General features: G+C 41.1%; 9 protein-coding genes, 1 long non-coding RNA gene and 1 other non-coding gene across 16 annotated transcripts; 4 read left to right on the top strand and 7 right to left on the bottom strand.

Moving 5' to 3' along the window:
• Positions 1-3,913: 3,913 nt before the first annotated feature.
• LOC130191978 (rab5 GDP/GTP exchange factor-like) lies at positions 3,914-15,658 on the top strand. 2 transcript variants are annotated; one of them, XM_056411778.1, is made up of 8 exons: positions 3,914-4,108; positions 4,258-4,463; positions 4,761-4,927; positions 5,012-5,093; positions 5,173-5,305; positions 6,166-6,257; positions 7,250-7,506; positions 12,551-15,658. In XM_056411778.1, the coding sequence occupies exons 1-8, from the start codon at positions 3,927-3,929 to the stop codon at positions 12,950-12,952; spliced, it is 1,521 nt and encodes a 506-aa protein (XP_056267753.1). In that variant the 5' UTR covers positions 3,914-3,926; the 3' UTR covers positions 12,953-15,658. The 2 variants fall into 2 exon arrangements, with proteins under 2 accessions (XP_056267753.1, XP_056267754.1); XM_056411779.1 differs by lacking the exon at positions 12,551-15,658 and adding an exon at positions 9,475-9,785.
• A 3,478-nt stretch (positions 15,659-19,136) lies between these two features.
• LOC130191980 (G protein-activated inward rectifier potassium channel 2-like) lies at positions 19,137-28,303 on the bottom strand. The gene is made up of 3 exons (XM_056411781.1): positions 28,216-28,303; positions 22,618-23,538; positions 19,137-20,353 (listed from the first exon to the last, which is right to left on the bottom strand). The coding sequence occupies exons 2-3, from the start codon at positions 23,513-23,515 to the stop codon at positions 19,998-20,000; spliced, it is 1,254 nt and encodes a 417-aa protein (XP_056267756.1). The 5' UTR covers positions 23,516-23,538; positions 28,216-28,303; the 3' UTR covers positions 19,137-19,997.
• si:dkey-183i3.6 (LAT2 domain-containing protein) lies at positions 20,090-54,475 on the top strand. 2 transcript variants are annotated; one of them, XM_056411785.1, is made up of 13 exons: positions 20,090-20,154; positions 48,398-48,510; positions 50,624-50,728; positions 51,781-51,823; positions 52,167-52,210; positions 52,400-52,433; positions 52,792-52,826; positions 52,907-52,954; positions 53,037-53,067; positions 53,205-53,257; positions 53,375-53,431; positions 53,534-53,593; positions 54,295-54,475. In XM_056411785.1, exons 3-13 carry the CDS (start codon positions 50,626-50,628, stop codon positions 54,324-54,326), a joined length of 540 nt encoding a protein of 179 aa, XP_056267760.1. In that variant the 5' UTR covers positions 20,090-20,154; positions 48,398-48,510; positions 50,624-50,625; the 3' UTR covers positions 54,327-54,475. The 2 variants fall into 2 exon arrangements, with proteins under 2 accessions (XP_056267760.1, XP_056267761.1); XM_056411786.1 differs by lacking the exons at positions 20,090-20,154; positions 48,398-48,510; positions 52,167-52,210; positions 52,400-52,433 and having other exon boundaries at positions 48,733-50,728.
• On the bottom strand, positions 28,994-41,178 carry kctd7 (potassium channel tetramerization domain containing 7). Of its 2 annotated transcripts, XM_056411783.1 has the most exons (5): positions 40,738-41,178; positions 38,835-39,004; positions 34,829-35,007; positions 32,691-33,063; positions 28,994-29,263 (listed from the first exon to the last, which is right to left on the bottom strand). In XM_056411783.1, the coding sequence occupies exons 1-5, from the start codon at positions 41,050-41,052 to the stop codon at positions 29,260-29,262; spliced, it is 1,041 nt and encodes a 346-aa protein (XP_056267758.1). In that variant the 5' UTR covers positions 41,053-41,178; the 3' UTR covers positions 28,994-29,259. The 2 variants fall into 2 exon arrangements, with proteins under 2 accessions (XP_056267758.1, XP_056267759.1); XM_056411784.1 differs by lacking the exon at positions 28,994-29,263 and having other exon boundaries at positions 32,687-33,063.
• On the bottom strand, positions 29,424-32,684 carry LOC130191983 (uncharacterized). Its single transcript, XR_008831309.1, has 2 exons — positions 32,121-32,684; positions 29,424-31,012 (listed from the first exon to the last, which is right to left on the bottom strand). It is a non-coding gene; the product is annotated as an uncharacterized LOC130191983 (long non-coding RNA).
• Positions 54,476-54,920: 445 nt separating the features above from the next.
• Positions 54,921-64,943, bottom strand: pgk1 (phosphoglycerate kinase 1). The gene is made up of 11 exons (XM_056411780.1): positions 64,794-64,943; positions 63,139-63,189; positions 62,801-62,956; positions 62,319-62,463; positions 60,341-60,444; positions 60,137-60,256; positions 56,489-56,603; positions 56,195-56,374; positions 55,936-56,113; positions 55,371-55,469; positions 54,921-55,251 (listed from the first exon to the last, which is right to left on the bottom strand). Exons 1-11 carry the CDS (start codon positions 64,856-64,858, stop codon positions 55,211-55,213), a joined length of 1,254 nt encoding a protein of 417 aa, XP_056267755.1. The 5' UTR covers positions 64,859-64,943; the 3' UTR covers positions 54,921-55,210.
• A 1,095-nt stretch (positions 64,944-66,038) lies between these two features.
• Positions 66,039-67,841, bottom strand: LOC130189715 (cytochrome c oxidase subunit 7B, mitochondrial). The gene is made up of 3 exons (XM_056408648.1): positions 67,734-67,841; positions 66,730-66,848; positions 66,039-66,245 (listed from the first exon to the last, which is right to left on the bottom strand). Exons 1-3 carry the CDS (start codon positions 67,768-67,770, stop codon positions 66,162-66,164), a joined length of 240 nt encoding a protein of 79 aa, XP_056264623.1. The 5' UTR covers positions 67,771-67,841; the 3' UTR covers positions 66,039-66,161.
• A 233-nt stretch (positions 67,842-68,074) lies between these two features.
• Positions 68,075-68,186, top strand: trnal-caa (transfer RNA leucine (anticodon CAA)). Its single transcript has 2 exons — positions 68,075-68,112; positions 68,141-68,186. It is a non-coding gene; the product is annotated as a tRNA-Leu (tRNA).
• A 1,336-nt stretch (positions 68,187-69,522) lies between these two features.
• On the bottom strand, positions 69,523-75,870 carry pgrmc1 (progesterone receptor membrane component 1). Its single transcript, XM_056411642.1, has 3 exons — positions 75,555-75,870; positions 73,674-73,829; positions 69,523-72,979 (listed from the first exon to the last, which is right to left on the bottom strand). Exons 1-3 carry the CDS (start codon positions 75,847-75,849, stop codon positions 72,876-72,878), a joined length of 555 nt encoding a protein of 184 aa, XP_056267617.1. The 5' UTR covers positions 75,850-75,870; the 3' UTR covers positions 69,523-72,875.
• A 2,462-nt stretch (positions 75,871-78,332) lies between these two features.
• rab24 (RAB24, member RAS oncogene family) lies at positions 78,333-87,087 on the top strand. 3 transcript variants are annotated; one of them, XM_056443029.1, is made up of 9 exons: positions 78,333-78,627; positions 79,820-79,941; positions 80,190-80,258; positions 80,990-81,068; positions 82,010-82,077; positions 82,203-82,311; positions 83,428-83,478; positions 85,078-85,137; positions 85,566-87,087. In XM_056443029.1, exons 2-9 carry the CDS (start codon positions 79,825-79,827, stop codon positions 85,634-85,636), a joined length of 624 nt encoding a protein of 207 aa, XP_056299004.1. In that variant the 5' UTR covers positions 78,333-78,627; positions 79,820-79,824; the 3' UTR covers positions 85,637-87,087. The 3 variants fall into 3 exon arrangements, with proteins under 3 accessions (XP_056299004.1, XP_056299021.1, XP_056299012.1); XM_056443046.1 differs by having other exon boundaries at positions 82,212-82,311; XM_056443037.1 differs by lacking the exon at positions 78,333-78,627 and adding an exon at positions 78,647-78,764.
• A 1,146-nt stretch (positions 87,088-88,233) lies between these two features.
• Positions 88,234-107,098, bottom strand: nsd1b (nuclear receptor binding SET domain protein 1b). Its single transcript, XM_056443014.1, has 22 exons — positions 106,672-107,098; positions 105,802-105,974; positions 102,545-105,587; positions 101,938-102,050; positions 101,523-101,778; positions 101,191-101,291; positions 100,339-100,381; positions 99,855-100,084; positions 99,425-99,562; positions 98,127-98,250; positions 97,355-97,555; positions 97,087-97,266; positions 96,022-96,178; positions 95,449-95,654; positions 95,262-95,374; positions 94,454-94,600; positions 93,443-93,565; positions 93,232-93,348; positions 92,453-92,594; positions 92,236-92,342; positions 91,245-91,446; positions 88,234-90,404 (listed from the first exon to the last, which is right to left on the bottom strand). Exons 1-22 carry the CDS (start codon positions 106,778-106,780, stop codon positions 89,611-89,613), a joined length of 6,819 nt encoding a protein of 2,272 aa, XP_056298989.1. The 5' UTR covers positions 106,781-107,098; the 3' UTR covers positions 88,234-89,610.
• Between the last annotated feature and the right edge of the window lie 35,250 nt (positions 107,099-142,348).

The raw sequence follows: 142,348 nt of genomic DNA on the forward strand, positions 1-142,348 counted from the left end.
CCCTTTTTTAAAAAACCCGGGGGTTTGGGGGGGAAAAATTTTTTTTTTTTTGGTTTTTTAAATTTTTTTTTTCCCCCCCTTTTTTAAAAAAAAAAAAAGGGGGGTTTTTTTTTTTTAAAAATTTTTTTTTAAAAAAAAAAAATTTTTTTTTTTTATTTTTTTAATTTAAACCTTGGGGGTTTTTTTTTTAAAAAAAAAAGGGGGGGGGGGAAAAATTTTTAAAAAAAAAATTTTTTTGGGGGGGGGGGAAAAAAAAATTTGGGTTTTTTTTTTTGGGGCCCCCCCCCCCAGGTTTTCCCCCCTTTTAAAAAAAAAAAAAAATTTTAAAAAAATTTTTTTTAAATTTTTTTTTTTTTAAAAAAAAAAAAAAAAACAATTTTAAAAAAAAAAGGGGGTTTTTTCCCAAATTTTTCCCCCCCCCCTTTTTTTGGTTTGGGCCAAACCCCAAAAAAAAAACCCCCCAAAACCCCCCCCCAAAAAAAACCCCCCCCGGGGAAAAAACCCAAAAAAACCCCAAAAAAAACCTGGGCCAAAAAATTTTTCCTTTTTTTTTTTTTTTAAAAAGGGGGGTTTTTTTCCCCCAAAAAAATTTTTCCTTTTAAAAAAAAAAGGGGGTTTTTTGGAAAAAAAAAAAGGGGGGGGCCCCCAAAAAACCCCTTTTTTTTTTCCCCCCTTTTTTCCCCCCCCGGGGCCCCCCCCCTTTTTTTTTTTTAAAAAAATGAAAATTTAAAAAAAAATTCCCCCCCCCAAAAAAAATTTTTTTTTTTTTGGGGGGGCCCCCTTTTCCCCTTTGGGGGTTTTTTAAAACCCAAAACCCCTTTTTTTTTTAAAAAAAAATTTTCCCCAAAAGTTTTTTTTTAAAAAATTTTTTTGTCCCCCCCCCCTCTTTTTTTTTAAAAAAAAATTTTTTTAAAAATTTTTTTTTTTTAAAAAATTTCCCCGGGGTTTTTTTAAAAAAAAAAAATTTTTTTTTTTAAAAAAAAACAAGGGAAAAAAAAAATAAAATTTTAAAAAAACCGGGGAAAAATTTAAAAAAAAGGGGGGGCTTTAAAAAAAAAAAAAAGGTTTTTTTAAAAGGGTTTTTTTTTTTAAAAATTTTTTTTTTTTAAAAGGGAAAAAAAAACCCGGGGAAAAAAAAAAAACCGGGGAAAAAAAACCCCCCAAAAAAAGGGGGGGGGGTTTTTTTCCCCCCAAAAAAAAAATTTTTTGGGGGGGGTTTTTTGGGCCTTTAAAAAAAAAAATTTTTTTTAAAAAAAAGTCCCCCAAAAAAAATTTTTGGGGAAAATTGGGGGGGAAAAAAAAACCCTTTTTTTTTAAAAAAAAATTTTTTTTAAAAAAGGCCCAAAAAAATTTTTCCCCCCAAAAAAAAAAATTTTTAAAAATTTTTTAAACCCCAAAAAAAAAAAATTTTTAATTTTTTGGGAAAAAATTTTTTTTTAAAAAAGGGGTTTTTAAAAAAAAAAAGTTTAAAATTTTAAAAAAAACCTTTTTTTTTTTTTTTTTTAAAAAAAAAGGTTTTTTTAATTTAAAATTTTTTAAAAAAAAAAATTTTTTTTTTTGGGTTTTTTTTTTAAAAATTTTTTCCCCCAATTTTTTTTTCCCCTTTTTTTTTTTTTTCCCAAAAAAAAATTTTTTTAAAAAATTTTTAAAAAAATTTTTTTTTTTTTATTTTTTTTTTTAAAAAATTTTTGGGGGGAAAAAAAAAAAAAAATTTTTTAAAAAAAAAAAAATTTTTTTTAAAATGTTCCAAAAAAACCCAAATTTTTTCCTTGGGGGCCCTCCCCCTTTTTTTTTTTTAAATTTTTTTTTTGGGGGGGGAAAAAAAAAAATTTTTTTTAAAAAAAAGGGGGGGAAAAAAAAACATTTTTTTTTTCCCCCCCAAAAAAAAAATTTTTTTTTGGGGAAAAAAGGGGGAAACCCAAAATTTAAAAAAAAAAAAATTGGGGGTTTTTTTTTAAAAGAAAACCCTTTTTAAAAAAAAACCCCCCAAACCCGGGGAAAAAAAAACCCCCTCCTTTTTTAAAAAAATTTTTTAAAAATTTTGAAAGGGGGGAAAAAAGGGGGGGTTTTAAAATTTCCGGGGGTTTTTTTTTAAAAAGGTTTTTTAAAAAAAAAAAAATTTTTAAAAAAAACCCCCGGGGGGGTTTTTTTGGTTTTTCCCCAAAATTTTCCCCCGGGGGCCCCCCCCCCCTGGGTGGGGGCCCTTCCTTTCCCCCCCAAAAAAAACCCCTTTTTTTAAAAAAATTTTACCCCCCTTTTCCGGGGGTTTTCCCCCGGGGGGCCCCCCGGGGTTTTTAAAAAGGGTTTTTTTTTTGGTTTTGGGAAAAAAATTGGGGGGGGGGGGGTTTTTTTTTTTAAAAAAAAAAATAAAAAAATTTTTTTGTTTTTTTTTTTTTTTTTGGGGGAAAAAAAAAAAAAAAAAAAAAAAAAGTTTTTTTAAAATTTTTTAAATTTTTAAAAAAAATTTTTTCCTTTTTTTTTTGGGGTTTTAAAAAAAAACCCCAAAAAATTTAAAATTAAAATTTTTTTTTTAAACCAAAAAAAAAAAAAAATTTTTTAAAAAAAAAAAAAAAAATTTTTTTATAAAAAGGGGAAAAAAAAAAAATTTTTTTTTTTTCCCCCCTTTTTTTTTTTTTTTTGGGGCCCAAAAAAAAATTTTTTAAAAAAAGGTTTTTTTAAAAAAAGGTTTCCCCGGGAAAAAAAAAAAATTTTTAAAAATTTGTTTAAGGGGAAAAAATTTTTTTAAAAACCCCCCCCAAAAAAAAAAAACCCCAAAAAAAAGGGGTTTTTCCCCCCCAAAAAAAAAGGGGTTTAAAAAAAAAAAAAAGGGGGGTTTTTTTTAAAAGGGGAAAAAAAAAAAAAAATTTAAATTTTTTTAAAAATTTGGGGGAAAAAAAAAAAAAATTAAAAAAAAAACCCAAAAATTTTTTCAAGGGGGGAACCTTTTTCCCCCGGTTTGGGGCCCCCCCTTTTTTTTTTTTTTCCCCCTTTTTGGGTTTTTTTTGGGGGTTTTTTTTTTCAAAAAAACCTTTTTTTTTTTTTTTAAAAAAAAAAAAAAAAATTTTTGGGGCAAAAATTTTTTTTTTTTAAAAAAAAACCCCCCGGGGAAAAAAAGGGGGGGGGTTTTTTAAAATTTTTTTTTGGGCCCCCGGGGGGGGGAAGGGGAAAAAAAAAGGGGGGGGGGGGAAAAAGGGAAAAAAAAACCCCCCCCTTTTTTTTTTTTTTTTTTTTTGGGTTATTCATGTTGTTATTACAAGACAGTGGTGAAAGAAGAAACGTTACCCAGGTGCTTTTCTTGAGTAAAAGTAGAACTACCATGGTTTAAAAAGTAAAAGTACTCACTTTGCCGTATATGTGCTTTAACGGTGTTATTATTAGTATACAATATGTTACTCTGTTTTCATCACTAACAGAAACATCTAAGAGTATTTTAATGTCGTAGTTCATCAATCTGGAGCCACCTTAGTTACTTGTGTTCTACTGGGTAGATTAGTGAGTAGTATAGTACTGCATCATGTGTTTATTTACGTTAAAAAAAGTAACTATACGTGGGAAATAATGTATTTTAGGAAATTAGTCAAATATCTGAATACCCCTCAAAAATGTAACCTCCCTTAACGTTCAACATTAACACGTGGTTACATTTAGTTTAAATGTTTAAATATTAATTTAAATGTTCTTCATCCAGCTGTTACAAAGCAAGACGGTCCCTCATTTTGCAGCAAATGATGCAGCTTTAAACTGTTTACAATATAATGTCTAAACTTGTGTTTATAGTTCCTTGTGATCAGAAGTATGAGATGTGTGCATATAAAGTGTAATACTGTAATCTTAAATACACTCTGTAGAGATGGGTACAGCGACGCATACAAACACTGATGAACCGGATGGTGATTGTTTTTCCCATTTCCAGGTTGTCCAGCGTCATGAGTCAGCGAACTGAACGGCGGGGGGGGATACACGTGGACCAATCGGACCTGCTGTGCAAAAAGGGATGCGGTTACTATGGCAACGCGGCGTGGCAGGGCCTGTGCTCCAAGTGCTGGAGGGAGGAGTACCAGCGGGTACGGCATCAACAGATCCAGGACGACTGGGCCTTGGCGGCAAAGTAAGGCCTTCTGCTGCATCGTAAACAACAACAATTACTTCCCTTCCTGGGTTGAAACATTTCCATTTGACCTTGCAGTGCATGGCGGGACAGTTTTCCTCTGCTGGTGTTTGCTCTTATTTTTTTTTTTTAAATGCCCTTGGCTCCAGGTTGCAGCGGGAGGAGGAGGCAGCGTATGCCAGTAGTCATGGAGCGCAGACACAGCCCCAGTCCACAGCGCCACAACCACACCCGGGCCACGCCTCCCTGGGACCCTTCTCCAAGTTTGAGGAGAAGAAGACCAACGAGAAGACACGAAAAGTGACCACCGTTAAGAAGTTCTTTAGTCCCTCGTCGCGGACTGCTCCAAAAAAAGGTACGTTTACATTGAGAGCAACTCGGCACACCGGCCATTTTGTCGTCTCACTCACAGCTTCGTGGTTTGTTCGCTGAGGCTAGCCTGAAATATTCTAAGGCGTCTGGGTCAACACAGGGGGAAATAGCTTGAGCCTTGGCTGTCTCCAAATGGAAGAATACACCAACTGCACCAGCACCTCTGAAGCATTTTCACATTTGATATTGTTTGTTTAATTTGTGGTTTTGCTGGTGTTTCTCGTTGAAACTATATCCTGCAAAAACATGACTCTTTTGAACTGCCGTTCTCCCTCGTCAGATACCCCAGAGGGCAAGACGCCCAGTCCGTCAATCAGCCGCCGGGCCAGCTTCGATACAGACCAGGTGACCAAGGACTTTGCGGACTTCCTGAAAAGCCTCCAGAAGCCCGGCCGGGAGATCCAAAAGCAGTGCCGGGCCTTCATCGTGAACATGTCGGGCAAGAAGGTATACTTTGACATCTAGTGGCATAATAACAGCCTTTATACCACCGATTTTTCCGGATGAGCTATTAACATCCTGCTTCGTCAGGACTTGGGTGCTGACGAGCTGTCGGAGTGCGTTCAAGATTTCTACCAGAACTTGGCCGACCGTCTGATGGGTCACTTTAAAGGTGGGTTCAGGGATCTCCGTAACATAGCAGCCACTAGATGGCAGCACCAGCGGGATCTGATTACTCTTTGTTCATCCAGGCTCCTCAGAGTCTGTGGAGCAGGTGATGGACCAAGTGGAAAAGTACATCATGACTCGTCTGTACAAGAGCGTGTTCTGTCCAGAGACCACGGATGATGAGAAAAAGGACTTGGCCACACAGAACAGGATAAGGTGGGAAGTGATGTCTTCATCATCATAATAATAATAATAATAATAATAATAATAATAATAATAATAGTAATAATAATAATAATAATAGTAATAATAATAATAATAGTAATAATAATGTACATAAGCGTTAGAAAGTTTAGAATCTCCGGCCACAGAAGATTGATTGGGTCCAGTCAGATGTCTGAGAAAACTACTCATTATTTTTAAATGCTCTTTTTAAGTTGTAGAAAAGTCCTCTTCACCAGTCGACGCTGTTTTGTATGACGGGTTTGTTTTGCACATTGAGAAGTCGAACAAAGGCTCAACCAGACAAATGAAGAGGGCGGAAAAGACAAAGATCCCTCTGAGCAACAGTGGAGTAGGAATAGAAAAAAATCACCAGTCGTCGGTAAAATAAACTGGAAAATGAACATTAAAATGCCTGCCGATTAAAATAGGAAAATGGTGTTTGATTCAGTGTCAACTGCACAATGATGCAGCCATGGTGGAATTAATAGGCAACGTGTTGCTTTCGCAAAGACGTGCCAAAGAAAACAGATTGAATATTTAGAGCTCAAGGACATCATTCGTTCAACAATGATCGAGGGTCACGTCGGGTTTTGTGGACTGAAAAAATAATTCCGTTTGAGTCATTTATTATTATTTTTTGTAAATAAAACATTTAGTGTCTGAGTTCCACTGTTTTTTGTGTCTCTGTTTAAAGAGTTATTGAAGAAACAGCTAATCGCTAACTTTTTGTATGACTATAAGTGGAACAATACACACACACATTCAGATGAAGTTTGTTTCTGAGGAACCGTTGCTGGTTCCAGTGTTACATTCAGTGGGAGTCTGGGTCTCTGAGTATCGCTGTTTTGCAGGGCGCTCCACTGGGTGACCATCGAGATGCTCTGTGTTTCCATGGACGAAGAAATTCCTGAAGTCTCCGAGAATGTGGTCAAAGCGATAACAGGTCAGTCAGTGTGTGAGTCAACCGCCAGCGTGGCCGCAGTGCGGGTCTCTCCGTCTCCACAGAGAACAGGCGATTAATCTTCATTACAACCCACATTTGCGGTAACGTCCAATCATCGACAGAGCCGACAGCTACACAATGCCAGAGCCGCAGACTCTGAACAACAACAACAACAACAACCCTGTTGGCCTTCCTGCTAAAGTCTCCTTCTTATCTCACTGAAAAACACGAACACACATCTCGCCTGCACCGTCACTTGCTCAATAGCTAATGAACTCCCCATTGGCTGCATGTTTGTTTACTTCGTCTCCATAATAAGGTGTGCCAGCTGCTGTCAATGCGCCAGGTCGTTTGAATAGTTTCTAAATAGGCGTCACTTAAATGTTTAACTTCACAGCATAACCACACACACACATTTCAGCATTGTGGTGGAGGCAGAAATCTCAGACAGATTTCGCAACAACAAGATAAAAACAAAGAAAAACTATCTGACATCATGACTGTCTGCCACAAATAATGTATCGTTTTAAACTTAATATGTCTCAGGATTTTTTGACACATAGACTAGCTTTTTAAAAGCAGGCAATCTTTAAAATCTACATTTCAGTAAATATTTTTGGCAGGATAATGAAATAGTTGTTATATTTTACCTTTATTTCATTACATTACATTTAATGTTCCACAAAAGTGACTCCTTACTTTACAGGGTTTGTATGAAAGGTGATAAAGTACGTCACTTTTCTGACAGAGCCGAAGTTCATTTCCTGTTTTGTCCTTCACAACAATACTAACATACAAAAGTATACACTTAATATACACCAGTTAATGTCCAGAGCAGCTGGAACCAGTGAAATATTTGCCAGTTTGCTTGAAAATGACAAAAACAATGAATCAACTATCTAAATAATTTTCTCTCAATTAACTAAATAGAGGTTTTTTATTTCGTACGCGTGTCTGTCCATCCCCCGACCTTTTCCTCTTGTCTTTTCCAGACGTCATTGAGATGGACTCCAAGAGGGTTCCCCGGGACAAACTCACCTGCATCACGCATTGCAGCAAACAGATCTTCAGCGCCATCAGGACCACGAAGAACGAGCCGGCTTCAGCGGACGACTTTCTGCCCGCGCTCATCTACATCGTGCTCAAAGCCAACCCTCCGCGCCTCCAGTCCAACATCCAGTACATCACCCGCTTCTGTAACCCCAGCAGGCTGATGACCGGAGAGGATGGATACTACTTCACCAACCTGGTCAGTTCTCTTTCTTCTTATGTCTTCTACTTTCTTCTCAGTTGGAGCTGTGGGCCTCATCTGTTCGGCGTCGATCAAATCTGACACACACACACACACACACAGTCCTAATGAAACAAGAGTGTTTGAAATGTTAGCGTTCTAATCCAGAACTGTTTCAAAATGTAAATACTTTACTGGGCTAGCTACATCAATCTGGGGTTTATTGTCACAGGGCCAAAGGAACAGCAATGGCTGTATTAAGGCTATGGGGCTCTTTTAATTATACCGTGTATACTTTGGCAAATTGGTTTCTAGGGGTAAATATTCAGAAAGGTTTGGGAATCTCTAATCCAGGGGTCTCAAACTCAATTTGGCTTGTGGCCATCGCTGGTATTGGGATCTTATAGGGCCACAGAGAAAGCGCAATATTTTTTTAAAGTTTACTTTTGAACTTTTACATTAATAACATATTTTCCTCAACCGGCAGTTTCTACAGTTAGTTTTTGACAGTGCATATATATATACACTACCGTTCAAAAGTTTGGGGTCATCCAGACAATTTCGTGTCTTCCATGAAAACTCACTTTTATTTATCAAATGAATTAAAAATTGAATGGAAAATATAGTCAAGACATTGACAAGGTTAGAAATAATGATGAATATTTGAAGTATTAATTTTGTTCTTCAAACTTCAAGCTCAAAGGAAGGCCAGTTGTATAGCTTATATCACCAGCATAACTGTTTTCAGCTGTGCTAACATAATTGCACAAGGGTTTTCTAATCATCCATTAGTCTTCTAAGGCGATTAGCAAACACAATGTACCATTAGAACACTGGAGTGATAGTTGATGGAAATGGGCCTCTATACACCTATGGAGATATTTCATTAGAAACCAGACGTCTCCACCTTGAATAGTCATTTACCACATTAACAATGTATAGAGTGTATTTTTGATTAATGTTATCTTTATTGAAAAAACAGTGCTTTTCTTTGAAAAATAAAGACATTTCTAAGTGACCCCAAACTTTTGAACGGTAGTGTATATTTTAATAACTTATTGAAAAGTTGCTCCGAACCAACAAAAGCTTCTGCCCACACGGCTGAGCCACATTGGCCCTGATAGAGGTCACAGTTGAACCCCAGAGTTCAGCTTCCAGACGGGCATCACTAAGCCTGGGCCTGTGCCTGCTCTCTGAATTTAGTTTTTAGATCAGTCAATAAGTTCCATTTGCAACATAACTGAGGGAAACTCTCCACATCTGCTGAGAAGGGGTCTACAAACAGCTGGAAAGTGTCATGGCGCATGCCTTGAAGTCAGCAAGACGCTGATGAAACTCCTGCAGTGGGTTTTCAATAGCAGAGGCATATTCATCACCGCTGAACGATAACCACGAGAGGTATGCGTGTTGGGAAATGTTTGCACAATTTCTGTTTCTGTAGAGAAGGCTATCACATTTTCATCAGCTGACCAGGAGCTTCAGGTTAAGGATGTCCAGCTCCTGTGTCATGTCCGCTAGGAATGCAAGGTCCATAACCCATCTTGGATCGTCAAGTTCAGAAACATCCATTCTGCCATCTTCCATGACTTTCTTCACTTTTTCTGTGAACTCAAAACATCTCTTCAGGACATTTCCCACCTCAGTAAAATAAAGTACACCGTATGTGGACTTAAATTCTTCTAAAAAAGGCCCTGAGGTGCCGTAGACTCCCGGACCTGATGTCATTGAGACATTTGAGGAAAACAGACATGACATGTTGACATATTAAGCATTTACTGCACAGTGCCTGTTGCAGAGATTGCTTCAATTGTTCGATCTCTGACAGATTTTCGACAATGTCGTCAGGACTTTCTCCTTTTCTTCAACTTCCGTTGTAATGCCTTCCCGTCTCAATCGCTCCGGCTGTGAATTGGACACAAACTTCTAAATTCTCGTAACTGATCGTCGCTCGATATTAATGAACACGCTCTTATTTTCTGTCCACAGACTATCAGCAACACGCAATCCTTCAGGAACTGCCCTTCGGCGAACGGCTTTCCCGCTTCGCCGATTAACTCACTCGACACTCGAGTCGCCTCGGCTGCGGCGTCGCCTTCTCGGCCTCGTGGAAAATACTTAGCCGAGACGTGAATCCTTTCTGAAGCCGCGTGGCTCGTTTATTCTTCTCATCCGCCAGTTACTTCTCACACTGTGTTTAGTCGAGTGATGACGCTTGAGATTATATTCCTTTTCGAACGGATACTCTGTCTTTGCATATGAGGCAAGTGGCATTTGCATTAAACTCCACACAAAACTACTGCCAATGTCTATCCTGAAACTGTGTTCATCATCCACTCTGTTTTTGCTTTGGAAAGAGACATTTTTGTTGTTTGCAGCAAACAACCAACAAAGGCTGCTCGCTTCTCATCCAAAACTGCCCGGTCATGTGCGGTCGACCTTTTCCATCATTTTGAGCCAAACAAACACTTCTTTTTTTTTATAGAATTAATTTTATTTCCGATTGTATATGAAGGGTTAGTCTGAATTTATACGAAACGACTACAATAAAAATTAAAAACAAAAATGTCTTTGTGGATAATATGACGACTGTAACAGGTCTCGTAACTTTCCCCGGGTTTTCCACCCCCCAGCACCACGGATTGAAGACACGTAGTGTGCCGTTTGGCAAGATACTTTATTTGTAGCTCTGCTCTGCCGGCCTCGTCCCTCCATCTCCCCTCCAGCTTGTATAGCCAGGGCTCCAGACTAACTTTTTTTACTAGGAGCACAGTGGCCCCTAACTTACAATTTTAGGGGCGCAAGCAGAAAATTTAGGGGCGCACACTATAAATCGACTTGCAAAGTTTTCCCATCATTTTTACTGTATTACTGATAAATAATTTGACAATATACAATCTTATGCCTGTTTGCCTTCATGAACTGCAAAACATTCACAACAGAGAACTCTTCAGAAGTTACTGTATTGAGTTTAAACATATTTTAAGAGAAAACATACCTTGAGCATGTGCATGTTGCACTTCGATGTGGCCAATCAAAACATTTATTGGTTTCTAGAGATGCACCGATCAGGTTTTTGGTGCCGATCACGATCACTGAAATCAGTATCTGCCGATCACCGATAATACCGATCACCGATCACCGAAATCAGTATCTTCCGATCCGATAATACCGATCACGGTGTTGATTGAAGCATTCTATTTATTGTGTAGCATTATTGCCTAGGACTATGAGGAAATACATATATAAAGCAACTCAAACATTAAATAAATTACCGATTTCTTTAAACATTTAGGACTTTTACTTTGAAAAATGTCCTAATTGATACATTAAAATTGTTTGATTGCTATTGTAGGGGATTTCAGATATGTATGGAACACATCTGCATTCTTCATTTCCTGGAACTCTTGGGGAAATCTATATACAGGACTTTTCTTAACATACAATAGACTGACTAATTTTTATAAACTCTTCCTTGGTCCAGTAAAAATGTTTTAATGTTAGCATAATTTAAGCTAAATCTCAGAAACGATCTATAAAGATACAAAATCAGTTCACTGTTTACTTTTATATGTTCGTGTATGATTTGTCGACATCTTATTTTGAAAAACGGATGTTGTTTCACGTGGTTCTTTCCGCTAACTTTGCCAAACCGGATGTTGTCACTTAAATCCTTCCGCTAACTTTATCAAAACCCTCGCGCGCTCCTGATCGAATGCGTTTACCGTGAACATCAGTCTATCGGGGCTCAGACATGTGAGAGTCGGCTGAGTTGACCCAGTGATTCAACTCGGGGGACGGGGACGCCGCTCGGTGGTGAGGATCCCCTCTGACCTCTCACTCTGCGGCCCTCGCCGGGCGCATCGTCTCCGCTGCGGTGCGCCTCTTTTCACACATTAGCCCCCCCCCCCCCCCTCCTCCTCTCACACACAGGCCAGCCTTCTCAAGATTCAAGATGTTTTATTTGTCACATACACACACAGGGTGTGCAGTGAAATGAAAGTGGCAATGCTCAGCAGGAATGTGCAAGGGCAACAAGTACACACTATTTACAAATAAAAAACAACACAATATTTACAGTAAGTGTGTGTGTGTGTGTGTGTGTGTGTGTGTGCCTAAGAGGGGCAGTTGTGTGGGTCTATGTGGGGGTCCTGGTGAGGTCGGAGTTCACAATCCTGATGGCCTGAGGAAAGAAACTCCGTCTCAGTCTCTCTGTTCTTGCAGCGTGACTACGGAGGCGCCTGCCTGACCGCAGCAGCTGAAACAGTCTTCGGTTTTCGTCTCCTTTCTTCTTCTGGAGTTAATGTCGGTTAGCAAACCAGTCATTCAGGCATTACCGCTAACTATAGTGGGCTGAAGTGTAGAACAAGTTTGTCAGCAACAAAAATATTTAATAACAAAACAAAAAAAATCTGCTAATTTACTGGTCGCGCATGCGCGAGTTGATGAAAAATTTACTCGCACTGTGTCTAATTTTAGGCGCAAAATGCGACCATTTGGTCGCAGTCTGGAGCCCTGATAGCAGAGAGACAACTAACCAGATTCCCAACATCTGAGGCCAATTAGGCCTCTTCCCAGCACCTGTTCCCTGAGCCGATCCTAACTCCACCCAGCCACTACAATGATTTTGTCAGTTTGAGACCCCTGCTCTAATCTAATCTCATGTTGTTGCTTATTTATTTAGTCATTCATATCAAATGTCATACTTCAGGACACAAAACTAAGTTTTCAGGGACTTTAAAATGAGAAAAGGTGTCTCCCAGAGAGAGAAATAAGTGAAAATAGTCTAGCACATAATCTTTGTCGTTGTTTTACCTTTTCATACCAGACAAGACGTGTTAATTTATGATCTTTAGTGGTTGGCATCATGTGTTACTCTTGGATAGAGCCAGACTAGTGGTTTCCTCCTAAATCCCAGTCTGATGCTAACCTAAGCTAATTGCCACTGGGTATATGTTATAAGATTTCTTCATTAACTCTAAATATTGAGTTAAATGACTGATGTGGAGAAGAGTCTCAGCGATGGTATTCAGCCGCCGTGCCTCCTGTCTTTTCTGTCTCTCAGTGCTGTGCAGCGTTCGCCGAAGTTGGGCAGTCTACGCTCAGTCTCAACTCTTCCCGGAGTTTCGCGGAGTTGGCGCTACGGGCCAAGCCGCCGCGATGCAGCGCCTCGAGGCGACGAGCCGCCGCCGCCGCGCCCCGCGCCCGCCCCCGCCTGGCTCAGCTGAATCACAACCTGGAGCTGCTGTCGGGCCTCGGCAGCCGGCAGCAGGCGCTGATGGAGGCCGCTCAGAGCCTGCAGGCCGACCTCCTCTCCTGGCCCGCGGGCGTGCAGCGGGAGGTGGACGACGTCCTGGAGAGGTACCCTCTGGAGGTCCCGCCTCGCGCCGCGTCGGCCGGCGACGACGACGACGCGGACGGCGACGACCCGCCGCCGCCGCTCACGCCCCAGGTGTTCGCCGGGTAGCGGCGTCTTGAGAACTTTCCACGCACAGCGATGGTGCTCCTGCTTTCACGAAAAGTCGAGCTCATCGCCTGCGCTTTGAGTTTCGTGGGAACGCCCCACACAGACTAATATAGATCACGATGAGCTTCGTGTGCAGCTTAAACGCCTCGTGTCTCCGGAATGTATTGTTTATGAACAGCAGCGAGACGCAAATTAGCACCTTCGGCCGACAGCGCGTATCGAGGCGGTGCCGAGCTTCAGTGCGGAGGTACCTTTAAGGAACGTTTTCTTTTATTGCTACTTGATACTTTTACTCCACTACATTTTAAAAAGAAGTACCAGAGAGCACAGTACCAATATGTATTTGATATGTTTCGTTGCCTTGCGGATTGAGATTAATAATGCAGAATGTAACCAGTTCATACATTATAATGTACCAGTGTTGGTTAAGATACCCAGCAGTATAGAAAGTACCTGACGTTCGTTCCACGGCTGCTTCATGAAAGCGACGAACGCCTCAATGCATCACAAACTAGAAGCCAGCGACTGAAATGTCTCTTGAACTTCCTGTCGGTTCGTAAACGTGAGAGCAAAGAGAGAATAGATGAGAATATGTTTCAGTAACTCTTTATTAAAAAGGAACAAAATCAAAGGGAGTAAACAATACTCAACCCTCCTGTTACCTTCAAATGTACTAACATCTTTTACCATTGGGGCCAATTTGACCCCAGCAATTAAAACCTCCAGAAAATGATTAGAATTAATATTGTTTCCCAAGTTTAAGTGTCAATAGCCCTTTAAATAAATAAAAAAGTTGATATTTCTGATATGTTTTACACAGTGAAAAACAGCCTGGGGTCAAATTGAACCCAAAGAACTCCGATGGGTACAAGTTGTGTTCAGGACAGTGAAAATATATCATCATGTACATTTTATGTTTTCCCAGTTGTCCCCAATAAATTAGGAAAAGTCATGAAATATGAAGCAAAAAAAATGATGTCAATCATTTATTTAGAGACGTTAAACATTGAATGGGGTCACAACAGGAGGGTTAAGGAAGCTCTGAGTGTTCGGAGGCTCGCGAGCTCGTTGTGGCCTTTATGGTTATTCTGCTCAACTGTCACGTTTTTTTAGAAACCACAGAATCTGTTTCGTCTGGAAAAGCAAGTAGAAACTTCGGTTTATTGCCGATGCGTTGGCGTTTCGGTTTGCCTCGTTATTTCTGTTTTTAGTGGTTGGTTTTCTTTTTTCTTTCCCTCCAATAGAGCGGTGGGGTGCCACCACGTATCCTGGACCACAAAGGAAAATATATACAGCAGTCAGTTTGAATTGTGCCATGAATTACACGTATATGTGTTAATTTAAAAGACAGTTTTGCTCATCGGGAAAGTCACATTTTGATGGAAAACAGTGAAAAGATGTCACGTTTCATACCAGAATGTGACGTTGGCTGCAAAGACAACGGGTCTTGCTCGGTCTTTTATCTTACCCGATGATTTTTAAGAAAAGAGTCGCCGGTTAAACATCGGGTAAGATAACGTTATATTTGTGCGTTACCTGACTATCAAGCTACGGTGACGTGTTGCTGACGTACATTGTGCGAGACGAGAGAGGTAACGTCGGCTCACTGAGGGGTTTCACTCAAATCTAAATGCTACAACAAACTGAAACTTTCTTGACTTTCTAAATTGATCAAAATTATATTTGACTAACGTACAACTCTTTTTCCAAAACCAGAAGGGGAGGGACTAAATATACTGTTTTGTTGAACTTTTTTTTCATACGTTTAATATTTTGAACTGAAATGTAACACATTTAGTCAAGTAGCAAATGAACTTTAACGAGGCTTTTGAATTGTATATATTTTGTCAACACTATAACGTTTAAACTATGTTTTTAGAGTCAGCTTAATGCATTTCATGATGAATCTGTGTTTGAATGCAAAAAGCACGTTTTATGAAAGAAAACTATGTAAAATGTGTTTAAAATATTGATTATGTTATTTTCCTGTGACGTACTGTATAATAACGGACTGGTGTCCGATTGTCAGCTGCACAACTACTGGTTTTGTTTTTATGTCGTTTGCTTTAGAGTCTTTGTAGTGTTTTTTTGTTCAGTGGCTAGTGTTGAATTAAAAGCCTGTAAAATGATAACTAAGCTACTCATCAAGGCCCTGTTTAGCATCTGTGGTTCAACTAATCCAGATTTACGGTGATTATTATTTTGAGCTTAAATTATCCTGTTAATTCAAAGAGCTAACTTGGTTCTTTGATGTCAGTTGTTTAATTGATTTTATTTAAAATGAAGCTTAAGTTATTTGAAAAAAAACAGTGTTCTCCTATTATGAAATAAAAAACACCATGAATAGAAGTCAAACTGTTTATATTAATGTAATTATACAATAATATTTGGGTTTAGTGACACAGGCAGTGCAGAAGACAGGAAGTATCCATACAATTTGTTGACAGATATTGTGAAATGTGAAATAAATTGAGAACAAAATCTTCATCTCCGATAAAAGCAGATATCATATGAATGAATCTGAAAGTGGAATAACAGGAAGTAATTGTTTATCCACATCAGTTTCTGGGTTCTCCATCGCGTTTGAGCAAGATGACGTAGAAACATCCTCTTGACATATTACTGAAATTGACCATTTATTCCAAATGTACTGGGTTTGCAACCCTGTTGAGCTTTCTGGCATAATAATTAAAGTTATGGTGCGTTCTTTGAGGCTGGTTTTTAATACATACAACAACCCTGTACATCTGAAACTGCATGGACTGGCTTTAGATGTCTGATAAGTGTCCTTACTAGATTTTTTTTTTTTTGTCACTTACATTTTTTTATTCGTTTAGTAATATAAACATAAAACAAGTACAAAAATGTCAGACATAAACATATATATACACACATATACATACAGCCATACACACACATACATATACACATACAAACATGCATATACACACGCATATATACACCCCCCCCCCAAAAAAAACAACAACAAGACAACAACAACAACAAAAAGCAACCCCGGCACCCCCTTAATTATCTTTTACTTGTAAGTGTGTATACACCACCCTGCATCTATATTTTCATTTCCCTCAAAACCCAAATCTGACCCCTGAGTATTTGACCCCTCCTCTAATTTCCGTACTTATATTGAAATGAATGTATTGCACTTGGGACCAGTGCTCCTGAACGCATCATCTCACTCTTCCGGTAAGCTCTGGTTGCCAGCTCAACAGCGAGCATGACTTCTTCTTCTCTCCCTCCCTCCTCCCTCCTCTCACTCGCTTGTATTATGTATAGTTATCCCCCGCTCCTTAATATGAAAATAATAACAAACAAGTTGTCAGTTTATTGGCAGGTTGGGGGGCTGAGGCAGGTTTAGCTGCGGCTCCGCGCTCGATGCTATCTCAGCCGTCATGTTGCGCCCGCCGCTCGTGGTCGGTCCCGGAGCTACAGTCAGCTGCTGGTGCGCTGTTCGGTGCTGATCCATGGCGGGATCGTGGGTAACTGGTTCAGTAATCAGTTCGGCCTGCTAAGCAGAACACAAATCCCTCGAACGCGCCACCACCAGTTTTTGCTCACCCAGTTTCACCCGCTGCTGACTAACACACGGGAGCTCTAGAGTCAGGAAGCAGTGAAAAGCGGGAAGCCGGAGACTAGACTAGTGTGACTAGAATCACCGGAGCGGGCGCGACGGAGTCTTGCTTCTGGGCTGGCTAAGGATAAGTAAGGAGATACAGTCAGGATTGTTGTACCGCCGGGTGGTAATGACGACACCGCGGTCCGCCGCTCGAACAATTTAAGTTATGAAAGTGTGTGCGTTAATCACCCGCCGTGTCGGTTTATTGTAATTCTCTGTCTTCTTACAAATTTGCAGATGACAGAATAAATCTGAGAGCCCGCCGTCGTTTTTTCGCTGTCTGTGGTCTGGTAGTGGGCCCCCATATACAACCGGCTACGAGAGGGGCAAAGACTTCGGAAAACCTGATTGATTGAGAGAGAAGACGCATCCCACGACACGAACCGGAGCGCTGCTGTTTTTCTGACCTTGATGCTTGATCACGGGGACTTGACCTGATGAGGGTTCAGATTCAGATCAGGAAACATGGAGTTAGAGTTAAATGAACACCTTGTACACGGTGGTACAACCTACATCACCGCCTGCAGCTTTGCCATAAGATCCATAACTTTGGATCTCTTCCCACCTGAGATGTCATAAACTGGGGATGCTTGTTCCAGACTGGGAAAGCACAAGTATAACATATCACATAATGGTTTTTTATCATATCATACAATTCGTGATTTAAAGCGAAATATATAATTTAGTCATGGTTCACAATGATAACATTGTCACACTGTCGCATACATCACCTTACTGTGAAGGCATGATGATTCATGTGAGAACAATTCTCCTCAACACCAAGTGAAGAATCAATAATCGGCTCATCAGCTGGGGGGGGGGGGGGGTGATTCATTTGATCAACGCAGTAAAGTTGTTTGCATGTTTTTGAACTTTTCTGGAGCACAAAAAAATGTTCAACTGCTGCCACGACTTGGTTATAATTAGATCGGTAAATAACAATAATTAAACATGTCTTCCCTTTAGGAAAACAGCACCCCCTTCACCGCGTGGGAGAAGATGGATTAAGTGGATTAAAAACAAAGATCTCTAAATGACACATTTTCTGCATCTTTTACTCTCCTGATATACTGTATATATATATATATATATATATACAGTATATCAGGAGAGTAAAATATATGTATATATATATATATATATATATATGAATATAATAAAAGTATAGTCAGTGATTCACAGCTGACTTTATTCAAACAAAATTAAGTAAAATGTAATTCATAAGTAAATTACATTTCTTGAATTCAGCTCATTGTAATTCAAAAGAATCTTTTTTTTAATGTAAAGGTTAATATTATATATTCAGTAGATATTATGTAACATAAATCATATTCAATGTTATTCTTATTTCTTTGTGGTTATTTATTATAATTTTTTTTAAACTACTATTAACAATTATAACTTTTTTCTTTGTTTTCTTATAGTTCAACATTTTATTTATTGATTTTGACCTATTACAGGAAGTACGGATAGAACACACAAAACCAAGAACAAAAATAAAACGCTATTAAAGTCGAAATTATGGGGGCATTGTTTGCCTCTCCCAGTGATCGGGGCGCAAAATTATATTTCTAGAGGCAGTTTTGCCCTTTGCCCTTGTGTATTTCCGACACTGGTATGTGTGTGTGTGTGTGTGTGTGTGTGTGTGCTGCTCCTCTTTTAGCGGGCCCTTTGTTTCCTCTTAATTCCCCCCTCTCCTCCTGGTCCTCCGCGTCGTTGATTGTCTTTGACACATCATGATGGGCAGGTTCAAACACATCCTCTCCTCTTCATCGTGTGATTATCAACTAAATATAAATATGTCGTATATAAACACTGAGGGTGTTTTCCCACAAACAAAAAGCGTTAGAGGTCGAATGTAACGAGTATATTTACTGAAGTACTGTATTTAAATACAGTTTTATAGTACTTTATATTTTTTTACTCCAATACATTAGTTATTTTTCAGATAAGGTGTTTTCCATTTGAAAATGTATGATATCTTAACAAATGTACAACACTGCGTTAAAGATTAAACCAGCAGCTCCAAGACTTTTTAAATGTATAATCTCTAACAAAAACATTGTGTAGTTTGGGCTCCTTGTAATATTTCAGACGTCGACATAAAGTCAAATTTCTCTCGAACATTTTTGATTACTGTTTGAGAAACAATGAATTAAAATAATCCATTATTTCACATTAAAATTGTTTTTGAAAATGGAAGATTAGAGAAATGTCCGGACATTTATCATTTTAATACCCCTAATAGTGTTTTCTGGGGCCCCTTAAGAAGGGGCTCAACCCCCAGAATGTGAACCACTGAATAAGCTAAATATAGTTATTACTTCCTCCATCTCGAGTATCTTCAGTAAAATTGATGCTTCAGTATTAATAATCTGTCAGATATTTTCAGTACACATTTGTACTGCAGAATGAGAACTTTAGGTACATTGAGCTGAAAATACAAATGTTATGTAAGCAGGATTTTGAAGTATGACGTTTATAAATGATCTCAGTACTTCCTTCCACTGCTGAAAACACTTTTAAGAGGCAATAATCACATAAAACATGTCTCATTAAGTGCATAATATGCAATTTATTTATTATTTGTTACTGTAGGTGACACGTGAGAGATTTCTAGAAACTGAAACAGCGACTACATTTCTCCATCGGAGGCCTCTAATGTGCAAAAGTGACGAGATTCAGTTTTTAAAGGGCCATTGTGTGAAGTCACCCAGCTGCAAACAGTAAGTGATGGCTTATAAAGAAAACATAATAATAGTAACAACCTTAAACAAACATTTATCATGTGGAGAAGTATTTTTCATTGGTTTAAACTAGTGTTTGCATCCATTGAGACTTAAGTGTTCCTTGTAATAGTACAGTATATACACAACACAAGATAAATTAACTGCAGATCATGTTTATACATGCTGATATAGTTCTGAGAAACCAAATAATGAAAGCTTTATACGTACAGTAAGGCAGAGAATATACAGAACTAACCTATAAGAATTAGTATCAAACATTTATCAAATATGCACACTGCAACAAAACAAAGAATTCAAAACATTTTATAGTATATACAAAAATACTTATGCAAATGCCCCATGGAATATCTTAACAGAAAGAATAATAGGAATCTCCTCAGGAGGACATCACGTTATATTTGAAACATGCACTTCCCGCGGAGGGTTTTCAGTTCAGCGGTGGACCACGTGTCTACATGTGTTGTCGGGGGATTTTTGGGGGGATTACTCTGAGATCACTGAGAGAAAGCGGTTCTCGGTGCAGGAATACTTGGTCCACTGTGCTCATCGGTCATCGAACTCTCGCCTGTGCTCTGTAAGCTTGTGCGGTCATCCCAAAATGGGAGACGAGCACACAATAATCTCATATGGACCTCAAAACCTTCTGTCTTTCTAGAAGCCGTCACACTTTGGACTCGCTCTCTCCGTTGGCAACGGCCCCGTTCTTCTCCGCCTGCCGGCTCTTCCCCTGGTTGACCGGGCCGGTCTTGGTCTTCTCCGGGCCCTCGCGCTCGGACTCGGGCAGCCCCTGCTGGCTCAGCCTGCTGGCCAGCGACCAGGTGAGGGGCAGGCGGGTGCGGTTGATCATATCGGCGAGGTCTTTGGCGCTGCAGGCGGGCGTGTTGGTTTCGTATATGTCGTGGAAGCTTTTGTAGTCCACCTCGTAGAAGCCGTCCTCGAGCGTCAGGACCGGCGTGAAGCGGTAGCCCCACTTGATCTCCCTGCTGACGTATGAGCTCCTCGCCTGGCACGTCATGCCTGGAGACATCAAGCAAGTTGTGGCATGAAGATAAACAGATCGAGCCCCACGGTTCATTCACATTACCCTCTACCTCTCTTAATCGACTCAAATACAACAGTTTGAAACGGGAATATAAGTGTAATGTCGCCTATTACGAATTATTCATACACTCTGTCATATTCATTGAATGTGTTTATGTAGCTCTGTGATGATTGCGATCCTCCTCTGTTGCTCTCCTGAAGGTTTCTTCCCTTTTTTTTACCCTGTGAAAGGGTTTTTTCTATTTCTTGGGAGTTTTTCCTGATCCGATGTGAGGTCAAAGGTCAGGGAGGTCGTATATGTACAGATTGTAAAGCCCTCCGAGGCAAATTCGTAATTTGTGACACTCAATTAAATTAAATTCAGTTTATTTTGCATAGCCCATTATCACAAATTGCAAATAAACTACGCTTGTCGCATGTATCCTGATCATTAAAGGAGGCAGAGGAATAAGGATACATGTGACACACTGAGCAAGAGGGGACGGGAGAGGAAGATGAGGCAGCCATCGCTCGCTGCTAAGCTGGCAACCGGAAGTGATGCAATACGCTCACCAGGAAAGAGAGATGATGCGTTTCATATGGGCTATATAAAATAAACTGAATTGGATTGAATGGATTCAGTGAGCTTAGGCCCTGTTTCTTTAGCCTGTGTTAATTACATTTTGGCAAATGTCAACAGAATGTCACAAAGTCTGCCGAGTTATGAGCAGTTCCTGTTTGCAGTGTTGGATCACTAGATTACTGACGATTTCTGTGTGGATTTATGAACATTTCTATGCAAGGGTCAGAAAGAAAAAATCCACCTAGCCCAACCAGCAGTCTATATTGTTATAAACCAAACGCCTGGTAATAGCAGGGGATGGTACCTATCGGCATGAACAGGCTTTCAGGATCTTAAGCATCTTTCTGAGAGGATGACCACACATTCAATTACATTTATTTTGTTGGATCAGGACAAGGAGATAATATTGCTCGGAAGATTTTGAGCCAAATCATTGAAACTATATCATAGAAGGATTGATTATAGCGAGCAAACCTGTTTCAAGGAGGATATGGGCACTGAACGACCATTTTAAGATAAACTTTTAAAATGGTGAACCTATAATGTTCAGTTACATAACAGCTGCTGCTGGAAGTCTGAATCTCTGGCCACACTTTAGGAATGATGGAATGAACTGTTATTGTGCTGGACTTCAAACACATGTATCATGGGAAGGGAATGATTTAAAACATTTAGCTGATGATGGCGACCCGAGAGGAAAGAAAGTCAGAACCACCAGAGTTTTTAATATTCATCCTGAAGGAGAAATTCAAAATTGTGTTTAAGTTTGTGCCAATACATCCAAATTGTCACGATCCGGAGTTTCTGTGTCTCGTTTCCTGTCTTATTTTGAAGTCCCTGTCTCTCGTGTCCTCTGTTTCCTGCACTTCCTGTCCCTGTGATCACCTGCCCTGTCCCTGATTGTTTCCACCTGTGTGATTGCTAGCCCCGCCCTCATTGTGTCCACCTGTGTCTCGTTCCCCGGTGTCCAATCACCTGCACCTTCCCTGTGTATTTAAACCCTGTTCGTCTCATTCCCGGTGTTGGTTTGTACAGTTTAGTATGTGTGGGTGTTACTGTTAGTTCATGTCTGACCTGTGACATCTTACTCAAAACCACACAATGTAAACATCGTGGTTGGCGCTATATGAAAAATAAGTATGTTTCAGTCTGGAGGTATATGTCTGTCTTAAAGGAAGAGTTTGGGTCTTTTGAAATTGGGTTGCATGAGGTTTACTATAACTATATTTAGAATATTTTTCCCGGTTTACTTTGCCACGAGACGGCCCTCGCCAATGGGGAACTGGCGTTGTATCCATCGATGCTCTCGCCAAAGCCCTGAGACTCCATAATAAAAAATTTAACGACCTCACAGAATTTTTTATATTTCGGTCAGGACCAAAGTGGTGGATTAACTCACTTGAGTTACCATTCCTCGAACCATAAAGCTGATATTGCTAAAAAAATATATATATATATTTAAATAATGATACGGGTTCATACTGTGCAACACCGTTAAATGTTTCTTTTATTCTTATAAATATTATTTTATTTATTATTCATCAGTCGTTGGATCGAGCGTGTGAGCGTGGCCCAACGGCGAGCTCGAGGCCGCCGCTCCGCACTGCGCCCAGATGGCGGTGACATCACATTCATAATAACATCACCAATACAACACCTGAAACAAGTGAGGACTCACCGGTGGCCTCGACCATCCCCTCCAGAATCACAACGACCTCCAGCTCGTCCCTGGTCAGGTGGGCTTTGGAGACCTCCCAGAAGGGGCTGCTCTGGTTTATCTCGTGGCAGATGATGAGCGGCGACACCAGGAAGAGCCTGTCGTCTCCCGTGTTGTAACCCACGTTTATGTCCGTCTGGTTCAAAGGGATGAACTCCCCTTCCTTGGTCTGCTTGGACTTGATGAGCTTGGCCCTGATCGAAGCCTCCACGATGTGCGAGTTGCGGAGGTCTCCGACTCTGAACATCATGCACAGCCGGCCGTCTCTCATCGAGATGACGGCGTTGGTGGAAAACACGAGCGTCTCGGCCCGCTTCTTGGGCTGGGAGATCTTAACAAACATGCAACCCACCATGAAGGCGTTGACGATGGATCCCAGCACCGACTGAATCAGAAGCAGGAGGATCCCCTCGGGGCATTGGTCCGTGATGACTCTGTAGCCGTAGCCGATGGTGGTCTCCGTCTCGATGGAGAACAGGAAAGCTGCCACGAACCCGTTGAGGTTGTTGACGCACGGGGTCCACTCTTTCTCTGTCAAGTGCTCCAGATCGCCCCGAAGGTACGCGATGAGCCACCACATGAAGCCGAAGAACAGCCACGTCACGGTGTACACCAGCACGAAGATGAACAGGTTGAGGCCCCATTGGAGGTCGACCAGCGTGGTGAAGAGGTCCGTCAGGTAGCGGTACATCTCTTGGACGTTACCGTGACGGACGTTGCACTTCCCATTTTTCTGGACGTACCGCTGGAACCTATCGGCCCGCTCCTTTTCCGACAGCGGTTTTGGCAAGTCGTCAAAGTCCTGCTGTGGCAACTTGGGCTTCTTGATGATGGCCGGGCTCTCCACATCCTGCTCCATGTGCTTTCTCGGTGGAGTCAAGCCTTCAAGAGAAGAAAGAAACGGTGGTGATTCATAGTGATGGTTGTGAAAAGTGAAAGAGAGAGAGAGCATAGGTGTACACTACATCTGTACTTCTGAATAATTCTGAGTATTTCCATTTTGTGCTACTTTAAACTTTTATTTCACTAAAATGTGACATTTATTTGGCATATTTTACTTTGCAGATTCAGATTATTACTAAAAGAATTGGTTTAAAATAATATATATATATATATATCCACAAATATAATATGATGCAATAATATGGATAAAGATACCCAGAATTTATATATATATATATATATATATATCCACAAATATAATATGATAAAGATACCTAGAGTTTATATATATATAGATATATATATATATCTATATATATATCCACAAATATAATATGATGCAATAATATGGATAAAGATACCCAGAATGTATATATATATATATATATATATATATATACACAAATATAATATGATGCAATAATATAGATAAAGATACCCAGTGGTACAAAAAAATGTATATTAGCTCTACACTTGCCAGCTGCTAAATTAAATTAATATATTTTCCATTATGAGCACTTTGCACTTTAAGTATGTTTTTGATGCTCGTACTTTTACATTGTGGTATTGGTAGTTTTATTTAAGTAAAAGTTATTAGTACTTCATCCACCACTGATGTCGAACCCCACCAGTGGAAAAATAAACGATAGAAGAATTAAATAAATACAATGTCTATTAAAAGCAGTATAATAGTTCTGTGAAACGTCTGATGTGGCCTCAGCCACCATCAGTGTTTTTTGTTGTTGTTGCTGTTGTTGTTTTTTTCACCACTGGAACAAATGGCTATGTTGAAGCCGTTCTACTCTCCTTTCATGGGAGAATATTATGAGCCAGAGCAGGGGTGGTTTCCATGGAAACGCACAGCACCGTCTACCCAAGTCCTCACAATATAGCAGGAATGTACTGGATGAGGCTGCTGAGCACACTGTTGGATAACATTTGTCTGTTTCATGTTGTTTTAGAGGGCCCGAGGAGGAATAATGTGCTCGTACGCCTGCTTACATAATGCGGTTAGTTTTTGTTATATATTTCTAGCTCTAATAGATGAATAGAGCATGTTTATTATGATGGCACTGGCAGTAAAGAAACTATACAAGCCAATATAATCAAAAGCAGTAGCAATGTGGTAACCCTCACAATGAAGAACAAAATTAAAGCGATATCTCATATCTTTATATTAAAGTTACAACAAAGAGTTTTTATTTGATTGTAAAAACTGTTTACATTGAACACTGGTGCCTTCATATGAGCAAACAACACCATCAGCGAGACGATTGGCTATTTATTTACAGTAATCACAAAGTAGTCTTTGTTTTCTTGGATGGAGGCATCACCCGCTCAACGCTACCTGGCTAGCACTGGTTGCCTTCGCTGGTTGTTCAGTGTGAGACGTGTGGAGTGAGATTGGTCCATGTGAGCAGAAGAATATCATGGAAAGACGATATGCCTTCGATAAAACTCAGGAAAAACAGATTCAGAAGGAACGACGTACGACCAGGAGAGCAGACGTACACTTTTAAAAAGGCAAAGTTTGACACTGAGAAGTATGTCAGCCAGTTGGATTTTCCTCTTTGACCCCATGTTGTTGTTATGGCTGATATTGTGGCGGAAAAGAACAAAAGAAATGCTCTTTTCTTACGAGGTGCCGTCGCTTTTGTCCACAGCGGCCGCCAAAACAACACAAAGGGAAAGTTCCTGGTTGCTTCAGTGGATTAAAGGACAATGTGCACGTCAACAGCGTAATCGTCATGTGACTCGGCCTTTCCCCCGATGAATGCACGATGCATTTTTAGCTTGTTTCATTTTATGTGGCCCACGACTTAACTCTTTTGATTCACTCACAATTCCCGTAGCGCCTTTTTTTGACCGCAGCACAATCTTTCCAGCAGAAAAAAAAAACCTTTGGCAGACTGGATATGAGATTAGCTGGTGAAAACAATAGAGCGTGAACTAAAGATACACATATTTCCCAGAGGAAACGGTGGAGACCATAAAAGAGCTACAAGAGGACGTTAATTTGACGGGTTGTAAGAAACACGTCGTCGTTTTTCTTTATCCGGATCCTTCTTTTTTGACCATAAGTAAATACAAAGGGGCCCATTTTGAATGTTCATGTTGTACAATTTGAAAAAATCGGTTTCAACCAATGAATGCTAAAGAAAATGACTTGGCCTGCAGCAAGATGTGCAGCACAAAGGCATCGTGTTGGATGAACTCTAAGGCAGGTCTGTCGATCGGGAGACTCTCGTTCTAATATTGATTCAGATGCATCGCTGCTGTGTGTAGGAGGCTGTTAACTAGATATTTATATCCGGGCGGGGATCCAAAATCGAACGTAGGCCGCATGGGGACACGTGCTATTTTTAGATGTCTCAAAGATGTTGTGTTTCATAACATCTTACTGGACTTCTTTTAGCGGCTGGTCATCAGATGGATCCAAACCAACCACGTTTAACAACCGATTATGAGAAAAATACGGCACAATTAGCGATTGTATTTGATAATAAACATTGTATTGCTGTTCTTCATTATGGTGCATTGAGCCCAGTTATCCAAAAATCATGCAAGCTTGAAGGATCAGTTCACCCACTTTACATGTGCACTGAAACTACAAGGGAAACTGAAACAGACTTGGGGTAAGTCAAAACATATTTTTTGGGTGTCCCTTTAACAGGAAAAGTGTGGATTTGTTTCACATTAAAATTCTATCAGGCTTTTAATGTGAAACATCTGAAGTGAAAATTACAAGAGCAGATCAGAAAAAAGGTAAGAATATTATTAAAACATGATTACACACACACACACACACATATATTTATTTATTTGGCATTTTACATCCCAGGGTTACACATTGAAATATAAATTGTAGCTCCTTCATGCTCCACAAACATCGACCATATTTGCAAAGTATTGTATCAGAATAGAACAGAGTGACATCAGATGAAACCATATATACAATTATCTATATATATATATATATGATTATCTATATATATATATCTATATCTATTGATATAGATATACGATTATCTATATATCTATACATATATATATATATATATACAAGTATCTATATATATTGTATGTATATCTTTAGATCTATATATATAGATCTATAGATATACGATTATCTATATACCTATATCTATATCTATATATCTATATATATATCTATATATATATAGAGAGAGAGAGAGAGAGAAAAAATGTTATTTATGGTTTCATTTGATGTCACTTTATTCTATTCTGATACAATTATTTGCATAAATGGTCGATGTTTGTGGAGCATGAAGGAGCTACAACTTACATTTCAATGTGTAACCCTGGGATGTAAAATGCCAAATAAATAAACCTAGTAGAAAATCTAGATTACAATACGTAGAATACTACAATGATACTTCTATGGCTGTCCAGGACTACTGCTTTGTGCTCACAGACTTGAAACTACTCCACTGCAAGTAAGCAACCTGACAAGTAGAAGTACGTATGTGTTATGTCATGTAAGTATCAGCAAGTAGACAGCAGAAATATTGGATTATGTACTGTCGCAACATTTCATGTAACTTTTACTTTACTTGAGCACTTTCTACTTCAACTCCACTCCTCTCAGAGGGAAATGTTGCACTTTTTACTGCGATTATCTGACAGTTATAGCTACTTTAAAGAATGCAATGTTTGCATGAAAAAAATGTAGAGTTGAACAAATATTATGAGTTGTTACTACGACTACAGTTTATAAACGTACAGCCAACAGTCGATTAATCAATTAGTCGATTGACGGAAAATTAATTGGGAAATAATTAGGTAACCACGTAAGTATTTATTTTTTGCACAAATTTGAAATACTTCAGATATTCAGCTTCTGAAAATGTGACGATTTGCTGCTTTTATTCTTAATAATTTTAATATATTTGTAATCGTAAAAAAGAAAAATCCTGCATCGAGCCGTATTACTTGTATTTCTTTGAGTATATATTCCTGACTATACCTCACCTGCTCATAATGAGCTTAACACTGTGGGTTTATAGACCAGGGCTACAAGCTGAACCATGGAGGAAGGGGGCGGGGGGAGAGAGGTGTGGGGGGGGGAAGAGAGGTGGGGGGGGGGGGGGGAGATGCCGCGATCAGGTGCGAGCGAGGAAGCGAGAGTGCAAACTAACAGGTTGGAGATCACCCGTTGTCATGGAGACGGGTGTGATGCAGACAATCCATTTTTTTATTAACGTTTTTCCTACTTTAAATTCACCAGTATGGCTCGTTTCTGGTGCTGTGAGGGCCGGCGGGGCCTGCGGGCTCTGACAGCCCGGAACATTCCCCCCCCCCCCAACACCTTCTTCCAGTCTTCAATCTATAACCACCTGCTTATTTTACCTCCATCACATCGACAGGAAGAAGAATTTGGAAAACAAAAACAAACAGACTGCTTATAGCCTACAATTAATATTTCATGCGTAATAATCAATCTTAATTAATCTCTGATTCGGCTCGCGCTATTATGTAACCCCCCCCGCGCCCCTCCCCCCGCCCCCCACCACCATGTAACCGATAACAGATGATTACATTACAAGCCATCACCAGTATCGCGACCAGGAATAGGAAGGAAAGGTGCGTTGATACCTGGCGCAGCAGATTCAATCCCCGAGACATGTGTGAAGTCGGTTTGATCCCATGAAGAAAATGTCCCAGCTCCGGTTTACAGGACGAGATTATCAAGTCGTTCTCTCTCTCTCTCTCTCTCTCTCTCTCTCTCTCTCTCTCTCTCCGAAATCCGACTGGAGAAGAGCCACTAATTCCCTCTTTCCTCCATCCTCCACACAGAAAAAGGCATCGAGCGGTCAGCCTCCACCCCTCAAATGGGAGAGAGACTTAGGAGAACACTGAGAGAGAGAGAAAGGGAGAGAGGGAGGGAGAGCGAGGGGCGGAGACGTGTGTGGTGGGAAGAGCGAATGCAGTAACTAAGTAGTTTTACTCGGTTGCAATTGTGCAGTATTTCTACTTTAAGTCAAAGGCAGGGTGGGTAATGCTCACCAAAAGGAAATTATATATAAATATATATATTTTAAATCTCAAATGATTATGATAACAATCAAAGGATCAGATGATCAACCAAATAAAAGAAGAAGAAATAAATCTGGTAGTCGGTCCAATCATTTAATTCACTATCTGCCTGTGTGCATCCTATGCAAAGACAGAATATGACTTAACTGTAAATTAATGAATGCATTAATAAATGCAACAATAGATTAATAATTAATAATAAAACATGTATAATGAATAATAAGTGTAGGTGAACAAAAATGGAGAAATAAATGTTTGATTATCAACTTGTATTTATTTATCTATCCATGTATTTATTTATTTCAGCATTTAATTATTCTGCATTCAAACATTTATAGAGTAAATTATTTATTCCTGTATTCATTCATTAAATTATGTATACATGTATTCATTGTATGTACATGATTTGTCACCCATTGCTTAACAGCTGTGAGTATTTATTTGCTTTGTTATATTTGTAATGATCATTTAGTGGGCGTGGCTGTGGAGGGCTGTCGTTAGATGACCCACCGGGCCTTGAAGGGCTCAGACTGGGTTGGAGCTCTCCGTGGTGCTGGCTTCCAGTTCACGTCAGTGGGGACTTAACACATCTCACCTTTAACTTCACCTGTTGGTTAGCACATTTTATTAAGTTGTGTTAATTGGGTCTCTCTGAGGCTGCACTTCACAATAAATAATAACAATGATGTGTTAACATGGTCACAGTGACAATACAGTAACGCGTCAAACTGAAGAACTCATGTTGATGATAGAGAAAAAGTCAGAGGATCAATTAAGTGATTATGATTTATTGTGTGGAAACCACCGATATATGTTGCAAAATATATCAATAAGCAGAACCAGCATGTTCTGGTAAATAACAACTAACTTTCTAGATACAGTGATGACCTCTGACTCTGGATGTAACTCTTGGAATGTAATTTTTTTCATTTCCCCACTGTGAGACGAATAAAGGAATAAATCATATCATATCATATACTTATATATATATATACTTATATATATATATAATATAGTAGACACTCTGTTCTCATACAATAATCCAATTTTAAATATTTAGTTCTGAGCGAAAGGTTCAATGTTTAGAACAATCGGCGTTCTAATCAAATGTGAATATTTACAATAATGGGAGCTGTAAACTTTTGTTTTCTATCTCGTCTTCTATCAAAATTGCTTTTTTGATCTGGGATCAGAGTTGTTCTACACTGTGGTGTTACTGGTTCTACTTCTTCCACCACAGCTTCCTGCTGACACCTTCCAGCTGTTGCTCTTCAGTGACATTTTGAGGCAATTTAATAGATTACCTTTCACTTCCCCTGCTTATGTCACGGTACAAATCTGTGAAAAGAGTTCCAGATGCTTATATAAAATAAAAGGGGCACACTGTAAAAGCATTTAACAGTTTTTTTGTTTTTTTTACTTTGACCATAAATAATAAAAAATAACATTTGTCTGTTTCACAGCAATCAAACTGAACCCAAATAATACGATAGAACTGTAGCTTCCTAGAAGCGAACAGGAACAGATGAATAACAATATAAAAAGAGCGCAAACATAACAGTGTACACAAAGATTAGCAGCGTTGCATCTCTCCCGCAATAAAATAAGCGTGTTATAGATGTACTGCGCTGTCGCTTTCTATCGTTGTTTATCAAATATTTTCCCTTGAGGTAAAACAAAATCATATTTACTGGTTACAATCACAAAGTGCTTCGACTTCATTATCAAGTACAGTAGGAAAAAAACATTTAACTGAAAGGTGGAATGAAGTGTGACAGTAAAGAATAATTATTGATTCTCGGTGACAGTGACAATAATAGATATTAGACTTTTTTTTTTGTATTTCATCTGCAAATTTTATATTACTGTGCAAAAACTTCAGCGACCTTCAATCAGCTTTGAGTAAAATGTGAAGACCGACCAAATGGATACCACCCGAACACTTCTCACATCTTTAAAAACAAGCTCCTCAGGAGGTTGCATAATTAAAATAGACTCTGTTAATCCAAAAAGGAACAGGTTAAACAGTTGATCTGCATCCTGAAATACAACTTATTCCTAAAATATACAGATTTGTATTCAGACTCTACTTACTTACAATATTCAATATTTACTGTAATGTCATTTCTTTGCTCTGGAAATGTGGTGAGACGGTTCTGAACCCAATCACATACACATCCAGGTCAGGGCAAAACAAGGAACTTAAGGTAATAAATAAAACGTTATAATAATATTTATAATAATATAGTGAGGACGATGGGTGGGATTTACTTAACGCTCATGTGTCCCACTTCTCAGGCTGGAGATCTTTTGCACAATCCTTCGTCAATGTGTCTTCAACTCCAAGAAACAGTCACTGTAGTTTTGACAAGTTGGAAGGAGAAAAAAAAGAAGGTTTGATGTCTAAAAAGACACATTTTGGGACAAAGTTAAAGGACGACGAGATGTTTGAAAGAGGAAATATCTTTTCTCTTCCAAAGTAAAAGTTCTGTGATTCAGCTAAATGTGTATGGCCAACAATACTTGAGTCTATGAAGTAGACAAACAACTACTTTTAAGCACTATTACAAATGTTTGGCTGTTTATGACCGCCGTGGCTTCTGTTTGCTGAAGGTACTGAATACAAATTACAGCAAATTTGTTTCCGTCCGACGCTCGCCGTGTCGTCCAAGCTTCAGTTGTCCGAAGCACAGCTGTGTAAAGAAGCTGCATAATGGCCGGCCTTTCACACGGAGCTGCGGCTTTAAGCAGATTTCATTTTTACTTTGTTTTTCCTTCAACTTGCATGTAACTACAGCGACTGTGCTGGACTCAAAACCCGTCTGAAATGTACCCTAAATATCATGATTTAGACCTTTTGAATAGTTGACCCAAAAGCAGCCGGATTGTATATAGCGCTCATTCCATTTGGCTCTTTATGGTCCAGGAAAAGAGTTTTCCTATTGAATGATATCGAGAGCCCAAAAAAGTTAAAGCACATCAGCGCAAACAGCCGTTTGACAGAAGCTGCCCAAAAGACGGCAAAAACATCTGAAAATGTTTCTGAAAAATTCCCATGCAGCATTATCAGAAGCATTTCGGAGGAGGATAATCCACCCCAAAAATGCATTGGTGAACAAATATCATAGCAAAAATATTTTTGTTTGGATTTCCAAGACTTGGAGATTCGTGAAAGTAATCTCTTTTTCTGCCGTCGTTTGAAAAAGTGGTTTCGCACCGATGTGCTCTCGTTGTTCAGGTACGCCGCTCTCCTGGTCCAGCTCAAGAGTAAATGTGTTTCTGGTGCCACAGGAAGGGGATGAGGGCGATAAATTATGTTTGTTTTGGTTGAACAATTCCTGTCTCTGAACTTTACGGCAGTCCAAACCTGTGTTTTCTTTCCTCTCTTGTTTTTAAGTGTTTCCGCCTGTTCCACCTCTTCCTCATAACTGTCGGGTGTGGTCAGAAGTGTGTGTTTGACGCACCTGTAACAACACCCAACAGTGATGCCACGAGGTCCCGGAGAACACCTGTAAGTCACTGCATCAAGGTGAGACGTTAAATCACTGGAGGGCAACACATGGGCATTTAAGTGTTGCTATGCTTCTCTTTAAAGGAGAAGTGTTGCTTTGGTATTTACGCTGAGTTACCAGTTTATTAGACGTAAATCAAACTAATGCAGTCCAATACAACGGTCCTGCAGTAAAGCCCCCCTTCACGAGGTTTTGTTCCTGCTGTTTTCCATTTATGATTATTAGCAGGTCTGCTGTATGGGACGGCATTATGGGTGTTCTTAATAAACTGGCGACTCAGTTTTGTGTTATTCATTTTGAAAACAAAATAAAAAAATATTGCGGGGGGAACAGAATCCCTATATGTTGAAGCATGATTATTTTTAAAGGGTCACATTTAAGACACTAGCACAAAATATTGGCAACTTCAATACAAAAACCAATATAGGTTGAGTTGTCGTAAAAAGGGGAACGTCCGTCCTCTTGCTTTTAGGTCCCATTGCCCCCCCCCCACCACACACACACACACACACACAGCTTCACCACCACGTGATCTTGAACTCGTAGATGGGCCTCTTGCAGTAGTAATGGTTGATGAGGTGCTTGTCACAGACGCCGATGCACTGCTGCTCGGCGGTGATGCCGCGCTCCGCCAGGTCGCCGACGATGCAGTGCAGCAGGTCGTAGACGTCCGCCACCGCCTCCCAGGGGCCGAAGGAGACGTCCACCTCGCAGTGGTGCTCGAAGAGCTTGGCCTCGCTGTCCGAGCGCTCGAAGCGCAGAGAGTTAAAAAGTGGCTGCTCGTACGGCGTGATGGGCATCTCCTCCTTGTAGACGCAGATCTTCAACTTGGCAAAGCGCGCCTTCTTCTGCATCGCCCTCAGCTTGGCGATCTCCACGATATGCTCCAGATTGTCTGAAACGGAAATGACATATTATGTATCGGCTGTTTGTTTGTTTTTAATGCCGCAAAGAACGGGTTTCGTTTGAACAAAAAGGTGAATTTAGTTGTTTTTTTCCCCGACTTAAATAGAATTGTACCAATTATGTTAAACATCTGTGAACAGAGCAACGTCTGTGTGTGTTGTGTCCTGTCGCTGTGAAGCACCCGGGTCTGGGTTTGCATATACAGTCTGGAGCGTTCTCTTGTGTTGGATTCTGAATGAATTAATGAATTTACATCACTTATTGATATCGTTCCCCTTCCACGAGGACTCTCTTCAGGCCAATCAGGTGCTGCTGACAAAATTAACATTAGTTGTCATGGCATTTTTGCATTTCTGTTCCCTCTCCACTGTCGTCTCTGAACTCAATTGAATTGAGTCACAGCTCTTTTGTCCATTGTTCAATTACCACGAGGAATTCTGAATGACTGATAAATTAGTCTGCATTGGCTCATGAGACTGCAATTATTTCAGAGAACCAAAATCCTGGGCCGAATATTTTCATTAAAAAATCGCACTTCTTCTCAAATCGGAAAAACCCAAACACGAACAACCTTATTCTCAGGCTCAGCGTGACTTGCGTCTTACGAGGATATCGTTATTATCGACATCGTTTCAAAAGACGCTCCTCGTAACGACAGAAGCAGCTCGAGAATCGTCGTGTTTTTAAAGTTGTAATAAGTATCAAAGTAGTCAGAGCCGCAACGATCGGTTATCAGCTGATTGGCCGCGAACACACACACACACACACACACACACACGGAAGTTATTCAGCGTAACACAGAGCTTGCAATTTGTAACAACTGCCGGTTTTAAAATAAGTCGTGGTCGTGTGAGACGGTCCTGAAACTTAGTGCAGCTCTGGAGAAGTAAGTTAAGTAATGAATGTTTTGTGATGAACATATACGTGTCTTCAGTTCTTCATGTTGTTCCGTGTTCCAACATGTTTGTGTGCCAGACTTAAAACAAATATACACTACCGTTCAAAAGTTTGGGGTCATCCAGACAATTTCGTGTCTTCCATGAAAACTCACTTTTATTTATCAAATGAATTGAAAATTGAATAGAAAATATAGTCAAGACATTGACAAGGTTAGAAATAATGATTAATATTTGAAGTATTAATTTTGTTCTTCAAACTTCAAGCTCAAAGGAAGGCCAGTTGTATAGCTTATATCACCAGCATAACTGTTTTCAGCTGTGCTAACATAATTGCACAAGGGTTTTCTAATCAGATATTAGTCTTCTAAGGCGATTAGCAAACACAATGTACCATTAGAACACTGGAGTGATCGTTGATGGAAATGGGCCTCTATACACCTCTGGAGATATTTCATTAGAAACCAGACGTTTCCACCTAGAATAGTCATTTACCACATTAACAATGTATAGTGTGTATTTTTGATTAATGTTATCTTTATTGAAAAAACAGTGCTTTTCTTTGAAAAATAAAGACATTTCTAAGTGACCCCAAACTTTTGAACGGTAGTGTATATATATAAGAATTGTTCAAGAAAAATGCAATCGATGAATCTTAAAAAGTAGTCCCGTTAGATAGTCAAATACAAATGGCAAATAGCTAATTCTGCATTTTGAACGGTGCCAAATTTGCCAAATTGTAAACCAATCCAGGCAAATGGGAACGGGGCTCCAGCGGATGCCGTGGAACCGTCGTTCTCCGCCTCTTTAACATTCACGCGCGTGCTCTTTCTCTCCAGCACGTGGGCCTCCAGCTACCTCTGTAGTGGGGCATCAGGTCCAGGAACGCCTGCCGAACCTTCTCCCCGGTGAGCGGCTGAGTGTCCTCCAGGCGGTCCAGCAGCGGGCCCATGGCGTAGAACTGGGCCTCTCTGTGCACCGCTCGCACCCGGTCCCTGTGAGGAAGCTCCCCTTCTCGCAAGAAGTTCAGGATGTCCCTTAAAAATGGAAACAGGAACAGATCCGGTTCAAACTTTGAACCTGATGAATCCCACTTTTAGGAACTCTGCTCTGACGTCAGAGGGCTGTTTGTACACTAAGGCTGAAAGGTTTGTCGTATCGCGCCACAAAAGCTTGCTTGCCGATGTCTTCAGAGGACGACTTCATATTTCAGAGTACACTTTTATGCTTTTAGGTTGTAGAAAGTTCTTTGTACAACAATAGTTCAACCCGACTGACAACTGGAATTAACGGACGAAGAACAGACTAACTCAATATTTAGGGCCAAGTTGAGTGTCACTTACGCTTTCCTGGACTGGAAAACTGATTCAAAATCCAAGTTCCAACGGGATTCTCTTTAATTCTTCTTCTTCTTTTGGGGGCCCAAACTAATTAAATAGTAATTAATACATTTGGCATCTGAACTACACTATTTGTTTGTGAATGCAGTAACACACTTAGCCAATAGAGTAGATGTTCTGCTTCGTTGCTGCAGCTCCTAGAGGGCTTGTAAACATAGAGGGGAAAAATGAATGCAGAAAAATACAGAGAAACAAAGCTGCTGCTGCAGCGAACGAAACAACAGCGTCTGGGAAGAAGACGAGAGACACAAAAACACAAGGTTGGCTCTAAAACGCCGGTGTTTTTGTCCCACATGAAAAGGATCCTTCTGAGAGTCTGGGCTTTAGTACTTTAAATAGCTACATACCTTCCTTGTCTCATTCTGCTAGTTCGTTGTTCATAAATATTTCATACACATTCATACAGAACTGACCTCCACTCAGACGACTGCTTACATAAGTAAAACATGTTGACTCGGCTTATCACATCCATATTTAAAGTGATACGCTTTTGCCTTTTAGTCCAGACCTAAATACGCTATCAAATAATGTACAGGCGATGATGCCGACTGGCTGCGGTGATCCTCTGACAACTATTGGACAGATTGCCATGAAATTTGGTTGCGACAGTCACGTTCCCTCTGGATGAACCGCAATCATTTTGGACGTCTCTTCAAGCTAGCATGGGGAATGCTGAAAAACATTTGTTTTGTTGCAGTTACATCCCGACAGCAGCCACAAAATCAAATGCTCTGACAAAAAAATGAAATTAAATAAAGTGCAGGGTTGTAAAAGGCCCATTAAATGATTGCGTGTGCACTCTGAGTTTTCCACTAGCTGCTAGCTTGACAGCTGGGAACACTAACAACCACGGATGTTGTTTTCGCTCATGATGATGATGATGATGATGATGGAGGCCTGATGGGGCGAGCTGTCAGCTGATCGAACTCTGCGGTCTCCTCTGATGCTGACGACCCCAGCGTCAACATTTCGTCAGGTCATATTATTGTATTTTTATTTCATGAGAAAATCAAATTGACCATAAAAATTGTTATGTCGTGATTTTTTTTTTTTTTCCTGGTCACATGACGTGTGGTGAACTATCTTGGGCCATTACACCCGGAGAAATAGCTCGGGAACGCCGCTCGCTCCACGATGTTGACCCTCTGGCTTTTCGGTGGAATTCCACGCGTCTATTTTGATAGACATGAACTTGAGGGAGCAAAAAAACAACAATAAAGCTTCCTCTAATTTTAGCGGTTTTCTATGTAATGTCAGTTAATTTAGTCTTAAATGTCGTATTAACCATCATTCTCTTTTTTTTCTCTGTACTTCATGTTAATTGTTTTGTTTAAGATGTGATAAGAGATTTGAGTGTCATCCATCTCTTTACAGTTCAGTACACAGAGAAACTAAATAGTGGCTCCTGGTCAATGAATGATGCCACACATAAAAGATGCAAAGTACAAACACAAGATGCAAACATGGAGTGCAATAGGCAAAATAGAAAAGTATGAAAATAAATGAGAGATGAAGAAAAAGTAGACATGAGAGTGTACAAATATGTGTAAATAGTGCAGGAGCAGTTTGTGGGTCCCTGAGGAAATCTACTGTTTGTTGTTTTGTAATTATTAAAAAGAAGATTTTCCTCTCAGCGAAATGGGATTAGTTTCGTCTGGAGTCTGAGCGGTGAACTAAAGTTGAGGACAAAAAGTTTAGTGGAAGTACAAATCTCGGTGAAGATCTGTTGATCTCAGAAGCTGAGATGGCTAACGAGACAATGCACACAGCTCAAAATTGGTTATTAGCCGCACCTTTTTTTCCCCGTTTGCCAGTTTCAATGCAGAATGACACCACAATATAACTGCTATTATGTAATATACTGTATATAAGTCACCGGTGCAGGCATACGCCTCAACAAACAGGCACAGAAATAGATATGTAAATCAGTTTACAGCACTAACAGGAGCCAGAGAGACTCACAGATGCCTGTCGGGAAATAATGAGCTGCCGTCTGCAGATTGTGGAGTGTGAACTTTTATTATACTCAGCGTTCTCTCGCTTACCTTATATATATACAGGACTGTCTCAGAAAATTAGAATATTGTGATAAAGTTCTTTATTTTCTGTCATGCAATTAAAAAAACAAAAATGTCATGCATTCTGGATTCATTACAAATCAACTGAAATATTGCAAGCCTTTTATTCTTTTAATATTGCTGATTATGGCTTACAGCTTAAGAAAACTCTAAAATCCTATCTCATAAAATTTTAATATTTTCTCAGACCAAGTTAAAAAAAAGATTTATAACAGCTGAGTGTTTGTCAAGGCTCAGGAAACCCTTGCAGGTGTTTTGAGTTAATTAGACAATTCAAGTGATTTGTTTAATACCCTACTAGTATACTTTTTCATGATATTCTAATATTTAGAGATAGGATATTTGAGTTTTCTTAAGCTGTAAGCCATAATCAGCAATATTAAAAGAATAAAAGGCTTGCAATATTTCAGTTGATTTGTAATGAATCCAGAATGCATGACATTTTTGTTTTTTTAATTGCATTACAGAAAATAAAGAACTTCATCACAATATTCTAATTTTCTGAGACAGTCCTGTATATGTATATATATATATATATATATATATATATATGTATACATAACCCTAACCCAAACCTCACAATCTCCAACGTTTTTTTCTGACATACTCGTGAGAAAATACTTTTGCAACTGCTCCATGAACGGGTCAATAAAGGTGAAGGCAACCGTTGAAAGAGTTTGGAATCAGCTGTTGTATTGATGTTTTTCTTCTTTCCTTTAATGTGTATTTCACCAGATATAAAAACACGGGTTTAATTCAGATGTCATTATTTTGTAGTTAGAAAAGATAAATAATACAATTATTCAAACATTGTGTTTTTAATTTGTTTTCCAGGCCAGAATAATTGATGATTATATAACCAAGACGGTATATATTGAGTCTGTCAGTTTTTCTTTGGGCCTTCTACTCCAGTTTATTTAGCTTATGTCCAGTTAAAATATTTATATTTATATTGTGAAGATTGAAGAGCTTTGCTAAAGCAACACGTTGCCTATTAATATTCAAGCGTGTCATCGTCTGCATTATTGTGCACTTGACCCTGAAACAGGAACCTGTTCTGTTTAAATTACACACATTTTATTTAGTTTTACCCATAAAAGGTAATGTTTTCTATTCCTATTCACCTGTTGCTCAGAGGGATCTTTGTCTCTTTTAATTGTCAGTCTGGTTGAACCAACAGCGTTTTGTACAAAACAAATCCTTTATTAAAAAATAAATTCTACTTGTAAAGAGGACTCAACAGCATGAAAGACCTTTAGAACATATAGAGATGTCATCGCAGCGTGATTGAACATTAATGTCGATTGAATTAAAAGCATAATCCAAGCGTATTGGATATTTTTTAGCTCATTGGTCTAAAACTATCTCACACACAGTGCAACTCACGCAAAGTACGTTCCATCCCGATCGATGAAGTAGCGTCCCTCCGCATCACGCGGGATGTAGTGCCGCCCGCTGAACATGGCGGCCAACATCGTGTCCTCGTACCGCCGCAGCGTGGACAGGCGGGTGGTGAAGTACGTGCCCCCAACATTCAGAGAGATGACCTCTGGAAACTAGAGAAAATATGAATAGAAAAGTAAAACTGTAATGTTTGTTTCACACCATAAAAAAACAGAAGACATAACAGTGTGATTCAAGCAAATGTATAATATTACATATTTAAATAGAGAAAGGATGGAAAAAATAGCATATTTTACAAGAAATAAATACCTATAAGAGGATTCTCAACTACTGAATATGTTCAATAAATAATACTCTGTAAGGACAGAGAATCTTGTACACAGTTGTATTTAGTAAAGTTAATTATTATTTTAAGCCATTGATTTAAGGTAATATGACAGCTTTGTTTTTGTAATTGTATTTTTATTAATTTATATTGATTTAGGATATAAAACTTTAACTTTGCATATAAAGTAGGTTTATGTTTAAAGACGTGATCCTTGTGGTGGTTAAATGTATTAATTCCTATCCTGTATTACGTCATTACCAGTAACTTAAAGGCAAACTTTACATTTAAAAAAAAGTACAATCTAGATTTTTAAAAAAGATTTTCATAACAATTTCTAGTAATATTAAGGTAATATCTGTCAATTTTACAATAATTTAATCCATTAAAAAAGTTTATTTTTAAAATAATTTTGTATAAAGCTGCTCACTGTATACTTTTAGGACATGTAATCTTTACATTGTTGCTGTATATGTGTATCCTCTTGTGTATTGACTGGTAATACATTATATTATAGGAATTAATGTATAATATGGTGACTAGGACATACAGGTCTAAAGTAGTATCCAGTAGATCATCAGACCAAATTTAATTTTAAAAGAAATGCTAATTCAACACCTCTCTGTATTATGAAAAGAGCTTTAAAATAACCCTGTTTTTGGTTTCACTGTCACACACTACCACAGGAATAAGAGGATTATTCTGCTGTATCACATGGTCACTCATTAACTCCAGTCATGTGTCACAACTGCCAGCCAATCAGGACAGGGCCCAGCTGGCTCAACCGACCTCTGACCCCTGTATTAATAGCCATATACAGTACATATTTGGAAGAGATATAATGTTTTGTGTATAATTACAACAGTCCTGTGGAAAACTTATACAGAGTGTATTTGCACTTCCTATCGTTTTTAAACGTGTATAGTGTTGTAGAAAACAACTGTTATTTATTGACTAATACATCTTGTGTTTATGTTTGCAGTTTACCAGGGGTGGAAATGAGTATACTTGCTCAAGTACTGTGCTTGAAAAACATTGTACCTTATTCCTATACAACAAAACAACATTATTGTTATTATGAATGTATGTATTCTGCATTTTAGATTTGATTGAAAATGTAAAAAAATACAGAAAAGCCCACAGATTACGCTTGAGTGTTGTTTATTATTAGACTTACTAATGTACTTTAGTATAATAAGTATAATTGTGAGGTATATTTTAGTATTTAAATTTTCTGCAACAGTACACCGTTACTTCTACTGCACTATACACATACGTCAGACTGTGCCACACTCATTTGATAACTGTAGTTGCAGGTTTATATTATTAATACAAGATATAAATCTGCAACAACAAAAAAGGTGTATTATTATGGATTAAGGTGTATTGATTTTTTGTGTTTTTTTGTATCAGAGTATTTCTACTTCTTCCACCACTGGTGATTAATAACTGAATCCTTTAATGTGTCAAGCTAAACATCAAGTGTAGTTATCTTGTTTGTGTGCCGGTTGAACGTGATTTTACCCCGGTATAACGGTTTAGCAAAGCGGCCTGCCCTACCTCCTGCTCCGGCGTGTTGAGCGAGGAGCGGAGCGGCTTGCTGAGGGCGAAGCTCGGTGCCGGGGAGGCCGGCTTTCGGAAGTCATCCTCCGCAGCGGAGTCCGAGCTTGACATGGCATCGCCCGGTTTCTCGGTGTCCCCCGCGGCCGAGAACACCACCATCACTCTCGGCAGAGGCAGCGTCCGTCTCTCCTGAATGAACCGCCGGACCCGCGTCGTTGCGGCGGGCAGCGGGCTGAAGGACAGAGCCTGGCGGGCCCTCGCGCCGCCGCAGCCCTCGGAACCGTTGGAACCGCTCGAGCCATTCTGCTGCATGCGCGCGGCGAGCCAACTGTCGGGCGGCGGCACCAAAATCAGGGCAGGGATGGCGGCCGTAGGAGCCACAGCGCACGACTCTTTTAGTAACACTACAAAAGCCAACAACAACACCGGAGGGTGGTGCGCGAGCAGCTGCGGGAACCGAACATAACCCCCCCCCCCCCCCCCCCCCCGGCTTCAGAGCGGAAGTGGGGACGTTCCGCTTTCGTTAATTGAAAATGAAAGAACTACAAGGTCCATATTGTTTCGGGTTAACGGTCCAGCCTGCGCTCGAGCAGAGACTCGCAGCCTATCCGCGCTCGGGGCTCGTTGAGCGCTCCGTGCTGTCAGTCTCCCCGCTGATACGTATTGTGACGTCATCACGTCAAACAGCGCGCTCTTGTTGAGATAAGATATATACTTTTATTAATCCCCAAGGGGAAATTAGTTGTCTGCATTTAACCCATCCTTAGTTATTAAGGAGCAGTGGGCTGCAGTGATGCGCCCGGGAAGCAACTGGGGGTTCAGTGCCTTGCTCAAGGACACTTCGACTTGCAAAAATTAATGGGAAAAGCCAGGATCGAACCGACAACCTTGGGGTTGCAGGACGACCCCCTTACCCCACTGAACTACAGCCTGTATATTTTTCTGATTGAACTAAACTAAACTAAATTAAACTAAACTAAACTAAACTAAACTAAACTAAAGAGTTGTGAATCCCACAGAACCAAACCCACCCCGGACCCGGGATGGGGTGTAGGAGTAATCACACAAGGTGATTCTCGCCAAACCGTCCCACCCCGACAAAACCCTGCTGCTTTGCTGGAAATCACTTCTACTTATAGACTCTGGTTCGGTGCTCCGTGATGTCACTAGCGACGTCACAGAACTAAAGCGCTTTCATGTCATGTGACAATGTTTCCATGGTGACGGACAAGGCCAAGTCACAGAACCAAATCGCTTTCATGTCATGTGACAATGTTTCCATGGTGACGGACAAGGCCACGTCACAGAACCAAAGCGCTTTCATGTCATGTGACAATGTTTCCATGGTGACGGACAAGGTCACGGTGTTACTCTTTTAGTAACACTACAAAAGCCAACAACAACACCGGAGGGTGGTGCGCGAGCAGCTGCGGGAACCGAACATACCCCCCCCCTCCCCCCTTCAGGTTAACGGTCCAGCCTGCGCTCGAGCAGAGACTCGCGGTCTTTCCGCGCTCGGGGCTCGTTGAGCGCTCCGTGCTGTCAATCTCCCTGCTGATACGTACTGTGACGTCATCACGTCAAACAGCGCGCTCTTGTTGAGATAAGATATATACTTTTATTAATCCCCAAGGGGAAATTAGTTCTCTGCATTTAACCCATCCTTAGTTATTAAGGAGCAGTGGGCTGCAGTGATGCGCCCGGGAAGCAACTGGGGGTTCGGTGCCTTGCTCAAGGACACTTCGACTTGCAAAAACTAATGGGGAGAGCCGGGATCAAACCGACAACCTTGGGGTTGCAGGACGACCCCCTTACCCCACTGAGCTACAGCCTGTATTGTTTTCTGATTGAACTGAACTAAACTAAACTAAACTAAACTAAATTAAACTAAACTAAACTAAACTAAACTAAGGGGTTGTGAATCCCACAGAACCAAACCCACCCCGGACCCGGGATGAGGTGTAGGAGTAATCACACAAGGTGATTCTCGCCAAACCGTCCCACCCCGTCGCCCACCTCTCCTGTGAGATTCACAAATCCCTGCTGCTTTGCTGGAAATCACTTCTACTTATAGACTCTGGTTCGGTGCTCCGTGATGTCACTATCGATGTCACAGAACCAAAGCGCTTTCATGTCATGTGACAATGTTTCCATGGTGACGGACAAGGCCAAGGTGTTACTCTTTTAGTAACACTCCAAAAGCCAACACACTGCTCTGCATGAATTTGATTGAATAAATTAAATTTGCTGTTAATTGCACTAATTGGCCATTCAACCCAAGATTCTTGCAAAAACAGATGATTACATGCACAGGCAGACAGACACGTCTGAACCAATGACTGAGAGGAAGCTGTGAGTGCCAGAGGCAACACCACTACTTGGTTATGTTAAATACATAAAACATCATAGTTTGGCTTCAAATCACAACAAAATTCAAACAAAGCAAAAGTACTTGTGTTAGGTTGGAGCTATAAAACAACAGCGTACCCAAACACATCACCCAGCCTACAAGGACTTCCTCATAGTCCAGGCAAACTAACTTTTTCAATGGAAAAAATTGCAACAGAATTTATTTTTGCACAAAGGTCTTCTATGAAGTGTCCTGAATAACATACTAAAAGTCCTAAGAAATTAATGTTGCGGAAATAGGTTAAATATGCAAAAATCCAAGATGGCCGCCATAAATCTATAATGTCTCATATCTTCGCTATCACAAGAGATATTTTAATTATTTAAAATACTATTATACAGTTTTTGGACATAAGGAATCATTTAGAATAGGTTACGAGTTGATTGGAGGCAATCGTCATGGAAAAAAATCTGATATGACCACCAATTGGTCAGTGGCGTGCTGCAACGCAACACCAACGAAGAACAGAAGCATATTCCTAAAGCAAATGTGACCGCTGCAGACATTGCTGCTGTTGGTCGCATCAACATTCGATACTTCAAGATCACTCCAGCACTACCATCTCTTACATATCTACTAGAGATGCACCGATCACTGAAATCAGTACCTGCCGATCACCGATAAAACCGATCACCGAAATCAGTATCTGCCGATCCGATAATACCGATCACGGTGTCGATTGAAGCGTTCTATTTATTGTGTAACATTATTGCCTCGGACTATGAGGAAATACATATATAAAGCAACTAAAACATTAAAGAAATTACACATTTCTTTAAACATTTAGGACTTTTACTTTGAAAAATGTCCTAATTGATACATTAAAATTGTTTGATTGCTATTATAGGGGATTTCAGATATGTATGGAACACATCTGCATCATTCATTTCCTGGAACTCTTGGGGAAATCTATTTCCAGGACTTTTTTTAAAATACAAAAGTCTGACTTATTTTTATAAACTCTTCCTTGGTACAGTAAAAATGTTTTAATGTTAGCATAATTTAAGCTAAATCTCAGAAACGATCTATAAAGATACAAAAACAGTTCATCGTTTACTTTTATATGCTAGTGTATGATTTGTCGACATCTTATTTTGAAAAACGGATGTTGTTTCACGTGGTTCTTTCCGCTAACTTTGCAAACCCGGATGTTGTCACATAAATCCTTCCGCTAACGTTATCAAAACCCTCGCGCGCTCCCGATCGAATGCGTTTACCGTCAACATCAGTCTATAGGGGCTCAGACATGTGAGAGTCGGCTGAGTCGACCCAGTGATTCAACTCGGGGGACGGGGACGCCGCTCGGTGGTGAGGATCCCCTCTGACCTCTCACTCTGCGGCCCTCGCCGGGCGCATCGTCTCCGTTGCGATGCGCCGCGATTGAAACGTCTGATAGTTCTCGCAGATGTTACGTCATCTGATCGGCCGTTTTGAGAACGCCGTTCAAAACCGATAATGGGAATATCGATCAGATCGGTGCATCCCTAATATCTACCCCTTGTATTGTTTGAGGCAGAAGATCCAACAGCACAGCTAGATGTCTTATGGAAGAGCTCACTATTCCTTCATTCTCCAAGACAAGCATGGGCTGGTATGATGCAGATGTTGCATCATTGTCAACACCCAGGAAAGGCCACAACGATGTTCTTGCCAATGATTTCAATTCAGTATATTTTAAATAGCCCAACATCACAAATTTGCCCCAGAGAACTTTACAATCTGTACACATAGACATTTCTGAGGAGCGTAAAGACGCACGGAGGCCTGACACGAGGAAAAAGCATGACCGAAACTCAACACCTACTGTGGGTCATGTCCATACCAGCAGTCAACATCGCCAATGGCATGACGGCCCAAGAAGGAGTCAACGTTGACCGATCAAGAGAAATTGGGAAGATATTCTAGACTCCTTGGTCGCGGTATCTGTAGAAAATTATGTCTTCAGGAAAGCTGACCAGGCCACGACACCTGGATCAAGATCAACAGTGGAGGTCAAATGACAACCTGTAACGGTGGATCCACAGTTGATAATTCAGAGGTTAATAACTATCGGACAGAAGATGTTTTATCCTTATTCAAGTATGAGCTCTGCACTGTTTGAATTAGCTGCACTCCCCCTGCAGGCAAATAAGGCAACACTGGCCGATGTGCTCAGCAGTTTATGAAGGGAGAGCAACGAGAACCCAATGCAAATGTCCAGTATGTACTAGATGGTGGTGTTCTACTTCATTGCATGCCATGACCAAGCTGATCTACATCTGACAGTGTGTGTCAAATGTACGTTGCGTACGTCACACACACACGTATGGAGCTGCTGTCGTTGTCTTTTATGGGTACAAAGATGAGTCCGCAACTAAAGATGCTACACAACTGAGAAGAACAGGGGCTTGTGCTGGTGTGACAAGACACTTCGGTGGTGACATGATTCAATCAAAGAAAGAAGATTTCCTGAACACCAAAGCAAACAAGCAGCGATGCATCCATAAGCGACAAGCTGGATGGAACTGGCTGTAGCATAGACCAGGCAATGCACGACGGCGTTGCGTTAATTGTTCAAACAGCAGTTGCTTCTGCCCAAACAAAAGACACTGAACTGATCAGGGAGGACACAGACTTGCTGATTCTCCTACTGCACCATGTCAAAATGGATGCACACATGTTGTTCGTGGCACCGGAGCCGAAACAATCCACCAAGTAGAAGAGAGTTTGTTGCATAAAACAATCCAGGGAGTTGCTCGGTCGTAAACTTTGTGATCACCCGCTCTTTGTCCACGCAATTTCAGGCTGTAATACTACCTGTCGTCTGTTTGGTCTCGGGAAGGGCGTGGCACTCAAGATGATCGAGAATGACCTTGTCTTTTACAATCAGGCCAAAGTGTTCAGTCAATCTCATTCAGCAATGGAGGCGATCATTGCAGCAGGAGAGAAGGCATTGGTGTCAATGTATGGTGGTGCCGAAGACGAAGGAATAGACGGCTTCTTATACCGGCGGTTCTGTGACAAGGTTTTAAAAGTCACCGCCGCCATGGAATCCCAAAGTCTACCACCAACCTCTGGCTCCTCTTAGTATCACAGCCTTTGTGTATACTATTAGGTTATGGAATGGGAAGATGCCTGCATCGATATGAGCCCAGAGGACTATGGATGGAACGTTGTTGATGGGCGATACCAGCCAATACAGATCGACCAACCAGCCGCTTCATCAGAACTGCTGGCCGTCAACTGTCATAGCTGTAAAAAGGACTGAACCATCCGAAAGGTGCACATGCCGAAAATATGGCCTGCCTTGCACAAATGTGTGCAGAGAATGCCGTGGTGTAAGCTGTACCAACTCAGTTACCAGATTTGTCAAATGCATATGATGACGACGGTTGAGTTGGACCCATTCCAACAGTGTAACATCTACAATGCTCAATCACTGTATTGACAATAGTAGCATGTTGTGTCACCTTTCTGCTATACTCTTCATGTGATGTGTAGAATTTATGTTGATAAGTATGTTACTAAAGTTCAATGTAGTTAATAAACTACAAAATACTTACCTGCCTTGATTATATTAGTATACAATTTAATTAAATGTCATATCAGTGCACATATATATATAATAAGAAATGGATTTTTGGTGGCCATATTGGATTTTCTTCCATGACCATTACATCCGATCAAGTCAAAACATACTTTAAATGATTTCTCATGTCCAAAAAATGTGTAATCGTATTTTAAATCATTCAAATGTCTCTTATAAAAGTGGAGATATGAAACATTATGTAATTATGGCGGCCATCTTGGATTTTTGCATATTTAACCTTTTTCCGCAACAGTAATTTCTTAGGACTTTTAGTATGTTATTCAGGACACTTCATAGAAGACCTCTGTGCAAAAATAAATTATGTTGCATTTATTTCCATTTTTAATGGTAAAATTGGCTAGTTTGCCTGGACTATCAGACTCGTCTGTGATGTGTCAAAACTAAAGTAAAAGTTATGCCGTTTGATTTTCACGTGTGGGACCTCGACACAAACATATGTCTCTATATCCAACTGCCGCTGCTGACCTTTTTTCATGTAAAATTACTAGTTTTGAGGTAGACTACTTAAAGAGGCTACTATACTTTTCATTTTCCGCTACATTATACTTGGGAAATGTTGTAGTTTAACCTTACCAAATATATTTTTAAACTTTTGTAATATTTTTCTTCATTTTTCTGATTATTAATCAATGATGGTATATATATTAAACTACAAGCAGTATATACAGTAGTTGAAATGAGCTCCACATTTTCCAGCTGTAACATTAAATTGATGAACATATTTATTAATCAATATTTATTTATTAATATTCTGACATTGGCCATTCTGCGTCATGAAGATCTTTACTTTTAGTACTTTAAGTATATTTTGATCATGATAGTTATGAACCGTTACTTTTACTTTTCTGAATACATATTTCATGTGAAAGTCACTCAGTGCATCAACTCAAATAGTGCACCTAACTTTAATTTAGATCTAGATTAGATTTTCCGCCATTTTCATTTAAACACATCTTCTCCTAAACCCCGAATCTCATTGCTCCAATATTTTCTGTGGATCATTGTTGGACGACGGTTATCAAAACATATCAAAAGCTTGTTGTCACCTTTTTTTGTTTTAAAGATATCGATTGATGAACTTCAAAAGTTCGTGGCTCAGAAAAGAACCAGACCAAAGTCAACAACCGTTGGGCCAATCATGACACAATTGGCAGGTTTTGTCCACGAGAGCACCTAAAACATAAACTGAAAGCTTCATTAAAAATGACCACTATGCAAAACAACGACCGAGGCGCAGCACAAATCAGACTATCAATCGTCATATTTTGTTCAGTGAATACTAAACTGGCAGTTTTTTTAAGGCGAGGTTGAACCACGTGTGTAAAACTATTTTGAAATCATTCAACAGGAGGCGCCACCAGTTCCAATCATGTGCATTTGTCACACAATGACCAACTTTTATGGATACGTTCAATAAATCTATAGAAACTTGTCCCCAAATGCCAAGAAATATGAGTTTGAGAGTGGAAATACTGACAAGCTGCTGCCTCACTTAATTCTTTATCTTGATTTCCCATGTAAAACAAACTTATGTTGTTGCCTTCACTTTAAAAACATCCCTAAAGAGCATTGGAATAAATCACATTAAAATACCATCACCAGTACTCGCAGTTGAACCCCATTGATTTTTTTGTGCCACTTTTTCTGACCACATATAGATTGCAGATCTCCTCCGTCTCGAGGTTGACGGATGTGGAGAGGTGTTGAAAGAGGACGAGCAGCTTGAGACGCTGCCACTGTCTGAAGAATGAAGGCGGCCGGACGACTGACGGTAAAACACAGCGAACATATCGGAAATCTGTTTGACTGAATTATAGCCTTTAATACTATCTTAAAATGTGTGTTTGACCGTATACTTTTGCCTGAAGTAATATCTTATATACATCAGAATAGTCTGTTGATAGAATACATGAAAGGGAGCATTCTGTTACACTTGGTGTACTTTTACCTCAGTAAAATAATGAATGCAAGACTTTTACTTGTACTGTCGTTTTTATAGTGTGGTATTTATTGCATATATTTCTCAATACTTAATCCTAAAATATATTACATTCTGCACTACATGTTTTATTTCACTGAAACCAAAACCTCAGGTACTGTACTTAAGATACATTTTGAGATACTTGTACTTTACTTGAGTATATCCATTTTCTTCTACATCCTTCTTCTTCTTCACAACATTTTGGAGGGAAATGTTGTACTTTCTACACCAATACAGCCACCTGTTACTGTTAGTTTTTACCAATAAATACATAATATGCTTGTATAGTATGATTTATTACTATACTGTTGATCTAGTTTATCTATCTGGTATTAAATATTCTCTCACATGTATGTGTTGGTACAGAAGCCCTGAGAGGCAAGTGACACATTTTATTGACTGTGTGTGACTGAAGAACAGGTGAAGAAAGTTCTGCAAGGATAATCTTAAAACACTTGGGAAACAATAGTTCTGGCCACAAGAGGCTGATATTGACCCGTACACACTCCATACGGGACTAAATGCATTCATGTTTTCTCCAAGGTGAGTTTTAATTTCCTAAAACACAATATAAAGTGCATGGGGAAATTAAAACTCATTCTAAATAAGTATTACAACCACAAAGACTGAGAAATAAGTATCCTTTCAACAACAACAAAAACACCAGCCAAAACTTTTCAAACCCATTTTCACAGGTGAAAAAAATAATCAAATGATCCTGAAAAACTGTTTTCCCATCATGTTGTTAAGTTTTCAACACAGCAGAGAATACAAAATAAAATCAGAATTAGAACAAATCAGCACATTTTATTTCGTATTTATTCTCAGGGCTTGCGTATGGAAGTGATAAAATCAGAAAAAGAGAATATTATATAATATTGTAACACTGTAAAAGAAGCCATTCTGCATGATGGGAACATTTTGATACTTCAATTAAATTTTGCTGCTCACACTTATTTACTTTTAATCGGGTAAAATTCTGAAGGCAAGACTTTTATTTGAAATGTAGTATTTTCATGGTATTGCTGCATTTACTTAAATAAATTATCTGAGTACTTCTTCAACCACTGCTGCTGGAAAATGTAATCTATATGTATAAAAATACATAATTTCTGACTTGTTTATGCTTTGGGGTTACAAAAAATCTGAATCGGAGAAGTAACTTAATCTATAAAATAAATGTAGCAGAGCAAAAAGAAGTATAATTTACAGAGGAGCGATAGAAAGCATCCTGACAGGAAACATTTCAAACTGACCCAGGACAGGAGGGCTCTGCTCTGGATATTAAAACCACTCCAGTTATTAAAACCAATCATTGGGACCCACCTACAGAGCATCAGTGACGAATCGGTGAGCCGAGGTGCCAGCGCGGAGCCCAAGAGACACTAAAAGACCTGCATCGCATCAAAGTTCAGCCAAGTTTGTGAATTTCAACCCCAAGAATGAATCAACTGACTTCACCGCAAAGTTTCAACATTTTAAAACGCATATTAAGTTGTGGAATAAGCAGACGTATTCAGATCCTTTACTGAAGTAAAAGTATTAATACCACAAGTTAGAAGTCCTGCTTTCAAAACCTTTACATTTAATTGAAGTACAATTATGTAAATATATCTATTCCATCCATTATATTAGAAGCATGAAGCTAAATGAAATGGAAACACTCAACAAGCAAAGTACCTTGAACTTGAACTGCACACTCGAGGCAAACTATGTTTCAGCTTTGTTTTGGAGACCCACATCCTGTGTAACAGGAAAGCCGAGGCTACTTCAACCGTGATGGAGAATGACTGTTGATGACCTGGAGACGGCAGCTTCAGTTAGTCCACGTTGAGGTCGCATCATAGTCTGTTTTTGGATTTTATTTATTTGCTCTTCTTATTTTTTCTTCTGTGTCTTCTAGGTATGATAGGAGGCTCCAGTCCGCTGGCTGCCGTCCTGACTGTTGTGTCAGTGATGTGTTTAAGTCTGCTGGCTGTTCTCTGCCTGCGATGCAAGAAGAAATCCAGTAAGGTCTTTTATCTTAGAGGCCGGAACTGCGTGCGTGTGTGTGTGTGTGTGTGCGTGTGTGCGCGTGCTGCAGGAAGAAACACTCAATCTGAGTGAGACATGGACTATTTTAACTGTATTTACCGGCATATTTTGGGGAAGCAACTTTTCACACTTAGTTTTTTTAATGAATGCTTTTTCAATCGGTGTCGAGTTAGATATGTCCTCCGTGTTATCAACAGTTTTGGGGGAGTTCGCTGCCTCCACATTAAAAACAGGAGAAAAAAAAAGTGGGTCGACGGAGGTTTTACCTGCGGTGAAGTGACTAACTAAGTCAATTTTCTTAAGTATTGTGTTTAAAGTGGCAATTTAAATATAAATAAAATAAATAAAAATGTAAAAAATAATTAAAAAGAATAATTAAAAAATATAAAAAATGTAATAAATAAAAAATAACAGTAAAAAAATGTTTATTACTTTTTTAATTAAAACAAATTAAATAAATTAAATATATTAAATAAATTGAATAAAATAAAGACCCAATCTATTGCCAAAGGAGGTAACACACTCACGACTCTCCTGGAAAGAAATACCATGTTGGTGTGATATTAAATGTAATGTTCTAGTTATATTCCTCCACTGGCTTGAACTGTACGTCATCATTTATTCGTCTTTATAAGTCTGTTTCTGTTGAGCTTTTGTCAACTTTTCCACCTCAGTCAAGCGTAAACACTTTCTGCCCACCATTTAATTGTAAGCATTTCCATTGAGGTTTCTTTTTTTGTACGCAAACTGAAAATGCACATAAGAACAGACGGATGGAAACACACTTAATGCTCTGACAAGCTACCGAGGGCCCGAGGCGCCTCAAATGGAACGACACAAATATTTTCCAGTTTCTAATTTAAGCTCATTTTAACTTGTAAAAGTGCACCGGGCAGCATCTGTCCCGTTTGTTTCCAGTGAGTGCACACACGTCTGTCTTCAGAAGCACACTTGATCAAAGTGTTGAGTAACACTGATGTTGAAAGTATCTCCGTCACCGTTTCATTTGCTTTGTATTTCTTGCAGAGATCATACACGAGGAGCATCAAATATACAACCCGCAGATGTTGTGAGTGTTTGTATTCGTTTCACATTCAGTGACCTTTCTATTTGTTTTCTCCAGATGAATCAAATAGCATTGGGAAAGAAAATTATATTCATTATTACCCCCAAACTGTCAATGGAGGCTAAAGATAGAAATGGAGATGCTGCTTACTCAAGATATATGATTGATACCATGTGGACTAAATAAAGATGTTGCTCTCTGGATGTCTGAGTTATGGAACGTGTATTTAATTGATAGAACATATATAATTGTATATAGGTAACACAGGCTTTTCCTCTTGATACATCCATGTGTTGTTAACAATTTCATAAATATTTGAATTCTTTCATAATATATATCCTGACAGCCAACGGGGGGGAAGTGTGTTTGCTGTGACGCGATCAAAAACAGGCAAGTGATGGTTTATTTCTATTCATTACTCACCATATGTTTTACAGTACAGGTTGAAGGTACTTGTGCTTTACTAAATGATTAGAGACTAATTGTACCTTTTACTGCACTGCATTTATCTGACAACTTGAGTTACTTGTCAGAATACTTCTATCACTGTATTTAACTGACCCTTGTTTTATTTTTCAGTCACCAGAGCCAATCAGATCACTTCAATCACAGTGTATGTATACTCTGACAGACGTCAGCCGCCAGTGTCTTTAAAGGAACAGTTCCGCATTTTATACGAGAATACGCTTATGCTTTCTTTCCAAGCGTGCGATGAGTCGATGAATCAAATGTCTGTACATTTGGTACAGAGCTGGAGACATGGTTAGCATAGCTTAGCATAAAGACTGGGAACAGGGGGAAATAGCTAGCCTGGCTCTGTTCAAAGAAGTAAAAAATAAACAAAAACACCAAGAAACACTGAAGAAATCTCACCACTTCACATATTTTATCTCCTTTGTTTGATCTGTGCATGAATAGAATTGTAAAAACTATCTTTTTTAATTTATTATATAAATAAATTTGTTTTTCAGTGAAACACAAGAGGAGTTTGAGGACTTTTCAACAGGTAGGATCCTTCTGTTTATTCTCACGTCTAAGATTTTAACACTTTCATCCGCAAGAGGTTTAAATTGAATGAATCTACAGCTACAGCTGCTTTGGATGAACAGCCAAACTATCAAAATATCTCAAATGGTAAATTCACAGACACAAAACACAATAAATACATTTCTCTTTAAGTGTATTTTTCACACGTGTCATTACTGTATTGCTGCAGCCGAAACAGGAAGTGTGGAACACACGTATGTGTAAGTTTTGAAGCTATCTTTACTATATTTCCTCATTCAAAAAAATTTTCTCAAAAATAAAAATTATGTATTTTATTTAATATATATATATAAACAGAACAAGCTGCTAAAACGCATATTTTTATATTGCTTTGTAGAGCTCCACTGGCAATCTCAGTGTATGAAAATGAACAGTGCACAATAATAACTGGTGAGCGTCTGCACTTTACCCTTTAAACTACATAAAGTAAAATATCGAAAGAATTGAAAATATGTTTCTGACCAATTATTCAGTTTAAATGTCATAATATGCCCCTTTTTCTTCTAGATGCTGATCAGATTCCAGGTGTCTATGCTAACACACACACTTCATCAAGTAAAGAGGGTTAGTTAAACCATTGAATCAAAACACGGACTTAAAAATGAATTAAATATCAAAATAATTGACACTGACGTCCAACTCATTCAAACTTGTTTCACCGAACAGATGAGGACGACTACGAGAACGCGGAGTATCTGCACCAAGTTGTGCAGGAGGAAAATGATGGTGAGTGCCATAAATAATACTTATTCATTAAGTTCCATTATATTCTATTGTGTGTACTGTACTTAAGCAGAAGAATGTTTGTATCCTTGTAAGTGAACAGACTGAATCAAAGCAAGCAGAGCTCCGTCTTTAGCCCAATAAACTTAATCTGGAACTAAAAGTAATTTGGGGACAAAAATGTCCTAAAAATCTAGATTATTTTGGTGCATTGCATCAAACACATTCGTGCTCAATAATGCAGCAGCAGTAGTGGAAACCCGGCGAACATGAACAATTGGCTCAATCTGGTGGAAAGTAGTAAAAACTCCTGAAACTTATATAATAGAATGCATGATTTTATTGTTGTAGTTTCAATGGGTACATTATTGTCCTCAGGAGTCTGTTTTGTGGCTACACAGATCACTGGAATTAAAAATTGTGCTTCCAAAAAAAACTCCTTAAGCCCAAAAGAAAGTACAACTTGTTCTCGAATGTTCTTCTTTTTTATATTTATAAACGGAATCCCTTTAGATTCAAGTTGTCATATTATTGGTTGGTACGAGGTTACATTAAAGCACACATCATATTTAGTTTTACAAGAGTAAATGATTGATTAAAACATACAAAAATTAAAATGTTTTTGTAATTATTGAAATCAGTATATTATTTGCTCCCGTAATAAAGGATCCACTTAACCGTTCATAAACCTTCTTTTGTAACAGATGAGCCGGAGTATGTGAATGAAATCTGCTGACGTGGACATCAGAAGACATCGGCCTGCACTCTGAACGTTGTGTTAAACTGAAGTTGTTTTCCATGACATGTGAATATAAATGCTCATGTACTTCAATTGTGTGTTGAACCCGAGGAGATTCATCCAATAAAAACATACACAACACAAGAGACATGCGGTCGTTTCTCTTTGGTATTCTTCAATGTTTAGGGGCTTTTGATGTCAAAATATGTTGACGTTGAAGTTACATTTAGGGTTTAGGAAGTGACCATTCATTTTTAAATTAATTATTTTTAAATCACATTACTTGCAACTTAATGTGAAAAAATATTAGATTCAAGAAAGCTTTATAAGTCTATTATGGCCTATTGTTTAAACACAACATAGGACTATTTAATTTGCATTCATCGCTCCGTCTATAAACTTATCAAATTTGTTATTTTTTTACTGGAGATATGAAGGAGTTCATTAAAAGTCACACATGCGGGCAGACGAATAGATTTCTCCCGATCTTTTTAGCTGTACTTCCATATGTTTTGTGTGCAGAAACAGTTACAGAAGTTCTCACACAGATTTATTAAGTATGAACAGATCAGTCGACATAGACAACGTACATCAAATTAACCGTTTTATTACATATACTGTGGGTGTTGTTTCAAAGTGCGAGGTTATGCAAAAGTGAGCCAGCAACACACACACGCATACATATTCACACACACGAGCCAGTGCTTGAGTATCTTGGACTGAACGGCCAGATTAAACCCAGATTCAGGCGACGGTAACAATCTGATGAGTTTCAGCCATTTGATTCAGCAGGTCTAGTTTTTTTTTAAACGTTTCAGAAGCAGGTACCCACCTCTCCAGACACACACATTCATGCAAACAGCAGCAGGCTGACAGGAAGTTTAGGCGCTGCTCAGTGCGTCCACACCTGGCAGCACTTTACCTGAAAGAGACAGCAAACGCATCGTCAGTGACGCCACATAAACCCTGGAAGTGGGCTGCACATGTTGGCTTCATAAAAGATAAATAAATATTTGTGAACGTCCCGTTTCAGTCACTCACCCTCCAGCAGCTCCAGGCTGGCTCCGCCTCCTGTGCTCACGTGGCTGACTTTGTCTTCCGTGTCCCACTTGGCACAGCAGGTGGCGGTGTCGCCCCCACCTGGACACAAAACACACGTTTTGAAAGATTTATTACAATATAAAAAGAAAAAAGAACACGTCTGCCTCAGACCTCGGAGATCCTCGTGCACGTTACATCGGGATGCAGCTCAATCGAGTCTCTTTAGGACGGAGAACTTCTGATTGATTTGCAGAGTTTGTAAATTGCAGATCTTGGAAGCTCTTTTCGTTTGTCCATCATGAAGCACACGGACATGTCGGCATGGCGACGACATGCGTGCTCTGCTTTGTGAAGGATGTATATGTTTCTCACCAGGACATGGATGTGTACCCTGAACATTGTGCACAGGGAGTCATGTTTTGGTTCTTTTCTGGTGTCACAATGAACCAGACGGTCCAACGTGACCAGAGGCACCGAGCGGATGTCATTTAGAAAATGCATCACTTTTTAAAGGACAGGTCCCATTATTAACGATCATTATTTGACCCTGAACTTTCTTTCTTACCGATGATTGTGGTGCAGCCCGATTTGGTCACCTCGACCACTTTGTCCATCATGTTTTTCGTCCCGTTGGCAAAGTTGTCAAACTCAAACACGCCGACTGGGCCGTTCCAGACGATCAGCTTGGCCCGGGCCACCGCCTCCCCGAAGGCCTTGGAGCTCTCGGGTCCACAGTCCAGACCCTGCAGAGGAAATCGTTACCGCGACAGAAACACCCCAAAAGAAAGGAAAAGCAGTAAATAGAAAAGATAAACATTTCTCACCATCCAGCCGGCGGGGATGCCTTCGGCGACGGTCGCGCTGCCGACGACGGCTTTCTCGTCAAACTGGTCGGCGGTGATGAAGTCGCTGGGCAGCGTGATCTTGACGCCGTTCTTCTCGGCTTTGGCCATAAGGTCCTTGACGATGCCGGCGCCCTCCTCATCGTACAGGGAGGTGCCGATCTGAAGAGAGAGAGGGGGGAGGGTGAATTTATAGATATGTGAATATCAGAGAGGTAGTCCAAGTGTTTCACTGCACACTGTCGAGGTTCTGCATGTTGAGCTGGTCCTCCTCACCTCCATGTTGTTGAGGACTTTGAGGAAGGTGAAGGCCATGCCGCCGCCGATGATCATCTCGTCGACCTGATCCAACATGTTGTTGATCAGCTGGATCTTATCTTTCACCTTCGCTCTGAGACGGAGAGAGAGGCGGCACACATCAGTAAAGATAAGAGACCAGAGAGGTGTGCACATCAAGTGCTAGACTGTCCCACCTGGTTCTATTAAAACTATACGTCTTAGTCTCCGTTTGAGGGATGTAACAATAAGCTTCCATTGATGAGCAGTAACTTGGTCTATAACATTTTGTAACACTGTATTTTAAAATGTCAAGTGTAAAAAATCTTGACATTTTAAGATGCCAGCCTCAATTCATCCGTGCCCCATTGATCAATTGTTACAGCTCTAAGGTGCTGACTTTGGAATCATCACATAGAAATTGTTGTAAATAATAAGTTGTAAAATGCCATTCATAGTCTTAAACCCTTTAGTTACGTTTTGCTCCTGTAGCTCAGTGGGGTAAGAGGGCCGTCCTTCAACCGCAAGGTTGTGGGTTCGATCCCCGCTCTCCCCATTAGCTGCAAGTCGAAGTGTCTTGAGAAGGCACTGAACCCCAGTTGCTTTCCCGCGCGCACCGCAGCCCACTGCTCCTTAATAACTAAGGATGGGTTAAATGCAGAGAACTAATTTCCCCTTGGGGATTAATAAAAGTGTATATTTATATTATTTTATAAACCTTCAAATTACAGACACTATTCCACCAAAAATGCATCCAACTGTGTCAACAATTCATTTTTAATAGACAGATTTTTTATCACAGTTAGAATTACAACCTTTAAAACACTCGTTTGTTGTTCACTGGCTGATCATTACACACGACTGATCAATGTCTTCCGTTTGTGACCTGAAAGAAGTGATTGGCTGAGCCGCTCGACGCCGACACAGTTGTACAATGAACTCAATGGACTCCGACACAAGGCCAAAACCCACATGTAAATATCGCCAGATAGGCACTTTTGCCTCGACACCAAACACGCTTGCGTGCATGCAAAAAGAAATCACAACAAAAAAATTATATATAAATATATATAGTTATTATTTTTGATGCATCGATCAGGTTTTTGGTGCCGATCACCGATCACTGAAATCAGTATCTGCCGATCCGATAATACCGATCACGGTGTCGATTGAAGCATTCTATTTATTGTGCAGCATTATTGCCTCGGACTATGAGGAAATACATATATAAAGCAACTCAAACATTAAAGAAATTACCGATTTCTTTAAACATTTAGGACTTTTACTTTGAAAAATTTCCAAATTGATACATTAAAATTGTTTCATTGCTATTGTAGGGGATTTCAGATATGTGTGGAACACATCTGCATTATTCATTTCCTGGAACTCTTGGGGAAATCTATATACAGGACTTTGTTTAACATACAAAAGTCTGACTTATTTTTATAAACTCTTCCTTGGAACAGTAAACATGTTTTAATGTGAGCATAATTTAAGCTAAATCTCAGAAACGATCTATAAAGATACAAAATCAGTTAATTGTTTACTTTTATATGCTAGTGCAGCGATTCCCAAACTGTGGGCCGCGAAGGTACTGCAGGTGGGCCGCGAGAGGTCATTTACAATAAATAAATAAAATGTTTTTAATTTTCAATTTTGAAAAGTTTGAAATTAATATAGAAATATTTATGATTTAAATTACGTGTTATTCTTTTATCTGACCTATTTTTCTGACCGCCAAACAAAACAATGTAAAATGGGGCGCCCTCTTGTAGTATTAGTTTATGTTTTGATCAGAGTTGTGATCAGCGCCGCCGCTCCCATAACGCGCACGACGCGCTGCGCGTAGGGCACCAAGTCCTGAGGGGCTGCACAAAATAGGCAACTAAAAAATCCTCATAGTTATAATGCCGATATTATTTCAGTCTAGAAATATTAGGCGCCTTTTAGGCACGTATATCACAAAACAGGCAGAACAAGAGAGATGTTTAATCGCTCAGCACCCCCCCGTTAACACTTCTCGGGTCGCATCGCTCTGCCGTGATGCGCGCCGACACATCCGCGCACACAGCAGGGGTTTTCCTGGGTCAAAATAGGTCTTCGGTGCTCCCAAAAAAAATGTTTGCGCGCTATGCGCGCACCATCTATTCATGCACGTCAGGCTGTTGAGTGAGTGATTAGCAACTGGCCGCTCAGACAAGTCGCGCACCTCACAGTTGCGTATTGATCAGACAAGAAAACACGCTTATCAATGTTTCCCCTACTATTATAACAGGGTGAAATCTGACCACCCGTCACCCTGTAATTTTCGTCTACCCCCCGTCAACTCTTCTTGGCTCACGCGCGCCAGAGCTCCGATGCCGGCGCGCGCCTCCCTCAGCCGGGATGCACGCACACAGGTGAGCACACCTCAGTGTAAAATTACGGCTTAGGCGCGCGCCCACATTTTCTCTATGCAGGAAAAACCCTGCACAGGTGAACACCCTCTCACTATATATATATTGTAGTTTCACTGAACCTGTGTAACAGCTGATCAAACAGGATGTTTTAGCAAAATTCCTTAAGGGAAAGCAGAACATTTGGGTGACTGTAGTTTAACCAATAACCAGAAACACTACACTATGTATAACATATTAAGAAAAAGTACAATATAGATCTAAGTTGTTCGCATTTTATATTCATCACTGCCTGCTGATGTTTTGATTTTGAAGCAGTTATACACAATGTGCTTATATACTCTATTCTTGGACGGCCACCTGGGTGGATATTTATGAAAATAAAAAAAAGGAGGCAACAGTGATGATATCTAAATCACAGGAGAACGGAAAACGCAGACAGAGAAACTGGAATAGTTTGATGTTTTTAACCTCGTTTCGTCGGGAAGAATCCGACCGGCCGGTATACGACAAACAGTGTAGGAGGTTAACAGTAAAATGTTGAAAGTGGACGAGTCTGGGAGATGTCAACTAGTTTAATGTTGTTAAAAAAATATATATATATATCTGTCTTCAACAAAACGATGGAGACGAGACTACAATGTAGTCTAAAAAAGAGACACGTTTCAGTGTAGTAGTCTTGTGCACGTCATATCCAAACTACACACACCGCATCCATAATGCCTCCTTCTCAGATTCAGTTTGCACCGCGCGGCCTCCCACCCTCGATGAAGGGTTTACATTACGTCTGCTTCAGATGGTTAAAGGTGCGTTTCCATCTGAATACGACACCTTAAATACAGTCAGAGCAGATGATTCCATAATCCCATAAAAAGTCACCTTGAAATCGTGCAAGAGTGAAACCACAGGGGGATATAATTATATAATTTTTTTTAAACCTACACATTTAGCCAACTAAACAGTTTGACCAACGCAACGTCATTGCGCAAAAAACTACAGTCTTAAATCAAATATGTGCGAGTGCTCATTCCTCGTAGATTACTTTAACCTGAATGATGCATTTAGAAAGAGACAATAGTTGCCCTTGTTGTTAAATCTTAAGTCGGTATCATACACTTCATTGCCGCGGTGGATCCGTTACGCAATGGGACCCGATGTGCTTGCATCGTTTAGTTTTTTTTAAACACACGTTTGTTTCCAGTCTGAAGGACCATCAACTCGCTTCAGAGTCGGCGACATGGAGAGCACTCACCCTCCGAGGATGGCCAGGAAGGGCCTCTGAGGTTTCTCCAGCGCCAAGGCAAAGTAGTCCAGCTCCTTCTTCATCAGGAAGCCGGCCGCCTTCTGAGACAGATCCACTCCCACCATGGAGCTGCGAGGAAGACGAGCAAGAGAGCGATAAAGTTGGCATCACAGATGTCTCCGCTTCCCTCCATCGAATCCCCATCCTGCTCACCTGTGGGCTCTGTGAGCCGTGCCGAAGGCGTCGTTGACGTAAACGTCTCCCAGCGTGGACAGAGACGCCCTGAAGGAGTCAATGTCGCCCTGAGAGGCCTTCGTCTTTAGGGACAGAAGAAAAAGAGAAGGAAATGGCTTTAATACGTTTCCGTTTAGGCTTCACATGCGATCAGTTACTTCGCCGACGATGGGTGGAAACATTCAGTTTAAGACTTCACGAGCAACATCTTCATGTTATTTAACCAACATTCAGTGCACTTTTACTCAAGTACTGGATTCAAGTACACATTTGAGTGTAAATGTTATTGATTGCTTGTAACATAGAATCAATTTGGTATCTAGAGTCATGGTTTCACTTGTATCTCTACAACATTTCTGGGTTTATAACATTTCTAGTGGTTCCTTTATGGGTTGAAAAGCTAAATAACTCAAATAAACTACTTTAAAAAGCCTCTTGAATCAGCTGGAAAATATAATCGTCACAAAGCTGAAGACGGGGCTCGTGAAAAGTTGGCTTCTTAGAGATACGTGGTTGTCACAGGACGGTGGCGCTACAAACGCGATGTTCCAACAGAACAAGACGCACCGCTGAAGATTAAACAAGCAAAAACATAAAAGAAGGAGTTGGTTAAAACAACCATAAACAATCTGCAGCAGTAATATTATCCCAGAAACAGCAGATAGAAGAGTAAAAACATTGAAAGGAAAGATTACTGCACAGAGTACTTTGTTTTTTCCAATACTTTTACTCGGTATTGAATGCAGGACTCTGACTTGCAGTGCAGTATTTCCACAGTGAGGTATTAGTACTTCATTCACCACGGACACCATTGTTGATGGACGACACATTGGATGTCCGTTCTTTGCGGATCAGGTTGCTGCTGCCCTTTCACGGGTGAAGGTTGTGACCGTGTGACTCGAGGGCAACAGAAAGGTCACGCGGGCTCTTCAGTGGCGTTCAAATGTCACCGAGAGCGGCACGCTTTCTCACGGATTATTGCAATTCATGGCATCATTATAAGGAGTTGGGACACACCGAGATTCCCCGCTGCACGATTATTTCAGCTGCTGTCTGAGAAATGTTTTGTTTGGTGAAGTAAAAATAAAGCCTGACGCGGTACAGCAGGACAGTAGGAAACCAAGCCACACAGGCCGCATTCCAACCAGGCCTTCAGGACAGGAAAAGCAACACGTCCAGATGAGACAGCGGCGCTGACCTTCAGGATAAATGTCAGCAGGTCAAAGCTGCTGATCCGCCGCAGACCGGCATTCATACAATGTGCGAGGATGGACCTCGAGTTTTACAGAGAGGCCAAGTCCAGCAAATCACCAATTTGTTTTCCTTCCATTTTCTTCTGAAAACCATGAATTCCTTTAATTAGAATTTCCAGTATAACAAGAACTCGATGGTTTCCTTCACAGGGAGCAGTAAATTAATATTTCGCACACAAGGTGCAGTGCTGCGTCACAATAAACAACTCTTATAGTAAAACGGGTACAAGCTGTGGACACATTAAAAAACAAAACTGTTGTTACGTAATCATAGTGCACTGCAGTGGGTTGCATACGAGAGGTTGTTTCTGGGTCTGCGTGTCAGAGTCTCTGCACCACGATCAGACAACCAGTGTTGCCAGGTTCAGCAAAAACAAAACAAAACAAAAAAGTCCAATATTCATGATTCAGCTCTTTTTATCCTCCAAAATGTGGAGTATGAAATAATAATTGTAATTTATTTCTTTTTTTGAACATTATTTAGGATAGGAATTTATAGGCATTTTCTGCTTCTACCTATACCTTTTCAGTCTCTCTTTTGTATATTATATAGAATATTATTGTATTGTATTTGATTTGATTGACTGAATAAAATACACAAACAAAAACAAAAACACACAATTATTGAGTTTGTCCCATAGAGGATTTTGGCCCCCCCGGAGCCTCCGTGGTACGATCTGTGGTTGAATCTAAATGTTCCTCACCTTGTTTCCGGAGGGGTCCTTGCCCTTCCCCTCCTCGGCGACGTGGAAGCGGAGGTTCTCCAGCAGGATGACGGATCCGGTGGCGGGGCTGGCGCAGGCGGCTTCCACCTCGGCACCCACGCAGTCCTTCAGGAAGGTGACGTTTCTGCAGAGTCACGGAGGAAACGGTGAGGCTGCGAATGTGCAACGATTTCTGATGCTTTATTCTCAGAAGCAGGGTGCGATGTATTCGTTAGTCAGTACGAGTCATTTAGCTTTTTGTTCAAAAACATTTACCACAAGCTTCTGTTTACTTTAGATTGTTTTTCACTGTTCAGTCGAGTTTGCTTTTCATCCGAACTTTTAGGTTGCTAAAATTCAATTTAATGGCTCATGCAGAAACTCTGTAATGCGATTACAAAGCAAGAAAAGGGATTTACGGTTACTTGTTGTCTGAATATAAATTTGTATTTGGACACCACTTTTTCAGCTGATCAACTAACCTCCCCAGCAGCGTCTTGAGCTCGGCGGCGATGGGCTCCAGGGAGTATTTCTCAGGCATAACGTTCCCGTCGGGGCGTCCCAGATGGCTCATCAACACCACGGATTTGGCCCCTTTGTCCAGGCAGTGTTGGATTGTGGGAACAGCTGCTTTGATCCTGTAAATAAAACTCCATTAAAATGTTTCCCTTGAACCACGTGATCATTTATTTTTAAATCTCCCTTTATCTGAAGGATTGAAGAATAAGATGTTCATACAACTCTAGATTAGACAAAGAAAGACCTTTTGGTTTTATTATGAGACCAGATGACGTGCTTTAGATATTAGATGGGACTTTACCTCTGGTTGTTTGTGATGTTCTTGTCCTTCATTGGAACGTTGAAGTCGACCCTGAAAGAGAAGAAAAATAGATTAATGACATGTCCGACGCATTATGGACATCTTTGGTATTTCATCACGTGTGCCGTTAGCTGTGAGCACAACATGTAGTCCTAAAAGCACAATGAGGCTATTTTAACATGAAATTTAAGTTTAAAAAACCCTCAAACTGTGAACCTTCTTTGCCTGGAAGAAAGGATCAAGGAAGTAGTCTTTACACTGGAAAGAAATTAAAATAATTGAACTCGAGTGCAAACTTTATTTTAGGTAAAATATGCGATTTGATTTGTTTAAAGCTCTTACAATCCAAACAACTTGACTGGTTGCATTGCATTCTGGTACCTGTATGCCAACAATAGTCAACAGACACGTTCAGACGCTTTGACCACCGAGCCGGCCGCTCATGAGAACGTGCTGCAGCCCTCGTACTCCAGGCAGTTGCATAACCACCTGCTCCCCCTCCCTTTGTCTGTGGACCCGATTGCACAGAGACACACGTCCAGCCCACAATAACGTTGGATGTCGTCTCCTGAACAGATTTCCTGAGACACTCCTGGGTCTCCACAGCGACGTCACGCTCTCCTTCCTTTTTAATTCTGGAGCAGCAGCTCTCACAACGCCTCCCTGTCTGCAGCCAGAGGTTCATTAAACACAAACATGCTGCGACAGGAGCCTGGGTGTGATATGAAGTACCGTATTGTCTCAACACTGAGACCAACTGACACATGGAGTGGATTTCACTTGGCAACCCTGAGCGGTGCGAGCTGCAGGGACGACCCGTGTCCAATGCTGCCGGTCATTGCGTCACCAATCTGAGCAAACCAACGTTGACCTCTGACATTTCCACAGAGGGTGTCGGTTTCAAGTACAAATGGCCATCGCAGTCTGTGGGAATGCATTACTTTACAGATTCTGATTGAGAATTATGATGTATTATTTTAGGTTAAGCTACCCAGCAGTATATAAAGTCATCATCAGCTCTCCCATTACCAGCTGAAATGTAACTTTTACTCATTGCATTCATGTACAATTTGGAGGTGCCGTTTACTTTGACTCTTCACTACATTTCAGAGAGAAATATTGTATACTTTAACTGGTTACTTTGGAGAAATAACACATACAAAGTCTAATATTATAAAATATTCAGTAGTTAATAAAACATCATCCCTAAACTTCACCAGCTACAACATTAAATACAGATTCCATAATGTACGTGTTAATTGACAAGTATAGCTGTATTACTCCGACATTTACTCAGATTATAACTGCAGTGTCAAACACATTTAAACGGATAATTGTCATTGTTGCAGTGGCGTTTCTGTACTTTAATTGTAAGGGCTGACTAATTGCACATCGGCTGCATCCATGTAGCATCTCTTCACAGGCACGTAGCGTCACTGCAACACGGGGGAGAAACGCGACAGCCAACCATTACCGCCGTTAACCATGCATTTAGAGTCACTGCGGGCAAACCGAGCAGCTCGTGACCGAAGGACGTGAAGGAAGTGAAGGTTTGAGGAGCAGAACGTCTCCAAAGTATCACGTAGCTAACGTTTAGCTCGCGTCAAATCCCATTTCCGCTCAGCGGTTCTTCTCGCGACGCGGTCACCGCTCACCTCATAATGACCCGCTTGCCATTGACGTCCACCTTGTCCAGGGTGAGTTTGTTCGACAGCGACATGTTGCTTGTTTCTGTTGTTCCGCCGGCTCTTTCCTTCACTCCTTCCTTCGCTGAGTCTCTTAGCGACCGAGTGGCAGACAGCGGTGACCTTAAACGCAGCGCGGAGGAGGAGGAGCGAGGGGTGGGGACAGGACACGCCTCCTGGCTGCTGATTGGTCACAGCGGGAGGCATTCGATTGGATAGCGTTGCTGTCTGTTATCTGCCGTAAGGTTACGCCCCCTCTGATGACGCTGACAACTCACCCTCATTGATTTAGCAGGAAAAACACTAAACACTACTAAAGGCACATTTTCTCAATTATTGAACTATTTTAAGCCATGTTGGTACATACATATTGCCACAGCGTAAAGATAGTTAAAAGTCCTGCATTTAAAGTAAAACTACAATTGTATTGGCATAAGAATATACTATAAGGACTCAAGAGTAAAAGTACTCATAAACCAGTATGGCTAAACTCAAAATGCAATTATTTTTTATTATGAATGCAGTCTTCATTTTCATGTTGAAGACGGTGACATTTGAGCTAATTTCAATTTCCTTATGTACTAGTGGGTACCTGTGTCTATTTATATGATTAACTTGATTTGTATGAATACTTTGAATCTGTAGAGTAAGTAAATTATCAATAAATGTGGCCCATGTAAAAAGTCCATTATTTGATATGAGTAGAAGTATGAGGAAGCAGAAAATGTAGTAGCAGAAAAGTACCCCACTGAAATGTAACTTTAAATCATATAAGAACTGCATTTTTCAATGTCTATGTTCTGCTACTTTTTATTTCTTCTCCACTACATATCCAAAGGGAAATGCACTTTACTTAATCACATTTATTTGACTTTAGTTACTACCCAGTAGTATACAAAGCAACTCAAATTGACTCCATACTGACAAACATAAAAATACTGTCATGTATTTTGTTAGTAGTAAAACAACATATTCTACAAATAACACTGCGAGAGAACCCAGTCTGCACGAGTGCTTTTTGCTAATTCTTCTGACAACTTCAGTACAATTCTGAACACATGGGTTGGATTTGTAAGATATAAACTCCATCATGACTTCCAATAACATTTCAACTTAGAGAACCAGATACCTCAAAGTGCTCAGATACAGCTGTGATAGATACAGTAGCCACTTTGTGCACAGAATTTAGTTTAAAACAAAAGAAACATTGGCGAGTAGAATCACTCTTAATTTATTTGGACAAAGTAATTTTTTCGAATAAACACACACATTTATTGTTATTCAGCTGTACAACCAGAAGTTTTATAGGGTAAGATGCAGGTATGTCATGGCGGATCTTTACTCCTCGGACTTTCTCCATGGTTTGGGCATCATTTTCCCAACAGGTGACAAATTCCAGGTTATGCCAGTCTGAGTCAGCACCTGCACAAAGACAGCAAACTAGTTTTTCAAGGGAAATAGCACACATTCATTGCGACTCTTGAAGACGACGAAAGAGAATCTGTAGCAAAGTCTACAGCTGAACCATATATTTGTCAGTAGAGATCATACACAATAAAACTCATACATTCTAAACCACTCTGTGCATATCTGAGGCTTGAATCGAGGGGCTACTAAAAGGGGTAGATATCTATTAAACACTTTTGTTGATCTGTCCCCCAACAAAAATAAACATTTCCACTTATATTCCTAATTATACAAGTTCAATTTAAGATTTTCAGTATTGTGACTGGTATCGCAGAACTTCCGATTTCTTTCATCCCCACAACTAAAACCGTGGGTGGTATGTGTCGCATTTATTTCCCCTGATTTCAACATTTCTAACCTGCACTTGTGATGCTCTATCAAGCACTTTGCGAGGAAGCTCAATGAATGCGACATGGCCTGATGGGACAGCACCACTTACGTATGACCACACAGCCGTGCAGAAGACCGTTCCACCGACCATCAGGGCGACGCCGTACTTGGCATGAAACACCTCTTCGGAAGCGGTGGCGCTGTTCCTCACCTGCCTTGCGGCCTGACCTGGAAGGCAACAAAACAGTGGCATTTATATTGCAAAATTTGGTAACTTATATTCTTTTACATTTTGCATTATTTTTAAATATATAGTGTAATTCAATTAACATATGCAACTGAAAATAAAGACATAAATATACATACAAATATGTAAAAACGGGCACACTCCAGGGTGCAGTGATATAAACTAACATCACAAAGCTGGATATTCTGATCAAAAAACTCAGTTTCAATTCAGTCGCTCCTGCACGTAACAATCACAGACAACAATATGAATTTACGGTGTAAAATACAGTCTAATACACTACGAATTATTTGTATCGATAAGATGTTGTCTTAAAATGCTCATGCACAAATGGTAATGTGTCTTACTTTTTAAGTTGAATACATTTAAATAAAACAAATCGTTCCAAGAGATGATAAGGCTGTCCTTATGCGCCCTTCATAAACCCGACTAGCCCATGGGCCTCCTCTTGACAAGTCCGCGTACCACGTTATTTTATATTACGTTACTATACACATAACAAATGCATATTTCCATAACGCACGTCACTCAATAAGGGGAAAACATGTGTAAAGTGCGATATTTTATTATTATGCTAATTTATGGGCCTCCTAATGAAGACTACTTCGTGTACCGCTGGTAGATTATCTCAACATTTAACATGCAATGTGTTTTAATCTCGGATGATGAACCAGGGCAGCTATTAGACAAATAATGGTGTTTTTCGGGAGATACAGGTTACGTTAGCTTGCCTTGCAACGTTAGCACGCTGACCTCGGTGTCCCTCCAAAGACCAGTCCAACTTTTAATGACCTGATATTAAACTGTTGACTGTCACAAATAAACACATCGCACACGTATCATTAAACACGAACACGATTCCTTACCGGTGACGTTAACGGCGGCTTTAGCAAACCGGTACATGTTGTCTAGCTTTGGTGCTTTCGGATACCCTTGAAGAACGGAAGTATAAGATGGCCACCGCGCAGACACACACCGGAAATGACGTCACTCAATGTGAGCATCCGCCGACCGAGTTAGCTAAATAAATGTTACGTTGAAAACGGTGAGAACGGACGTTAAAGACACATTTTAGATATCGGATAACGAAATTATACATAATGTAATTTCTATTTTTGTATGTGATGGATAAAACTAAAATATATATGATCATTTGATGGCTATAGGGAGCGAATATAACCATATTTGACGAGCTAGAAGTCACCGTGTCAGGATGGCCGAGTGGTCTAAGGCGCCAGACTCAAGGACTGAAATCCTTCCACTGAATTGGGACTTCTGGTCTCCAACTGGAGGCGTGGGTTCAAATCCCACTTCTGACATCCTTTTTGCATCTTTTATTAAAATACCAAAGATCGTGGTTGATATTATTGTTGATAGTTCACAGGATCCTGGTATTCTATTGTCACGATTACTTTTCTTCTTGTATAACTTGGACACATATAGTTTACAAAGTAAATCATAATGTTGGCACAGGATTGCCTTGGTATAGATTTAGGTTTATTGCCAAGTATAATCACGTACGAATTATTCACCAGACTAAAATAGATAATCTTTCTTTTTTAAGTAAAAAGCAGGTACTGCAAAAGCGAAGAAACATAAGTATTAAACTATAAAGATTGAAAATGGAAATATTAAATAAATATGAGAACAAAATATTGAGCTATGTTATCTCGACTTTAGAAAGAAAGCAAATACGGTCTGTGCAATAAAATGCAAAATATTAACCAAAGAATGTGCAAAGGTTGACAGTACGAAGCATAAAGAATATGGTCACTGTACAGAGATAATACAGATGTGCGTAGATGGGGAGGCGTCTTTAATTATCCACAGAGAAAAACTGATGTTGCAGCAGCACCAAGACCTACAAATACATAAATACAAAATAACAAGAGTATATACAACTTGAAGAAAAATATAAGTAAAAGTTGAAATTATGAGAGAGGAATTAAAGACAAAGTTACAAGGTAAAGTGACAGTGAGTGGTGGTTAATAGCAGCAGTCAGCAAGTCTTGCACAGATGTAGACAGGATAACATATAATATGATTAAGTAATGAAACTTTGTGCTATTTATTTTAATATAGAAATCAATAATATAAATATAGTTCAAGGTGCAATCTAATAATAAAGTAATATAGGAAAGCAACATAACATATAGTTCTCAAATGTAATATGGTAAAAGATCAAATATACTATTTATGCAAATGTTAAGTCACAGGCATCAAACATTCCTACTTCCCACAGAAGAGTCTCCTAAATGTGGTACTTCAAATTTCTTTTAAAATGTAAGATTGGAGATGCTTTAATAACATTTACCGAGAAGAAAAAGAGAAACCAGAAGCTATCCGCTGTGATTTACACAGTGGAGGAAAAGGCATGCTAATCTTTGAATAAATAAAAGTAGTATATATCAGTGAAGAAAGTGCGAGAAGTAAAAGTCCTGCATTCAAAGAACAATATATGCAAGTATCTGCATTACATTATACTTAAAGTACTCATTGTGGAGAATGGACCAATTCAGCCTTTATAATGTATAATAATTTAAAATTGAATGAAATAATTATAATAGTTGAATAATTACATGTTATTTCATAATTATTTTCAATCCATGGTGAATAAAAATCATTAAAAAAAGATATTAAAATAAACACACTGCCTTTATTTTGTAGTCTTCTTTATTAAATCAAAATATCATTCTCAGGATTATGACATTTAGTTTATGTACATGCATACGGAACATATTCCCTCTTTGAATGGATTTTTCGGAAAGTGGGCGATCTCTCTGTCGACGGAGGCAAAGAAAAAAATATCGTGAGCACAATATTTAACACATTTAAAACCAACTTCTTCAATAATTGATCAGGATTTTAAAAATGTACATTTCCTTGCAAAAATAAAAGTTTCTGCAACACTTCACGGACGCATGGAAGCTTGAACTGGAAAACATTATTGATAAGGAGATTTTAACTTCACATTCTTTAACTATTATCTAGTTCACTCAACTTTGAGAGCGTCGGAGGCCTCCCAATAAATGTTTAATTCTCCTTCCATCATGGGTTTAGTGTCAAAAACAAGGTAAACAAACCATTAGCTGAATGGGGAAGAATCGAAATTATGAATTTATAAAATTGAACATTGCTGGCAGCAGCTTGGACTTCCTGTTCACAGCTGAAGCGTTGAAGTCTTTTGGACTCTGAACTTTCCGACACGTTTCCTCTGCACCATGTGACGAACTACAGTTGTGAGCACTAAAACTATGCAAGAGAGCGCGCCTAAAATATTATTGTTTTACGGCATTTTGTTGTTGTTAAAGAAATCATTGCACATTACTTATTTTATCCGACCTACAGGTCAACATTTGAAAGGAACTCAAATTATAATTGTGTGAAGCAAAAGAAAAGCTGCACATTCTTCTATTTGAGGAGGTGCAACCAGAGAATGGGATATTTTGTTTCGCGTGACAGATTACTTAAAATGGTGAATGGAATATACAGGCATGAAAACGGGTCAGGGGTGAAAAAGGTGAGAAGGATAGGCGCGCGCGCGGGGGGGGGGTGCTGGTGACTTCCACGAACATCGATGTTGGACGTTGTATGATAATCTATAGTTCCTCCATTCTGACACCAAGTCAGTGGGCCCTATAATAATAGTAATATTGTATATAATATAGTCATTCATGAACCAACTTCCTTTTTTTTGGCGTGAACAAGTCTTCAAGTCTTGTGCTCTGCTGAGCCACGAGTCTGTTCCTTGAGTCTGTTCTGCCTCTACCTGGTTGTCACGATCTTCTAATCCAGGGGTGTCAAACTCATTTTCACCGAGGCCACATCCGCCTCATGGCTGCCCTCAAAGGGCAGTTGTCACTAACACGGTATAATTCTAACTACTCCAGAACATATTGTTAAATAACTGTCTTTGCATTTGTTTGTTTATTTAGGTGTACTTATATAAATGTATAACTATATATGCAAATGTATTTAATATTATACAATACATCTATTTAATTATATTTATTTTAACCCACATTACTTTATCAAAGATCAAACAAACATTATTACATTAACTTTGTTAAAAGCTTTTTCACAGTTGAGACAGGTGGTTCTCCACTGGTCTGGGTAGTGGTTCTCTACTGGTCTGGGTAGTGGTTCTCCACTGGTCTGGGCAGTGGTTCTCCACTGGTCTGGGGCAGTAGTTCTCCACTGGTTTGGGCAGTGGTTCTCCACTGGTCTGGCTTTGGGATGCACTATCACCCCTGAATGACAAGCTGAGACCTAAATTGAGGGATATTTTTAACTTCTCAAATGTATTTAATGAAAAGATGTTGCAGTTTGAACCTGAGTGTTCAGAATATCACAGTATGCACAACACAACTATTTAGTAATATTCCCTTTTACAGTCAATTATGACAATCACATCGCTCTTAACGTACGGGTACTTTGTTAGGATCGCTACACCGTGCAGCGTGACAGCAGCAGATAGCGGGCTAACATTCAAGCTAACCTAAACCACCAAACGCTGAAGACATCTTGACGCTGATTGGCCGAGACGCGACACGTGCCCATCAAAGATGTTCTATTGCGAAAAGCACCACTCCACATTTTCTCCGTGTCCCACTCCAATCTCATAAACGCCGGCCGGCCAATTGACCCCCCCCCCTTCCCCCAAAACAAAAACTCTTCGGATCTACACGATTCACGTCAGTCACCTATTTTGGTTTCAAAACGGCGAATTTCGCCGAAAGGTGAGGGATTCTCATGCCTGAATATATATTTGGGATCTGAGGCTCTGCAGCAAATGACCAGGATTGTCATTGTGAACATCTGCCAAAAAGCTTGGTTTCTTTCTCCACCAGAAAGTTAATATTGAATACAAGACGAATGTATTAACGGAGAGGAGAATTTCAAGAGGGCATACGACGGCCATTGAAGAAACATTTAATTATAGTGATTACAGAGCTTGGGGAGGGGGTTGAAAATGATAAATTTCCCCGATTTAAATGGGAGGTTTTTGAAATGATAATAAATCAAATGACAAATGTTTGAGAATAACATTTTCAAAGTGAAGTGATGTTGGTGTATTTTTCTCTCATACATTTGTCACTGTTATTTAATTGCATACCATTGACTTTACAATTACAAAGAATATTCATGTTTCCATTTTCTTATTTGTTCATTTTTCCCCTATACAAAATTAATTCTCAGAATTTTTTTCTTGTATTTTTTTAAATAATTGATTACTGTATACAAAATAAAAAAATAAAAATTACAATGGCCCCAATATGTCATCGTAGAATTTAGACCAGCAGGACAAGACATCTGAATGTCATCGTCCGTCATCGTATTGTTTGAAGAGCAGACAGGAAACAGTTTTTCAGTTCTCAGATATTGGTAAATAAAGCTTATGCGGTTAGTAAAGTTTATAAAGAAAAAGTCCTTCAAATACATCCGTTTCATTCAGCCTGCGTGTTATTTTCACATTTGTGTTAAAAAAACACATCACGGTGGGAAATGCAAGCCGACTAAAGCCTCCAAATGAACTTCACATTCGAGCTAATTTTGAGTGAAACTACTTCCTGAGATAATTCAAACCTTGAATGAAAGGAATGTGGACAACCGGCGAGACGTCCGTCGCGATATTGACAAAGTGTACGACAGAGCTGTCGATCATCTCCTCCTTCTTTCGTCAGCCGGCTACTCTCAACCTACAGGACAGATGACCGTCAGTGGAATTGGTCCGAGTTCTTGATTCTCCACAACAATCTACGGGTCCGAGTTGAAGCTGATGACACGCGAACATCGCGACATCAGAACGCAGCATATTTATCCGTTAGTGATCACAAGGTCAAAGGAGGTGAATGGAATTCAGTCGGGGGGGGGGGGCGTGGGGGTTGCGGAAGTCCAAAAGTACTAGAATACATACAGAAGAGTGGCCCCAATAGGAGGCAGCAGGCATTAAAAATTACAAACCAACATTAAGGCATCGACCATCTCTAGGTTCGCTCGTTGTTTCTCTAGTCTTCCTTTTTGTCTTTTCCCTCCTCCTCCTCCTCCTCGTCGGTGTACTCCGTGGGCTCGTCCCCGGGTTTCAACAGCTTGCCGATGTAGTCGTACTTGACTGGAATGGAGAGAACAAATCACCAGATAATGAATGAGAGCCGACACATGATCGGATAGAGGCTCAAGGACGGTGGATCGTGTTTTGCTCGCTCATGCAACACTGATTCTTTTCGCCTGCGTCATGAAGTTAAATATATAATTGGTTGTCTGATGTTTCGAGAAGAAGAACAAAAGTCCCCCATGTATTTACATATTATATATTGGAATGTGAATATAATAAAAGTAATTGTTATCTTAATGTATTAATTTCAAAGCGATTGTTCTGCTCTAAAAACATGAATATATTTGAACCATTCATGTATAAGACACATTTAAAAGTAGCGCAAATGTGAACCGAAAGTCAGAAATGTAAATGAATGCGTTTTTTTTTCCATACATGACAGTTGAGCATTTTCTTTATTTTGAGATGATGGAGCTACTCATGTCAGGCCCACTGCAGAAGAAGGGCACGTTATTAAAAGAGCTCTTGTAGAACCTCATATGGTGGGGAAATGTAGAAAAAACTATGTTAATGAGGCATTTCATTTTGTTTCGTGTATTAATGCGAGCACGGTTACTTTCTCCTCTTCACTCCCCACGGATCGGATGTTTTTATCTCTTTAGCGGACGGTCAGGTGGAAATCAAAACATCCCCAAAAGGCCCTCGATAACTGCTCTGTGTTCGCCGCGATACCGCCACACCTCGTACTCACAGGTGAACTGCGTCTCCCACTCGGCGAGGCTCTCTTGCTGCATGGCGTTCAGGTCGGACAGGTCGTCGTGTTCGTCTTTCAGGGCCTCCTTCTCCAGGCAGAACGTCGCCAGACCTCTGGACGCATCTCTGCCCGCGAACACGCCGTACGGGCCCTCTGCAAGGTGGTAGAGAGACACAGTGAGGGGAATGCAGGAGCCACGATGGCAGCAGGGGCCCCGAGAGCCGTTGAAAAAGAGCTAGATATACACACAGGCAGAAAGATTGTTGAAATGGAGAATATCACCTGTCATTTAACAGATATGTCAGGAGATATTCTATATTTCTTTCATTAAAAGATCAGAACAACAATGAACCGATTCTACCAAAAAGGTATTGTTTCTCTGCCAAAGCCTGATATATCTTTTTCCTCCATGCCATAAAGCTCCAATGTTGTCCAAAAACTATTAAGAATCCGCCCCAAATATCAACCAACCAAACTGCTTAAATTAAAGAAACACTTTTGTTGTGATAAAAACTTCATTGACCAATAAATAACTGAGCCTTTATTTTCCATCTAAATGAAATAATATGCTTATGAGGTGTTTTTCTAATTTATTTTTTAAGATGCGTGTCTCTTCAATAGGAAACAATGGCCTTTGACCTCAACTCATTTTTGACTATAACACAAATATAGAATAGAAGCAGCCTTTATTTCCCCAAAAAATCTTCTAGCCGTCCAGATCAAAATATATTCAGTCTGCTGCGAGATAAACATAAACATGTTTACCTCGCCGAAAATTACTTATGCATTACACAAATATAACTGCCCTATTATATTTTCATTCAGATGGTTAAACAAAGATACAATAATCGTGTTTATTTAATTTTCAACTGATAATCATTTAAGGAAAGTCCTGATGTGAACTGTGTTCTTAGCTCTGGTGTGGTGTTTAACATCGGAGGCATTCAGCCTCTTTTTTAAACCAAAACTATTTAGCAACACATGGCCCTTGAAGTCTTTAAGTGAAACAGCCGCGAGTGTTATCAAGAGCACCAAATCACGAGCACCAAACCTAAAGTTCATGGACACATTCTGAAAATCAGCCACAACTTTTAATTGCAAAAGCCCACGCAGGATCGCAGGCATGAGGGCTGTGAACCTCCAGCGCACTGAGCAAGTTTGCGTGACTGGGACGTCACGTTGGTCAGAGGTTACCGTCTGAGATAAAGATAATAAAGAGAAACAGAGGTCTAACGGGTCATCAGAAACTATGAAGCATGACGGGCAGATTCTCATTTCTGAGAACACATCAATCGGTTTACTCTGTACGATCTTTCATTTAACCTCAACTCCTGCAAAGAACAACGGATCCGAGGCCTAATCTTACGCCGATAAACTACTTTATGTCCGTATTAGCTCTATAAAGTTTTTTTGCCCCCCCGATACATTTCCCATGTTCTAAATGCATACAAGGCAAGGCAAGTTGAATGTGATGAGTGAGCAGGAAACCAAACATTACAATATAAAGAATGCCCCACTGCACTTTGGAAACATGGCGGCGCCCGGTTTGTTTATTTTTATTTGATCAAGGAGTAACTCAACTTCTTCAATAGACGATCTGTGGTTCCAAGGCTACAGGTTGTGATCGTGAAAGGGGATCTACGTGTTCTGTGCCCTCTAGCCAAAGGGTGGTTGTGACGTTAGCTGCGAGTTACACACTAATTGTAAACTTGTTTTATTCGGTAATAAAGTCAACGGATAAAATGTCACCTCAGAGAGTCACAGATTGTGTAAATTAGCTCAGAGCCAACGGCTACCCGCACGCGAGAGGCATTGTGTTAAAAAACGTTCGAACTGGGTCATACCAAGTTAACGGGGGACCGCTTGAGTAATAGTTACCTGGCCCGTAGAATTTCTTCCCTCTGGTCACGTCGAAGATTTTCCCGTTGACAGCCATGAGGATCCTCGGGTCCTGGAGTCCATCGTAGGGCTTCAACTCTGCGAAGGTGAAATCTCTCTTTTTCAGTTTGGGCAGCGGTTCTTCTATCTCGCCGAGCTCTGGTGGTTTGTCCCCGCGGAATATTTTGTACAAGAGGAACAGGCAGAGGCTGAGCAGGGTCAGGTTTAGCGGGGAGGTAAAGATCTCCTGAAAAATACCAACAGAAGTTAACTCGCTTTCTTCTGCTTCAGCCATGTTGGGTCCTTTCTCTGTCTATGTGTGTGAGCGTGTGCGTGTGGGTGGGAGCACATGGACGCTCAGCCAATCACAGCCGCGACCTGAGATGCGTCGGTTAATGGTTTAAACCAATCGGATTCTTCTAACTGCGTGCTGCTTGATAAATAAATAAATAAATAGTTATTATATTATAGATTCTAAAGTGTAGGCTATTACGATTGTAATTATATGTATGCCATTTATGAATGTAGTGCCACAATAAATACTAGCTTTCATTCTTTACTATGTTCATTAGATTAGATTAGATTAGATATTCCTTTATTTAGTCCCACAGTGGGGACATTTCAAAATCACAGCAGCGGTGCACATCTGAGCATTAATAGAACATAAATATAAAACACAAAACACAATACCAAGACTAAATACTAAATACTACATACTAAATATTTATCCTAAAATACTAAATATACAGAGGAAAAATAAAGTGCTGAGTTTGCCAGGACTTGTGCAACTTGACAGCAGCGGGAAGGAAGGACTTGTGGTACCTCTCCCTCAGACACCGGGGATGAATCAGCCGGTGGCTGAAGGAGCTGTGCAGAGCTGCGACAGTGTCCTGCATGGGGTGGGAGGCGTGGTTCATCAGGGACGAGAGCTTTGCCATCGTCCTCCCGTCCCCCACCACCTCCACAGTATCCACAGGACACCCCAGCACGCTGCTGGCCTTCTTTAGCAGCTTGTTCAGCCTCTTCCTGTCAGCCGCTGCCGTGCTGCTGCTCCAGAAGACCACTCCATAAAAAATGGCTGATGCCACCACAGAGTCAAAGAAGGTCTTCAGGAGTGCTCCCTGCACTCCAAAGGACCTCAGTCTCCTCAGCAGAAAGAGTCTGCTCTGTCCTTTTTTTATCAAGTGCGTGTGCATGGTCAGCCCAGTCCAGTTTGTTGTTCAGGTGAACACCCAGGTACTTATAATATTTTACAATCTCAATGTCCAGTCCCTGGATGCTCACAGGTACCAGAGAGATACAGTCGGTGAGGTAGTCCAGGATCCATTACAGTGTCACAGAACAGAGTTTATATATATTACATATTTACATTACATGTCATTTAGCAGACGCTTTTATCCAAAGCGACTTACAATAAGTGCATTCAACCAAGAGTACAAACTCAGAACAACAAGAATCCAGAAAGTAACATTTCTTCAAGAAAGTCGAACTACAAAAGTACCAAAAGTAAGTGCCATTTAAGTGCCATTGATTGATTTAGTTAGTTAGAATTAGTTTTTGATTGAATCAAGACGGGGTTAGGAGTTCCTGTGCTGGTGAGCGTCCATCTCTTCGCACTGTGAAGGACCAGTCCGATTCAGGAAGTGGTCCGGACATTTAATTCAATTCAGTTTATTTGTATAGCCCAATTTCACAAATTACAAATTTGTCTCGGAGTGCTTTACAATCTGTACACATAGACATCCCTGCCCCCAAACCTCGCATCGGACCAGGAAAAACTCCCAAATAACCCTTCAGGGGGAAAAAAAGGGGTTTGAGAGGCTCGATGATCCCGGGAAAAAGGTTTCCGGCCGAGAGTTGTTGACAGAAACAATATGACAAGACATGGAAATACAATACAGAAATTATTGTATTTTATATGTATTTTTCATGAAAGTAGTATTTTATATTTGAATCTTTGTATTGAAAAAAAAATGTTTGTTTTGTTTAGGAATATTTCTGAGATGGTTATCATACTGTTACAACACTAGTTCTGTTTTGTTTCAAAAACCAATAAAGAAATGTGTGACTCAAGTTGGCAAGCCAGATAACAGTCATATTTATTATGTCTTTTTTAAAATTAACTTGAAGAAACCCAACCCTAACCCAAAAGAATTGTTCCTATAGGAAATTCCCAGAGATTTGCTTAACAACAGTCAGGCATCTTCTTCTGTTTCCAGTCCGGTCTTCTGAGAGTTGTCTTAGTTATGCTCCCCGGCCCTATATGGCGAAACATCCAGAGGATCAATACATCCAGCCAAATTACATACCTAACATAAGTGTATGTTAAGCCAGACAAAAAGTTTGAAATGTTTATAAAATGTATTAAATGCTGTACCAAAAACACCTCTTATATATGTATATAATTACACAATCTCAATTGGTGCCTTTGCGTCCCATTTCTTTATTTATATATTATTTATTTATGTTACGTTATTATTTGTTTTCGTCCATTTATTATATATGTTTAAAAGATGTAAGTTTAAATGTATTTTTCCATTTCTTAGTGACAATTTATAAAATTGTACAATAATACAACAATTGAATAAATAATAATAATATAATAATTTATATTATTTTTTAGGACCAACACATCCGGTGATTGGCTCACGCAATTCGGGCACTTCCGTCTTCTGGAAACTGCCGCCGCCTCTTTGGTTCCCACCCAAACAAAAAGCTCGGACACCCTCCCAGAAACATCTTTGTCTCCGGGCCAGCTGCTCTCCCTCAGTCAACCGGGATTATTACGAGAACAACCGAGCTTCCGTTTACCGTCTCCCGTCTCTTTCTGTAACGTTATTCCCCCCTCCGACCCGCGGCCGGTCACGTCACCTCCCCGTTGCGCAACCCAGCCCCGGGTTAGCTAACTGCCGCTTTCAGAACCCAAACGGCTGCAGCCGGAGAGATGACAAGCGGTTTGTCGGTGACAGGCGGCTGCGCGTGCACACGGGTCTGACCGACTCGGCTCGGCTCGGCTCGTCTCGTCTCGTCTCGGCATGTCGAGGGAGATTTGTTGATTCAAGCGAGCTACCAGGTGAGTGTTTGTACGTGAGCTCCGGGTGTCTGTGTCGTGTTTGTCCCCACGAGGAGGACCGTGGTGGAAGAAGTACTCAAAGTACTCGCGTTAAAAGCTCCGTCACCAGGGCTCGTCCCGCATTGGCCGAAGTGGAAGTACGTATTGGCATCGAGATGTACTGCAAAAAACAAAAGTGTACTTTTGTTGAAAAGTGATTGAATAATGTCTGCTATTTAACCCTAAGGTGGCACACGAGACATTTAATATTGTATTGTTGCTTTCACATTCAGTGTGACGTCATTCTAGGGAAAGTTGTTGTTTATGCGGTTTTTATATATGTTAAAGTATTGCTGAAACAAAACGGTCAATCAAAGCTTTGGTACATTTTTTCATGCATTATTTAATTCGTAATTATCGAGGTGTATTTGGTATTATTTAGTAATGTGAAAAGTAGAAAGCACAACGTAGGCTACTGTGCTTAAGCTACTTTTACTGAATTTGAATTATCTTTCTGCTGCTTTATACCATTTACTTCTACTTCACCACATTTAAGAGGTATGTATTGTACTTCTTATTGTTTACAGATTATTATTTTACAAACAAAACATAAGTAGCTTATAATATATAATAGCATCCCACAGTACATGAAGTGGTTACATGTGCCTCTAGCTGAAACGCAAAATGTCTGCTTCCGTGCCAAAGCACAAGTAATAATATTCCAAGAACATATATTATTATATCATAATATAACTCTTTAAATGGGACCATCTTGTCCAACAAGTACATTAACGTTGATACTCAAAGAGCATGTAGCTTGTAATACTTTTGCTCTTTGAAATCTTGAATGTGACATATTATCTTTGACATGCAAGACAAAAAGTTTTGGCATTTAGTTTAGTTTCACTTTCATGTTCTAAATCTCATACCTTGAGAACATGAAGAAATGCATCAGATATCCAGGCACAGCAAATGATAGTTAGACAAAGTATAACATGTTTGGCAGAAGTTTAGAAGGTGGTTATTATGGAGTTTTATAAATACAAACCAACCTCACAAAGGTCTTTTTTCTTTTTTAAAATGCCTACAAACTCATTTGTTGTCCATCTGGTCTTTTCATCGCACGGCCCACTGAGCAGCCCCGTGCGTTAACCTCCCTCCCTCCTGTTTGCTCTGCTGCGGTCTCATCCTGGGCTTTCCCTCCTCACTCCAGTTACCATGAGTGCAATGCGTGTGGACGTCAAAGTGGTGATGCTGGGAAAGGAGAGCGTGGGGAAGACCAGCCTGGTGGAGAGATACGTTCACCATCGCTTCCTGGTCGGCCCCTACCAGAACGTGAGTGTCCGCTGCTCCGCTTCAACTTCCCAGGTTGTGGTGATCGGGCTCAAAGCTGCGATCGTCTCAGAAGCGAGGGAACACTCGCAGAAACAGATGTAGTGATGTTTAGATGTTTCACGAGTCAAGCAATCTCTAAAAAACAATTCATGAGGATATAGAGATATAAACGATTCAGTCAGTTCCAACGTGGCAATATTGAAACCTTCAAAGCACCCACACATTTATGTATTTGCTCTTCCTGACAGACGATCGGTGCTGCTTTTGTTGCCAAACCAATCCAGGTGGGAGAGAAAGTGATCACCCTGGGAATATGGGTGAGTCAGAGGCCACCTGGTATACATTTTATTGTTGTACTCTTAAAACATTTTCTGACTTGAGGTGGACAATTAAAACAAAACGACAACAAAAAAAGATCAGAATAAGTGACGCAGAACCAGTTGTATGGTCTTATATTTTATACAAAAAACCTGACGCCTACATTGCCCACAATGCAACTCACCCCCAGACATTTTTTTATTTATTTTAATCCATTGTCTTTAAAAAAAAAAAAAAATCTATGTTTCCAATAACCTATAAATGGTATAAATTCCACATCAATATCATGATTTATTGTATTTTTACAGCGGGCATGTGGCTTTGAGAGGTTTAAAGTAAAATCATTTTATTTTATTTATATATATATATATATAAGTAAAATCATTTTATTTTATATATATATATTATATATATATGATAAAGTATAAATTATTTATTTATATATTGTCTTATTTATTTGTGCATTCTTTTTTTGGAAAATTGTTAATTATGACCAAAATAAATGACTTCTTCATGGCAATTCCTCAAACTGTTTAGTATTTAGGAGGAAATTAACTTGGAGCTCGTCACACTGGGGACGACAGGGCATTTAAAGCCTGCATGGGGGTTGTAGGAATGCAGACTGTCATACATTACTATCAGATCTGAGGCAGACACATTACCTGCGAGTTCAACAGGGAGCTGGAAGATGGATTTGAATGAGTTTTCTCCCCCCGTCCGTCTCACCCAGGACACGGCTGGATCGGAGCGCTACGAAGCCATGAGCAGAATCTACTACAGAGGAGCCCGGGCGGCCCTCGTCTGCTACGGTAAATATACACTGATCCTCATCATCCACCCTAACTCTTAAAAAGCGTCATACTCTTTTAGTCTTTTAGTATTTGGGCAACAGCTGTTTGCATTTTTAACTTACCAAATGGAACTGAATGCACTACTTTCAAATGGGAACGGACCCCTGTGCCGCTGATACGCGTAGCAGGTGCATTTGTCTAGGCGTGGGAGTTCCAATTCATGAAAGAAATAATGAATTTATTTTAAAAGGTTTAAGAAACGCAATATCTTGTTGTGTAACATCTTTGAATGAAGTCGCCACAGAAACCACAACTCTGCAACGGACTGTTGCAGGTCACCTGGAAGTTGGCATCGCACTGGCGCCCTCAAATGGGATGTTTCCGTATCGGATTTTGGACTATGACAGAAAATATAAGTTTATGTTACTTGCGTGTTTTGTTCTTCACAAAGGAACACCACTTTTATGATTTTAGGTCAATAAAAGCTCACGTTGGGCCATGAATGAAAACTACACCGCGCTGGCACGTTAAAGTGTAGTGCAGTATTTAATGAGGTGTTTTATATCGTAGAACAAAACATTACAATCTTGTGACAACCGCAGACCTCATTTAAAAAACATTGACTTTGAGCTGAGGGAACGGGGAGTGCACTCCCGTCCAGGTTTAGGAACTAATTCTTGCAGAACTCTATAGTGAGAGCGTTCACGGCTGCTGATGGATTTACTCGGCATTGTGTGATCTTGTTTGTCAAAGGCTTCGATGTTACGGACCTTCTGTTACATGTAAACGTATCCCTGTTTACCATCCTGTTTGTTTTAGTGTTTAACCTTTTTTAGTTTTTTTATTGAGAGAAATCAATATCTGGTCGGCTAGTGTTGGATTAAAGTGTTGTCTTCGCTGTCCTTGTGCACTTTACGCCAGCTTGTGTTCACACGCACGTCTCATTGTGTGACTTTCAGACATGACTGACGGCAGCAGCTTCCAGCGAGCTCGGTTCTGGGTGAAGGAGCTGCAGAACTGCGAGGAAGTAGGGAGCTGTTCTCGTCTCTCGATGTTATTGTCAAAGAGCTGATGGTTTCCTGTTTGTCGCTTTGGATAAAGTGTCAGCTAAATGACCTGTGACGTAACGTTCTGTTGGTCTCGTCTGTGTTGTTGACGCAGCACTGTAAGATCTACCTGTGTGGCACGAAGAGCGACCTGATCGAGGGAGACCGGAGCCTGCGGAAAATCGACTTCCACGACGCTCAGGACTTTGCTGACGGTAGATGCAGCCTCCCAGTTATACACCTTACTGATCACTCTACCGGTGCTCTCGTCAGTACAGTACCGTGTGTGTGTGTGTGTGTGTGTACAGTCATAGACTCTTCATTAAGATTAGACCAGCAGAAAGCAACAGATCGGTGTGGTTGTGTTAGCTTCATATTTGTATGTGTGCACTCATAGTTTGTTTATATATGATGCAAGAAATCATTTTTTTATTATTTAGCTTTTTATAACGGGGTCTGTAGAGGGCTAATCAGTTTTTAGCTTTTATCTTACTCGGGGGCGAGAGTTTGTTTACTTTGACAGTTTGAGTTATTGTTGCGACTCCCTCCTCAGAAGAGTCACAGGTTATCTCCTTCAACTTGTTGTTGTGGGACGGTTGCTTCACTGTCTGACCGCGGATGTGACCACTGATCAGAAATCAGTGAGAAACGGCTTACAGAGCTGCATATCTGAGGCACTTTTTCGCACTGTGGGTATGATGTGTACGACGATTGTCCAGCTGTGGAAAACATTTTATTTAGTTTGATAGACTTTTTTTTTTAAGCAACGCCTTCCTTTCATCCCGCTGTGCGGCAGCCACTCTGATTGGTTTCCTCACTTTTTAATGTGAAAAACCCACTTTGGAAAAAACTCTTCACGGGGTCTGCCCAAACATTGCATTTTGTATCCTTAAAAAAAGGGCTTTATAAGCTTTATAAATTAAAGTGTTGAATGTTTTAACGAGGAAGCTCATTGTTTCATTATAACCAACATTTTGTATTGAATACAAAAATAATATATTAATTAGTTTAATTGGTAATGCATTTTCTTCCACTTATCTTTCTTTGTTTACATTAATAATATTATTAGGACAAATAAATCTGTTTCTGAGAAGTATTGAATTCTGAAGCCTGATTCTCAGCCATCATGCTTTCAGACTTTGGCCGGTGCAACTGTGAGACGGCTAAAAACTAAAAGATCTGAATTTGGGGAACCCTGCAGTTTAAGTCTTTCAATTCTACATGCGTTGAGAGTTAATCTTTGAACCTTTAAAAATAAAAGAAAACCGTTTTTACTACACATGGAACATTTTTAAAATCTTGTAACCTCACTGTTTTGGTTTGCTTTACAGAGATTGGTGCGCTGCTTTTTGAGACCTCCAGTAAAACAGGAAATAACGTGGGTGAGTCACAACTTCAGTCATCCTGCAGAACGTATGGACCACGGGGCGGTCGGCTGTGATCACAGCTGTATTTATTCACGGTCTGTCAATTGAGGAAGTGAGCGTCCATCAAAACTCTTAACATTGACAAATGCTGGAAATTTTTAGAGCACATAAACTCATAAACACCCATCCCAACATAGCAGATAGTTAGATCTTCAGTAAAGACACGGCCAGCTCCCAATATGCAGAAAACTAAAATTTAAAACGCATTAAAAGTCAGTTTGGAACATTTGAACTAGAACGTCTTCTTTTAACCCTCCTGTTACCTTCACATTTACTAACATATTTTACCCTCGGGGTCAATTTGACCCCAGCAATTAAAACCTCCAGAAAATTATTAGAATTAATATTGTTTCCCAAGTTTAAGTGTGAGGTACTTTATGTTTGTTTGTTGACGACCTAAATAGCCCTTTAAATATATTAAAAAGTTGATATTTCTTATATGTTTGACACAGTGAAAAACAGCCTGGGGTCAAATTGACCCTAAAGGTAACAGGAGGGTTAAGTAGGTTAACCTCATTTGAATTCACCAACTTTTGAAACATGCACCTCGATTATTAAATACTAATTTAACGTCCATCAAAGCTCCCGTGTCACTTTTACGTTAAAATCACAAGATATAAGACAAACATTTCGCAAATAGCGTAAAGGGAGAAGATCAGGGGCCCGCAAACAGAGCCCTGAGGTACTCTCAATTTAAAATGAGAAAGTTTTGATTTACTATTATGAGAGAAAATGCTCTGTATTCTTCCAGATGGGTACGATTTTACCACACCAGAGTCAACTGCAAAATAAGGCAACGACTGGTCACCTTCGTAAAACCCATTAAGAAAGACGCAGAGGACAGCTCCAGTGTGGGTGATTGGCTAAAAGCCATTCTTTCAACAGATAGGCGTCAGCCTTCTGCTGTTGGCCAATCAAACTCATTCAAATGAGCTTTACTTGAGCAATACATAACAGAAATTCTTTGTTCACAAACATTCAAATAATATCGTAATAGTGAAGTGTTTGTGATTTTGAAATATTTCTGACTCTTGAATGATTGGGGGAAAAGGGAAGTGCGTAAATGTGTAAGAGATGAGTCAAATTTAGACACCGGCTGTGAGGATTAAGTGCTTTTCTGAACCGCAGATGACCCTCAGTGGGAACTCCTCCGCCACGTTACACAGAATTTGACGTCGATGACGGGAGCACCACAGAAAGCCGTCAGCGGGAGCGAATCCCGAAGGATAATCGCCTTTTGTACAGGGATGACCACTGAGAGCTCGACACTCATTTCGGTTTACTCGAGCTCGACAACACTTCAGTCTTGTCATTTTTTCCCACGAGTGCATTTCAAGCTTCCCAGATCAGAAAAGAGACACAAGCGCACTCTTGTTCTCCACTTGAGAACGAGAGCAATGGCTCGTGTGTTTCTTTTAGAGCTGCTGCACACATTCTGTAATAGATGATGTGATAAAGATGTGAGGCAGATAATAGAACGCAGGTATCATGAACCTGAGTGGACCGGTTCTCTTCAGGGTGGAAACTAACACGCTTTATTCTTTCATCTGACAGATGAGTTGTTCCGGAAAGTTGCTGAGGATTACAACACTACTGCCTTCCAGTATATGACGCGTGAGTGTTCGACACGAAACGTTCGCTTACGACTCCCTTTGCATGCAATCTTAAGGGGGGGATTATGAAATGAACCGACCTCGATTATAAACCAGACCTTCATTATGAATCAACACCTACATCGAGGGACCATAGCAATAAAATAACGGACATCAAACTGTTTTCTGTGTTCATTCGACGAGTACATAAAGAAACTAGAACGGGCACTCGGTAGAGCGCATACCTTCGCATAGCACAAGATTGGGCATTGAATTATGAACATGTTGGCATTAGTTGCATAACAATTGGATAGAAATTGACAACTATAGCCGGTTGCCAGCCAAAGGAAAGAAACTCTTGGTTATTTCCATGGGGGCATGTTTTCCTGCACCTCCCAACGCTGCTATAAATACGAGCTTTTGAACATAAAGCCTCTTCCTGGTTTTCAGCGGAGGAAACGGGAGTGGACTTGGGCCAGAAGAAAGACTCGTATTTCTACTCCTGTTGCCATAACAACTAATGCCGAGCAACAGGAAGGGATACGGAAGGGGGTCGCCTTCCCTCGGACGGAGTAGAGACGCGGACACGCTGGCCGGCCGGGTGGATGGACAGTCGGACGACTCGGCTCTGGAGCTGGAATCCAAATCGCAGGAAAAGTAAAATAAATATCACACAGTTCTGTTAAACACTCGTTAGATAGGTTTATTTATTTTGCGCCATAAAGAAAAGACGGCTGCAAGACTTTATGGAAGAGGATCTACTGCTGCTGCAACTGTCGCCGGGTGGCAGAGGAATGGAAAAAAAGAAAAGAAAAACACTTCCTCCTTTCCCCTCAGTTTTGTCCCGTTTTTCTTCTGTAGCTTCTTGAACGTGGAAGTAAACGTCTCTGACGCGGTGCTCATCAATCTGAAGTGGGACTGGCAGAGAACTTGATTGTTTTAGCAAGAACTGCATCAAGAGATATGAATGGTTTGTTTACAGCGGTTCATGTTTCCTCTCATCGCCGACACAAGTCGGCTATAAAAGAAAAAATGTAAACACCCTGTCGTGCCCTATCGTACTTACTCAAAATGAATTATTCTTCTGCAAATCTGGTATAACTCGTGAATTAATTGATGCCAATGAGCCTTATAAAGGCCTTAATACCCCGCTTCAGCGTTTACAAAGACATGGATGGATTCGGAGAGCTGGATAGGTCGCTGCCACGCCGACGGTGGTCATGTGTGGTACTGCAATGTATTAAAGAATTCCTGTGCAATCCTAAAAGCAATTTTTGGGGCTAATGCGCTGAGTGAGCGACTTTCCTTCAAATGACTCCAGTTCTTGTGATAACATCCGTCGTGGCAGCACAGACCACGTGTTTCTGTACGTCATCTTTTGCAGCATCAGCTACGATTCTGATTTGAAAGGCGACGACAACACCAACATCTCGAATTCAATCGCATGGCCCGAGCTCACTGAAAGAAAAGGACGGTTACTTTTTCAACATTTAAACTCAAAATTATCTATTTTTGTCATTTCAAATGCAAAAGTACACACGTGGAAATGCGACCGTCAGTTTTTCTTGCAGTATCTTGTGGAGGTGAAATGTTCCTCCGAAGCTCTGAAAGGGTTTGAAGAAGCACTTCTTCTGAAAGATGATCACATTTCCCCTCCGCTGTGTTGAGGAACTGCATATTTCACCAAAACCTTGGGGGCGAATGTTGTCACATGGCTCAAACTGTCATCTCAATGTCCTCAGCACAATATGTACAGCTGTATTTCACTTGAACTCTAATTTATTGCCTTTTTAAGGAAGACGTGGGGAAATAAATTGACACAATATCAGTTTCCTCCGTGTTGCTGCTTCGATGTGTTGACGTTTCCCGTTGTTGATTGTTTGATGCACAATATTTTATATTGAGGGCTGTTGGAGACAGACTGGTGTAAAGTACAAATATGTTCTGTGAAATTAAAAGCTTGTTAAATTAATGTGTCAAAGCTCTGAAAGGTTTTTTTCTTTTTCGTGATTGATCCAGTTTTTCTTTTGCCGTTGTATAATATCTAAGGTTTTTATGCATTTGATTGAAAGATAATGTCAGTATGCTGAAAAATAGCTCAAATATATTGCAGATCAGCAACATTAATCCATAACGGCTAAAGAACCGAATCCGTGATACTAAGAAAACCTTTTTTTTGTAATCCGTCTTCTTTTTCTTCCACTTGCAGATTATTTTGCTGCTTTCAAAACGTCTCGTCTCACTTATTGTATACATTTATTCCAAGCTTGAAAGAAAACAAACATGTATTTACATAAAAGCTTGTGCCTCCAAAAAGGAAAATAAAATCCTTTAAAATCAGCAAAACTGTCACTGGAAAATTATATTAACTGATCCTCTGTGGTGCGTTCAGGGACTTTCGGACATTTAATAATGTCCCAAAAGCCCAGATGAGCTACTCCACTGGGGAATAAAGAAACACGGTCATATCACAGAGGATCTGCCGGTCTTAAAATAATTAAATTCAGATCCCTGAGAAAAAAAAATCCACATCTTAAATTGAATTCACAAAGTTTCATAAAGGCTGATTTATTATTTATGGAAATGTCCGTTATCTCTGGAGCGCTTTGTGTTTACTGTGAATTTATTGCTACATGTTCACACTTGGATTTGGGACTTATTTTCTTTCCACTTTATCATCGGAACATTACATACTTTCTTTTCCCTCTCACCTACACAGGTGTTTCCACTTATTCCAGTTGATTAGACCTCTCTGGCTTCCTCTTCCTTTTCAAGGCTGAAACCAAAAGATAAACGTTTCTGGCGAGTTATGAAAAGTGAAAAATAAAGTTTACCACGGCATCTCCATTTCCTGCTGCTGCTGATTTGATTATCAGATATTAGAAATTGGTATCTCCCTCTAGAGCTGGTTTCGTTAGAAAAACAATAAATCTCTTTTTTCACAGCACACCTTTCTGACTCGTCCCAGTAGGAAAAGCACAGGTGTTCCTGATAACCTTAACGACGCGAGAGGTTGAGGGACCTGATTTTTAAAAAAACCTTACGAGCGTCATCAAAATAATGTCAAAAGATCATGTTGGATCAATGCGTGTAATAAAGAACGAGGCCAGAACAAAGCTTATTTCATAACTTCTTTTTCTCATATATTTATATATATAGCAGTTGTTTTAACAGGTCAATGGTTGAGATCTACCGGGTCATAATTACACTGGAATGAAACACTGCTTGTTGGGCAACCGTAAAAAGGCATTAGTAGGGACCACTCCTTAAAAATATCTCCAAAGAAAGAAAAAACAAACACGCTAAGGCAATGGCAGATAACACACAGACGATATTAAGCTTGAAGACAGAGCGGGAACACGTGTGGCAAGAACATAGACTGGAGGAAGCGTCCCATCGAAGACTCTTTGTTTCCCCGTCATCATTTGTGCCTCAGAGCAGTTTATGAATAAGGACCGCAGAGCACGCCATCACGAGACCCCTCCGTGATGGACGTGAGCTTCTGGACAACCTGCAGGACGGCCGTGGCGGCGTAAACTATTTCTCCGAGGCATAAACTTTATTCTCGGAAAAACACAGAATCCTCGTCAATTTGAGATCCATTTTTTTTTATATGGAGGCTGGGAGGTGCATGAAATGGTAAAAAATTAAATTAAATAAAACGCCTTTCGCTACTTTCGGTCTCAGCCACGCGGCGCTCTCCCGCTTCATTGAGGATCCCCCGATGTTGACGAAGCACCGTTGAGACGGAGGGGAGTGAAACCGGAAGCAACGACTCCCGACCACGAGGAGCACGTCGGTCCGGCGGGAGAAGCTGCGTCTGTTTCGTATTTCATGTTTGAAAGCAGGTGACGGAAAAATTCATGTTTGTTTTTTTCTTCTTCTGGTTCTTAAAAAAAAAAAACGTGGCCACTATTTGATTCAAATGTAACCGAGTCGAGGCGGTTTACGCCGACCCGGACAGGAAGCTACGGTACAGTGCAGTCTGTTCTAGCACGAAACACCTACAGAATACACGCCGGCTCTGCGGACACGATCACTTTCTCCAACTACGTACGTTTTGCAGGGTCAACTTGCTGAAATACGACTGAGAACAAATACCAAAACAAACCAGCAGGAAAAAACAAGTATATTGTTGTGAAATATGTTCACGAATCTGAAGTTGTACATCGTGGCGCGGGTCCAGATCACTGTCTCTGTCAGATCTCCCGGGTGAAGGAGCGGGTCGGCGCTCGTGTGTGTGTGTGTGTGTGTGTGCAAAGTCACTGTCGTGAGCGTGTGACCGAGGATCGGGACAAAACTAAATAAACGGCATGAGAAAGGTCCGTGTATAAATATGGTTCTATGCAGTATTTATGCCGTTTATTTGATTTATGAACACTTTACTTGTGCGTTGATTTAGTCGCGTCCTGAAATCCTCCATTCAGTGACAGACTGGGCGACTGGTTCATCTTCCCTGGGAGGGCCTGCGATTGTAAGAATGATCCACTGTGCGTCACTCCTCCTCCTCCTCCTCGTCATCATCATCATCGTCGTCGCCATCCTCCTCCTCATCATCCTCATCGTCATCCTCCTCATCGTCGTCCTCTTTGACGTCAACATATTCCATCACCGCCTCTCCATCCTCTTCATGAGAAACGGACTTCTGCCTCCCCACCTCGCCCTCTTCCTCCGACTCCTCCTCGACTTCCTCCAGCAGCTCATCCTCCAGCAACTCATCCTCCTCATCTTCCTCTTCCTCCTCATCATCCTCCACATCCCTCTCCTCCTCATACGAGGAGATGGGCGAGTAGTGCGGGAGGTCGTACACTGGAGGGCTGCCGGGAGCATCGGAGCTGCAGGGCGGAGGTGAGGAAGCTGGTGGGGAGACGGGAGCATTGACGGGAACCGGGATGGAAAAGGCAGGAAGCGACTCGGAGGGACGGGCGCCGCCGCCGCCGCCGCCGCCGCCACCGCCGCCGCCGCCGCCGCCCTCCTGGAGCTTCCTGGCGGTCGGTTTCTTACTGGTGTTGGTGTCGGTGGCGTTGGAAGCGGCGGAGGGGTTGACGGCCGCGCCCGGCCCCTGGGTCGGGGCTCTGGGCTCGGGCGGGTACTCCCGGATCTCCCCCGGCTCCAGGGGATCGGGCCCGCAGGGGTCGTGCTCGCTGCAGCACAGCTTGCCGTCCAGCTTGGAGATGAAGAGCAGGCCCTCGCGGTGCTGGTTGCAGTAGGAGCTGGGGCACATCTCGCAGAAGGACGCCGCGTCCTTGTTACATATGTCGCACTGGTGCCACGGACATTCCCAGCGACCTGCGATGGAGACACGGGCGAGAACGTCAAGGAAGGCACAAAAGAAACTTTCGCGTTTCGGGGCTTGAATCTGAACGTTTTATGCCGTTTAATTCGTCTCAAAAGCAATCGCATTAAAACCAGCCGCACTCGGAACAACGTCTGCGAGCGGAAAGCATCCTCGCCGGGGAGCATTTCTGCTCCTCGGGCACAATCGCGGTCCCAGAAGCTCGAGGCCGTGATCAGATATATGTGTAGAGGTTGTCAAGCCCTCTGAGGCAAATTTGTAATTTGTGATAATGATAATAAACTGAATTGAATTGAATCAGCACGCGCCCGACCCTTCTTCTCACAACCGCTCGCTGGTCACGGTTAATTTTGAGACTTTTAAATGAAATAAACAATGGCCGAAGCCTCTGCTCTTTTGATTGGTCGCTTTCACCGGCCAGTCTGAATCAATGTCTCTGTTGTGGTAAACGCACACCATCCATCAGAAGTTTTCAATCATGAACAATGTTTGACATTTTTGGGGTTTTCTGACCTTATTTATTCATCAAAATGAATATGCAGGCGTGTGAATCGGCTCCGCTGCTAAAAATGCGTCGCAAAATACACCTGTCCGGTCGTTTATATCCCTGGGGGCCTCGCTCGAGTAAACTGTGTGTGCGGGAGGCCAATAAATGTTCCCACGAAGGATGAAAACCAGATCCAAACACGTGTTCATGTGTTTTCTTCTTGTCGAATGGGAAAGCGGCGACAGCGTGAAATACTGAAATGTTTCATGTAGTTTTCCAGGGGAAAAACTACAGATTTTCACCAGAAGAAAAAGTGAGTTCCTGCGTTGGATAGAGAGCCACTGACCGGCGGGCCGCTTGGTGAGGTTGAGGCAGTCGGCGTGGTAGACTTTGGGGCAGCCGGGTCTCTTACAGGACACCATCTGGCCTCCGTCTCCGCAGCTGAAACACTCGTCCTCGCGCTCTTTGGTCACCACCACCTTTTTCTTCCTCTTGCCGTGGCCCCGCCCCTTCATCTTACGGCCCTTGTCGTCCGATGGAGGGTTGTTCTGGTTCGGAGAGCAGGGAAGTTTTTTAAAAGGGGGCCGACTTCATGTTTACCTCTCAGCTGACTCGTGTCAGCTTTTAAATAACGTGTAGCTGGGTACATTATGTTTATTCTATTCTTCTAATCACAAGCATCTCAGAGGTTATTTTTACTGCACTGCAATTTGTCTGACAGCTACAGTTTTTTTCAGATAACAGTTTTTCATCACCACGACAAACATATGATGATCTCAGAGAGTACAATGCATCAGCGGAGATGAAACTACCCAACAATGTATAAAGAAGTTAAAATGACGACAACCGTAAACATCTACAGGAGAAAAATGCAACATTAATGCAGCAGTAAAATCATCCAGAAACATCAAATATGAGTAAAAGTACATTTCTTTGGCGGGTTATATATTCTTTTACTTAAGTAAAGTTTTGAATCCAATTTTAACAGTGTGATATTATTACATTTACTTTGTAAAGAATCTAAGAAGGAGGAGGAGAAGAAGAAGAAGAAGAAGAGGAGAAGAAGAAGAAGAGGAGAAGAAGAAGAAGAGGATGAGAAGAAAAGGGGGAGGAGAAGAAGAAGAAGAGGAGGAGGAGAAGAAGAGGAGGAGAAGAAAGGGGGAGGAGAAGAAGAAGAAGAGGGGAGAATAGGAGGAGGAGAAGAAGAAGAAGAGGGGGAGAAGAAGAATAGGAGGAGGAGAAGAAGAAGAAGAGGAGGAGGAGGAGAAGAAGAAGAAGAAGAAGAGGAGGAGGGGGAGAAGAAGAAGAAGAAGAAGAAGAAGAAGAGTGGGCCTCACCTTTGGCCTGACGCCCAGGAAGCCGCTGCAGTTCGGCGCTCCACATTTACAGACCGTCTTCCCGTTCCCTAAACACTCCAGGTTGTAGTTGAACGTGACCTCTGTGCCTGAACACACAAACACACACACACACACCTCCACATGAGCATTCCTCATGCGCACGTATTCTCAACGTGTTCCTGTTCCCATGCTCTAGATTCCCGTTGGTCGTATTTACCCGCCGCGATGTCCACGAGAGAGAACAGCCCCACCCGGGTGTCTCCGCTCACCGTCCACTTCTGCGTCTCGCAGTTGGGCTGACAGCAGTGGTTCATGAAGCGAGCCTCGTTCCCCTTGGGCCCGGCGTCGATGATCCGATCCTGGAGAGAAAAGAAAAGACCACCACAAGATAACACGCACCTGTTACAACTCATTCATAAAGCGAGAGACGACAGGAAACGAGGGAAAGAGAGAGAGAGAATGAGGTCACAAAGGTCAAACAAATAGGTGAAACACTCTCCAACCAGCGGACGAGTATAAATCAAGACCTGAGGGCCGGCTAAATTAGATGTTATATATAGTTTACCTGAGTAAACCATATATAACAAGAGCTTTGTTTTGCTGCCACCTTTTGGATTGGATCCAAGTATTCTAATGTATTTTCAGCTCTGGGTTTAAAAGAAATGCAGGTTCAGGTACGATTTCTATGATTGGGTCCAAAAGACGTCTAGACACACAAGACGTCTAGACACGCAAGGAGTCTACACACACTGCTGTCAGTCCTGGACGGGGATGTCTATATGTACAGATTGTAAAGTCGTCTGTGGCAAATTCATAATTTGTGATATTGGGCTAGCTATACAAAATAAAATAAACTGAACTGAATTGAATGAAAACAGCATTTTTCCTAGAGAAACTACATGTACACCTTTTTCTGTCCTCACTGTCAAAACAGAGTCCCATCGACATGTTCCGCATCACCACAAACATGAACGGACACACTGCGTGCGGCCGCACCTTGTCCAGAGTCAGCATGTAGAAGTTGCAGATGTCGTGCTCCTGGGCGTGTCTGATCCTGGACCTGCACTCCTCCTCGTCAATCACCTCCCCGACGTACTCGCTCACAAACTGGCCCTGGAGGCAAAAAGACACTCAACATCATTTGGCCCCCGATTCAAACCCCCCCCCCAATAACAGCAACCGCCCAACCAATGAGAGGAGGAGTCACCTTCTTGATGTCGTGGGCACAGCGGATTCCCCAGCCCCGAGACAGCGTCCTGAAGATCTCCACCTGGCTGTACTGACGCTTGCTGAACGCCTGGTTGAGGCAGCGCTCGCCCGCCGGGCAAACCTGCGGAGCAATTCAGCCTCTTTGAGCTCAACGGTGTCTTTTTTTTAACGGCGCTTTACCGTGAATTTCAGCCGTTTCAGCCGTTTATCGGAACGGACCAAAGCCTTTCATCGCTCTTATAGCGCCTTTTTTCAGCAGACAGACGGCCTACAGGAGGCAGATGTTTCCCTCGGGGAGTTTGGTGGAGAACCAGAGCTAAACATGAGCGAATATGGGATTATAATTCATCTGATGGACACAAAACACGAAGACTCTGAATGAATCGTCGTGTCGTTCTGCGACTGCCGTTTGTGAAAATAAGAAACAGTTTGAGTTCAACTCCAACGTGAAAATAAAAGTCTAATCGTCCCCACTTTGACAGTCTCTCAAAATATTACATTTATAAAGGTTTTATGAGGTAAGCCCCTTAGAATATCTCCAGAAAATATAAACTATCACCACATGATCTTAATCTTAATGACTCTCTTGGGTGAGCCATGTTTTGCTACTCTTTCTTTCCAGGGTCAGGAATGAACGTTGATGCTGTGCATGAATCTGTATATTTACAGATATCATTTATTTCTTTGGCGTGAATTTGATCAAGAGGGAATTTGATTTTTTTTTTTTTCAGACAATGTATATTTCTACTACTCAGATTTTTTTGTTTTAAATGACTTTTAAAAAAAAGAAGGGGGTTAAGGATTTGATGCAGATTAATAATTAGCAATATCTAGACATATTTTTTTGTGCACATCATACTTTCCATTAAGCCAATGAGAAGACCAATCACAGCTCATGCTGCATCCCTGCAGGTCCTACATTAAGCTTTAAGTTGGAGGTAACTCATCACCTTTTTGATCCTCATCCATAAATACCTACGACTCTATAAAACATGCAGCGTCTCTTCACCTGCGGATGACATTCGTACAGCAGCATGCGGTTGATGCACTCGGAGTCCATCCCACACGGACTCTCGTCGGTCGCCTTGCAGTTACATCGCGGGATCTCCGATAGGTCGGCCGTGAAGATCTGCACCTTCCCTATTGGTCGATTCACCTGAACGAGTCAAAAAGATGGAAGCGGGGAATATATGAAGTCATCTTTCAAGTTTGTCAGATCAGTGGTATTGAGCATGACCCGGCAGCCGAATAACACATAATTAATAAATAAACACAAAGTAAAACTATTCTCCTTGATGGTAGAAAGAACCACGCCTTGATGGGGAACAACCTTATTTAAAGGGACAGGACGTTATTTCCAATTTGCCCACTTAGTGCAAAGTGTAATCACACCACTGTCCCACTGTTATTTCTTTGTATATTTTTTTGTAAACTGTATTTCTGACCTGCTAGAATGGAAAAAAGGAATTGATAAGTGAATGAAAACATTACTTAAATACATTTGTTAAAACAAAGAAACAGAGCCGCTGTTTAGAGGAATAAGTGGAAATTAAATTATTAGAGCGATAAGATTCAGCATTTACACCACATTTAATCTTTTTAGACGTTGCTAATATTTAAAATTGACATTATTTAAATACCATCTTTTATGAGACTTTACAGTCAATTAATTCCCGTGATAAAAAACTGGCTAATTACACCGATTCCAGTGATTTATGGAAATGGCATTTAATGGTAGTTTATACGCCACTGCTTCCCCAAGAAACCTGGAGGCTGAGGCCTGTTCGGATAAACAGAGACGTAAAGCAAGACCGGACCTTAATGTGTTTGTACGGAGGAGGCTTCCTGTCGTTCTTCCTGTCCTCCTGAAGCTGCCGAAGCTCCTTCTCCGCCTGCAGCTCACGAAATCGAACAGCCGCCTCCTCCAAAGCTGAGGAGCGTGAACACCGGTCAGACACTCGAGTCATCGCCGCGGGAACAAACACAACCGACAGCACGGGATACCTTTCTTGTAGGTGGCGTCGACGCCTTTCCCCATCTTCTCCTTGCTGTTGGCGTCCACGTCCATATAAGGGAAGACCCTGGCCTGGTACGTCCACAGGTAATCGTTGGAGCCGAAGAAGTGAACGGGAAACTCCCCGACATCGTGCTTCATCCGCTGGATGTTCTCCGGGATCGTTTTGGGATGGCTGACCTCCGCCGGCCACCACCTTTATGGAGCAGGAGCGGGGAAACACACACAGAAGTTTGTCATTTACACGGAGAAAGCTGAAGAGTCTAAACGCTTTCTGAGAATGATGGGAATCACATCTGTTCTGCAGGTATTTGGTAAAAAAAAAACTAAGTATTGGACACATACAGATATTGACCTGATGATGGCGCCGAATGAAAAAAAATCGGAGTAATAACAGTTCAACCTGAAGGGAACGTGAATGTCTGAACCAGATTTCATGCTAATGTTTTCCATCGTTGTTGAGATATTTCACTCAAAAGTACTTGTCATCTTCAGGGCAAAACATCCCCCATTGTTTTAACGTCTAAAAAAAAATTCGAAATAAAAAAAGATGTCAAACTGACCTGTAGCGGCCAACCTTCACCCAGAGGATGTCCTTGAAGCGAGGTTTCTTCCCAGCCTTGCAGTCGTTGCAGAACCAGCTGCCTTTCGGCATCTCAATTTTGAGACACTCCCGGTGGAACGCAGCCGGACAAGACTCACAGCACAGCAGACTGCCCCCTGGAGGACGAGAGGAGCAACTGCATCAACTGCTGCGCGCCGGGAAGGTTAGCTAGACGTATATGAAGGCGACCACGCTTTTCTAAAATACGTTGTGCTTAGCATTTCAGCCAATTTGATCTTATTGTTTAGTCTACGCTATAACAAACGCTGTTGACGACTAAATAATAATAATAAAGAGAAACATTTTGCAGCGAAAGACAGAGCTAGAAGAGAGAGAACATTGGACTTAGATTCATCAGGTGACGCCTCATGAATCATCTTGTTGTTACGTATCTGCTGGATGCGTAAATAAGCAACTTTTTTCTGAAACTATTGACCCAGCAAAAAGCAGCATGAGGAGATAATATGTCAATGAAATTTTCTTTTTTCAAATAAATAGTACTATAAGTGAAAGAACGCCTCAACAAATACGTTATCACGTGTACCCACTGGATTTATGTGTTTTTGGTCCTGAGACAAATATTTGAACTTGTTTTGTGTAGTTTTTCACAGATTGCACTTTATTGTTATTATCTTAAAAATAAATTCAGTGCAAAACAGGTTAATTGCAGCCACAATAAGCTATTTTTTGCAAAATATTATTTATTTTTTGCACAGATAGAACTGTATTTGTATTCTAATAAAGTGATTGAAAACTTGTTTTTTGTCTGATGGAGCAATCTGGTTTCATTGAAAGTGATTGCAAAGTAATTCTATTATTTGAAAACGCACAGATGGAGGAGTCACAAAACCTTGTCATTCCTATAATAATTCAGCTCGGACCATTTTGTTACTATTTAGTTGGGGCGGTGGGGCACGAACATCCTTCTTCCCCCCTAAGTGGGGCGCGACAGAAACAGCTTGAGGACCACTGACTCAAACGACCGTCGTTCGGGCTGAGCACACGCGTGTCCCTTGATCCGTACCTTCGGTGCAGACAAAGCACCAGCTGACGTTGACGTGCTCGTGGTTCTTGACGCCGCGGCGGGGGGCGAAGTGGTTGGGACAGATGATGCTGTTGTTGGAGAGCACGACGCAGCCCGCCGCCATGCAGAGGTCTGTGGCGTGGTAGGCCACCGGGCAGCGCACACACCGGACCAGGCGACCTGCGGACCGACAAAGACGCACGCGGTCAGGGCGCCGAGAAGCGGAACCGAGCGGCGGGTGAAATCGTCCGAGCGTCCTCTGGTTGACCTTTAGAGATGGACGAGCTGTTGGGGTTGGCGATGAAGCAGGTGAGGCAGACGTGGATGGAGCAGCGGAAGCCTCGGTTCACAGGCGCCGTCGGGGCGAAGTTGGCGATGCACTCGCCGTGGTAGAACTTCCCACACACGGGAATCATACAGCGACGCACGTCCTCACTGCGCTTTGTACACACAAAGCAGGTGTGGACGCCTGGGGAGAATTGATATTATATACTTTATTTTTTTACAAATGATCACCTTCTGTATCTTTAGGGGTGCATTTTAGTCTCCAATATATATCAAGAGATCCATTACAACACAAATAATTCCCAAACTCCACCTCTAAATCTCCATAAACAAACAATAATAACCGAAACACATTCTACAGCAAACAAACATAAATATGATACAATCAAATATATACATGAGAAAAGCAAGTGTACATGTTTAGCGTTGAAGTTTATAGTTACTATTTACTGTTAATGTGAAGAACAGTTTCATTGTTTTCAAGAACAGTTTCTAAACTCCTGGAATGAATGTGCATTGCTTTCCTTGGAAATGAAAACAGTTACTTCTTTCATTTGAACTCAAAACAAATGTTTCCAGTTTGTTATTTGTCAATCCGATAATTCAGAAGGTGGAAAATGTTACAATTGAACACAATCTGAGAAATCGGGTTTTGTTCTTTCCCAATCAGTTCCACGGACCTTCGGCCCCGTCGACGTATCTATTGATCTCCGTCGTAATCGAATGTGCTTCACAGCCTGTAAACGCGGTCGTACCCGATTTGCACTCCGGACAGACGAACTTCCCTTTCGGGGCCTCGGCCAGCGAGATGCAGTGCAGGTGGAAGGCTCCACAGCACTGGCCCTCGCACAGCAGCAGCTCCCCCGTCTTCTCACACACCTGAGGCAGCAAAAACATTATCCAACAATGTTAGTACCTGGGGTTGCACGGCTAACTCGGCTTCCTCCCCGGAGTCCTTTTGACTTCACGTCTCATAGGGTCCGACGTCATAGATCCTGTCTGCTCGATGGATCATCGAGGTCTGGATCGTGGAATATGCCGACTACCAACTATGCCATGGCCCTGTTGAGACTCCGCCCACTCCTCCTCTCTACCTCCATCTGCCTGATGGATCTTGGAGGTCTCCATCGTGGAATATGCCGACTACCAACTATCCATACACTCTGTCATACTCATTGATTGTGTTGTTACTGTGTTTTAATTTGTGTGTAATGAGTCCTTCTGTACACATGACGTCTATTCTTCTGTCCATCTTGGAGAGGGATCCTCCTCTGTTGCTCTCCTGAAGGTGTCTTCCCTTTTTGCCCCTGTGAAGGGTTGTTTGGGAGTTGTTCCTGATCCAATGTGAGGTTTTGGGACAGGGATGTCTATGTGTACAGATTGTAAAGCACTCTGAGGCAAATTTGTAATTTGTGAAAATGGGCTATACAAAATAAACTGAATTGAATTGAATTGAAGCTACAGTGTGTACTTAGTGTCACTTCCATGTTTCATCTTTAGGGACTTTTTGATTTATTGTGATATTGGGAAAAGAGGGAGGATGTATTTGAGTGTGCTTTACAGGCCTGTGCCCCTCATCATCATCATCCGTCATACACAGTAATAGTCGTTCACCCGGCTTCACCACAATCTCTCTTTCAGCGCCGACTGAACCTACGAGATACGGTATTAAATCAAGCGACACAAGATTGTCTGTAATAATGACAACGCTCTATAATATGACAAGAAAAGACTGAATGGGGAATGCAAACACAGGCTGAATTGCTAAAAAAATAAAATACAGTTTGGGTCAAAAGTTGTCTCGCGGCTTTGAGGAGTGCATAGATAACGGCTCCAGCTCCCCTTCCTAGTCGTGGGACGTCTGAAGGCAAAAGGTCGACCGATGATAATCTTCTAAATGTAGCGCAAACTTAAGCAGAAACTCGAGAGTCTAATATTTGTATGAGGTCGTTCGCTGCGGTGTAGAAAGTTTGATCGACAAAAATGAGGCTCGGGAGAAAGTGACAAAGACGCCGCTCTGAGAGAGAGAGAGAGGGGGGGGGGGGGGGCTCACCTGACATATGTTCTCCTTCATGGAGGCCGGACCTCCTCTGTCTCCTATGATCTTCCTGGAGGGTAAAAGTGAATCGTCACACAGCGACAAGTAGTCCTTCATGGAGGAGAAGCTTTGATCCAAGCTGGACAGGTCGCCCTAAGGAGACAAATCAGAGCCCGTGTTTAGATCCATACTTTTTAAAGTAGTATATGCGTGTATATATATATATATATATGTTTGATTTATCACTGCAAAAAACTATTAGTTTCTAATCTTTTCCCTGCTGTGAAGTTGCTCTCTTTTGCCTGTCGAGGAATGATTTAATCTCGTTTTAAATCAAAGCGGTATCTTCCAACATGTCTGTCCTCCCACAGAACTGGCTCTTTACCTCGAGATCAAATCAAAATCACCAAACGGGAGGCGAAACACTACAAGGAAGACGGCTGACCTCCGACTCCGCCGTGTCCCTTTTGTCTTCTGCTTGAGGGACATCGAGGTCTTCCGACGCCGTCTCCACGTGGGCGGGTTCCGGCGGCAGCGCCGGTGCCGGAGAGGAGGGGGCCGGAGGGCTGGGAGGGGCCTCTGCGGGCGCACAGGCGGACGCCTCGGTTGGCGTCGGCGTGGAGCTGGAGGCGACGAGCTGCTTACTCTTCGATAGTAAAGCTGGCGGTCCGGAATCTGGGTACAAGAAAGACGCGTTAGAAACTGTTCATCACAAATATTTAAATAAATCACAACACTGCAGGGAAATAATCATTTCACAACTATTTATTCCAATTTAGATTCTCAATCATGAGAAGAATGTTTTCTTCTCTGGAAATTCAACTGAAGAGAAGAGAGAACATTTAGTTTTCCACTTTTCAAAAAAAGCGAAATGTTAAGCAAGATTATTATAAATTGAAGAGTGTAATATACATAGATGGTTCACTGACCTGATTGGGGATCAGGATTTGAGTTGTTCTTCATTGTTTTCACCTGTGACAAGAGAAATATTAATACAACATTATCCAGTCAAACTGACAGCAGAAAAAAAACATTTGAAACCCCCTGATTTATAATATTGTAGTAAATAAACTATTGTATCGTTTTCCTCTTTTCTCATCTTCACTGATTTAGAATATAATGTCTGTCCAACATGCTATTCTCTAATTACATGAAGTTTGCATGCGCCTGCATTCATTTGTCAATCCAGACAGAAAATAAAATTTCCCAAAAGTCTGCTTCGACAAAAACTATCATGAAAATCTATTATATGAACTTTCTTAAACTTAAAAAGGTGACTTAAAATACTCTTAGTTTAATAGATAGCAGATTAATGAATGCTGTTTCAGAGTTGGAAGAAGTACCACAGTGTAAAAAGTACCAAGAATTGCTTATTTCATAATAATGTATATTATATAATTGGATTATAATTGATGCATGAGTGTGTTCATCACTTTAATGTTGCAGCTGGTAAATGTGGGGCTTATTTGAACTACAACCTGCTGGGTAACGTCTGTATTTGCTCTTTGGGACAATATAGCCTTATCTTAACATGTAATAATACATTATAATGTATTGGTTGGTATATATTTGTATTGTTTTCTAACCAAAGTGCAAAGTATTTAAAGTTAACAGTTAAATGTAGTGGAGTAAAAAGTGCAATATTTACTCTGGAGATGTAGAAGTATAAAAGTAGCAGAAAATGAAAATACTCAACTAAAACACAAGTAATATAGATGTACCACCGATTAGGAAATGTACACACAGCAGATCTATATTTCTATATATTTCTATATATTTACCTTCTTCTTAGGGACCGTCGAGGCCTCTGCCTCGATACAATACTCCAGGATCTTCTGAGTGGGTTTCCTCTTCCGCTTCTTCTCCAGTACGGGAACTTTTCCTGTGAATTAAATGCCACATAAAAACGCTGATTGTTATATATTTCATTAGTGGTTCCCACACTTTCAGGTTTGTTTTAGTTGCAGATTACTACATGTGGTTTTGCAATTGCATGTTTAATAGTCACATATGGATGTAATGTCCGTGTGTCCACATTCTTTTGGCCATTTACCCAGAAGACTTTGTGCTTTACAGTTAAGTAGCAAAGAAAGAAACACAAAGACTTCCTCACCGTTGCCTTTGACGGGTCCTTCGGTCAGCGAGACGTCAGATTCAGGAGGAGGGGTTAGTGTGTCGACGGAAAGCACCGATGCATCTTGGGGGGATGTGTTTTCAGTCCCGGGAATTTGTAGTTCAGCGGGCGGTGTTGCAGCAATTTCCTCGGGAGGTGGCGTCTGTATTTCAGGAAGCAAGTCCACGGATGGCTGGTCGTGTGCGCTGTTGTCCGATTCCGGCGGTTCGGACATGGCCAAGATGGGCTGAGTGTCCTGAGAAAAACAAATGACGAGATTTTACTGTCAATCGGCGATACGAGCTTTGCGTGTCGCTGGAAACAAGTGGTATTGGATGCTTAACGCCATAGTTGTATGCATATTAAACAACATAACTATAAAATTACAACAGATCTTACTTCGTATGAGTTTTACCTTTCCAATCAACTGGAGAGGCTTTTTGGTTTTCTTCCTGGTTGAGAAAATCTGATCGTACTCTTCAGTCCATTCGATCAGCCGCTTGCTTGGTTTTCTAATTCGTTTGTGTGCTGAAAAAAATATATAACAGACACTAGCGTTTTTAAAACCATGTTGTTTATAGGGCTACTAGACAACAGGGTGCATTATCACACACACACCATAGCTACCTGCCACAGGTAAAGAGATTTGTATTTGTAGTCGGAGGTTTTATGACGAGTTAGCGTAACTGCTAGTATGTATCAACCTGCAGTCTAATATATAAATTGCCATTTTATTTGTTGTTTGAGCTGAATAGACCCAAAACTGTAGGAAATACTACAGAAAATAGAGCACAAACAATGATAAGCAATGTCACATTGCTTAGCAGATGGAAGCATCATCTACCATTTATGTATCACAGACACAAACTATTACCTGGGCCCAATAGAACGCCAATGTCATGCCAAATCAGGGGGCCAAACAATAACTACAACTTTGAGATGTTTTTCCAGAATGCATCCAGGAATTCGGTCGAATTGTGGTTTCCTACTTTGGGCGGACTCTCAAATGACACCATCCTCACCTTTTGGAGCCTTCTCACTTTCTCCAGCGTCGTGCATCAAGCTCGTGAGACTCTCAGTGCAGTCTGCGGCGAGGCCATTCAGCTGTTCCAGACACAGCGTGGTGTCGCACCCCCTCTGCTCCAAAGGCACCATGTTCTGCAGATTCTCATTTACTTTGCCCCACCCATCCTCCTCCATGTCCTCCCCGACTACTCCTTCACCGCCTGCAGCTTGCCTGTTCCAGAGGCTGGTCTGTATGCCCAACAGGGACTGGACTCTTGATGAGCAATCCACTCCTGATGAAGAGTCCGTTGCTGGCAGGGACTCCAGTCCTGGGAAACCAGGTCCAGATCTGACAGGACGACAAGGCACTTTGCAGTTGGCTTTCTTTTTCACCGCGCTGGCGCTGCTCCTTCTATTATAGGGCCTTTTGGACATCTGACTTGTGCTCTTCTCATTGTGTTTGATTTCAATTAGGTCTGGACCTAAAAACAGATTTATATTACTATGTTCAATTTGTCGATCTTGGCCTACGGGTGTCGCCTCCCCAGGCATCAATAAGGGTTCCTTCTTAACATGTGCACTCGGTGGCCCAATTTCCAGTTCTAAGGGGGTCCCCTCTCGCTCTCTCGTGTCATGCAGGTCTTTCAACATCATGAGAAAAGTGCTGAACTTGTAGTTTGCGTCTGGTTTGAAAGAGATGGGTTTACTGTCGCCCCCATTTGCCAGGGACTGGAAGGATACCTCCTCCACATTTTTGAAGTCATTCATGAAAGAAAACGGTGAGGAAGGGGAGGACAAGGAGTGTATGCCAGAGGGAAGATCTTCCTTCTTAGCCTTTACCCTAGAAGTCAGCGGTATGAAGTCCATTGGAGGAGTTGAGGATATTGAGATATCTTCATCTTCGCTCTTGACACCACCATCCGAGTCAGACAATGTCGAAGTGGGGGTACTACAGCTAGAAAGAATTTCCTGATGACACTCGCCATTGTTAGCGAGAGGTTTAAGAGATTTCATTTGACTGCAAAAGTCCAGTTTGGAGTTATGCGCAGAATTACACACATGCTCCTCAGATTTCCTGTCTGGATTGAAGAGTTTTCGCTGCTCAGTCTCCTTTTGGGCTTTTTCCCGCTTCTTCTGATCTGCCTCCTGCATTGCCTTCAGGGCTCTGGTCATCAAACGACCGCTGGCAGGGAGGTGGGCAGGCTGCTCTTGAAGTAAGACTTTATTGACTTCATCAAGAACCTGCGTTGATTTGTGGACAGCTTTCTTGGATTTAGCAGAACAGGGGCCTTCGGGCACAAGAGATTTCCTACAGGCTAAATTGCCATGCCGGTGAGAAGGTGGAGGAGTTGTATTACAAGTTGTACTCGTAGATACAATGTTTTGCTCTGAATTGCCCAATTGTTCAGAGGACATGCTTGTTGCTTTGGATGCATGAGTCTTCTTACGTTCGGACTGTTCTGATTGGTTAGAGGATGAGTAAGTCACATTGCTTGGGCTTACATTTACAGTTTCTGGGCTTCCTAACTCAGACACACTTGCCACATCTGAGGCAACTATAGTTTTACCTTCACACGATTCTGACGAGAGACGAAGAATAGCAGTACCACCGCTTGTTTTTAACTTCTTAACCGGGACCTTTGTGGATTCTGAACTGACAGCCTGATCTATGGAGACACTTGCCTTGCCGTCAACCCATTCTGATGGTTTAGAGGACATTTTAGTCACAGCAGTATCTGGTGTTTTCTCATTCTTTGTACATCTAGGTTGGTCCTCGGGACTAATGGTTACTCTGGAGTTCAGAAACTTCTTACCTTGTATTTCCTTGCGTATCAATTTGACAAAAGGCAGCCTACACTTAGAAACAAGACTTGTTTGTTTGTCTAGACTTGCTAATGGGTCAGTAGTGTCAACATTTAAAGTGGACGCTGTATTCTTGTTACTTTCTTTTTCTTCTGCTCTGTCAGAAATCCTCTCAATTGCACAGATCTTCTTATCAGCCATGAAGTCAGAATGTTGAGTTTGACTGACTCTCTCACTCAACCTACTTTGGTTCATGAAACTTACTGGACTGGGCTCTAAGTCCTTTTTCACATCGGAGCAACCTAATTGGCCTGACGTTGAGCCAGGAACAATGTCAACTGTACTACTCGGCGTCTGTCTAACCTTTGCATATCCACACTTGAAAGAGGGCACATCAGTCTCAACAGCGACAAGTGGCCTCTGCTTGTCTGACAATCTTGACTTGTCAGTCGGACTGCCAATTGTACCAAAAGGCCCATCAACAATTGGGGTGTTTTTACACTTTAAATGTCCGTACTGTTCAGGCGACTGATTTGTTTCAGCAGGTACCGGAGTCTTATGCTTGTCTGACAACCCTGACTGGTCAGTGGGCCCACCACTGGACGAGGACGCACTACGAATCTGATACTTTTTACTTAGAATAGAGGAGTTCTTTTTCTTACAGGACACCTTGCCAAACAGAGTGCGGTCTGGCACCAGACTGGATGTTTTAGGTCTTCTGTCTTTGCCAGATTTACTGAACCAAAGACCACTCTGAATCCCTGGCTGCTTTTTCACCTCTTTGACAACTGTGATAGGTGGTGGAATCGGAGCTAGCTTTGACTGACGTTCAAGTGCTTTGGGACACAAAATCTTCGGGACTGAGTCGAGGTCAGAATAGGGGCACTCTCCATTGTCTTGATCTGATTGATCAGGGCTATTATGCAACGTCTTTTTAGAGTTTTTACTACTCGTATCCTTTGACGATTTACTTAGTTTCTTCTTGCCAGAAGAATTCCTTAAAGTGCTTGTCTTTGCTGAAGTTGTACTTGGGGATGAAATGGATCCATTGGTAATGTGCAAGGTCTCAGGAAGGGTTAGTGAAGTGGAGGGAGGAAGGGCCGGATGGGCCTTGTTCTCTCTCTTCGGTGTAGAACTGTCATGGAAGGCATCGTCTCGGGACGAAGGAATGAAGGAAGCTATTTTGGGTCTCTCTTGGAGAACAGATTCAGCTTCTGCCACACTGGTTTCCCAAGAGTCCTGAAAACGCTTTGCAATCTGCAAAAAAGATAAACAATACTCAATCTTTGCACACATAATTTACTAGTTTACAGAAGCATTCCTGAATTGTAACTGAAGTCATTCCTGAACAAGTCTGAAACCTTTCTTTTATTGTCTAAGACGATGATCATCCAGCAACGATGATGATCAAAACCAACTTTTTTCTAAGGGCATGCAAGCAGTGACTCATTATTCTTAAAAAAGTAATTACAGTGTATTTGTAGTTCTGCTCCTTTTGCTTCCCCCTCTTGCGAAGTAGGGGGAGCTGTTCAAATTCAAAGCCTCCGTGGAAACTGCGAGTCGCTCTGTCCTCCACCCAGGTGAGCTCCACAGGCTCCCCAAAGGTCCGGACATGGTAGAGCCGACAGGGACGGTCACTCGGCTCTAAGACAACAACAAAACATCAGTCTCAAAGTCTTGATATGAGATTTAAAACTACATTAAACTGCACAGGATATACATGTGTACGTCAGCTGAGCAAAGGGAGCTTTGAAATGCAAGACAATTTGGACTGCATAACTACAATCAAATGTGCATGCTAGTATGAGAAGACATTTTTGGTATGCACTATATGTGGACATGATTTAATAGACAGTGGAAATACAATTAAACCACAATTCCAGCAGTTTGTGGTTTTTAACAATCCAGCAAATGACAAGTGTTTGTGACTAGAATAAAAAATGGAGGACTCCATATTTGCGAAGGAAAAACTAATTGTTTTATAGCATGAAAGCATAACACAGTCGGTGAGTGTGCATGTCAAGGGATGCAAGTGCTTAAAATAACTGCTTTCAAATGAGATATATAGTGTCAAATCAGGTGATCTATTTGGGGAATGTACTTTTTGATAGCAATATACAGTAAATATGAATTACAATATAATTTGAGGATGTTCTGAACCTTTTCTAGCATCATGGTTCTTGCTGCTTGGTAAACTTGTTAATCATCTTGTATGCTCTGCTAGAACAAGCTGAGAATATCAATTTACTGCCGACCAAAACCATCAACGGAGTCAAACAATTAAAGATAATCCTTGTGCAATGTAGGCAATCACATGAAGTCAGCAATGTCTTGGGCCCACCTTTCACTTTGTGATAGATTCCCTGTGTCGGGTCAACGGTCACCTCACACGGCCACCATGGTCTTCGGTTGAACTTTGCCCAAATGACTTCACCCTCTAAAAACTTCATAGGCGGCAGAGACCTTTTCTTGAGGCTGTTCTGCTGTCGACAACGTGACAATGAAGAAAGAAAACTGCAATCAGACAAATGAAAATAAGACGGGTTTTGGGTTCTCACCAGATCACAGCTACACACGTGTCGGCTGGTCGCTTGTTATTTGAGGATGTCCATCATGACCCCCTTAATGTGCATTTACTCTACTTTCAAAGACATCCACATAGATATGTTGCATAATCCATGAGGATTGACCGATGGCAATCCTACATCTCCAGCTGTGCCAACCACCTGCTGATCCTCCAAGACTGTGTATAAATAACATACATTTCACATCTATGAACAGTAACTAAAGTAGTAACTTAAATAGTTGTATAAGATTGGATAATTTAATGCAGATTTTGAAGGTCAGTGTTCGAAATAGGAGACTGCGAGTGATTTTTTTTTACCTGTTTGATTCATATATTTTTTTCCTTGCTTGATGCGTCTCGGCTTTACTGGGTCTTTGCCTGAACTGTTGTGGTGTATGTCTGAAAACTAGGGCAGTCCTCAACCAAAGACATTCTAAAGTCAACCAACACTCATGCAAAGTTGATTTAATGGACAGATCTGGTAAACTGAGTTTCTCTTGGAAAAAAGCATAAAGGACTAATTGACTAAAGTTGGTCAGATATTAAGATACTGAGGTTAAGCTTTTTTTGTTTGTGTGAGGTAAATGTTTTTTGTTGTTGCTTTGTTGTTATAATTGTGTATCTTTTCATATCCATACACACACACACACACATATACACAAAGTCTATATTTCACATATAACACTGCATGGTGGGTCAAAGGTTTCAGCTTTGGACCAACACTGTTCTCGACAGGTGTATCTGAGGTCTACTTGTAGCCTTCCTTTGCACGACAGGTTTCAAACCCCAGGAGAAGAAAATCACAACCTGGTCTTCCTTGATGCTCCCACATCATGCGTGCTAATGGGAGTGACGGCTCACAGCAGCAGGTAGAGAGAGGACATGTCGGGGTCCATGAGCCGGCCTGAGTCATGACCGGCATGTAGCAGCAATGGCCAGAGGGCTTTTACAGACTGCATTTTAAAAAAGGAGTAGTCCAGCATTTTGGGAAACATGCTTATCCCTTTCTTGCCGAGGGTTAGAAGAGAAAGTAAATCTCTCACGTCGGTCCGAAGTGACAGCCAAGATACGAGCTTAGCTTGTAATTAAAATAGGAAGCAAGGGAAAGAGCTAACCTCGAGAGGTGTTCATTCAATCTTGATCACAAAATCCACATAGTACATGGTGGGCTGCTGAGCTGCTAGTTTTATGATCAGCGACTGTATATCTTTAGTTTTTCCCTCCAGGGGCTCAATAAAGTCATATTCATATGTTATGTCACGAAGATAGAATAAAGTACAGCGGTTTGTTTTCACACACTCACCCTTTCATTGGTTTCCACATAACAAATAGAACAAATCTACCTGCCCAATAGTGTTCCAATTATGTGTTAATTTGTAAAAAAAAGCCACATAATCACATCATGCTCAATGTTCCTTCAGCAGTCAGATAATCAATGTTGAGTTTCTGAAATATTTGACCCAGTTGCAGCGTACACACAGCGGTCCTAAATTGTATTCCTGGGGAACACTGAAATTGGGATTTTCTGACCACACGATAAAAGCATCCTTCAAGACTGATTTCATAAATGTTGGGAGATACACAGATTCCCTTTGTTCATGAAAATATCACTACTGCTCCGTCAGCTGCTGGCCAGCTTAGCTTTGCACAAAGTCTGGAAACAGTAAGAAACCAGCTCGCCTTGCTCAGTCCGGTCAAAATAATCCACCGAACACTTCTAAAACTTAGTAATTAACACATTAATTTGAGGAGAAAAAGGGGTTTTGACTCATTGACTGCAGGAAACTTAAACGTGATGTTTCTCCGGCGAATTCTGGAGTCACACTGAATCTAACAATCTATGCGCACCGTGTCCTGAGCTCAGATTTCACTACATTAGGATTCAGAGAAGCAGTGTGATTTTTGCAATCACGCGCTCTATGTTTTGAAGAACCTTAATCGCCTCCATTAGAAGTCTGCAGGCCTTGTAGACGCACAGAACCAATCAGCATCCAATACGCGATAACTAACTTCCTGTTGGCGTTCAGCTGTCCCTTTCACCGTACACAGCGTGCTCGCCTCGCGTCTTTCCCTCCACGACCCCCTCTTCATCTCTCCCGACACTCTTTGTAAACGGAAGACGGACGTATCTCTCGCCCGCGGAGGTGTGCATCGTTCCGTTGCGACAGGTGAAGAGGCAGTGCAGGTGTTCAGTGGGTGTCATGCACACGGTCTGCGTGTGAAGAAATAATTAACGTCGTCCAGCACTCAACATTTTTCTACCACGGGAGAAACTCCTTTGACTGAGGGCCATTTTAAAAGTGTACAATGTTGAAAGAAAGCCGTTTGTTTACGTAAGAGAGGTGCTGCTATTGCTACCAGAGAAACAGATTTTAAACGTGTTATTTTGTGTACTTGGAGTAATGAGGATCAAACTTGCCGATGAATGCGTCGAGGGACAATCCCCGAGCAGGAGCAGCTCGGTGTCGCTCTCCCACTCGTCGTCCGAGCCGTCCCAGTATCTCCGGCGCTGCCCCGAGGACTGGGACCGGGTGACCACCTTGGCCGCCGCCGCGGCGGTGACATCCTTGGACTCCGAGTTCAAGAGTCCAGGAGTGGACTGAAGGACGTTCCCCGCATCCTCTCGTTTGTCCTGCACGCCTTCCCCCTGAGGCGACGCGGCGGCCTGCTCTTCGTCGTTGTCGTCATCCTCAAACAAAGAGGATTCAAAGTGCAGGAAGCCGTTGGCGAAGGGGCTGTTGCTATCGAGAGAGAAGGCCGGGCTGGGCGGGCCCGAGAAGCACGCGTCCGGCTTTTTCTCGGACGCGACGGGATCGCCGCGACTGGCTGCTGGCGCGTCTCTACTCCTAGTGTGGGCCGCGGGTTGTTTTTGTCCACCAGCAGAACCACCAAAGCTCTCCCCCCTGCTTGTGTTCTGGGTGCCAGAATAATCCCCGCCGGTGCAATCAGCCCAGGAGTCCCTCTCCATCCCCTTCCCCCTCTCCTTCTTATTCCCCCCCCACTCCCAGCTCCTCTCTGGCTCCCTCGCCGGCAGGACCAGGTCCGGCTGGCTCACCATGCTGGTGAGATGGTGCAGCCTCCTGAGAGGACTGTAGGTGGAAGAAGAGGAAGAGGAGTGGTCTCTTTGTGTGAACCCAAAGACGGATGCATGCTTGAGGGAGGAGGTGGCAGACACGTTTAGCCCGATCCTGTGGTCATGGTGTCTGGAGGCGCAGGAGTGGGCGGAGAGGTCACGGCTGGGGGTCAACGGGCAGCTGGACTGATGGGTCTCCCTGCCAGGGCCTGGATAAGGCCCACTCATGCTGGCATGGTTCCTCCCTGAAACATTAACAGAAAATATATCAGAGTGGAGCACAAAATCATAAACAAACATTATGCACATTTTTCCTTGCACCAAGGCACGTCGTAGTATACCTGTAGAACACGGCTGTGATTTTCTTTAATGTTACATGTCCTATAATCCTACAATGATAGTCCTATAACAAATTACAGTTTTTTTGCACAGCATGCTTCTACAATCTGTCATAACATCACTGCAGCTTGTCTAAAGTTATCCCAGGCAGTCATGTATATAAAAGAAAAGCCATCAAATCCGTGAAATACAACACAAACCTGCCTTCACATGATGTCAAAATAAAACGTAAACAGACTCACTGCCGCCGAGCCGATCGACCTACGGGGACATGTTTTTGGTTGGATAGAGATTCTGCGCAAACATCGCAACCGCCGCTATAAATAAAGCCTTTGAGGACAATTATCGCGATATGATGAAAATTACATCAAGTAAGATGAGGTCAGCAGCCTGTAAACTCCCGCTCGTGCAAGAACCACACACACATACACACAATAATAGTCAATAATTACAGCGCGTCACGTTAAAATCAACTGTCATACACACCGGCACTGCAACTGGAAATAAAATGGACCCGTTCGTGCGCGCGCGTGCATATACGCGTGCCAATGAATGTGTGTCTCTGCCTGTCTCTTGTGTGTGTGCGCGCGCGCGCGTCGCTCGTTGCTTGCACGAGACAAGAGACACAAAACGGCACAACGCGAGACGACACAAAACAAGTTCGCGGACACACACTGACACACACACACACCCGGAGAGAGAGAGACACACAGACACACACACTGCACAGGCTTCCCTCCCCGACAGATGCAGCAGGCTATGTGTGTGTCCATCAAACAACAAAATCACGGAGAAAACGCCGAATGACACGGGATCTGTCGCGAGAATCTTACCATTCCGGTGTCGACCACCGCGAACGTGACCCTCGACCCGCTCATTGTGGCGTTTAAATGTGCCAATTTCCGATTTTTTGAAAGCGGATGAGGAGAGTCCCAGCGGCAACACTACTAGGCCCGGATCCTGTGAAACGTACTCGCTGACTGCCCCCTCCACCTCACTCACTCCCTCCCTCTTCCTCCTCCTCCTCCTCCTCCTCTCTACATGCGCTAAAGCCTGGTCCAGCGGCCCCTGTAATCGAGATTCAGGCGGGTTGTGCTCCTCCAGCGACACTCCCCCCCCTCCCGCACCCCCACCCTTCTTCTATGTGATAACCACAACTTTCTAATTCGCCCCGTGTGGATGTCTCCTCTGTTGAAAGGCGATTTCCTGCCTGCAGACTCTTGCCTGCCCCCTGAAAGTCTCCCTTTCTCTCTCTCTGCTGTGCGCACTGCCAGTCGTCACCACTGCCCCCCCCCCCAGCCGGTCCACAGAGCGTGGAAGGGGGTCGTAAATCTTTCTTCCTAGAAACAATTAAACAAATATCTTGTTGACAGCCACCAAAAGAGAAAGAAAAAGAAACCGTTTAGAAACACCTCCAAAATCCGGCCCCGCCCCTACCCTTAATTAACGAGACTCAATTATTACCCTAAACCGGGCCGCCATCACCGTTGACTTGTCACATGCCAAACTTGTGCCAACAAACTGGCACCTTCTTCCCCACCACCAGCCCCCCGCCCCCCGGACACGCACTTGGGCCAGCACACATGCGCCTGGAGACGAAAAATAATAACAAGAAAGAGAAGTAATTAAAAAAAATGTCCACCATTAACACGTCTGAGAAGCAGTGAAATTGTGCAGCGGAGGGGACAAACCGATGGGTTTCCTTTTTCTCTGAGACGAGTTGCTGTGGAGTCTCTGGCTTGCACACCCGGTCCCTTCAAAATGGAGTCCTCCAGCCTTGGAGGAGGAAAGAAAAAAGAAAAAAGAAAAAAAAGAAGCAGGCCACAAAGTGTTAATATATGCTCGATATAAAGTTCACCCAGCCACGGAGGAACAGCCTGAAAAGCGGACCTCTCGTGAGTCTCGGACGGGGTTCCGGTGGCGGGTCAGGGTCCTGAAGCCGCCATGACACGACAGAACATGTTGTGCCTCCCTAAGTCACTGTCTTGTGAGCGTTTGTGCCCACGACAAGGGGGGAGACCGAGCCACAGTTATCCACTCTGTGTGCCACACGCCCGTCTCACGGCTCCAAAATTAAAAATGTGATGGCACTTTGAAGCGTCGAGTGGGAAGAGACACGGCTAATGTTTTTGCTTTTTTTTTTGGTTCCAGAGACGAAGGGGTGAACGTCGGGAAACAACTGACGCTTCTCGGCCGCGGAGCCGCGAGACGTCTGCTGTTTGGTTCTTTAAGGGGGGGGGGGGGGCATGGCGGGTTGAGAGGGTGTTTCAGGTGAAACATATACAACCCTCTCCACACTCACACCACTTCACTCTCGTCCTCGTGAGGCGATATGGGGAACGGCGGTTATGATCGACACGACCACCACCCAGCAAACCCTCTTCTTCCTCCTCCTCCTCCTCCTCCTGTCGATTCAGAATAAAGCTCGGCCGTGTAACAGTTGAAAATTAACAGAACCGTTTATCTGAATATGAACCTTTTCTAAAACCCTCGGTGAATCCGCCGAGTTCATTTCTTCCCACGGTTAAAAAAAGAGAAGGAGTAAAAACAAAAGGACGACTGCGGTTTGTGGTGCTTTTCAAGCCTCGATCCTCGCAGAAGAGAGGAGGGTTTGGGTGAGGAAGGGAGAGACAGACAGGAGAGAGACTGGTAGACGGGAACGAGGCACGCGGGGACGAGGCCTGCTGCGGGTTGACGCTGCGCAGAACAGCGCCGCGCACCGGCGGCAGCGCGCGCCCTCCCGGTGAACCGCCGTCACGCGCAGACGACCGTTACATTCTCATTTACAGGCCAGCGAGTCCCCCTGACTGACTTTTGATTTATGAATCTGACTCACTGAAAACTAATTATGGTGACGGTAAGTCCTTTAAATACGGGACAAGCAACAACTTGTTAATGAACTATTAATAACAATGAATACGCCGTTGAGCCTCAATAGTAATATAATGAGTCCTTCCACTGATCGATAATCAGTGGAAGGACTCAGAATGTAGTATATTATGGGTACAAGTTTAAAACAGAAGTAGTTTAGCACCAAGATATGCTTAAAAGTAAAAAAAGTGCACACATTTCAGAATAATGTATTATGCTATATTTGATGAAACTTATTTGATGAAACTTGTTCAAGTTATTGTGTTCATCACTTTAATATTGCATCTGGGTTGAGCTCCTTTTAATATATTTCTGGGTATAATTTAGTCGATATTAATACTTCAGAATGTATTAGTTGATTACATTTTATATGAATAATCTGAACGTGAGTCATTTAAATTATGTAGCAGAGTAAAGCGTATATATATATATATATAATGGAGTATAGAAGTATATGTATTTAATTATGTTGGAGATTGATTATATTGCATTATACTGACAGGTGTTTGGTTATTATTTTGCCCATTATATAAATTAAGGTGGAGTATATAATAGAAACACCTGTTAGCATAACACACATTACAGCTACAAACTGACCAACAATAAGATGAGCGTCAGATGAATGTAGTTGAGTTTAAATTGTGAGATGTTTACCTGATATATCGTGGGGTAGGAAAGGAAATACTTGGGTCAAGTACATATACTCAATGTACCTTTCACATTCTGTTATAGTATAATAACACTACAAATGGTTATTTTTATGGTGTGTGTGCCAGAACGTGACAGAGGTGGAAAATAACTACCTACGTTTACGCGAGAACTGCATATAAGCACATTTGTTTGACTCTTCCACAGGAATGTTCATTAACATACATACAACATTCTTAAAAGTTAAAGAAAAAAAAGTTACATTTTCCAATAAGAAAAAAAAAAAAAAAGAATACAAATTTGGGTTGCAGAACATTTTTTTTTACATTTCCTATGAATTAAAAGCGTATTCCACCACAACATCACTAGACTTACAATGGACAGTTTAATAAATAAAAAAAGTATAAACATCGATGCAGCGGAACCAGTGATATGTTTTTTTTAATTCCACACATTCCCCGTATCATGTCAAAATGTGGCCTACATTACCCACAATGCAACTCGAGCGCCATTAGGCTGAGCGGTCTCGACACCCGGGCTGAGAGTGCCTACCTCGAGCTGGTAACGTTAGCTCAAAGTTTTTGGGCGAGTCTGATCCAGTGTGATCTCTAGCGGAGGGAGCTGATTTTGCGCGAGCTTTTGCTGGTTTTGGAAGTTTTCTGGTGCGGCTTAGTCGGTCAGACAGGAAGAGAGTTAAGAGGCAGTCACAGTCGACCCGGAAGTCGGACTTTTACTCTTCAGTCAGGATGGCTGGAGTAGAGGGAGATAGTGATAGCATGGAGAAAAGACAAGGAAGAAGAAAAAGAGGGGAAAAGAGAATTTGTGTGAAACCGAGAGTGAAGAAGAGGAAGTTGGAGAACCAAAGACAGAACTACTGAACGTAGTGATACGATTTGAAGGAGAAGGAGGAGTTAAGAAAATTGATCCATTGAAACTGACCAAAGTAATTAGAGCACAATTGGGAGAAGTGAAGTATGCAAGGGTCTTGGGAGATGGCAATCTCTTAATTGGGTGCAACAGTAAGGAACAAGTTGATAAGGCAAAAACACTTGCCATGGTTGGACAGATAAAAGTGCTTAAAGTGGAGAAAGTGGGAGAACAGAGGCCAAATGATGCTAGGAGTGATATCTGGAGTACCCTTGAGTATGAATATGAAGGATCTGGTGGCGAGCTTAATAGTACGTTGCAGAGCAGTTAAGAGTGCTAAAAGAATGACAAGAGGAGTAGAGAAAATGGAAACTGAAACAATTTTGGTAGAGTTTGATGGAAAAGACATTCCTGCGGAACTGTATTGTGGATTTGTGAAATACAGAGTAAGGGAGTTTACACCAAAACCAGTGAGGTGTTTCAAATGTCAGGAATTTGGGCATGTGGCAAAAGTGTGCAGAGGAAAGACAAGGTGTGCCAGGTGTGGAGGAGAACATGAATATGGAAAGTGTGGAGAAGGAGTTCAGCCAAAGTGCTGCAACTGCGGTGGGAGACATAGTGTTGCGTATTGGGGATGTGAAGCAATGAAGCGAGAGGTGGAAGTCCAACAAACAAGAAGGAAAGGAAATGTAACTTATGCAGAGGCAGTTAAGTTGGTGAGGCAGGAGAAGAAGCCAGAGGAGGGTATCAATAAAGTCCAAATGGCAGTGGAAGCAGAAAGAAATGATAAAGTCAGGGTACGGGCAGAGAAGGAGAAGCTGGTGACTTTCATAGCAGGGGTGATAAATGCAACTGCTGAGGTGAAGTCAAAAACTGAAAGGATTCAAATAATTGTTAAAGCAGCAGTACATCATCTTGATATGATAGGTTTAAAATGGGAGGAAGTGAGAGACCGTCTTAGTGTACAGGCAAGCCAGCTTGCATGTATTGGGTGATAATCATGTTAATACTTCAATGGAATGCAAGAAGTTTAATTTCCAATGGGCAGGAGCTTAAGAAATGTATAGATAGCAGAAGGGAGAAACCAGATGTCCTGTGCATTCAAGAATCGTGGCTAAAGCCAAGATTGGACTTTGTAATAAATGGGTATGTATCAATTAGAAGAGATAGGAAAGAAGGACAAGGAGGGGGCTGTGTTACTTTTATAAAAGAAGGGATTCCCCATAGGGTACTGGGTATAGGGCAAGAAAGGGAGTATGTGGTAGTTGAAGTTTGGAGTGATAGGAAGGAATTTGTGGTAGTGAATTATTATAATTCATGTGTAAAATTAGAATTGAGAGAATTGGAAGAAATAGAAGGACAAGATCGGACAAGTATAGTATGGTGTGGGGACTTCAATGCACATAACACATTATGGGGGAGTGGAATTACGGATTGCAATGGTCAAACTATAGAAGAACTATTAGATGTTAGGAATTTAGTCTGCATAAATGATGGGAGTAAAACCAGGATTAATGTCAGCACAGGAAAGGAGTCTGTGCTGGACCTAACACTAGTGTCAAGTAACATTGCGGCAGTGTGTGATTGGAAAGCATATCATGAGGGAACTATAGGCAGTGATCACTACCCGATATTTTGTAAAATAAATATTCGTATGTCAGTAGTGGAAGAAGCCAGGGGTGAAAAATGGGTCTTTGGGAAGGCCAACTGGAAGAGATTTAAGGAAAAGAGTGATGGGCATCTGAGTAAGATTAATGGTGATATGCCTATAGAAAGCCTAAATGATATGATAGTAGAAGGCATTAGGGCAGCTGCTCTAGAGTCCATCCCAAAAAGTAAAGGAAAAGCAAGTAGAAAAGCAGTACCATGGTGGACCAATACTTGTAAAGAGGCGGTTAGAAATAGAAATAGGGCATTCAAGTTAATGAAAAGAACCCATAACTATCAGTATATGATACAGTTCAAAAAAGCTCAGGCATTAGTGAGAAAGACAATAAGGCAGGCAAAGAGGACATACTGGAGGAAGTTTTGTGAGACAGTTGGAAATACAACACCAGTAGGAGAAATATGGGGAATGATTATAAAGATGGGAGGGGACAGAAGAGAGTGGAGTTATCCTGTACTAAAAGCTGGAGAAGAGGTAGCGGTGACTAATAAAGAGAAAGCTGTTATGTTGGCTAGTACATTTGTAAAGATACACAGCAATAACAATCTGTCTGAGGAAGGGAAGCGAACTAGAGAGGAAACAAGATGTACACATAGGGAGGCCTTGAGGAATAAGGAGGATACTGAAGATGAATTAAGTGTACCATTTACAATAGGGGAGCTAACAAGAGCAGTTGCTCAAGCTGGAATGACTGCCCCAGGAAATGATGACATATGTTACATTATGGTAAAACAATTCAGTGGAGATGGGCTGAATAAATTGTTAACATTGTATAATAAAGTGTGGGAGGAAGGTAGCATACCAGCAAGGTGGAAGGAGGCTGTGATTGTCCCTATAAGGAAGCCAGGGAAAGATGCCAGTAACCCATCAAATTATAGGCCAATTGCCCTAACGTCGAATATATGCAAGCTTATGGAACGGATGGTAAACGAGAGATTAATGTACTATGTAGAGAAACATCGGATACTAGTAGGGTGCCAGAGTGGATTTAGGAAATGTAGGGGAACCTTGGATTCAATCCTATGTCTAGAAGATGAGGTAAAAAAAGGCACAGGTTAACAAAGAAACTGTGGCAGCAGTGTTTTTTGATGTAGAAAAGGCGTATGATATGCTATGGAGGGAAGGGCTATTGATTAAAATGCATTTAATAGGAATTAGGGGGAAACTGTTCAATTGGGTTAGGGAATTTCTAGATAAAAGAACTATCCAGGTAAAAGTAGGGACTGAAAGGTCAAGAACATTTGAGGTAGAAAATGGGACACCACAAGGGAGTGTGGTAAGTCCTATTTTATTTTCCATTGCAATAAATGACATCTTTGGAAAGGTCTCACCAGATGTGGGAAGGTCACTATTTGCAGATGATGGGGCTCTATGGAAAAAAGGTAGAAACTTGGAACATATTGTTAAAAAATGGCAAGAAGGGATAAAACAAGTTGAACTGTGGGGGAAGAAATGGGGATTCAGATTTTCAGCAGAAAAAACGAAAGTAATGCTCTTTACAAGACGGAGAACGAGGGGAAACTATCAGCTGAAGCTGTATGGGAGCAATTTAGAAATAGTAGAGACGTTTCGTTTCTTAGGAGTACACTTTGACAGCAGATTAACATGGAAGGACCACATTAAAAACGTTAGCGATAAGTGTAAAAAAGTAATTAATGTATTGAGATGTCTGGTAGGGTTGGACTGGGGAGCAGAGGTTGCATCTCTATTGCACATGTACAAAGCTCTAATTAAATCCAGATTAGATTATGGTAGTGTAGCATATGGGTCAGCTTCAGAAACCTCACTTAAGCAGCGAGATGTTATCCAGGCCAGGGCCCTGAGAATCTGTATAGGGGCAGTAAGAACATCACCTGTGTGCGCCATCCAAGTAGAGACCGGAGAAATGCCACTGGGTCTTCGCAGAAAGCAACTGCTGGTTAATTATTGGGTAAATTTGAGAGGTCATGAGGGTAGTCATCCAACTAAAAAAGTACTGCAGGCATGTTGGGAAAGGCACAAAGTGCCAAAGACAAGTTTTGGCTGGATAGGAGAAGCAGCAGCAAGAAGCCTCGGAGTCTCTGAGATAGAGCTTATCCCTACTGTCATTTGGCCAATAACTCCTGTGTGGTTGCTGAAGGAACCAGAGGTAGACATGGAGTTGCTGCAGATTAAGGAAAAACAAAAGAATCCTGATCTAGTGAGTGAGTTCTATGAGTACACAGTTGGAAAATACGTAGAGCATGTGCAGGTTTTCACTGATGGATCTAAAGATCCAGCTGCAGGCAGTACAGGGTCTGCTGTTTCAGTCCCGAGCAAAAATTATGAAATATACAAACGCACTTCGGATTTTCTGGCTGTGTATTCAGTTGAATTGTACGCAATTGTCTTGGCATTAGAGTGGATTGAGAAACAAAGACCAGGCAAAGTCCTTGTGTGCAGTGACTCCATGTCGGCAATCACCAGTCTGAAGTCGGGTCTGTCCAATACTCGGCAAGATCTACTGTTTAAAATATTGATAATGCACTCAAGAGCAGTGGAGCAAGGCATTGAAGTTGTATTTTTATGGGTGCCGGCCCATGTAGGTATCCAAGGGAATGAGAAAGTGGACAAACTAGCCAAACAAGCACTAAAGGAAAACAGAGTACAAGTAGATGTTAAGTTATCTAAAGCAGAGGGAAAGGGCATCATCAAGGAAAATATCAACAGGGTATGGCAACGACAATGGGACCAGGAGACGAGGGGGAGACACTTGTTCTCAATTCAGAGTAAAGTAAGCGGGGTAAAAGTCAGGGGAGGAAATAGGAGGGAAGAAGTCACAATGGCAAGATTGAGGATTGGGCACAGCTATTTATGCAGCACGTTATTTGTGATGGGGAAACACCCAACTGGACTCTGTGAGCACTGCCAGGCACCAGAAACTGTACATCATGTTGTCACCACATGCAATAAATACAGGTCAGAAAGGAAGGACATGTTGGAAGAAATGGAGAGACGAGGGATGAAGGGAAGAGAGCTAGGAAGTATATTGGAGTGGGGTTCTAGTGGTCTGGGAAGAGGGTGCTTCATGCACTTTTTGCGAGCAACAGGACTGATGGGGAAAGTATAGTAGCTGGGAACCGGAAGATGGCAGTAGTGCAACTAAAAGGATGCAAGCTGCCGTAAAACACCACAGAAGAAGAAGAGCGCCATTAGCTCGGGTCAGAGATTCTGGTGTGCTGTGCTAGTCGTGGCTAATGTGGCCTGGAGCCTCCATCCTGCTGCAGACACCAGACAGAGGTCTCACTTCTTTCTAACTCCACAACACCAAGACTATTTTTCATTTTTAAACTTGAAGTCTTGAAACGTACTCAAGTGACGTCACCACGCGCGGTCTGACCCCTCTCTGTAACCACTGGACTAAACTAGATAACTGGATACAACTATCTCCACCTTTCAGCAGCAACAACAGGACGACACCATAACATATTGATGAATCAGTGTGTACAAACCAGTAGGCTATAACGTAATACATACTTTATATAATCATTACTTTTTTTACCATGAAAATAGTGAAATACATGCAAAACATTGCTAAACGATTTATTAAACTCAAGCTACACAGACAAATTATTAACAATCATGATATCCCTGTGTGGGTTCTCGCCCTACTAAACACGACTCAGCTAAAAAGGAAAGGGTTTTAACAGAGCTGCCAACTTTTCAAAAAACCTTGGAGTGAGATTTTGTCGGGGGTGACCAAAATGTTGCCGCGCACGCTGCCACACACGTTGGTGGCTCAAATATCAGGAAATTTGAATTAATGTGGCGTTGTACCCATGTTGTACCCTGCATTCTGGCCTGGCAAAGGTCTTTTACGAGGCATCTTTGCTACCTTAAAGAATTTAAATGTTTTTTAATAACTCTACTCTCATTTACAAAAACATGCCTAATTCTATTGCACAAATGTCTTGTCTTTATGTTAACTTCTTTATAATACATCTTACTTGTTCAAAGTGCTGTTTTGAAATTTTTTGAGAGGGTCCTTTTCCTAGGCCTGCAAATAAAGTGATAAATGCTATGTGGGCAGCCTTAACAAACAATGCTCTGATGTTTTGAGCATGCAGTCTACCAAGAGGTTAACACGATGCTCTCCTGCTGCTTGTTATGACAGCTGAGTTTACATCACCACACAAAATCACACGGACAAACACAACAAATTATTTCAAGATTTAAAGTTTAAGAGAGTGAGAACTTAATTGAATCACATGTCATTAACAGGGCTCTTACGTTTCGAAGACAGGCAAGAGTGACATCTCTATCCAGGATGCTTTATTTTCATTGGTTGCTGGATTAAATCTTACCCAGATACAACAGATACGTTTTTTTCTGATTGGCTATTGTGTAGCCCATTTCTTTTTTTTGATTGGCTGATAAGTGGCTCCCTCACAGCAGAACTCCAGGGGAGCGCTTGATTCCTCCATGGTGAGGGCAGCGCGGCCAGCTCATGTTTGCGTGCTGCGGCACATTACAACATTAAATAGCCGAGAGATTTTCAGCGTGAGAAATACAATGTGTGGCGGGAGTGCGTGACGTAAGACCGAAATGCGTGAGTGTCACGCTCAATGCGTGACACTTGAGAGCCCTGCATTAACATACCGTAGTCTCTGCTTGTTGTGTCTGTTTGAAAATCTTCTTCTGTTGCTAACTTCGGGACTCTTTGGGGTAAATAGGATGTCTATGCAGCGAATAGGTTTATAGATGCGCTCCTTAGCGCCATCTATCGTCGCGGAGTTTGAAAAGAAACCAACGCGCCTCGGCCCAAAATCAGAATTTATTTTGCCGTGAGAAATTGGTTGTGTGGCGTGAGAGAGTGTGAAAACATGCAAAAGCGTGTGTCACACGGCGAAACCGTGAGAGTTGGTAGCTCTGGTTTTAATATGAGCTCATTTTTATTTTCGTTGAACAGACTTTGAACTCGTGTTATGTAACAATACAGAGGAAGTAATGCATGTAAATGCTGTGGAAAAAAAGTACTCAGATCTTTTACTTTTCATTACTTTTTGTGTAATAATACATTATTATTTATTTGTTGATTATGTTTTGTAATAATAATCAGCAAAGTAACGTAAATTATCACACACATATATAGAGTAAAAAGTACACATTTACCGAGAAGTATAAAGTAACAGAAAATGGAAATACTCAAATAAAGTAAGAGTACATACAATTATACTTATGCACAGTAGTCTACCTGAGTAAATGTATATCAGGGTTGTTACTTATACTCCAGTGGGAGTTATTATACCTTTACAACCAGCGCCGCCGCTCCCATAACGCGCACTACGTGCTAGCACAGCTACAGCTACATTTTTAGACTGTGGTATTTGTGGTTTTACTTATGTAACTTCTCCCTTCTGTTCCTGAGCCCAATGCCTCATGCATGTAAGTACTCATCGTGTCCACTAGAGGGCAGCACAGCACATGAAAAGACCTGTAGGTTCAACAATCTGGCCAAACACAGATATTGGAGAAAGCAAGATATTTTTTAAGGATTACGGATTAAAGGACTACGGATTAAATTACTTCACAATATTTAATCTGGGTTCATTGAGTTTATATAAACATAAAAATATAAATAGAGGTTAAATTAACTGAACAAAATATATGCACCTGGAGGTGATGGCACCACATGTCTGAAGTATTTTCAGGTTTGCACATCTTTTCTTTTAAATTATTTATTATTTATTTAAATATTTATTAACAAGCCCCAGTTGAATTAGTGCTTTATGGTCGTTGTACGTTTAACACTGGTTGTGAGTCCCTCTGTCATATAGAGAGTGGAATAAAGTGAAATATCTGCTAAAATAAGCAAATAAAAGTGTAAATAATACTGTTTTAAATGAACAAAAGAGTAAATAGATAGATGCACAAACTGATAAGAAAATAAAAGATGAAATTAAGAAAATAAATGCTAAAATAGAAATAAAAATTAATAATATAATATAGATACAGAATTAAAAACGGTAAATAAATACAAGTCTAAAATATATTTCTACTTTTTATCAATAATGGTAAAAAATAAACCAGAAATAACTAATTTCTTTTATTTTGTCAGCATATTTTATTTCTTAATGAAGAGGTTATTTGATGTTGTCCTAGAGGAGTGAAAGCTAAAGGAACAGGGCCGGCCCAGCTTGAGTCCGGATGCAGCTCTCTGGTCTTTTTTACCTGGGCAGTTTGAACGTTAAAATACCGACAGGAATAATGTCGCGAAAGAAAGAAGGACGGCATAAAGCAAATATTCCCCCTTTCGGAAACAACTCAGGAAAGTTGCAGATGTATGATCTGAAGTCCTAAAGGAAAAGTTCACGTCTATTTGCAGTGCTATGCATTAATTTACTGGGACCGGAGAAAGCCTCGTGAGGTGAACACTAAAAACTAAATATATTGTTTTTGAGGGAACTATTCCTTTAACCACACGTTTTAAGCCTTAAATACTCTGTTTTCCTTCTGGGCTTTGGGTGTTTTGTTTTTATTCTTCTAAAAATATCCTCACTTTACTAACATGTGGCCACTGTCCAATGTCTCAAACTGGTGCTCATAAAGATAGAACACACACACACAAACAAAAATACACACACACACACACACACACACGCAGTGAAAGCTCCTGGATTGAGGGAGGAAGTGTTCACACCACACTGATGAAGTTTTAGTCAACTGTTTGTCACACGAGAGATCCGGAGGCCCACGCTCGCCTCCTCTCCCGGAAATGTATGACTGCCTGTGTGTGTGTGTCTGTGTGTCTGTGTGTGTCTGTATGTCTGTGTGTCTGTGTGTGTGCATGTGTGTGTGTGTTTGTTTCTTCCTGTTGTTTTAGATTCCACTTCACTCCCCCACTGCTGCCAATCCATGACCTCTGACCCCCGCTGAACCCAGCTGTCAGCTGTCCTGTCCTGCATGGGACAGCTCTCTCTCCCTCTCTCTCTCTATATATATATACAGGACTGTCTCAGAAAATTAGAATATTGTGATGAAGTTCTTTATTTTCTGTAATGCAATTTAAAAAACAAAAATGTCATGCATTCTGGATTCATTACAAATCAACTGAAATATTGCAAGCCTTTTATTCTGATTTATTGCTGATTATGGCTTACAGCTTAAGAAAACTCAAATATCCTATCTCTAAATATTAGAATATCATGAAAAAGTATACTAGTAGGGTATTAAACAAATCACTTGAATTGTCTAATTAACTCGAAACACCTGCAAGGGTTTCCTGAGCCTTGACAAACACTCAGCTGTTATAAATCTTTTTTTTTACTTGGTCTGAGGAAATATTAAAATTTTATGAGATAGGATTTTAGAGTTTTCTTAAGCTGTAAGCCATAATCAGCAATATTAAAAGAATAAAAGGCTTGCAATATTTCAGTTGATTTGTAATGAATCCAGAATGCATGACATTTTTGTTTTTTTAATTGCATTACAGAAAATAAAGAACTTTATCACAATATTCTAATTTTCTGAGACAGTCCTGTATATATGTATTTCTCACTATCAACTTATTTCGTCTCAGTTTCGTTCCACTTCTGTCCCACTGAAGATGTTGGTCTTGTTTGGAACAAGCTGAGGAGGAACTTGGATACTTCACTAAAGTAAAAGTAGAAATACCACAGTAAAGGTCAGACATTTGGAAAATGTTCCGTTATGAGCTACCTCACCCTTCAATAAATGACACTTTCACATTAATAACTCTTCGCTTGAATTTTTTGAAGAAAACCGAGTTTTTCTCGAACGCCTCCACAGTAAAAACAGAGATCGGATATAATCACGTGTGTCGATGTAGTTTTACTTTCGTTAAACGCGACCCCCATTCATCAAGACTTTTCTCTGTTTTTTTTGAATTTTCATTCACTGTGGAGGCATGCGAGGAAAACAACGTTTTCTTAAAGAATTCTGGGTAATACGCAGAGAGTACCTGATATATAAATAATCATTTCGTTGGTGAATTGTTCCATTACATAAAGTATCAAAAGTAAAAATACTAATTATGCAAAATCGCTCCTTTGACAATGCTAAAGAATAATACTTTCTTCTATTTTTATCACTAATATAAGAACATTTTAAAGTTATATTCCATCAATATGGAGCCACGTTGAGATACTGTTTACTACGGTTTAGTAGGATAGAATGTGTCTGTTAAAAGCGAAAAAGCAATGAGTTACAATAAGTATAAGCAGAAAAAGGTATGAAAAGAAATGTGTTCTATAAGATCTGTGGAGTCAGGATACTTTCACGTTAAGCTCTTTTCGTCACGTGTTCTCTGAAACTCACCTTTTCGCTGCTTTCGTCAACCCGCAGAAGATAATGAGAGAGAATAAGGAATAAGGAATAAACAATAAAGAATAAGGAATAAGGACACTTCCTGGTAAGGTAAAGCTAAAAAGACAATCTGTTGTTTTTGTATTTATTAATCTTTTTAACAGTAATTTAAACACTATTCATTGTAACATGTAACCTACGTGTTGGCCGATCTAAAAACTACTATTACAACTTTAAATAGTACATTTCACAAGCCAAAATGAACAAATCAATGGATTCTACCATGAAGCTGCCGGGACATGAGTGCATCTCCCGGCCTGTTGGTATTTTACACATATTATTAAACAGCAACACGTTAGAAAGAGGACAAAACGAGGTCACGCCACCAGAGGAAACGCATTATTATGGGCTGCAGGCGGCCAGAAGTCTCAACAGCTGGAGTTGAGTCACAGCTGACCAACAACCCCTGATGCTGAGTCATCTTATCGCCATGGAGACAGATATCATGCAGCTCTCCTGCTGGACCGATTGTCTCGAGACGAACAGCCAACGGCGGAGGAAGAATTCAGATCAGTAAAACTATATCAGCTTAAAGTATGACAAGTACCAGTACTCATTGTGCTGAGTATGAAGGATGTTTCTGGATTAATATTACTGCTGCATTATTATTATTATTCAGCTTTGTTACGATGCATCCGGCTGATCCGAGAGGCTTTTAAAGTACTTTATTCAGCTTAAGAAGGAACACTTCATCCTTCAGTTTATTCTAAACATAAACAAAACCAACACATCTGGAGACATGTGGCTTTAACTGGTCAGGAAGGGGAAGAAAAACTGTCATGTGAAAAGTACGAAGATTACAAATTACAATATTTACCTCTGAGAGGTTCTGGAGTAGAAGTAGAAAGTAGAATACAATAGAAATACTAAAGTCAATACCTTGAATGTGCAGTTGTAAATGTGCCGATGGTTTTCCTTTTATTGTTGCATGAGTAACTTTACATTGTTGGATGTGAGTGAATAAAAAAAACACACCAAATTCAGTTTGAGCTGTTGTGAAAAGTTTTATTTTTGTATTTATTTTTTCAAACAAAACAAGAGTAAAGAATAAATAACCCAAATATAGTGAACATGTGAAATGATGTGTTGGGTTGAAGCCACTCGGTGTTCAGTGTCATCTCGTCAAGAGGAACCAAACACACAAACAGGATGAATGAGCTCTTTAATTTATTTGTACATTTTTCACTCCAAAGGAAAGTTTTGTCCTTTTTTAAAGTATCTTGTGTATAAAAATACGAGGAATATTATAACAGGAAAAGTCAGAAAAGGCCGATGCCGCCAAAACTTGACGCTCTGAGATGTTTTGAAATCTCAGACTAAATATCCTCTCTTCTCTCCTCTCATCAAAACTCATTACCTCTGCTCATATACATAATCCTCATTAATCCCCCCTGTGCTCGTGAACAACGTGTGAATAAGAGGAAGAAGAAGAAGAAGAAGAAAAACACTCTTTGAAATGAGAGTCCGCTCCGTTCCAGCTTCGGCGCCTCCGGACAAAAAATATCTCAGCACACCATTAAGGAAAAGAAAAATGTCAAATTCAATTATGCCTTTCTCTCTTTTGGGGTCTAATAAGACATCACACACACACACACAGAGACACACACACACACACACACACACACACACACACACACACACACACACACAGAGACACACACACACACACACACTTATGTACAAACTGAGTGAAAGGAAGAGGAAGTCCTGAGGGCTTTGAAAGCATGATTGGGAGAAAGCTCTTGTGCTGGTGAGAAAGGAGAAGGTGAATAACAGGCCCTGGTAGCCGGCAGCCAGCACAAAGTGGAGTGGAGGGCTCCATTCTCCGCACCGGAGAGAGGGAGACCCCTCGCGGGGGGTGGGTGAGGGCCCTCTCCGGGCCCTCGGCAGCCCGGGACCCCTTGCTTAATGAGAAATTCCTGGGGATTTAGAGGGGCGCAGAGGTCTTCATTTTCTCACTGCGCCCACGGGCCCCCGGGAGCCGGGTGACGAGGCTTCTCTTTCAGCCCCTGAAACGTCCCCGGAGGAAAAGGGAGAGTCCCCCCCCCCCCCCCCCACCCCCATTCAACAAGCACAGGGGCCCGCCTGCCTGCTGGATTATGTATATGAGATGTGGGCTGTAGGATCACAACCTGCCACCTCCTGCACATTGCAAAAAATGTCACGTCATTTGAATCTGCACCTGCCTTCACAAAGTGGGGCTTCAGCGGGGAGGAGTATTATTCACACCGACGAGAGCCGGGACACGTCCCCACAGCTACGCAGGAAAACACAAACACACACGTGTTGTATTACACCTCTCAGACCAGATCAAGATAACAGGTAAAGAGTTTTTTTTTATTATTACAATGAACACATGAATTTGACTCCCAATATAATTACACAAATATAGAGAAACTTTTCTTCTTTCCTCACAACAGCTTCTTGGATGCTGGTCCCCTTTGTGTCGGCTGATAATTGGTATTATCGTCTGTGAAAAAAACGTTATATATCCAGGCAAAATCTTGACAAAACCCTCAGATTCTGCCTCCGAAAATATGCAAGCATGGCAGCTAACGTGTGGTTACGGTACAGGTAGGGATGAAACTCAACAACAAGCTACGTCTTAAAAACAAAATAAATAATAAATGACGTGGGTTGGACCTTCACTGAGCAGCCTCTGGTTTCAACAACATGTCTGAACCAATAGAAAGGGAGTAAATGAAAACCTCTGAGAGGAATGGGATATGTGTACAGACAAAGTGAAGATGTCTCTGGTTTAAAGCGTTCTGGACACCTCTGTACACGGCACACTTGTGGTCTAACTATAAAAAAGCCTACGGAGACTTCAAGTGGCCTACAATGATGCCACGAGGATACTGTTGAAGAGACCGAGGTGGACTAGTGCCAGTGACATGTTTGAGGTTGCAGGAGTAAACACATTTCATATACAAATTCATCTGCCGGGTTGATGACTCCGAAAATGAGATCATCATGTTTTTATCAAATATAAAATTCAGCACTCCACGCTACTAGTCCCAGCTGTAGAGATACTGTCTATTTATAACGCATAGTTCTTTGTTTGTTTTTTACTTGTGGTTTTGTATGTATTTTATTATATTTTAATGTTTTGTACTATCTGGACCTTGAGTCTGTAATAAAAGTTTGATCTATAATGTTGTAATCCTGGCTAAACTGTTGAGAAACTCCAGTGCAGCTCATGCGAGTTGAACGGCGACACAACCGTCCAGGCCTCTGCTGACCCACATGGAGAAGCTGTTACCGGGCAGAATGGAAGAGAGAATTATCTCCCAAAAACGTTCCGAACAACTCTCTGGTGACTGGGCCGTGTCAAATGTCGAAAATGAAGTGAATCAAGTCAAAAGGCAGAACGTGAAAATGAAATGTACAATTTTAAAAAAAACGGGATCACACCATCACTCCGGCTGCAGGGGAGTGGAGGCCGATCTCACCCTCGCGGGAGTCAATTCTCCAAAGTGTCTAATTTGAAGAATGAGCGTGGCATTGAGGGGCCGCTGGGCTTCAGCGGCCCCTGTCACAGCCTCCCAGCACCAGGCCTTTGGACCTGCTCTGGCCCCGCCGGCACCCCCCCCCCCGAACACTGAGCGTCAGGGCAAGAGGGACATTGTGTTGGCAGAGCCCCTCGCTGGGGATCCACTCGGCTGTCCACACAAATAAAAAATAAAAAAAGTCGGTTGATGACAGCTTCACAGGTGGAGACCCGGCGTCCTCTCTCCGGGTCTCGGCGCCCCAGGAAGGCGGTGTTCATGACGGAGCATCAGGGGAGCGAAGAGGAGGAACGCCGTCTACTTCAGGCCGGACCGAGCTGTGTGTGCTGGGACTAAACACGGAGTTGATTTATGTGTGTGTGATTTAACGTTTAAGTCCAGCTAGTAGTAAGAAAAGCCACCAGTGTTGAGATAATCACGTAAAATTGCTTTTTTTAAAGGTAATATTGACTTCTTCGTGTTGTAGAATTATTCAAATAGGCTGAAAGCCATCACAGACCATAAACAGCGTGAGCTTTTTTTTCTTAAAATAGTCTTATGCTGGAAGAAGATGCACCATCACAACACCTACAAGTCACACGCACACACACATGCGCACACACACACACACACACACACACACACACACACACTGCTGGTCAGTGCTATTTCAGAGCCAAACACAAACCCAGAGCACAGCCGGAGGCCTTGGCAGGAGGAGCGATCTCCACTCGGCTCTCAGCTGGAGCAGCCGACTCTCTGTGGACACAAGCTTTGGGATCATCGTGCGTCTCTTGTGATGAAAGAAAAAGAGGCTTACACTTAACTGTTGAGTCCAGAAATAGCTGCACTTCATCTATATATCTCATGAAATAAATGTAGAAGAGCAGAAAGTAGCATAACACGGACGTACTTTGAATTTGAGCGCTTCATTCTCAATGTAATGAGTCACATTTGAGTGAAAAACACTAAACTCTCTGAACAACAGTTGTAAAGTGGCTAATTAGATGATAAATCAGCCAAATGTGACATAAGAAGTTGGTTGAGTTTCATTTGTGCGTCAATTTTAAAATGCTGGATGCAAAGCTGAACAACAAGCAGCAGGTTCATGTGTGCAGTGGCCGTCAGGAACAGGCTTTAAATCGTTCCAACACATCATTTAACGGATCCTGAGGCCCAAACAAGAGAAAACAAGAGGGGGGGAAAAAAGAGCCGGAGACGTTCGGCTCTCTCCCTCCGGCTACAAAATTAAACATCCGACAACGGCTCGTTCAGGAGAAATGTCCGGCTAATTGGTTTGTTAAGACGAGAGAGGGTGTGAGGGGAGAGACAGGGAGAGAAATTGTCCCTTTCTCTCAGCCCAGACAGGTTAAATGTGCAGTTAGGCCCGGACAATGGAGCCGTCCTTTCACATGCAAAGAAGAGGTATATGGAGCGACTCGGGTTTTGTGGCCGGTGTTCAGACTTCAATTGAGAGGCACCAATGAGTGACAGTCTCCCCACCCCTCCTATGCCCCCAACTTTCCCTCCTTTCCTCCCCTCCTTCCTTCCTTCCTTCCTTCCTTCCTTCTCTTCCACCGTCTCTTTTCTGCATCTATGTTTCCCTCCATCCTTCAGCCCAGGATCCCCAAAGGAAGAGGCGTGGAGGTCGGCGTTCATGTCCTGTGACAGACCTGCGTTTTCCTTTTTTTATGAACCATAACCGTGAGGATTCCCCGACCTGAGTCCATTTACTCGAGTACTGGACTTAAAGATCGAAGGTTTATGATTTAGTGCCACCTAGCAGTGAGTTTGCAGGTTGCAACCAACTGAATCTTCTTCTGTGTGAAAAACAAACGCTCTGTTCTGGGCTTCTGTACAAACATGGTGACCTCCGTGAAGAGAATATAATTATATAATATAATCCATTTCTGCCAATAGAGCCTGGCACACTGGAACTTTAATGGATTATATTCTCTTATATATATGTAATATATAATATACTCCATTTCTGCCAATAGAGCCTGGCACACTGGAACTTTAATGGATTATATTCTCTTATATATATGTAATATATAATATAATCCATTTCTGCCAATAGAGCCTGGCACACTGGAACTTTAATGGATTATATTCTCTTATATATATTTAATATATAATATACTCCATTTCTGCCAATAGAGCCTGGCACACTGGAACTTTAATGGATTATATTCTCTTATATATATGTAATATATAATATACTCCATTTCTGCCAATAGAGCATGGTACACTGGACCTTTTATGGATTATATTTTATTATATATGTAATATATAATATACTCCATTTCTGCCAATAGAGCATGGCACACTGGACCTTTAATGGATTATATTTTATTATATATATGTAATATATAATATACTCCATTTCTGTCAATAGAGCCTGGCACACTGGACCTTTAATTACAGATTTTTAGGTATTTTAGTACTTTCATTATACAGTAGGTTAATATATACTTCTTCCTCATGACACATATTATTGTATTATCCAATATTGTACTTTTTTACTACCTTTATCTGAACATATTAGTTAATTACTTTGCAGATTCAGACTATTAATAAGAGATATACATTAAAGAATAAATGATGATTTTTTAATATAAATAAAACTGCCTAGCAGAAAATAAAGTATTTAAATGAGCTTGAAATGTCCTATAATCTTTAAACAACAAATCAAATCTTTCTTTTGATCAATCCAGACGTTTCTCCACCTCAGCCAATCACATTTTGGGGCGTTTCCACTTCCGGTTTTGGGGGATTAGAACACTTACAGAACAATATGAGAGGTTTTGAGGAATATGGTTGCTTATATTCAACCTATTGTGTGGCACAGGCTAAATAAAGTTGATTTATTAACCACAATCCCAGTGTGGTAGATCAGAGGCAAACACTTCTCTGAAAGCCTAATTGATTTTGTGTTGTTATAATAACTAGAGGCACCCTCATCCCATCTCAAACCAGCACAACAGAGACGGGGCAGCAGTAAGACAGGGAGGGGCTGCTTCGAGAAAGAAAAGAGGGAGAGTGTGGGGGCGGAATAGCGAAGGGGCTATTGGGTGGTGCAGGGGGTTCGACACACAAAGACTGGAGCCGTGAAATGGTGCCTGTGAAAGCCCGGCGCTGGTCGGCTCATTGAGTTGTCAATCTGCCCGGCAGGTCTCCTGTATGATGAGACCCGTCAAAGAGAGAGCAGGAGGGGTGGGGATGACCTAATGCTACATCACCTCCCTCCCTTTTCTCCTCTGAGGGGTTTGAGTGACACTCCCACAGGCCCATAATATAACCCCCACCCCCCCGCGGCGCCGTGGCAGCAGACGGACCGGACCAATCAGGACACGGCCCTGGTCTGTGTGGTAGACTGGAGGAAATTATTATTATTATCTTTATTTAAAAGGGACCATGTATACAGTTAGAACATACATGTCACCATTTGATGCTCTGGACCAGATTGTAGTTTCAGCTAATTTACACCTGTAGTCCCTTGACAGACCATAATAAACATAAAACAATAACAAACAGGATAAGACACACTACAACAGTATATATGTGGTAAGAAGAACACACAATACACACAATTAAAAGCTACAGCACAGCACATTAAAAGTAAGTAATGAAAACCATTAAGTAATACGAGCTATCATTAATATATGAGCGATAATAGTAATATGAGCTATAATAAGTAATACATACTATTAAAAGTAAGTAATAAAAACCATTAAAAGGAAGTAATACGAGCCATAATAGTAATATGAGCCATAATCATATCAGCAGCTTATCAACATGGAAAAATCGTCCAGTCAAAAAGAGCAAAGTGACTAAATGTGTCGTATGATCTGCACGTTCAAACTTTCCCTGAAGCCTGTAACACTCGGACAAGTGGAAGTTATATTCCTTTTTAATCGTGACATGACTAAAGTATCTGCAGCTTATTTGCATTTCAGTTATTATTTTTGTTTTATTCTGGATTTCTCTGTCTTCACATGTTCCTGAATCTATTTCTGTTGTGTTTTGTCTCATGTCCAACATGTATGTTGTTGATAATACATATACAGGACTGTCTCAGAAAATTAGAATATTGTGATGAAGTTCTTTATTTTCTGTAATGCAATTAAAAAAAAAAACAAAAATGTCATTCTGGATTCATTACAAATCAACTGAAATATTATTGCAATTTTTTTATTTTGATTTATTGCTGATTATGGTTTAGAAAGAAAAAAACTCAATCTCTAAATATTAGAATATCATGAAAAAGTATACTAGTAGGTATTAAAAAAATCATTGGTTGTCTAATTAACTCGAAACACTGCAAGCAGGGTTTCTGAGCCTTGACAACAAGCAGTTAATAAATCTTTTTTTTTTTTTTACTTGAGGAAATAAAAAAATTTATGAGATAGATTTTAGGTTTTCTTAAGCTGTGTAATGTAAAAATATTAATAGAAAAAAAAAAAAAAAAAATGCAAGTTTGATTTGTATGATAATGCAATGCATTTTGTTTTTTTTTTTTTTGTTTTTAATTTGAAAATAAAAGAACTTTATCACAATATTCTAATTTTCTGAGACAGTCCTGTATATATATATATACAGTATATACATATATATATATGAATATATATATATAAATATTTATATATATATGTATATATATATATATATGTATATATATATACAGTATATACATATATATATGAATATATATATATATATATATATATATATACATATATATATGTATATGTATATATATATACTGTTTGATTTCCTTTCATATATATATATATATATATATATATATATGAAAGGAAATCAAACAGTCAAGAAACTCATGCACTAGATCGAACTGAACACGCTGACAGACATAAACCAGCAGGGCGTTGACGCTTATTTTCTTCTCCCGATATGAATAAGCTAACGTTTATTATAAAATATATATTCGTGCAACCATTTGCAAAGCAACGCATCATTCAGCACCACAGTGGTTGATTCATGAACGTGTGACAGTTCACATTCTTGATAAAATCCCTTGGATAACAAAATTCGAGTGTTTAGCGGCGGATGAAGTCGTTCTCCACGCGGCTGCATCGTCTGCAGACGGGCGTGGATGAACTCTTGAGATCAGCAACACCTCCACCCCGATGTGTTCATTGTTGAAACCAAGGAGAAGGCCAAGAGAGGAAGAGCGACCTCAACCACAACAGTGCAAAAAGATACTAAATGTTTCCGGTAGAAGAAAATCCCAGAGGAAATACTTTAAGGTCATTTGCCGAGGTTTTCTCGACAGCGACACAAACAGCTTCACCCATTGGCCTCTAGCTCTCCGGCACCTCCTTCCACCTATCACACCATCTCTTTGTGTGTCTCCGTCTCCCAGAGTTCAGAGCTCTGGACCAGACGCATTGTCCCGCTTGATGACTTGACGTCTCTGTCTGTCACGGAGACGCAGACACAAAGAGGCGCACGCACATACGGACACGCCCCGAGTCACATGTCTGGCGTCCGGACGGCAGACCCCCCCTCAAAGGTTACATGTCCATCTGATCGGACAGCCATGATAAAGACTTTTAGATTCAGAGCCACTCAGGAATTCAAAGTCAGATTGAACGCTGTGAAACTGTATCATGTCATGAAAACCTTCTAATGCTCTCGTATTAATGTTTAAATTATGCCCAGTCCATCAAATTCACTGATGACGTGGGGAAGCCACTTTCAGGACATAACTTATTGTGTGAAACATGACTGGAGGTGGAGGAATAAGTAAAAGTACCAATACCGAAATGTTCCCATTCTCCATTCATGTGAAATGATTGTCTTTCAAATTATACCTAAATTAAATCAACATATTATAAGTTAAATTGACTTTAAATATCCGAACCAAATGATTTGTTCTGCAGAAAATCGGCTCTTGTGGTGATATAATAAATCATTACTGATGCATCAATATTCAAGCATTTTTATTGTCAGCTGTTCATTATTGTCTTTTTAAATTATACCTAATAAAATCAAAGTATTACAAGATAAATTGACTTAAAAAATATCCAAACCAAATGATTTGTTTTGCAGAAAATCGGCTCTTGTGGTGATATAATAAATCATTCCTGATGCATCAATATTCAAGCATCTCTATGGTCAGATGCTCCAGGTGAAGGTGGAGGTTTAAGTACTTTATTTACAGTTTGATAATTTAGTCCAGTGGTTCAAAACTTAAAGGTTGAGTCCCTCCAAAGGGTCACCAGGTATTATAGAAAGACGAATAATATACTAATAAGTTCTGATATCCACATTTGTATTCAGGTTTTGGACTTCTCTAATATTTGAGTTTTCTGTGCAATATTTTGGTATTTCACATGACATTAAAATGGACGAATAAGTATTTGGCAAAGTAAAAGTATAATAAAATGGAAATACTGAGTAAATGTACTCAGTTGCATTCTCCTGAACATTCCTGAACGTAGAGTGATGGTGATGTGCACATTTAAACCTTTCCTCCACTTCATTAGTGTGACAATCAATCTGGAATCAACAAATTCATTATTTTATTTTCCTGTAGAAACACGAGAAACACTGACGTCTGAGTCGTTGCTGTTACATTAATGCTCTGGATATCTAATAAAGAGCTTTTCATGAATCCATCCACAATTGTTGACATTAAAGAAGATCTGAACATATGAATCCAGGTCAAAACAATCCATTAACTCTCAGACTGATCCATCCTGTCCATCCTCAACATTTAGATTATTTATTTTTTTTTGTTTTTAAATAAATGTTGTGTTTTTGTTCAACATTTAAATCTGATTTGCAGAGAGCGTCTCAGAGCCGTCTATGAATCTGTGCTGGAAGTTGGATGTGGTGCAGGTTTCACATTTAAAAAATTGTTTGCATTGTTTTGGATGGTTGAGCAACACTGGGAATATTTTTAACAATAGAATAATATGAAACCATGAAATGGAACTTTTCTGTGTAAAAAACACACGAGACACGAGAGCATTGTTTTTTATATGTCTCAAAACATGTCTGAAGGGAAGTTTAACAATTATATTACAAAGAACTGTGTCTCCTCTTGTAATTATTGCGCTACAAGTCAGTATTTTACTGAAAAAAGTTCAGTTAAATGATCGTATAAAATGCAATAAAATATATTTAGACTTCACATTTTTGCCCTGACTTGTTAAACTAATGACATGTGACGACCGTTGGTAAATGTGGCAGATGGGTGACTTTGCGATTTAGAATTATTCTATAAATATAAATAACTTAAAATACATATATTGTGTGAATATGAACAGGTTAATAAAGGTAAGATTATGTAGTTTTTACTAGATACTGTCACAATTACCAATTAGGATTTTTTTTGCATACAAAATAAACCGAGAGCCTTTAAATATGATGTTTAGTTATTCATTAAACAGTTCATACAGTTTATATGAAACGATTGTTTAAGTCAAATCTGACTTAAGGGCACACAGAACAATATGTACTTCACGTATCGGCTCGTGTGCTTTAACAAATCTTCTGTCCGTCTTTCCTCTGAACCGTCCGTCTGGCTTCTGCTTGTGTCTGGTTTCATGTAAATACCATTTGTTTAAAATGTAAAATGTTGTCTTTAAATTTGAGATTCAAATTTGGAGAGAGCTACAGGAAGGAGAGAGAGAGAGGAAGAGGAAGAGAGAGAGACATCATTTGCATTTGGGATAAGGTACAGTTTGTACTGTAAAATGTAATATCAAAAACCAAAAGGTGATTTCCACAGACTTCCTCTCCCAGTTTTCAGTGTTTTGGTGATTTGGGTGAACTCGCCCTTTAATAACGGGATCACACATGAAACGACCACGACCTCTGAGCAGCGCATTACGGACTGGTGGTAAATTCTTTTGAATTCAAATAGATTTTTGTTCTCGTCTCGGCTCAATCAAACTGCGGGAGGACACTTCAGGAATACTTGTTTCCACAAAAAAAGAGATATAGTTACGTTTTATGATGAATAAAAATCCTGTGGCGTGTTTAAAGACCTCTCTCTCTCTCACACACACACATTCCTGGCCTCTCAAGCACTTACAGTAAAATACAACTGCACACACAACATCACAAGCTGTTTTCATCCAACTAACACATATTTATATATATTTATACACGTATATTTTAAGCAAACTGTTACATCCCCTGACTTAACTCCACCCTCTTCCTGGAAGAGGGCTGTCTATTTGTTTCAGGTCTGGCACGCCTGGAGCAACATCACCTGAGAGGCCTCACGTAACCTGTGGGCGGGACATATATACTCGCATATATATACATATTCGTACTCTCTTCACCTCCAAGCTGTGACCATTCTGTGGTATGGTGCCTACAGGCCACCATTTGTGTCTATGTGGGTGAAGCTGTGTCGGGGTTCTCTTCTGTTTTGTGGTCAGACAGGGAGCTCAGGATTGTTTCTCCTTATATGCGAGTTCAGTGTGACCTTTTATTTTCTAGTTAGCGTTGAGGTTTTGGTTTATTGTGTTGGCCTTGGAGACCCTGACGCCCTTTTACTTCTGTTTTAGTCGACCTTTGTTCAGCCTTAACTTTGCCAATACATATTCCTTGTTTGCATAAGTATTTCACCTCACTTATTGTTCACCTCCTTTGTTCCACCCGTGTCAAAGCTGTACCTCTTATATATGTATCTAGGCAACCGAGACGTGAACACCTGTCTCTTGGACTAAACCTAGTTTCCATGAAGCCTTTCGTGTTGTTCTTTGAAGAAACATTCCCCAGTTGTGATGCAACTGGAGCATCTCCGCTAACGTCTGGCCTCACACACCTAAGCCACGCCCATTGCCACCAGTAACTCCGCCTTGGATGCTGGTTGGCGAGACACGAAAGCATTACTTGAAGCCAGACGAGGGATTTTGAGAGTGAAATATTTTAGATTATTGTTTTTTTCTTATTCCTAGAAGGCAAAAAACGTATAAAAAAAGCAAACAAATTCAGACTTCAATTTATGAAGTTATTTTAGGCAACAAAAACACTTTTGCTGAAAATGCTATTGCTATATTAAACTTCCTATATAGGCAGTGCACATACATCCACACTTATAAAGACATGCCAGATATTTTCTTCACTTCCAACTAAGCCAAAAGAAACTGTCACGGGTAAAACCACCGAGCGAAAGGACCTAAACGCCGACAACGTTCCACAGAAACTTTAATCTGCTTAACTCAGGGAATCATACAAAATAAAAGATTGCCAACGCTAAACGTCTAAACAGAACAAACCAACCACTGGGGAACAAGACAAACAGGGTTCAAATACACAGGAGAGGTGCAGGTGATTGGACACAGGTGGAAACAATCAGGGACAGGGCAGACAATCACAGGGACAGGAAGTGCAGGGAAACGGAGGACACGAGAGACGGGGACTTCAAAATAAAACAGGACACAAGACACAACATGTTTTAAATCCTGAAAGAAACACTAAACAAATGTTTTTTTAAAAGAGATGTAAACTTGACTGCGTACTTGACCACCGCACGTGATTCATCTGCTGATTATTGCGTGGAACATAAATAAACAATGAAAAAAAACAGACATCTCGTGTCGCTCAGAACAAAACAAATTGCATTTTATGACTATTTCCCAAACTGCTCGTCAGACTGTGTGGAAAAGCCGTGCATCGCTCCGACGTGCTTATGAGAGAAAATTCCCTGATTACCAGGCCTGCTAGTGACAGTTGCTCTGATTGGACAATGTGGAAGTCTTTTAGCCAACGGGACAATTTAGAGAACTCCTCAACAAAGAAACAAACAAGACTCCAGGAGTCTGGTGACAATTAGATGAACGACTTTAAGGAATCCTGTGACCGGTCCGTGATGTCCGGACACCAGGGGGGCGTGTCCACGACAGCTTGTACCACAACATGTGTAATGACTTTGTTTGTGACTGGAAGGAAAAAAAGAAAGGTTCCTTGTTCCTGGAGTTAAAAATGGAGAGTCTATATTTAAGGACCGTCGGAGGTGGGCGGTTTGTCCCGGCTTGGCTTGGCACGACTCGGCTCAGGAGGCTCTCCGGGACTGGCCCTGTTTGTTTGGACAGCAGGCAGTAATGTGGCGAGCTGCAGCCCAGGAGACTGACCAGGAATGTGGCTGAAGGTTTCATCTGGCCTCATCAAAAGACGGCCTCGTCTCTCTAAAAAACTCAAACCATCAACACGGCGCTGGACACGGCAGACCTAACAGCACTAGTACATTTAACGGCACAATTAAAGGCTAAAGAAAGGAGATTTTGTCAAAAATACAAATGATTGGGCTATTTTGCCCGTTGTTCCTCTTGTAGCAAATTCCACGTATCTGCCATGCACACTTACTCATATGAGACAATATTCTGGTTTTAATCCAGGACAAATAGAATACAACAGACCTGGTATATTTTATGATTTTTAATTTGATTTATAGGTTCCTGAGTGTGTCTTTCACTTCCAGAAATTCCAGATCTGTTATTTCTGCACCGAGGTTCAGAATCAAAGCTATCTAATAATTTCTCATTATTGTAGAAAATATAAATCAACCCCAAAAAAAGGTGTTATTACAAGTTAATTACCACTGTGAGTGAGCTTCACTTCAACCAACTGCAACATTTCAGTGATGAACACATGAATGATGACATTATATGAACCTGAAATGGCCCATTCAGCATCATGAGTACCTTTTGTACTTCAAGTATATTTTTGTGTTCATACCTTTGTGCATTTCCTTAAGACAGCTTCATTAAATGTATGTTTTCTACTTGTAACTTGAGTATTTCTCCACCGTGTTTATTGTTACTTTGGTAAAACATCGGACTACTTCTTCCACCACTGAGAATCAAGTACTTGTGAAACGGGATCACAGTGAGCTCAGTGTTCCGTGGAGTCCAGACAGGCCTCCGCTCGGCTCCTGACTTCCTGCTCTTCCTCTCCTCTCACCTTGTAATTGGTCCGAGCGGCGGCCGGCTTGTCAGGACGTCTCGGCGCTGCGTGACGCCAGCGCTCCCTCCCTCACAGCTCACACAGAAAGGCCTCTGTCTGCCTCCGTTTTCCATGCCCGGCTTCTGAACAGTGAGAAGGAACGTACCTGTTCGGTTCTTCTATTGTGAATTATGAGTTTACAAATGTCTGCACCGGCCAAATGTCTCTAACTCGTGGAAAAAAATTAACTTAAAAAACGGTTTACATTGGTTCTCTGCCGCTGGGACTTTCCTAGGTTCAGGCTGTTAACCTCAGTCAGCTTCACATTATCCAATCAGGAAACTATGGTTTATTTTATGTTGTTGTCAGCTGTGCGTCTATAATAAAGAAGTGTGCAGCTTATATAATAGTTGCCTCGATATACAGCTGATACACCAGACAGCACCTAAGAAGATACCATTTAAGATCCAGGTTTATTCAGGTGGATAAAGGTAACATACAGTGGCGTTATCACAGTCCACAATCATTCTTTTAATTAAATAAGCCGGTTTTAAGGGCAAAATAAGTTGTACGATAATTTCCACCATACTGATTAATGGAAACACCCCTCATGGGGAGATCAGTCGGACCAGCCTGGAGCCGGTCGGTTGGTCTCTTCTTTGTCTCCGGGTCATCAACGTCTTCTGGTGGAGACCCCGGTGGTCGTCCGCCCGTCTGTCTCTGTGTAGACTGACCCGTAGCTGTGTGGTCGTGCGTTGGTGCCTCCCGGTCACCGGGGTCCTCGCCAGACTGTCTCCCCCCTCTCCCCCCCCTCCCACCTGGCGCTCGGAGACAGACAGGTGCCTGCAGCTCACGGCCCAGAAACACCAACCAGAGGAATATGTTTGGACGTTGATCACGTGCTCAGCCATTGTGCTCTCCTATTCATCATCTCATTATCAGCGGTTATTTGTCCAATAACAAGCTGCACATTGATGCATTCATGTATATCAAAGTTCAAAGTTCAACGTTTTCTTTATTGTCAATTTTCCAATGTTGATATACAGAAAATCCAAAATACGTTTGTCTCTTCTGTCCGACATAAAGTGAAATAATAGTAATAAAGTGATAAAGTAATACATACATTTCAAATAGTCAACAGTTAACACAACAAAAAAAAAGACAACATACATTTGATAAATTACAAACTACATATGTCATATGTCAGTCATCTGGGTTATGGAGACATCAAAGCAATCTAGAACTGGTTTTGCTTTTTTACTTCTGACTGAACTGGTGGATTCCTACATTGGAAGTCACGTCTTAATATCTAAGTTTTGTTACGATCTCAGACACTATCTTGGCCGTTTGAAAAATCTCGGTGAGGAGGTAGCGACAAGGCGGTAACTATGAACAACAAGCGCGTCGTCTGGCACACACTAACAGGATGTGGTCCGGTAACATGAGCTGGAAAATCCTCCGGCGCGCGCCGCGACCGAGGATTCAATTTCTGGAAGCTGGGAATAACATCCGTTCGGCGCTCCTCCCTCTCTTCTCGAAGGCAGTTCCTCGATCCGGATGGCCACAGCGATGAGGATTCCAGATCGTGGTGTCAGGGTGAGAGCCAGTCTGTCGGTTTATCGTTCGAAAAGTCAACGGCCGGGTCGAAGAATTTCCATCCGACGTGTTGAAACAGTCTTCTGCTGGCCTCGTAGCAGGCGATGAGTGGTCAAAATGCGCCTATAGTCGTAGCCCAGGCTGCAGCTCTTCGTTAAATGAGACACAATATAAAACGCCACTGCTCGATAAAAAGCTGCTGACCTGGTCGTCAGCTGGGAGTATTGACAGGCAAATTCTCAGCTGTGGATGGTGTCACGAGATATTTCTTCCTGAACCCGCGCCCGCCGCCCCTCTCTCTTCTATTTCGGCTGACTTTGTCCAGTTTTTTTTTGATGAAAAATCATCACTGTACCGACAGACGACGCGTGGCGCGCGCGTTCTGGCTGGGTCCATAATGTGGTCAGTTGTGTCTGTTACGACCAATTGCACGACCCGAGAGAGAGAATAAAGTATTTGTAAGTACTTTTTTTTTTCTCTGCAGTGAACAAAAAATGGCTCAAGTGAGAGTGGGGATCAAAAACAAAGAGAAAGCCCATAACTACCGATGACCATGGAGACCAGACAGGACGACTGACAACACTGGGAGAAGGGGGGAAACAGGGGGTTTAAGCACAACAAGACACCAATCAGGGACAGGGCTGCGAACATAAATGACATGAACCTCTCTAGCATATCTGTCGGTGCACAACAAGTTTGTAATCGCAAAAGTGTATTATTTTACCACTAAATGTCCTTCTACATGATATTAAAAGCTCATTTTGCACAATAGATTTATTTTAATGAATGACCACATGTATCGTCTGCACAGTGATGGTTTGACAACAGACCAGTGGAGGAATGTAGGGAAATAGAAATACTCATGGACATTTACTGTACATGAGTATTTACATGTTATGCTACTTATGCTTCAACTCCACTACTCCTTACAGGTAAATAATGTACATTTCACTCCACTGCATTTATCTGACAGCTTTAGTTCTTTCATCCCGTCCCAGTCCTGTGAAAACCACGTGACTCCAGATGTGTTGATCTTACATGTTTGTGAAGTCTTACTTTATGTGTTTTATGTGTTAATTCTCCTATTTTGAAAGAGAAATAAACTCTTTAAAAAGCCTCCTGGATCATCACAAAGATGAAAACAAGGCTGTTTGCGGAGTATCTTTTCGAGAGACCTGGTTCTCAAAGGACATCGCACCAAAACATATGATGATCTTATAGAATATGATTCATTGCCGTAGATTAAACTAACCAAAAGTCAATTAAGGAGTTAAATTAGCACAACCGTGAACATTTGTAACAGTAAAATTCAACATAAACATCAAATCAGCAGTAATATTAATCTAGAAACATCAAATGAAATAGTTTAACACTGTCAGGTAACATGTGACTGTGAGACAACAATGAGTACTTTAACGTTGGTTACTTTAAGTATATTTAACTGATACGTACTTTTACATAAGTAAGGTTTTATATGCAGGACCTTTATTTTTCCCGCACTAAGGTATGAGTACTTTTACTTTAATAAAGGAGCTAAATACTTCTTCCACTGCACTAGACATTTAGATTTCACCTCGTTATTTATTGCATTTGATTATGTTTTGGGACAAAGAATAAAGATATGATGATATC

Source organism: Pseudoliparis swirei, chromosome 3 (genome assembly GCF_029220125.1).
Source record: "Pseudoliparis swirei isolate HS2019 ecotype Mariana Trench chromosome 3, NWPU_hadal_v1, whole genome shotgun sequence".
NCBI lineage: Eukaryota > Metazoa > Chordata > Actinopteri > Perciformes > Liparidae > Pseudoliparis > Pseudoliparis swirei.

Bases quoted from the DNA above. Each gene is read 5' to 3' on its own strand.
- LOC130191978 (XM_056411778.1), top strand. From the start codon at position 3,927: ATGAGTCAGCGAACTGAACGGCGGGGGGGGATACACGTGGACCAATCG. The intron at 4,464-4,760 runs GTACGTTTACAT...CTCCCTCGTCAG, and splicing joins GCGGACTGCTCCAAAAAAAG to ATACCCCAGAGGGCAAGACG. The intron at 7,507-12,550 runs GTCAGTTCTCTT...TCTGTCTCTCAG, and splicing joins GATACTACTTCACCAACCTG to TGCTGTGCAGCGTTCGCCGA.
- LOC130191980 (XM_056411781.1), bottom strand. From the start codon at position 23,515: ATGGAGCAGGATGTGGAGAGCCCGGCCATCATCAAGAAGCCCAAGTTG. The intron at 20,354-22,617 runs GTGAGTCCTCAC...TGATGTCTCCAG, and splicing joins GGGGATGGTCGAGGCCACCG to GCATGACGTGCCAGGCGAGG.
- kctd7 (XM_056411783.1), bottom strand. From the start codon at position 41,052: ATGCAGCAGAATGGCTCGAGCGGTTCCAACGGTTCCGAGGGCTGCGGC. The intron at 39,005-40,737 runs GTAGGGCAGGCC...TATTTTCTCTAG, and splicing joins TCAACACGCCGGAGCAGGAG to TTTCCAGAGGTCATCTCTCT. The intron at 33,064-34,828 runs GTAGCTGGAGGC...TTTCCGTTTCAG, and splicing joins CCTGATGCCCCACTACAGAG to ACAATCTGGAGCATATCGTG.
- si:dkey-183i3.6 (XM_056411785.1), top strand. From the start codon at position 50,626: ATGATAGGAGGCTCCAGTCCGCTGGCTGCCGTCCTGACTGTTGTGTCA. The intron at 51,824-52,166 runs GTGAGTGTTTGT...ATATCCTGACAG, and splicing joins ATATACAACCCGCAGATGTT to CCAACGGGGGGGAAGTGTGT. The intron at 52,827-52,906 runs GTAGGATCCTTC...ATGAATCTACAG, and splicing joins GTTTGAGGACTTTTCAACAG to CTACAGCTGCTTTGGATGAA.
- pgk1 (XM_056411780.1), bottom strand. From the start codon at position 64,858: ATGTCGCTGTCGAACAAACTCACCCTGGACAAGGTGGACGTCAATGGC. The intron at 60,257-60,340 runs GTGAGCAGGATG...TCTTCCTCGCAG, and splicing joins ACGGCTCACAGAGCCCACAG to CTCCATGGTGGGAGTGGATC. The intron at 56,604-60,136 runs GTGAGTGCTCTC...TCTCCGTCTCAG, and splicing joins TTCCTGGCCATCCTCGGAGG to AGCGAAGGTGAAAGATAAGA.
- LOC130189715 (XM_056408648.1), bottom strand. From the start codon at position 67,770: ATGTACCGGTTTGCTAAAGCCGCCGTTAACGTCACCG. The intron at 66,849-67,733 runs GTAAGGAATCGT...GTTGCCTTCCAG, and splicing joins AGCCGCCGTTAACGTCACCG to GTCAGGCCGCAAGGCAGGTG. The intron at 66,246-66,729 runs GTAAGTGGTGCT...GTCTTTGTGCAG, and splicing joins GCACGGCTGTGTGGTCATAC to GTGCTGACTCAGACTGGCAT.
- pgrmc1 (XM_056411642.1), bottom strand. From the start codon at position 75,849: ATGGCTGAAGCAGAAGAAAGCGAGTTAACTTCTGTTGGTATTTTTCAG. The intron at 73,830-75,554 runs GTAACTATTACT...ACCACCTTGCAG, and splicing joins GAAGAAATTCTACGGGCCAG to AGGGCCCGTACGGCGTGTTC. The intron at 72,980-73,673 runs GTGAGTACGAGG...TCTCCATTCCAG, and splicing joins GTGGGAGACGCAGTTCACCT to TCAAGTACGACTACATCGGC.
- rab24 (XM_056443029.1), top strand. From the start codon at position 79,825: ATGAGTGCAATGCGTGTGGACGTCAAAGTGGTGATGCTGGGAAAGGAG. The intron at 80,259-80,989 runs GTGAGTCAGAGG...CGTCTCACCCAG, and splicing joins TGATCACCCTGGGAATATGG to GACACGGCTGGATCGGAGCG. The intron at 82,312-83,427 runs GTAGATGCAGCC...TTTGCTTTACAG, and splicing joins CGCTCAGGACTTTGCTGACG to AGATTGGTGCGCTGCTTTTT.
- nsd1b (XM_056443014.1), bottom strand. From the start codon at position 106,780: ATGAAGTTTTTAGAGGGTGAAGTCATTTGGGCAAAGTTCAACCGAAGA. The intron at 105,588-105,801 runs GTAATTACTTTT...TCTTTTTTGCAG, and splicing joins AGCAGAACTACAAATACACT to ATTGCAAAGCGTTTTCAGGA. The intron at 90,405-91,244 runs GTCAGTGGCTCT...TCTCCATCGCAG, and splicing joins CCTCACCAAGCGGCCCGCCG to GTCGCTGGGAATGTCCGTGG.